Source organism: Ischnura elegans, chromosome X, assembly GCF_921293095.1.
Source record: "Ischnura elegans chromosome X, ioIscEleg1.1, whole genome shotgun sequence".
NCBI classification, from domain to species: domain Eukaryota; kingdom Metazoa; phylum Arthropoda; class Insecta; order Odonata; family Coenagrionidae; genus Ischnura; species Ischnura elegans.
In genome coordinates, this window is record NC_060259.1 from 85,110,340 (window position 1) to 85,254,518 (window position 144,179).

The window sequence follows — 144,179 nt, forward strand, 5'->3', positions numbered from 1 at the left end:
TCGCCGTTATTCATTGTGAAAGATCAATTATACATCTAAGTACGTCGTTTACTATAATTGAGGAATGATTGAGCATTTTACACTTTTTGGTTTCATTTAGGAGTGGTATGTGCAACGAATGGATATAATGAGTGATGTCAATTTTCGATTTTTAACATTAAGTTGAGTGCTCTTGAAGAAATTCTCTAAATTATGGAGATCTTCAGTCAGGATTAAACACTCACCAGTCCAGAGACTGACAGTCATGAAGAAAGACACAGTACCTCATTGTGCGATGCAGCTATGGACAGCTCATAAATATGTAATGAATTGAGTTCGCCTTTCTTCAATATTAAACAATAAAAATAACTTCAGTCCCAGGATAATAATTATTATTGAATTTCTGACAGGTGCTTCGTAAAAAGTTAAACGCATGTATACGGAGCTGCACTATTGCTCGAGTAATGCGCTCGTGGGCGTAGGCACATAGCTAAATCCTAGAATTTTCTTTTATAATTAATTTTTGGACTTTGGCGGCCGTATTAGTAGTTGAAATATTCTCGAAGAGTGAGGGGAAGACTTAAAATAAACAAACACATTCCATTGTCCCAAGTTTGTTGTAAATATTTGTAAAAATCAACTCATTTTGATACTGCAATTATGTTTAAAATGCTCTAATTTAAAACACTGGTGTTATTTCCTCTGAATGAGAGGGGAATTTAAAGAGTTAAAAATGGTTAAACAAGAATGGCATCCTCTCTCCTTTGAACTCGCGCGCAATACCAATAATAATTATTCAAGGCGACAGTAGCGCCAATTCGCCAAAAAATAGCAGGCGAGACGGTAAGTTATAGAGTCATTATTGCGCTGATGGAAACAGAAGCATTGGATAAAATTTATGGCGATCAATGTGGCATAAAGGGAAAAAATTTTGCGTCTTTGTTCATTAACTGTAGCTGCTGTTACTAAGGTCGCCATTGCTGTCAGGAAGCAGAACCTTTGCTTTCTCCTGTCCCCACGTCCATCCCCATGGCCGCCATTATTCTGTGCGTGTGACGTCAAGTAACAGTCGCCATTGCAAGATCAAAGTGAACCCAGCAAGTGGTGTGCGAGAAAGAAGCGATCTGGTAAGGGTGTGATTACCCTAGAGAGGATCACGAAAATGTCCTCGCCAAGTGCTGGAAAGCGTCGTATGGACACAGATGTGATAAAATTGTATCCTTTTCCTGTGATCCAGTGATAGCTGTTAATAAGCGTGATATGGTGCAACTACTGAATCAGCTGCTTAGGTCCCTCACAGGGTTATGGGTTTTTTCCTTTACCTAACCTTGATTCACGTCCTAATATCTGTTAACATTCTTATCTATATTGCTGTACACATCAATTTTAAGTGCAAGTACTTTGCGATGAACGTAATTCGATTTCCAGTTATTTGTGTTTACAAAAACTGTTATTTTTTCGTGTCGTTAAGGTCGTCATATTCTTCCTGTCAACCGTGACATTCGTCTTAAATTGTGTATTGTGCATTTAATTCTGTTATTATTTCATTTATTTTGTATGTTTTTATATTTTATTGTTAATTAGTGCTTGTGGATAATAGAGTGACATGCTCATGCTAATATTTTTGTGGTCAGTACTCATTGGTATGTATCATTGCCCATGGAATTTTGTTATTCGAATATCAATGTGTGTATCTCATAAAATTTATTCAGAAGCTATAATCCTTAGCCTAGACCAGAATTGAAAGCAAGCACGAAGTGACACTTTTAGGAGGCCTGAATGAATTTTGTGTCAAGTTCTTTGGACCACGAAGTAGTAAGTAAATATTGCTTATAATTTTGTACATAATTCCATTTTAGCTTTAGTGGTAAAGTCATTAATAGTGTTATGTGCTTTTTCTTTCCCGTCACCAGTTTTAACTCTTGACGGAAATCATTGTTGCGTATATTTGAGTTATATCTCCATTTGCGTCTTAAAGTAAATACTATTCCGTGTGACCGTAATTTAAATGCCATTCTTTGTGCACAGTTTGTGTGTTATGCCTTGATCATCCTAGGGTATTGTCACTAAATTATTATTCATTTCGATACTAACTTGATTCGTCTTATGAACCTCATAATGCTCAGCATAGTTTGCATTTCTGGTAATGATTTATGAATTACAATCTTGAAATGTACCCCAAGTGTCGGATTGTTTTTCTGGACGATGTATTGAGCAATATGCGGAAGTGGCACACTAGTAAACACAAACGCGTGTTACTGATTGCAGGGAATTCAGTCGTTGCGTTTGTAGTTCTGCTTTCGTCCCATATTGCAACAGTGAGGTTTTACACTTTGAAGTCCATTAATAATCTATTGCTTTAGTTACTTGGAGTTATCGATTTGAGGAGTATGTATTGCGCTGTTGTTTTTGCTCAAGGCCTTCGAGTGATACCTTACTCATTTTATTGTACTGTGGATGCTAGTATGACAATCGACGACGTTATTTATAATAGCTGTGCACATCGCAGTAATTTCCTGCTTCGACTTGGAGATAATCTTTGGCAAGGAGGCTGGTCAAAATTGTAAACATATCACCTGACAGCTGACATTGCGTGCAATGAAATGCGCGCTGTCTTTCACAAATTTCTTTGCCGTTCATCACGGCGCAAGCGCGAAGTGCAGGGGTTTGGCTAGTTTTAAATGGCCTTGGGCGCGTAGAATAATCCAGATACGGAAGTTGTGTCATTTAATTTAAGGGTTGATTTTAGTGGTCAATCGTCGTATCTTTTACTGTTAACGCCAATTCGATTTGTTATTTTTATCAATATGTGTGTTATCTGTAGACTTCGACAAAGCCTTCGCCATACTCATCATTAATTTATCTGAATTGATATGGCTGATATCACCTTTGACATTAATGCTTTCACTGGAAATCAGAGTCTATTTGGTGATGAATTTTATATTAAGAATTGCAAGGTGTCTTTTGACTTCTATTTTTTTTTTAGTTTTTTTATAAGTACATATCTCATTTCATTGCATTTTTATTTCTGCCCTTTGTGCCTTCAAACGTTTATTTATCTGTCCCTCGGCTTAAGTACTTGTGTGGTTAATGTGCCTGAAAATCCTAAGATTCATAGAATTGTCGAAAAATTGTGTTTACCATCGTTAGTTTAATGGTCTGCATTTAATTCTTGTGGAGAAGCTTTCCTAATTAATTTGTATCACAACTCAATTTATCCTAGATCTCTGCATGATAGTTAAGGAAATAATTGGGACAAGCTGTAGATTTATTTCCAGTACCTAAGATTGGTATTTTTTTGGTATTTACGGCAATTTATCATCTTACCTTGAACTGATTTGTTACATACTTTCATTTAAGCAACATGTCAAGTATGGACCGTGTTGGTGAATGTTACTCCTCTGTCCACTTCTGTTCCCACTTTGAAATTGTGTTTATTTTCCTGTTGAAAGTAGAGAAGGAATCCATTGCAAAACTGGAATTGTATTTTAATGAACATGCATGTATGTGAATGCTACAGGGAAAAGAACGTGCAATAATTATTTCTGATTTGCTACATTCTCATTTTAAATATATTTTTGGTATACTGGAACCCTCAGTATTGGCTGTTGGATATTCATGATAGTCCTGCTGCAAGCGAGTTAACCCTTTCATTGTGATCGTTTCCTTGGGCAACTATGTAAAATTCTCTGCAAAGTGTTAGCACAGTATTTAGCCACTCCAAATTTAAAATTTGGCTTAATTTTTCAGTAATTTACAATCTTTCTCAGTCATAGCTGTGGTGGTTGCTGTGAATTTATTTGGTTGGTGGCAATGATTGATGTTTTTGATAAACAGTGTGAATCATAGGCATGGGTATCAATTACAAGGAAGCCAATGTTATGTAGGTCTATTGTGTATAAAGAGGAATGAATGCATGTGAAGCCAATCATAAGTGTAAATGAGCGCAAATATGAGAAGGTGGTATATTTTTGATACTTGGGGAGCATGTTTGTGGGAAAAAAGTGCAGGAGTAAGGATATACTGATACCAGATCATAGCTTAATTGAAGGTGGAATTCATAAATGGGAAAGAGCTGATGTGAGGATTGTAGCGTAAGAATGTAAAGGTAAGGTTTATGAAGACTTTATGGTGTAACAGTAGTCGTTGTGGTAATGTTAATGCTTATTTATTGAAATATTACCAATAAAGTAGCTTCACGAATCGTTTAGGCAGTCTCCCCTCCCCTCATGGACGTCCCTCTTCAATTCAAAATAGGGCCTACTCAAAACCCTATTCTCTTCCTATCTTTCCCTCATTTACCCAACATTCTACCCTCTTTCCCTTTTTCAAAATCTCCTCCCCACTGAGTACTGGCTCCATCCATACCTTCTGTCTCCTCCATTTCTCATCAAGAAGCTGCCTCTCCTCACCCACCATATACAGCATTTCATCGTTCCTCTTCCTTTTTGTCCACTTAATCTTCTCCATTCTTCTCAGCACCTGCATCTAATATGCCTCCAATCTTCTCTCATCGTCCTTCCTAAGTGTCCATGTTTCCGCACTGTTAAGCGCTACACTCATGATCAGACTCTTCTCTAGTCTTTTCTTAAAACTCTTACTTATCGATACTCTCATTAGCTCCTTCCTGTTCGTGAATGCTTCCTTTCCTAACGCAGTTCTCTTCCTAATGTCCTTACTGCTGTATTCCTTTTCCTCTATTGCGCTGCCCAAATTTGTAGTTGAATTACTCTACCTGCTCAAGGTTTTCCCCACCCACTTTTACCTTGAGTCTTAAATTCCTAGATTGTGATGCTTTACAAAACCACATAACCTTTTTCTTCTTGTGATTAAAATGTGAATGCTGGGGAAGGAGATAAAAAGGGAGGCTGAAAGCATATGACAGGGTTCCCACTCAACCTTGAAAACCTTTAAACGGTGAGTAAGCCGTGAATTTTGTATACCGCGAAAAAAAACCTGGAAGAAGCCGTGAATTTTGTCCTAAAGCCTTAAAAATCTCTCAATCTTGATTTTACAATCGTAGGACTATGGTCGACAGATTACAAGAAAAATGGGTATTTCTATCATATTTCAAGGTCATTCATGCACAGACATGGCCACCGATTTATCTGGACATGTCTTTTGAAGCACAATTATTGGTCTGTGTGCCATGATGACACATTGACCTTATACCACGAAAAAACCTGGAAGAAGTGGTGAATTTTGTACTAAAGCCTTAAAAATCTCTCAATATTGACATTGAGTCCCTTTCTGAGATTTCTTACTTTAGAATTGCCGTTACTAAGCATGTACCAATGCCGGAAGACTGGTAACCAAAATTTTCATCAACTCTTGCAAAAATTCAGACACTTCTTAACATCTATGGCACCCTGGTCCCTCCATTTTCCCTCTTACAACCTTTAGCCAATGCTGAATTTTGCAAAGGATATGTGACGTCAGGAGAGATAGCACTTTCATTGCTCTTTGAATTCACGGTGTCTGTCGCGTTTGTTAAATTTGTTGTCAACGTGCCTGCGATGATTGTCACGTGCTCAATATTTCTGCCTGAAATGGTTTATCTACAAACTATGAATTTGAAGACATTTAGACCGTGAAAACCTGGAAAGAACCATACATTTTATAATTCATATTGAGTGAGAACACTGATATGAGGTGCAGAGTAGAATGGGGAAGGTTAATAGAGGGGGAAAGGAACAAGAAGGTGCTAGACATGGTGGGTAAGGAGGGGGGACTTCATGAAGAGGCATTGAATCCATGTAGATAGTGTACAATGCGTAGATGGAAACCTTGTTAGAGGCATCAATGTTAGGTTAGTGGGAAAGTGCAAGGATGAGAATGGGATTTATTAGATAGAATGATTGGAAATGCACCTTATTGTTAATCTAGGCTATGTTAGAGCTTCCATATGACTAAATGGAAGCTCTAACATAGCCTAGATGGTAAATGAGTGCAGCTGCACCCGGAAGCCATTAGCAACGATGCCCCTCGCTGTGAAAACCTACATTCAAAGTAAATGAGCGTAGTCATTTTATACAACAATTAAAAGCATATAAGAGCTATACTTTAACAAAATATTGGTATTTTCTCAAGAAAGAAATTAAAATGTAAACAATGTTGATGTGATCAGCAGATGGAAACAAAAGCCACCATCTTTTCTTAGCATGGTTCTTCCAGCCCCACCTCACCCAAACAGCACCCAAGATTCTTTGTTATCGGCTGGTGCTTAAATTCCAAGTGAAGGCAACATTTATTTAATCTATTCCTAATTGTGAGCACTAGTGCATAACTGTCCTTGATTCATGTTGTTCTTAGGATAAGCTTCCAATTTTGCATCAACTTGCCAAGTTTTTGCCGACATTATAATAAGTTGAATGGTCACCATGCGACATATTTAATAGGAAAGTTGATGCGAAATACTCTGTCTTCCCGAATTAATTATTTGCTTCTTTTGCCTTTTGTTTAGTGTTATAAATTTAATTGCAGCATCTTTTTATTACTGAATTACTTGTGCCTATGATGTGCACCTTGCAATGTGATTGCTTGGAGGACTGCCATTAAGAGTAACTTATTGTCTTTCAATGTTTTTTGAGATACTTAAATGTATTGTTTGTATTCCTCTGTACTTAAAAGTGCAAGTTCTGGTGTATGTTGCGCAAGTTACCTAAATTAAGAATTGGATTTAAAATATTGCATTGATTGTGGGAAAAAGTGCAGCGAGAAAAGAAGAGAGCTATTAGAGATAGGCGAGTTTCTTGTGCGTATGCACAGAGAATAACAGGTGATGCTGGACGTAGCCACAAAAGTATTTTGGCAAAGTATTGGTAGAAAGGTGCATATGAACGTCTCCTCCCTTGTTGCGTTGTATAGAGCAACGAGGATGATGCCAGTGCTCTCAAACCTATGATAATGGCATCAAAATGTCTACTACTCATGGAGAAAATTGGCTTTTTCCTTAAAACTACCCATCCCTTGTAGTCTTGGTGAGATGCAGCTTACAGACCTAGCCGTCCAACATGCAATTCCCCTTTTGATAACTCTTTGTCTTTTCTCATTTCTCACTCTACTTCTTCCTGTGCGGGTGAGGGGTAATATTCAGCTTTATGTGTACTTGGTAGTTCGCTGCCTTTTCATTTTGTCTCTCTCTGTCATATTTTGCGCTTCATGATACCCTTAACCTAATTGTGTACAATGACTTAGCTGAATCAATAATTGTTTTTTCACATAAAATATATCTAACCTTTGATGTCGTATTCTTAGTAAAGTAGCACCTTGCTGTTCCATTTAATACCATCTAGAGACTCTTTTTTCCCAAAAAAAAGGAGTAACATGCTAGAGTGCTACAAATTGCAATTCTAAATGAGAAGTGGTGTTTTTTCTGGCTGACGGAGTCACGCAGAATTTTTAATTGTTATCTTCCGCGGAAGAATTTCACAATTTTAGTTAAGCCCCGCGGAGTTAACATCTGTGAAGGTCCCGGAATGCAACAAAATCTCTCCATCTTATCTGGACTGAACGGAGTACTTCTGTGGCCATTGCCTCCTTAGCAGTTAGTTCACGCCCGTATCTTCTTGAGTACTTGACGCCCTCTCTCTTTGCATTTTGAATCACGTGCCGTCTTGACAAGTGATCTTCTGCTTGATAGCAACAGGGGCCGTTTCGCAAAAAGTATGGATTAGTGTATAAAACGCCGTGTGTGATAAAATTGATGAAATTTATTGAGCAATTTTACACTCTTGTGCATGAATTGGAAGAACGTGTTTCATTTTCGTCCAAAGCGGTATGTAAAACTTATCTAAAGGGAGATCCACTACCTTGGTTTTTGTGAGGTGTTGACTTGGAGTGTTCGTAGGGAATCGCACTGCCTCACTGCGAGTGCCACCCACGCATTTCGTTTGGGGAAGTTCGGCTGGAGGTGATCCCGAAAATGCTTCTGAGTTGCGCATCTAAGGGTTGCTCGGTACTTGAGAGAAGTTGTGATTCACGCATGCGTCTATTGCATGTTGCTGGTAGTCTTGGAATGGAAACTTTTAAATTTTCGCCTTTATAATCTGCCACTTAATTTTGGAGGCCAGGGCGGCACATGAAGTCGAAATATATTATGAGGCTACTCTGACCACGTTTGTATCCCGAAAAAGATTCACTTAGGTTGTGGAAGGGTTTGAATTCAGTCAATTGTAGTTGCCCGTTTTCTTGCGACTGTATTTTACTTGTGGGGTTGCTCTTTCGCGTACAAGATTTTATTACTGATTTCAATAATTAATAATAGTAGGAAGTGGCATAACTTTGGGGGGACGAGGAATGGATCCCCCCAAAGTCTCGGAGAAATGAAAAAGTTATTTAAACTATGGTCATGTTTTGGAATTTAATAGCTGCATCTGCTTAAAGTTAAATTTTTAGTGCCAAAATGATGTAAAAATATCTATGCATGTAATTTTTCAAAAATTTTCCCGGATCCCTCGTTGCCTCGAGGGGGGTAGCCACCCAGGCCATCCCATCCCCCCCGAAGCATATTCCTAGTTACGCCACTGATGGTAGGTGTCAAGACTGTTGCCTGAAAATAATAGGGGGACTTTTCATTTGAAGAGGTGTACGTTTCGTTGGAGTTGGACCGCTTTTTCAAGGCCATAGCGAGCGGGGGAAGAGGAAGGCTTGGCATCTGTTGGTCTTGCGATGATGGTTCGCAGTTGGATGGCAGGACAGCTGTTTTTTTTTTAAGGATGCAAGTGGATTCAATAGAAAGTAATATAATAGAGATAGAGATGACAATGATGGAAGTATGAAAAATTCACTCTATTTTCTGCACTTCCGATGTCGACAAATTATGCCATATACAGGTAATTATGTCTGAACCCCGGGTCGCCAATATCCTTTTACATTGACACTTCCGTTATTTTATCAATCCCGCTGAGGAGTGTTGTCTACTCCTACTCCCATAAATGTGCTATCATAGCTAATATAAACTGCAAATAATGTTGTGTTATATATAAATATATGTCTCAATTGTTTCCTCAGCGTTTATTTTACGCTTGACGCCTTTCGTCGCATTTACTTGAGGAAGTTGTAAAATTGGGTGAAACATTTCTTGCGTTATATTAAATCCGTGGAAAAATTGCAATGTCTGATTTAAACAACATTAAGATTTCCCATTAAGGCGTGAGACAAGGGTTTGCACTGTCCCTCGAAGGTTTTGTTTAAATAGAGAAACCCATCCTAGAAATCCAAGAGAAGGCTGGTGTCGATATTCATGGGGTAAAAATTAGTATGCTGCGATTTGCTGACGAAATAGCGGTTGTAGCAGAGGGGTACGAAAAGGACTAATGCCAGGTAACAAGGCTGCATTCAGGAAATATTTCCTGAGGTTTGCCTGATGAAGTGGAAAATTGGGGGGCGGGTTCGGTTGGATGTGCTAAGCTTATAAATTTGTGTACTTCGGGGTAGAGGGGAGGCTTGTACCCTAGAACTCTGGCTTGTTTCGGAAAACATAGGGTAAGTTCCGTTAGTGAAATGAAAAAAATTCGTTGTATTCCACCGATTTATTTTTAGGAACGACTACGTGCCTAAGGATGACTCCGCTGTTAATCGAAACTAGTCTTACCTTAAAATGAATTGGAGGAGTACAACAAAGTTTTCCATTCCATTAACTATAAAATGAACTTCCACGAAGTTTAGCCTGAGACAATAGAGATAGGGTAAAACCCCATTGCAGGCCCACACCCGCGGCCGTCCTCACGCTCACCTTTTTTTCGGAAGGGGTTGTTTGAGGCAGGGAGCCGACAAGGAAGGCGAAAGGCAACGGACTGGCACCTCCTCACATCCGGGTGACTACGGACACGAACTCTATGAGTTCGTGTTTCCGCCCACCCGGTTTAGTTTTGGTCCCGAACTTTGGTCCTGATTTCGGGTTCTCCGTGATCTTGCGGGTCTCTTCTTGCCCGGTGGTATTCTTCCGGATGAATGTTTTAAGATGGACGATTTTGTTAGATGTTCACTTGATAATCGCCCGCCTGCCTCTCTTCCCAATTTGTACTTCCCTCTTAAATTCCTAGAAAGGCCTATTCCCTTTAATTTTGTGTACGAAACCATTCCCTTCTTTCGTCCGCTTCAGCTTCTCCGTTCTCCTCCACACCCATATCTCGCACGCCTTCCGTATTTTCTCGTACTCGTTTTTCAGCATTCAAGTTTCTGTACCATCAAGGACTGCATAGGGGAGGCCCGATCCCATTCCATAAAAGGCCGATTTCTGTTGCCACTTCGGTCGCATTGTAATCGGGTTTCAAAAATGTCCGCGGCAGTGTGATGAGTACAATGAGATGAACTTTTATATAATATTTTGCTGTATAATGTTTGTCACAGCGAGGAATAGCATTGGAAAGTTACGAATTTCATAGATCACATCATCGTGTATATAAATTTCGGTTGGCACCCCTAATTATGCCTCATTTCCCCGTGAAACTCAGATCACTTTGTCCGTCAGTGACACGAGTGGCGACTCAGTAAACCCATTTAAATGCGCGGTGGACGAAAAGACATTAAGAGGCATAGTTGAGGATCCTCTTTTGTAATATTCGTGCACTGGCACTCAATAGCTCTTTCTTATTCACTAACCCCTCCTTTGCCGACGGTCTTTCTAATACCCGTACTCCTGCGTCCAATTTCTACTGATGTGGTGCCGAAATGGCTTACTTTCTCAACCTGGTCTTGTTTTTACTCATCTGCATTTACGTTAAGCCTCGCATTTCTAGCTTTCGAAGCTTTACAAGACCGCCTTAATTTGGTATTCTTGTGATTAATCTTCTATGTTAATTATATAAATCAATCTACAGCTCCTCATTCTACAACTTTCCTCTTATTCCGAGACGGAATTATAGCTATATAGACAAAATCCTCCTTCCAAGACCCTTTCTCATGGATGCATACTAGTCCGAAACGCATTATGCTCCTAGCCGTCCCTCAATTCTTCAGAAGATCATTTTCCTCGTTCACCGCTATCCATTCCTTCATATCTCTAAGGACTCTCGATTTTCGCCTCTGAAGTTATTGTGAGAGATTATCCGCATCCGACGCGCGTATGATAATATCCTTCCATCCCTTTTCATCCTGGCTTGGCCTATTTTGACTTTGCCTTATCCTGCAGCACACCTGCCCTCAATGCTTGTGAAGCGTTCCTATTTTTTTTCAAATTACCTCCTCGTCAAAGACTCCCTAACCTTTTTGTTTTCCCTTCGTATACTTTTATGCATTTCCCTATCCTTTTATCCTGCGGCTCTGTGTCCTTCCCCTTTTCTTTCTCCTTCAGTACATTTCCTTGTCATCATCGTCCTAACATTCCATGTCTGTTCACTCTTCTGTTTATTCTCCGTCTTCTTGGTCTTTTGTTGTTTCGTGGAGGCTGCTGATAAATCTCTGCAAGGGTTTTGCTTGAGAACGATTCGAGGACCTTGCCAACGCGCTGCTTTTAACGAAGCCCGCAATTAAGCCCCTCGTCCCGTTTGTTGAGCTTTCGACGCTCATTTGATCTCATCCCTGTAATTGCCATTTCAGGGAAGAGATTTTTGGTAAGGTGTTCCTCGTCCATTGTTTGAGTATTTTTTGTGTGGCACCGTATCGTAGACTACAATTGTAGCTTTTGTGTGGCTCCTACCCTTCATCCTATCTGGAATTGGTTGTTCTTGGGGGAGTAATTGAGAATTATCTCCACCGTTGCAGTTGCAGCAGGTAGTTCAAACGCTCAAGCCTACCAACGTGACAAAATTGTTGGCCAAAGGAAAGGAATGGCAAGGTATCAGCTGAAAATCAATAAAAGAAAACGAAGACATTAGGATTCGGCGGCAGAGAGGAGACCAAGAACAACGTTTAACTTGGCAAACAGTAGTTTGGAAGAGTGTCAGGAGGAATTTGCCTATATATAGCTATTTGTTAGCCGAGCAACCATAGACAGATGCAGGATAGGAAGAGAAGAATTGTCTCTAGAAAAGCACTAACGGAGATAGAATTCTTAGTAAAAGTAAATTGTCCTATAATTTAGAATGCAAGCATTGATTTAAATAAAAATTCGTCAGTTTCTACAGCTGGAGCACTTGTCTCTGTGGTAGCGATGAATAGTTAACAGCAGCTGGGAAGTTAATAGTGGAAGCATTATAAATGTGGCATCACCAAAGAATGATGAAGATTAAATGGATTCACCGAGTAGTTAATAAGGGCATCCTAAGAAGAGTGGAAGCAAGAGAACTTTTCCGAAACCCCTTGCAAGATTTAATCGGCCACATCTTGAGGCATGGTGGCCTGATGCAGGCTGTCGTCGTAGGATGAGTCGAAGAGTGGTAGGGAAGAAATGCAAGGAAGACCCTAATTTAATTGCATAGGAGAAGTTGTGAAGGGTATAAAAGTGAATTGGTGCGTAAATGTGTACAAGCAGCAGGAAATATGATCACTTATATGCTAAGGGAATGTCATAGTGCATAGTGTCCAAACGTGGGTCAGACCTTTAAAAAAATGTGAAACTTACTACACTAGTGTATCTAGACTCTGTTTCCTGTTACACAGTTCCACCCTGTGGCGGAACTAGGAATGTCCTTTGGGGAGAATGAGGGAGGTAGATGGGGCTACCACCCCAGGAAACAGGGAGTTCAGGAATTATATTGAAAAATAGCATACCTGAAAATGCATTTTACATCATTTTGGCACCTAAATTTTAACTTAAGCAGATGCAATTATTATATATCAAATCCAGACAAGATTTTTAATTTTTTTTTTTAATTCTTTAAGGCTTTGGGGGGAGAGGACACATCCCCCCATAGTTACGCCACTGGTTCCACCAACTATAGCCATCCACCCTTAATTTGGTGAAAAGGTATGCTGATATGTGAGGGGAGTTTAGAGCTGTATCAAACCTTTCTTGCGTTCATGGCGATCGTACAGCGAAACGTATCCTAAGAAATGCTGCAACCCTTCCTGAGACCACTACCGTCCTTATCTTCAAGTAGACCATCCATCCAATTTCATTTGACATTACATGCACCGCCAACGCGCGAAATCGCTTTCCCAGGGTTCCCACTCAACCGTGAAAGCCTTAAAACCGTGAATAAGTCGTGAATTTCGCCTACCGTGAAAAAAACCTGGAAATTGCCGTGAATTTCGTCATAAAACCATAGAAATCTCTCAAACTTGATTGTAGAAATACGATGGACGGATTTATTTATTTTCCTAACCCCGAAAACAGCACTGAGTGGCCTTTACATCGATGGGATAGAACATAACGACGATAGACGATAACTGACGTCCATGCCCTGGGCAGGGGTAATCTACCCAGGCGGGACTCGAACCCGCGACCTTCAGCTTGGCAGGCGAGGACTGTAACCCGCCGCCACCGAGGCTGGCTTAAAAGGAAAATCGATATTTCGATCATGTTTCAAGGCCGAGTTACGTGCAGATACTGTCCACGCATTTGACTGCTCACGTGTATTCGAAGCGCACCTATTAATTGGTCCGTCTGCCATGACAGCACATTGACCTTAAGCCTGCGATTGGCAGACGTTAACCCTGGCAAAAAATCGGGCACTTCTTTCCTCAATTCTCTGCCACCCTGCTCTCTCAATTTTCCCACTCACACCCTTTAGCCGGACCTGAATTTTGCTGACGATAGGTGACGTCATAAGAGATAGCACTGTCATTGCTCCGTTTGCATTCAAGGCATCTGTTGAGTTTGTTACATTTTTAGTTAACGTGCGGCCGATGATTGTTACGTGGTCATTATTTCTGCCGAAAATGCCTTTTCTACAAACCGTGGATTTGATTAAATTTAGACCGTGAAAACCTGGAAAACCGTAAATTTTGTAATGTAGTTAGAGTGGGAACCCTGTTTGCGATGTGTAGCACCTCAGGAGTCCGGATTGACCGTCCCCAGATAATTGAGTTTTTGCTCGAGGGCATATTTCTCTTTGGAGAACATTTCCTCATGCGGGTAGCATTCTGGTAATTTACTTCGCTGGCGTGAGAGATTAACTTTGGTATAACATTCTGAAGAATAAGTTTTGAATCATAGTAGTAATAGGAAGTTTTCATTTGAATTCTGGTCGATATAACGCGCTTAGAGCGCTTAATCATAGCTCTTACCGTATGGAATGAAGACTATCGTAATTTTTTCCAGTTGATTGCCGAGGTTAGTTGTGTAACTTTGTTGATACGCATCGAAGAAAATAGGGTTGCTCATTAAATCGGAATGGAATCCGCAAACGATGGTGGGAACTAAGTAAAGTTAGTTAGCAGGAAGTTACGAAATAGTTTTTAAAATATAGGTTCTCCTCGTGGTAGATTTCCAGTTATAACGTGAAAACAGGTAATGAAGTTCGTCTCTGTTACTTTTAGCACGGGGCCTTTCCGGAACGGTTGTGTTGGTAAAAAATTTACTACGTACTTGTTGATGCGTCTCTACAGTATCCTTCAAAGCGGGATAGAGATCGCCCCACATAAGCATGCATGAAGGCCATAGCCATGAAATACGCATGTTAGGGTTTTCGTTTTGGAAGGTGGATGCGTTTCGTGATGTTACATTTGAAGGAGGTAGACTTAAGCCTTTTCCTAAAATATTTTCGGGATTGAGACAAGCGAAATGGTTAAGATTGCGTAAAATAAAGTATAATTTTATTATTCCAGAATAGAAAAGAATGTCATTGTATTGTTGCGATGGTGAGACTCGCAAAAATGTAAATTCTCTGCAGTAGAAAAATCGTTAAATTATGGTAAATCTATTAATATTGCTACTACATGTCGTAGTTTCGTGAAACACTTACGGTTAAAATACTGAAGTTGTATGTAATGCGTAAGCTGTAAATATTGATGGAATGAGGGACCAGCGAAATCACTTCGCTATCAGGTAGGATGCCAGAGTGAAAGCCTCAATGATTGCCATTTGTTGCAATACAATCTATTTTTATAATTTTTATTTTTTGTACTCGTGCTTCGTTTTCGAATCACTCACTTCAGGAGAAAACTCTTAAGATGACGCCTCACCCCGCTCGAACGGTGTTCCTTCGCTACTAACTACTATTTAAAATGCACGCTGTCGTCTTCGAATTTTTATGGTATATTGAGTAGATCTAAGTACTTTTTCCAAAATATTTTCTCAAATGCAAAGTTTTTACGTTGGCGATACAGAAAATTGTTGGTGACGTTATCTAAGATTTTACACTTTCCCGGCAAACAGAATATTTAAACTTTTCTCGGAATTCCGCGCGGGTAAGATTTTCTAAGAGCGCCGACGTTTCGGGTTCCGACTCTTCGTTGTCCGAGCCGTGAGAGTGTTGACTGCGTCATTCTCCATATGCCTTGAAAATTTTATGGTGATAAATTTTAAGTGACTAATTCATCGCGAAAAGCAAAATGTAAGACAGGTAGAGACGAATTGATAACTCGTTTTGAGGCAGCCATTTTCCAAGGCCTTGTTTCAAGAAATAGCTCATAACTTCCCACTTCGAAAGGGAAGTCATGCAAGTGCCACCTAAAGGTCTTTCAATATACCTAAATCGAAGGTAGCAATCAGAATGTTTACAGTTCTGTCAAAAACGTACGGGGTTCGCTGCAGACGATTTTGGGACCGGAGGAGTCAATTTCCTTAATGTCTATTGTCGTGAGTGGAAGGTTACCTCTGAAGGGATTGTGCTTACGATTTTGGCTTCCAATATTTAATTGGCCATATACCTCCAATGAGTGAGGATGCCCCCAGCTATTCTCCTTTGCAGATTTAGGGTGGGTTGTTGTACCTTATGTGGCAGAGATGGTGGAGGGAGGGCTGGGTAGGGCCGGCTACCTTTTCGATGCTCTGGGTCATGTGGAATTGCCCAACTATATAGTTACCAGCGGGCTTCCCCCGCTCTTTTCAATGCTGGTCCACAGAGGGATAGGCGCGTTTCTAATTTTAAAATGTAGAAAAAAAGGCAGCGTCGTATGCACAAATTTAATTGGAATGTTCATGTACAAATTGAGGTCAGAGGACCTCTTTAAACACAACACTGAAAGTAATTACACTATCATCTGTTAAACGCACATGATGACTCATACTTACGTATCAACAGGAGACTTGAATGTGGAACCAGCCGCATTTTGATAAAAGTTATTTAAAGAATGCGAGATATTGTTGCAAATGAACAAATGTATCAGTTTGTGCGCCGTTAACGTCAGGAATATTTACCGTTTTTTTTGTTTTTTTTTAATTATTATTTAAAAACCAATTTTAGGAAACAACAGCAATATTTAGGAAGTAAGGTATGCCGTCGCATGTTCTCTGATAAATTCTGTGCATTTTGGTGCCTCATTTATAGAGTTTGGTTGCGTATAAGTTGAGAAATAGGTATTTATACCGTAGAAATAATATAGAAGATCGATTTTCATTGTTAAAAGCTGTGTTCAAGAAAGAACAGTGGATATTTCGATATTTAGGTTCGAATTTCGATTTTTGCTGGGAAGTCGAGCTTTTCGTTTCGATTAAAAATTGATTGCTCTAAAAATCGATTCTGACCGATATTTTTCTATCACCATGTCTAACGGGCTCGGTCACCAATTTTATTATTTTGTCGAATGTGATCTAGTTTGAAAAAAGTCACGCGTATCTTTTTTTTTCGATTCGTAGACTTCTCCTCGAGGTATTTGCGAGGGGTAATCGTCGGCCGTAATCATTTCGCATACAGGTGACATCACGAACTCATCCCGAGCGTGTCGCCGCTACCCTCGACTTTGTCTATGGGCCGCGCGATTTTCCCCGAATGATCGAATGAACCAGAAATGTTGTGACGTCACCAACTCATGAAAAGTGGATGGCAACTTTTTTGTTTTCATTTTATTAATTATATACGAGAGGATGTTTGAATGGGGAAGATTTTCTCTTCGCCGCAACTTATCTTTCCCTTCCATCTGCTAACTTTATTCATGACTTTCGACTCTGTTTAACATAAATTCTTGTTTCGAATTCACATAATTTCAAATTGAACACCTATACTGATACGTTATATTGGCCACTCCACTCCCCCTGTGTTTCCCACACAGTCCCTCTCCTATATTGTGTGCATCCATAGTACTTATGCATTCGTGATAACTCTACAGTTCTTTAATTTACGAAAACTTTCGAGGCATATTGAGTAAAGCTTATCAGTATTAACCTGTATTTCATGATTTTTCACGTGTTGAAGTGTTGTGGTATTTTCTAACTTAAAATACCGAAAATTTTTTGCTAGCTTAAAATCTATTTGCTCTTTATTATGAGATATTCTTTACATATTACGCAAGTTGGAAACGAGAAAATAAAAAATAAAATTTTTCGGGTTGTGCAGCGTAGTACATGTTATCTCCCGTCGTTTCGCTCCTGATAGTTCACCTTTGAAGAAGCGACCTTCGCGAAACGTCGGGAGATAACCTCTACTGTTTTATCAACCATGAACCGCGGAAGCCTGAATGAAGAATAGGGTAGTTTCCTTGTGGAAGGTTATACGGGATTTCCACCGGGTCAGGTTCTCCAACTCCATCTCGGCCGACGTTTCGATGGGCCCATCTCATGGGATTTCAACTCGCCCATCGAAACGTCGGCTGAGATGGAGTTGGAGAACCTGACCCGGTGGAAATCCCGTGTAACCTTCCTCAATTCTATACGCCGGGAAAGCTTACGGTAGTTTCCTTCATCAAAGGAAACTAAATGCATTGATTGCGATTCGTTACCCATCATTAGTGTATTCATAATATACAAATTATTTGGTTTTAGAAATTCCGGTTTAGACGAATGGCAATGGTCAATTTTATCCTCATTTGAAAAAGGCCACATTGGCGCCCATGCGATGCCTCTCCACGTGACGTGACAGGGACCTAGTTTCTACACGATAGGATAGGAGTTTTACATCGTCTGAGATTACCAATGCATGCGTGAGGCACAGAGATCAGGGAAACACGTCTTAATAATCACTTATTAAAACTGGCTGAGGTCGGAAAGTTTTCTTCGTTTGATAAGGTATTAATAATCCTTATTTAAGCCAAGCGCTACCAGCTGACAGTGTACTCTGCTACCTGCTAGCATCCTGCGTCGTATCAGCGCTCAAAGCCTCGCCCCAAGGCCACCTCACTTGCGGCAGCGGAAACCAGAACGACGTCACACGGAGTTTTCCCAGCATTCATACTTAGCCGTCGCGTTTTCGCCCGCTGGAAATTTTTCACTTTTCGTTTAATCGCGAAAAATAGATATCGTCATTTAAAAATCTAACAGCGTGAAATACGTACTCCAGGAGTCATAATCTTTCGATTTAGGCAATAAAAAAATAATAGGAAATCACCCTATTGAGAAATTTTCCGCTAAATAAGATCGATCGAGGAGTGATGCGCTGTTTTAATAATTTTATTCTCGATTTACTATCGTCGCATTCCTATGTATCCTCGATCATATTTTCTTCACATTGCTCGCGTTTTCCCCATTCTATTGTTCTTTATAGAGTCCTTGTATGCCGTGCCTTCTCGCGCATCCTCACCAATGATTTGATTGGCCTCTTCCTCCGCACCCTATTCGTTCCTCCGGGTGATTCTCGTGACTATCACTCCTTCCACGTCGAATCTAACGATATTCATTTTGCTAATGCACGTGATCACAGACCCCCGTGTGAATAAGCAATGAAAACCTGGTTTCGCGGATGTCTTTGGTGACGCGTGTCGTGATCTTCATGGTTAATCCCAGAATGGAGTAAGGGAGAATCCCCTCCCCTTTAACGGGGAGGGTGCAGCCATCGCGCTGCTACGGAATATTAAGGCGTAACTTTTCGCAGCTGGGTGGACGCTGGAGTTGCGTATAAATAAGAGTTAAGTAATAATTTGCAATATTATCACTGAATTCTAATGAAATGTCTTCTTTACTTAATGTTAATAACTTTCAACACATCGTGCCACATATTATGCTAGATAAGAGTAAGGAAGTGAAAGTTGGACTCATGTAAAATCGATAAAGCTCAATTTCAGTGTCATGGTTAACATTAAACAGCATGTTTTTCAGCAATTTTTGTCCACATGACTGTTAATTTATGTTATTTATCGTAGTTTTCAACTTGATTGAATATGCACTCCTGGCATTGGTTCGTTTTTATCGACTGCGAAGGATATCATAACATACGGACGTCTCTGGCTGGGATTTTCATAATTAAGTTCCCGTTCAATCTATTGCATCGAGTATATCAATTTTATGCGTAAATGGCAATTAGAGGCTAGTTATGTTGGATTTGAATTTTCTTCTTTCATAAGTTATTTTTTTCTTTCTAATTATAAGTATGAAATGACTTATCGTTCAAAGTAGTCCAGAAATTGGAGAAAATCGCCATACACTCGAATTTAAATTAGGACGTGAACTGAAGGACCAAAATTTTCAGATTTTATTACTCTCCAAGGCTTGGGAATTCTTGCTTAAGTGTTCTGAGGACACGAACATGCTACCATGCAAATATAACTATTATTTAGTGGTAGAAAACGAAAATTTCGGGTAGTAAATGATTCATTCATGAGTTAAAACATGGCAAGCCTATTTTACGTAGTTCAAGTTAAGCTATTCTTGAACAGAGATCCTATAGAGATAGTGAGATCGCCGGTATTATGGTCCCTTATTGTGCGCGGAAAAAACGAAATCTTTAATTTATCGGTTTTGTAGTTTGTTAACCTAATCATATCCTTGTGATAGTTTCTACCATAATAATTAGGATCTCTTAAAATATCTTGAACATCAGGCAAAAAGCATTCTTCTTGAAATTTCCGCAAAATATTTCATATTTCAAGTTTTCCTCCTCGATCGCCTAGACTTTTCTCAATTCCTATATAATTCAGTTACACTACTTTATTCTGGATGAATCAACAAGTGATAGCTTTTTGTGCTTGGCATCGTATGGATTGATAGGATAACTTTATAATAAGTGTGTCATGGTTGTCGAAGGATCCGATGCAACTAGCTTCTGTTTTTCTCATTGCGTTGGAGTGCTAGGGTTATGAAAAGTGCGTTAAGTTAAGTGAGTATTTTACGTCTGCAGTATGCCCAGAAAATTTCCTGTAAGATAAGAACCAATTAATGTTGACAAGTGATGACTTTTTGTCAACATGATTGCGTCATTTACCTCAATTTTGAATAAAAACAGTATTTATTGTATACCTCCTGCAGACGCGAAGCACTATAGAAAAAGAATCGCAGATACATGCGCACGGTCTCCTTAAAGCCACGTGCACAGGGGCGGATCCAGGATTTTTTCTGGGGGGGGGGGGTACAAAGGTCTGACAGGTGTTCTCATACACACACAAAAAAGAACAATAACTGTATAAAAAATTCTCTTTATTTTCTCTTATTTGAAAGTCGTTTATATTAAATTAAATGATTTTGGCTCCGTAATACACAAAATAAAACGAACGTAATGTTAAACGAATCAAAATTGTCTATTTTTTAAGCGTCTAGGGGTGGGGGGAACGTGCCCCCCTCCCCAGTGCAAAATATAAATCCGCCTATACACGGGTAGGAATTTTTTCAGTGGAAACGTTGTCCCAGCATAACTTATTCACTTGCATTAGCTTTGTGATAAATGAAGTCAACGTCGTTGCGTCGTATTCATATCAAAGCTTTAATTAGTCTTGGTATTGAGTTTAATTGTTTTTAATTAGTTTAATTAGCTTTTTACGTCTCTTTCACAAAAATGAAATGTGGGAATGCTGGTAAATATTCATTAGACGGGCAATTGTTGACTCAGTCAAGCTGTAGATATTTAAGGGTTCATATGTCCAAGGATTTAGGGTTGGGAGCTCATGTAAAACAGGTGACTACCAAAGCATATTCAGTTCCACAATTTGTAATGAGAAATCTGCGAATAAGTACTCGAGAGGCGCGGGAGTTGGCTTATTTACGAATAGTAAGACCTTGAATATGGCGCAAGGGTATGGAATCCCCGCGAAAAAGACCTGACAGAAAAGGCGGAGAATGTAAAAATATAGGCAGCCAAATACGTACACCTATTCTGGACTTTTCGTAGGGGTGAAAGCCCTTCAAAAATGTTGGGGTGGGAGTCATTGCAGAGGCGAAGTTGTATCAATAGGCTGTGCGGTATATATAAGGCCGACACAAAACACTGCGTGTGGGAAGAATGGAGGAGAGAATGTGAAATCGCCCAAACCATGGGCAAAAACGATCACTGTCACAGAATTAGACTATGGCAGCAAAAAATAAATTTGTCACTTATTAATAGGGGTATTTGGGAATGGAACTCGCTGCTAAAGGAACTCTTAAATCCTTTCCCAAAAATAGCAAATATATTTAAGGAAGAGCTCAGAAGAGTTATTGATGTCGCAAATTGAAAGTTAGGACAGCCTCTCATTACAGTGATTGACTTCTTTTGTTGTGAGTCTTGGGTTTTTCTTTTAAATTTCTATTATGATTTTCTTCATATTTTAATTACTATTTTTAGTAGTTTTGCGCTTCTCGCTTGGTGTATTTTTCATATTTTTTTCTTTGTTTGCCTATAATGTAGTCATAGAATAGGCTTTACATTTTAGTTTCCAATTACTTTCCATCTGGCCGTTGTTATATTAGAAATGTGTATTTAAATATATAAATTAGGTGTTAAATGTAGATTTTGACAAATTGTTATTAATATAGTATACACTACAAAGTTCTACGAGTGTCGAGGCTCGCCCATATTTATTTTATGTGTGTAGTAACCGTTATATTACGTGGAAGAAATAGCATCCAAAGCATGACCATTCTCCCAAAGGACCTTAATCCTTCTCCCTGGTTTCTTGGATTGTGCAGGACTGTAAAACCTGTTAAAGATGACGAAGTAGTCTTAATAAATACGCGTAAAAGTTTTTCAATGATTAATTCCCTTCTGCCTACGTGAAGTTATTCCTTTCGCTCAGTCAGTTGGCATGTGATATACCAGTTTGCCTCTTTACATATCGTAATAAGTTTCGGAAGGGGAGGCTATGAAAATTGAAGTACGTACGCAATTTCTGCTCTAGAGTTTGGGACTTAATTGCATCTCTTGGTTGTTCGTGGAATAGTAATAAACGAAAGTAATTATCGTGGGGTCATTGATCCTTTAGACATTGATAAATGAACAACGAAAATAGTAAATTTACATTATCAACAAATAACAAATAAAACTCAAATATCTTGAATAATGTATACATAATATTATGTAGAGTGGATGAGAATACAACAATACAAAAGGTACAACAAACAATCTCTCTTTTTCTTTCAGCATGTTGGAATTTATTAAATTGAAAACTTTTATTTCAAAACTTGCGGTGGATTTCATTGTTTTAACATCATCAGGCGGTGAATTCCATCTCCTGGGAATAGGAACTATGAACGATCATGCTCGGAATGTCTCGTCGGAGGATAGCAAGGTCGATGTTTTGCATCGGCTTCGCAGCTGCGTTCATTTTCGTTTTCAAGATCGCGGAAGTAAGCGTGGGCGCTGGAGACGACGCAGTGATGCTGATTCATTGTTGCCTATTCTATTCACATTCCCATCTCGCGCGGCTGCACGCTACAGGGCATGATGGTAACTGCAGTTTTGGAAGCCCCCCACCGTATTTAATTCTAGGTGGCGTAGTGGCCTGAAACATACGCTGAAATGTCGGAAGTTCGTGGTTAAATTCCAAGTGTCGGTGAACTTTTTTTCCTCTCTACGTCATTGGAAAGCTAATATTATTAATAATTCTGTGTGCACGGTGTATTATTTTATATTTGCGATTCGGATTGAGCTTAAAAATGAAGGAAGTCGTGCTTTCCCGTTTTTATTCGTCACCTACTTTTCGATTCGTCGACGGCGGAACTTTTTACTTGCAAATTTCTGCGAATATTGTGAATTCTGAATTAGCTTAGCGGCTTATGAATGCCAAAACTTCGTGGTTAGATTTACGGTGCGGTTAATTAAATCCTCGCTGTAGTACCTACTTGTGATATCTGTAGTTGACTAACATGGAATGTTCTGTTTGGTCGCCATTGTAACGGCACAGCCGATAGATTGGTAGTTGCACAAATAGCTTGAGGTCTATTCCAGTAAAATTTATGCCCTATGAAAAGAGCGGTGTCACCATAAAAATATATGTGTAATTAAATACCTTTATTAACTATATTTCCAAATTGCCCTCTGTTTAATTTTCTACGTTGATTTTCACTATACTGACACTCGATGAAGGATGACTGGTTCGAAGATTAGTTCTTTTGATAATTATTACAAACTAATAATTATTAGCAATTGCGTGTAAACTATAGAAAATTGATGAATGTCAGCAATAAATCAGAGTTACAGTCCCTATCGCTGATTTAAAAGTCCAGCTAAAATCGATAACAATTACTTCGTGCCAGCGTGTTTGACGCGCATTGCGTGCATGAACTTACTCGCATTGCGTAACATGCACTTACAAAAAATCATGAAATATGAAAAACGAAAATATTTCCCTCTCTGTTTATACTTACTTGATATTGACTGTTGCTGTTATATTTTACTCCTTTTGGTAAATTTTTAAGGTGGCGTCTTTGAAATATCGCCTCTTTTGTTATGCAAAAGTTTCATTTTTTCAGAGTCATATTTGATAAAAAGGCACCAATACTGCATGTATACAAAAATAAATTACCGTGAGAATGTGCACTAGTTAATGAAAATAATTAATAATCACCCCAATATAAAGAAAAAACATTCTAGTCTCAATATTCTCCAAATTATAGATATGGCACCTACTTTTCTCTTTGCTCGCCATAATGGCCATTTTTGGTGTATTTGAATGGATTTAACTTTGTGAAAAATTAACTCAGAAAATTTTAAGTGGCCAATTATCATTCGTATATGCCTACGTGCTTATTTTGTATACCAGAGGGTGAATGCTTTCTTCCTGCGTGAATTTGAGTATTGTGGCCCGCGACGTTTTTCTGTCCCTTTTCAGGCATCGTTCCAATGATAGCTTCCCTATTCGTCATCCTGTCGTTGGGTGACTACTCTCTTTTCCCTTGCTGATGTTTTTAGTTCAAATTCGTGGGCATTGACATCATTGAAGGCGACAGAAAGTGCTGATATGGGCGAAAAATTATTGTTTAAGCAGCTGAGTGGTTACTGTAGCTATCATTCTTGTGACTCACCAGCAGTAATGGTGTGATGTCTGAACATGCCAGGGGCATTCCATTACTATGAATCGCCCTCCGAGTCGTTTCAAATAGGCCAAGGTGAATTTGTTCCTCGAAAAGGTGCATCATTCCCGCTCAAATGGTCGTTTTGTCTCAATATACGGACGTATTAATTATTTAATATTCTAGCTATCATCTTAAAATTTCCATGGTGTTTTGAGTAAGCCTTATATCCTTTTCAGCATATATTTTTGCCACAAATACGAACAATTTGAAGATTCGGTGCTTTCCCGGTAGAAAAGCCGAGTAGAGTTGACCTGTGTAATGCGTCTCAAAAAATCAGTTCTGTCTTAATAATGTTCGTAAAGAGGACTCCATTGTCCTTTTCCTGGCGCATTGATTATATGGCGCACGTATGCTTTCATACGCGTATTATAATATAGAAAAAACTTTCATATGCGAGACGCAGTTAAATGTTGAAATGGTCCCTCCCTCTATGCCGTGTTGATTTCAGGATGTTAACGTAATGCAATGAATGGATTCAGGCGTGACTTGATGGAGCTGCATTATTACGTAAAATTATGCACTTCGTATGTTTCACTCAAAGCAAGTTAATATACTGACCCGGGTTTCGCCTACTTCGTATGCATATTAAAGGTCAGAGGACCTTGTTAATGAAGTGTTGGAAATCAAGTGACCTTGAAAATTCCCACGGAGCAGGTAAAACTTGGATTGGCTTATTAAATTGTATTGTGTCGAACGTACTAAGTGTTTTTATTTTATTTCGCGTGTGATAGCATACGTTAAATTAAGCAATACATCAGGCAATAGGACCGATGAGGCCCCTTAACGACCATTTAGTATATTCTGAGCCTTGGCGGGCGAAGATGTTCCGAGATGGCCTTCTTTCTTTAGGAAAAATCCTCTGGACTGATTTCCTATGCATCTGGAGTGGTGATGGGCTTTGGGGGAGATAGTGTTTGGCAGTCCTGTAGGTTACGAAAAAAGGTGGGTACGTCTGTGTATTTTGGTCGAGCGACTGTTCTCGCTCACACGGAGAAGCTGGGAGCGCAGATCTCTCAATCCTCCGAAATAATCCCTTCCCAGGTCAAAAGCCTTCCATTCGGAAGGGGAGGTCGGGCGTCCCTTCGGGGAAGTGCGTTGCCCCGAACGGATTCGCTGCTCCAGACCCCGTGTTCTGTTCTTGACCAAAGGCTGCGAATGGGCCTCGTTTTGAATGTTGGGATGTACGACTCCTGTGTGATTAGGCACACGTTTTGAGCAGGGTGGTGGAGTTACGACAGAATGCGGCTGCACTCTACTTTAGGCAGTTTTACACGTAGCACGTAATTACACAATCTGACGTGTTTACGAAGACGCAGTCAAAATTGCGTCGTGTAAAGCGGCGAATTACTAGAACGCATGAGAGAATGCATAGATGCAAGATGGCTAATTACCGCGCTCTAATTTCGTTTGTGCATTCGCCGATGTGCACATCCTTGGGTCTTTTCGCCCAATCCCCTCGTTTATATTCACCCTATTGAATTTTATATTTTAATATACGAACTTCATGGAATTTACGAATTATATGATACTTGAAGGAATATAATTGCGTGCCGCGACATGTGCCATCATAAGTACATAATGATTAATTTTTTTCATTATATTCCGCATATTGGGGGCGGCGGCATTAATAAGGTTGGGGGTGCACAGTGGACTGAAATTAAAAAAATACTTTATTTCGTATGGAAGTTGAAACTTTGCTCGATTGCGGCCAAAACATTAGTGTATGTTTTGCCGCTTACCGTTCAACATAAGTTGCTACTTTTAACAAAATACATGTCCTCAGGTTCAAACTAAGTTCGCAGAAATTTCCCGTATTGAATTTTTTTCGAAATTCGGCAGCTTATAAATAATGGTACACCTTCTGTAGTAATGCAGTGCCACCAAAAATTCACAATTTTATTAATCGTTTTTATAGTTAATACCCATCAGCTTTTACGACTTAGTTGTTGTATTTGTGACCGATGCGATAAAAAAATGGCATACCTCGTTTTTCGTCTAATTTTGGTGTTTATTTAGGATTATAAAAAAGGGTCACCGGCTTATTTACACCACATACACAAAGCCTGTGGAGTGTGATCCGGAGAGATGATCTGCAACGCCGATATTAAAATTGATTTTCGACCATACGGCATCGTCCGGATCTGGCTACTGGCCACAGGGAGTGCCGTACTTGACGGTTGTTGAAAAGTGGATCTTTTATAGCAAACGAATCAAAATTAATATATTATTGCAAAATTTCTTTGCCATTTATTATGTCCTGATTTCATCACTGCCTGGAGAATTTGGCGTCGATATACTATGTAGCTACCTACATATGAAGAAAGAGTTACTCTCAGATATTTACGCCACGATTACAGCAAAGCTTTGAGAGTGGTCGTCCTTAGAAATCATCTGCGACGGTTCCCAACACAAAAAATAAAGTCGCTTTTTTTACCGTACGCATAGTGCGCGGTTGCTCCCACTGCTGCGGATACATGGAATGCCGCGGCGCGGGCTTGCATTACATGTTGAGGTGGATCTACAATATTTGTTCCGGATATTTTTAGTCTCATTATTAACTAAATAGGCTACACGCATATTTTAGCTTTTTTCTTCCTATATCCATTTTGATAAAGAATTTTCACTGAATTACTAGAAACTGTCGAACATGTCACGTAGTACCTCACTGTCATAAGTTATGAGGTAGCAGCTGTTGACATAGATGCTAATCGAAGTTGTTAATAATGATCAGGTCTTTCATCATAAGATTATCATTAGGCCTGATTAAGATAATGATATTGAATTTTATGATAGGAAGCATACGTGGACTAAAAGAAATAGTTCCCTAATAATGATACTCGTTGCCCACCTGCCATTTCGAAAAATGCTATTCTTATGAAATGTGTGGAAGTCATTAAAAAAATCGAATGTAGCAGTGTAATGTGAAAATTTCAGATTAAAAATTTTCTCTTTTTACAGTTCGTTTGTTCACGTCTTGAATTTCATTAATTTCCGAGATTTTTGCGTCACAGACGTAGCATATCTTACTCCCACTCTCGGTCAAAAAATTGCATTAAATATGCCTACCTTTCAGTGAAGGATTGATGGATTTCACAATTCTTTTACGAAGCAATTGACGGCTAACATCGAGACTAAGCATTTTAGCAAATGCTCCAATAACCTTTGTTTTTCAAATTAACACTGGGTCTATTTCAGGCGAGCGGGTAAACCAGTAACAAGCAGAGTACAAGGTTATTAAAGAAAGTCAAGCCGAGAGCCCTTCATGTAAGTTGGCAAAACGGAAATTTCCAACCGCTTGAATCCGAGTGCATAAAAAATCACCGTAGTAAAGATAACCTCTTTCACTGTATGTATGTAAATGCAAAAATGCATTTCTGTCAAGAAAGGAATTTCCGAAAATAGCTTCGAAGGACTGCACACAGCGACCGCGGGGTCATAAAAAGACCCTTCTCGCTGCTACTACAGCAGGGGGCTGGAGGAATATGGGGTGGATATTCCTGATCTATGGGCCGGTTGGAAATACGATTTTTTGTTTGCGGCAAGTAGCAGCCGAAAGTAGCAGGAAGCAGTCATACCCATCCAAGGGGTAAAATGTGCAGTCTGAATCGCCAGCGTTTCATTTCAGCCTAATTTGTATTCGAGAATTGCTGGGTAAATGGTGACAATTCCGTAACTTTGGATTGAGAAGGAACTACAGTAAGGTTTATTGGATGAATATCTATTAGTGATACCACTTCTTTTTGAAAAAAACAAAGCCGCAAGGGTTTCGATGAAAATCACATCAGGCGTAAATTATGATGATGATTATACATCGAAATCCGGGTCGCTTTAAAAAAATGGCTAGGCATCATTTACGAAACCTTAAAATAGAATATTACGTAGTTAAGCATGAGTTAGTGAATTTTATTGGGAACTTCATTTCCCAATGGTGACATCAAACCAGCGTGAAATAGTACTTGGTAAATAAGATCAAACGTATCCGCAACAAAGGCTTTGGATCCACATTGCTTTTAAATGTACTCCGCGTCACGGTATTCCAGCTTGTCTACGGTCACAGAGTATATATACTCTGTGCTACGGTGTCGTTGGATATAACGCTGGCATTGCTCTCCCAGCTCCGATAGGGCCGATTTGCCAATGTGTCAATGCGTACCCTGCATTCAGCGGCGTAGGAGGTCGATGGTGGCATTCTCGTTGGTGTACGCAGTTTTTTCTCCCTCGCCTACGCGATCCAGTCCAAGACGGCTTCGCAATATCTCATTTATGAAGAAGTGGGATGTACGTAGCGAATGCGTGAATATTACGCGGAAATAAACTCATACTCTCTAGTTAGCACTACGCGGAAGTTGCGGGTAATTAGAGCCGTCTCTAGAGTAGTATGCAGGGCCGTCGATGCCAGGGCTGCGTCAAAGCCCTCGTTTGTGGGGGCTTCGTACCACTAGACCGGGTTTTCGTCATCCTCTCGGCGTGTCTGACAGCGTGGGGGAATACATTAGCGCGTTTTTTTATCTCTCTATCCCACTAAATGCCAGCTTGCAGATATAGCCGTGAAGTATTTGATTCATTTTCGAAAGATAGTTTATCCATTACCCCCACTCCCGTCTGCTGTTTTTTTTATTTTTCTTTTTCATCAATTGGTATGCCAACTCGCGTAGATAGCCGTGAATTGATTAAAAGCATTATTCATATTTCAAAACAAAATGCTCAGCTGCCTTCATTTAAGTGAACAATCACGGTGTGGTTTGATTAATTTCTTTCATACTTGCCAAAAACTTTTTTCACTTTTCGTTTAAAAAAAGTTCTTCAATGTTTATATAATATTTTCACATTTTTATTCAAATTCTCCGTGACATTCGCTAGAATGTCTGTTGTTTTTTTCCCATCTCCAAGGAAACGTTTTGGCTCTTTCCTTTAAATTGTATTTACTTAATTTGTCAATGCTGTGCCTGGTCCGTTGGCTTTGCCTATGTTTAGGTTTTACCAGGACCAGGCTAGCAGAACATAACAAACTCCCATATGCTGAGTGGTGAAAAACCCACTCTGACAGGACTCTAACCTGCGACTCCAGGATTCACATGCAAGGACGTAACCTTGCAGCTACCAGGGCTGACTTTTCAATTCAGTGGTATTATTTTTATATCATTGTAGTTGATGTGCTACAAAACTGATTTTAAATAATAAAAGTTGTAACATTCTACATAAAATGAAATTAAATGTGGGTAGCTTATGATGGAATATAGTGGAATTTTTGAAGAGTGGTATACTGCATATGGATTTAAAACATTGCAGTACTTGCAGTACTTAGGTGGGTAAAAATAAAAAGAGATGAATTGGTTGGTGTTTGCAATTCTGATGGCACTGAAAATTAACTTTATTCATTTGTGGAAAGTTCATTAAATGTCTGTACTTTGAAAGTTAAAAGAAATTGTCAATAAAATAAAAAGTCAGCCCTGGTGGCTGCAAGGTTACGTCCTTGCGTGCGAATCCTGGGGTCGCAGGTTCGAGTCCTGTCAGAGTGGGTTTTTCACCACTCAGCATATGGGAGTTTTTTTTTTAAATAAAGCATGGAATGGTAGAAGATTTGCAGGGATTAATATGGTCACAAATATTAATAAAAGCATAATAGTTCTCTCAATTTCCTTGTATTAGATAGGTTGCGGACTAAAAGTCAAAATTTTTGTTTGAACTCTGTTTTAACATGTTCTGGTTCTGCATAATGGCCATGTTGGTCAGTATTTTATGAAATATGGTTCGGTTAAGAGTAGTTAGCGGTCTTTGCTTGCCTCATCTGAAAATAGAGTCCTTGTAGTTTTTAGACGTTGTGTCAAACAATTAGCTGTTCAAGTATTTTTGTTGATTATTTCATGTATAGCTTTACAGGTATGATCCGAGATGTTATAAACTGTAAAACCCTAATTTCATGGAATTACTATGGATTTATGCCTCTGTATGAACTGATTTTGATGAAATAAAACGTTCTTTGTGTGATATAATGATGGTTAGCTTTAATGGAATTCATTTTACATCAGCTAAGCCCTGTATCATTATCGTTTTTAGGTAATTATCTACCTTATTCAATTATATGCAAATAATTATGTACGTAATAGAAGTTATCTGTTTGAATGTTCACCAGTTGTGCAGAGTTTGGGTTAATAATGTTTCTTTAAGGGGATGTTGTGAATCCCAATAATATCCCTTTAAAGAGAGTTCATCTATTATATTTCTTTTGCTTATTTGATTAATTTTCTTGCAGCACCATATGAAGGGGGCATATGGAAAGTCAGGGTCCACTTGCCAGAGCATTATCCCTTCAAGTCTCCCTCAATTGGATTTATGAACAAGGTGTATCACCCTAACATCGATGAAGTATCAGGAACTGTATGTCTGGATGTCATCAATCAAGCATGGACAGCATTGTATGGTGAGCCTTTCCAAATTGTGGAGTGATTAAAATATTTGTGTGTGTGTGATTACAAGCTCTTTCAAGTTGCGGTGTTACAGATGACGTGAATAAGTGCCTTTTTCATTGGAAGCTCTGTGTAAGTACTCCTAAAATCATTTGATATTATCATATTTTTTGTGTGTACCTGCGACCTGGAGTTTTCTTTAAACTTTGACGCTCCTATTCAATGCAATGATTTATGTGCTTGTTAATATTAGGAAATGGCTACTTTCACCATTTTTCTCCTGTAGTGTGTCAGGCATCACAAGTTATTTTCAGGGTATTTAAGCTATTATAAACCTTTTACATCTTGGATTTAAGGTGTATCAAGGCAAAAATAGATTACCCTAAATGGTTTTATCTACTTCATGACCATCAAAAGTTTATGAACTCGCATGCTCATGAAAACTTCATTAGGTGATATTTTTCAAGAAGATATGTAATTGGCCCACCTTCTCCAATTATTTTCAATTGGAAATGTGTATGCAAAGCCTCATTGCATGTAATGAAATTTGTAAGCAGTCAGGTGCATTTAAAGCTACATGAATTTTGTGGTGAAGATGAGCATGATAGGATGCCTGATTTGGGAATAACCGAGATTGTGGCTGTTGCCTTTTAAATTGTCAGATGTTTTTGTTCCATGGATATTCAATGAAATTTTTCTTTAGTTTTATTATGGAGTTCATTTTAATGCTAACTGTATGTATGCAAACTTAAGCGTAAGGAAAATCATAGTTGAAAATTATTCTTGATTATGCTATGTATTAATGCTCATTTTCACTATTGATTCATGGGTGATAGTCTTCTTGCATTCTTTTTTCTGGATTCTAAGTATTCTACAAAATTTAATATTTTTAATGTGGAACTTTAAACTTGTAAATGAAAAATGTGACTACAGAGGCAGGTTGTTATGTGAAGCAGAAAATCTGCTCTATAGATTTAATTCCTAGGGTTGGACTCATTATTTTCCAACAAGTATTAGAAATAGTGTGTGGCAAAATCAAATGGAAGAATTTCAGTTATTCTTCTCATTTCTAATAACTACGGTAGAATGTGGGGAATCCTTCATTGGATTATCTGTTTATGAATTCTTTAGTAACTCCCAACAATAATTCCCATACTATATCCTGTATTCTCCCTTTCCTACCCTTCCCTTAAGAGTATTTCATTGGGATGGGTGCAAATTCTGAAATAGCTTGCCATTGATACCATGTTCAATACTGCTAGATTAAATTTTTGTTAAATTTTCGGGGGTTAGCATGTGATCAGGTTGACCTGAAGTTTTGTGACCCCTGCTGGTTGTGAAATGTCAGGCCAACACAACGATGTGCATGACCCAAAATAATTTTTTTATCGAGTATCTATCATAAAAATCTCAACCAAGAACTTGTTAATGGTTTAGTCACTTGCGTACAAGTTGCATTTAATTTCATTAAATTTATGTTTTCGAGGAAGACATTGTTTACTGGACATTATGTAAAATTTAGCACTATTACAGCACATATGCAATGTAATTTACTATGTTGCTTCATTTGAAATGGGTTCCATTTTACGATGTGTATCAAATTTAGAATTCTAGAAATTAGTTATTACTCGGACCTGCAAATTTTTTTCCCTGCCCTCCTGCATAGATTTCGAGTATGACTTTTTCCCCCTGAATCAGGATCTAATGTTACTTCTCTCCTATCACATCACATTTTTTTCTTACTGTCATGGTTCATTTTTGATGCATTTCACAAATAAATACTCTTGTTGTCTTATACTTGCAAACATCTTTATTGCCTTCATGTGGGTCGTAGCTATGCATGGGTAAGATTTTTTCCTAAGTGTATTAATTGTACAGTTTTGTACTGGCATGCCCTTTCTGTAAGGGCAGCGCATATTCTTTCGTGTGTGTGTAAAAATGTTTTTGCCTCTAGCACAGTGGTGAAGTATGCTTTTTTGAGTCTTTTCTTCATTTGTACTTAGGAATGAAAGTGAAAGACAATTCATAGGCACTGTATAAGGCCTTTTTCGACCTTTATTAGATAGGTATGGATGGGATTCCTTAAAGCACTTCTATCAGTATAAACAAGGATTTCCTGGGTTTCCCTGGAAATAGATATTTTTCAAAGGCCATGGCAGGATACATACGGTAAATTGGGCCCCTAAGTGGTATTTCAAAGATTAGTGCCCCCATAGTTGGTCTTGGTGAAGTAATTAGCCATGCCAAATATTTACCCCAGATTCACAGTAATTTTGAAGTTATACAAGAAAGCATTGTTTTCAGAACTTTTTTAAGCATTTCCTGTTTTTGTAAGAAAATTGAAAATTTGCAATGGTAGAACTTCACCTGGTTGCTAGGCATATTGCTCCACAAACCATTGCTAAAATGTCTGCTGTAGAATATGTGAGAATTCTTAATTTGTTTGTTTCATACTTACCAAAATTGTTTTAGCCTAATTTGGTTAGCATTTTCTTGGTGAATTTTGTATAAAAATATTATTTTTTGAAGGATTATACAACATACTAATACATAATATCATAACTTTTCTCATCAATTAGATATGAGATGCAAATTCTCATTAACGGTTATATTTTTGTTTCTTTGTTACCATGATTGTTTCAGCCTAATTTGCAAGAGTAGTGTAACTAGTAAGGGTACTTCTGGAGTAAGTTTATCAGCCATAGCAATGGAGGCATTAATGCTGAGAAAAGATCTGATAAGAGGACCAGTGAGGTAGAGTGTAAAGAAGTGGCTGTTAAAGAGTATGAATTGTAGTGTAGCACTTCACAGTGGGGAGGTATGGATGATAAAGAAAAAGTTTGATGTGAGATTGGAGGTATTAGAGATTTGAATTCGGCGTAAGTGTTGAAGTTGTACGGAATGGATGGAGAGAAAAAAAGGAAAGAGAGGGTGCTCTGTGGTATACGAGAACATATAAAGGCAGAGGGTAGGCACGGAACAAGTACTAAGTGTTTTTTTTATTTAAATTTTATTTTTATACTAAATTTCTCAGAGGGCAGGGAAGGGGGAGGAAGGTAATAGGATTCTTGTGCAAATGACAAAGAATTGAAAGTAAGGCTTTTGCAGCGAGATTCATTGGTATCAAAGGCTTTTGGGCACAGCTGCATATTGTGCTTTGTTATGCAAGCTTTCATGGTGATTGCAGGTTGCATCATTAGGTGATGAATTAATATTGGAAATTGGTTGTCATTAATATACTCGTCAACCCTGCACACTTCTCCGGAGTGGTGGGGAAGAAGGGTGACTCTGCCATCAGAGGAACTCTCTGCTCTGTTCTTGAGCAGTAAGCAAACTCTGTCCCTGTGTGGTGTTACAGCCAGGTAAATCATGGCTGAAAACATACTGGAAACATTGAACCTGTTGTTTCTTTCCACGTGTGGCTGAGTTTAATGCCGTTTGTGTGGTTAACCCTTTCGCGCTGGATGTCGGTCGGAGCTGACGGGTATTTTCAAACGCAGAACACCTGACGTCGGGTATAGCTGTTGCAGACGACCGGACGTCGTCTCTGGCCCGACGCGAGGGAAGGAAAGTGACCGCTGAGGTAGCAATTGTCCGATGCATTCAGACCCGGCCTGAGACCCAGCTTAGTGAGTCCTAAGGGTCACTCCTAAGCAATAAAGCCCGAACCATCCACTCATTTGTGACCATCCTCACCGCAGGAATCCGTTGTATAGTAGTTTATTTTATTTTTATTTTATTCTCAAACCACCAGATACAGCTCTTATTGGCCATTTTACACCGGTGTGTTCAACAAATGTAACAAGTAAACGTACACAAACGACCATGCCCTGGACCGGGGAAACCTACCCAGGCGGGACTCGAACCCGCGACCTCTTGTTTGGCAGGCGAGAACGTTACCCCGCCGCCACCGAGGCCGGCAAAAAATCTGTCTCCAGAGAGATTATGTTTGATATGAGATATTAGATAGTTATGTTTTCAATAGTTTTTTCAGTGATATGTTTTATTGCATACTACTATGTTTTTATACTTTGAAATGAATTCTTCGTTTTGTTCTGTGGCCAAGCAATTTTTAAACGGAATTTTAGCGTTAAAAATAATGGACTTCCGGACTTATATTCATATTACCTTATATTTACTAACTTTGTTGTTATTAATGCTAGAAACCGGTTTAAAATTCCACAGTGCTTAAAAAACGTTAGTAATTCTTTTAGAAGATTAAATAATTTAAAATCAACTACAATGTTTGGTTGAAAAAAACACTGGTAATGCAATAAGTTGACCGTGGATTCGTGCTATGATAGGGTTAGAGGGTTAAGTCCAGTGGCCGGGATAAGGGACGGGCCCCAAATCTGAGGGACGAAAATACCCAGGCAACTCACCCCAAAAAAAGAGCTCCGTACAGAGAGGTTTAAAATATTCTTATGCTATTCGTAGCACGAAAACGTTTTTCTATTGTAGGCGCCGGTAGGAAAGGGTTAAAATTCTGGGAACATTTCTCAATTTCAATTGCCTCACGAATTAGTCGTTCAAATTTTTATTCATCACCTGATGATGCGACCTGCAATGACCCTGAAAGCTCATGTGACTAAGCACAATACCCAGCTGCTCCCAAAAGCTTTTGACACCAATGACAAAGAATTGGTCACACCTTGAAATAAAGTAAGAAATTAACCATAGTAGAGGGGACAGGCATGGGTGTTGGCACAATTTAAGTGTATCCTCACAAGGAGAATATCCCAAAAATATTAAAAATATTTCATCATGCTAACTATGGCAGTAATTAATACGAGAAAATTACTGGAATTGTCATTGCAAAGTAAATTTGAAAGAGTTTACCATAACATGTAGCAAGTAGTTAAAAAATAGGTATATTTCTTCTTGATATGAAATGTTTACCTCAGCTCTTAAATACATATGAGGGGTGCGTGGTAGTACAGTGGGTAGTGGTCTCTCCCAGCAAAAGCCTTTGGACACTTGGAACAGAAATCCTTGAAGAGTGAGGTGACTAAGGGAGGGGAGCCCGTCCACTTACCCTGGATGTGTGGTCCTATGTAGTCACATTCCTCTGTCTTAGTCTAGGGTGAGCTTTACCCTTACCTTTCCATAGCATCCTTCAGGTTTAGTTACTGAATGAGTGATCAAGTGGGGGTATTAGGGGATATTTATAATGCATTAAATCAGATTTATGTTGATATTCCAGCAGTTTTGGTGAGGTGAAATCAGATTTATGTTGATATTACAGCAGTTTTGAAAGAGTAAGAAAAATAATGGTCATGCTTGAAATGAAATTGCTCGAGAAAAAATGCGTAAGATGCAAATGAAAATTGAACAAATGTAGCATATCCTGTAGGCCATAAGGTTTGCAACAGTACCAAGAAGTAACTGTTTTTTGGAGTGTAAATGATTTAAAAAAGAAACAGAAGAGAAATTCCTGCAAAGATCAATGCTTTTCTAATGGGAATAAAGCTATGCATTAATGTTTTATGAAAGACAACCACAATTGTTTGCATCAAAGTTTTTAGGTGCACGATAAAGTTTTCTGACACATTATGCTTTCATTTTTCACAAAAAAGGCAGTATTTTAAAAAGTTTGAATATCAAGTTTTTGTACACAACTTCTAAGTTATTGTGAATCTTGGATAAATATTTGGCATGGCTAGGTACCTCACCAATACCTACTATTGGACGTAGAATCTTTGAAATATCTCTCAGGGGCCGATTCACCTTCATTGAATCGTTCATGTAACATTGGTATAGGGCAGTCAGCAACATCTTCTCCAAGTTGTGTTTGACAATATTTTTTGCCACTTCCAAGAATAGTTTTGTGCATTGTGCACAGTATTGACCTATTTGATAAATTATTCCTTTTATTTATAATACTCCTCAACATATTAAGGTTTATTACACCATTTTCTCCTCCTTGTTGAAGTTCTTATGGTACCCTTGGTATATTTGAGTATACTGTTAGAGCCCTTCTCCTCAAAACTATCCAATCAATTTTGTTCTATTGCTCTGTATAATTTCACTGTGATTTAATGTGCTGTGATAGCCTTGGAAGAGTTTTCCTTTTGGTCTGTCTGCTGTGTACATTTGCCACAGTAGGACTCCCTAAGTAAGGTTACTATCTTATGAAGTTAGTTATTGAAGTCGTTCATTAGAATTGAGTGTCCTGGACTGAGACTATTCAAAAGCCTTTGGTCAACTTTGTCTACTTGTCGAGCACCATCAAAATAGGGGTTCTTTCCTTCTGGATATAAAATAAATGATTGGCAAGCATATCTGATTATACCTATGCATTAAACTTCAAGCCAAACTTACGGCATTTCATTTTTATGTTTGGGTGGAACAATAGTTTTCCCTCTCAAGCTACAAATCCATAAACAGGTTCTGCTTATGTTAATTAAAGTTATCCAAAGTGATTTGTATGAAAATCACGATCCTAAGATTTTCTGTCTTCTGGATTTATTGCAAAATGCATGGCTAATCTAATCATCATGAAAAGATCCTTTGACATGAGATTAGGAAAGTATAGAAGCCTGAATTTTGTACTAGTACGTAATCCAGTAGTAGGTAAACTGGTGACGTGAAGTGATCCTCCCATGTAATGTTTTCCAATCAGTTTTGCAATATTTTTTGCAAACTTCTCCGGAAATTTTTTTGTCAGGAAATGCATTTTCTTCTGGAAAAATAATCTTGCAGCCTGTCCACTTGCCTCAGTACACTTTTACTCACTCACTCAGTGATACAATCCGAAGGTTGGTTTGGATAGCTGAGGGTTGAGCTCACCCTGTTGTTGGCCACAGGCATGAGAATCTCTGACATTTAGGGTATGTAGGCCAATTTCTTTCCCGAGGCTAACATGCACTTGAAAGGTTTAGATATTTTAGATAGGGGTCTGAAGGGAGATCACCCAGGATGTGAGCCTGGGAACCCTCAATCAGTAGCTAAGGGCCCCTTCCACAAGGCTACTATGCTCCAAACCAACCTTCCACTTGAATGATTGAGTAAGGGTTACCTGATGACCACCACCTTTCAAAAATGTTTTATTGGTAGGGTCCATCCCACATTACACCCGGAGGCCGCTGAGGCAATGGAGATTGAGAAAGTGGGTTCATTGAGGGAGAAGCAAAGTGACTTAGATGGGAAAGTGATTTCAACCTGTTTAGTGTGCCAAGCTGATATATTTGCGTGCAAAAAAAACTTTCACAATGTAATGGTACCAGGGTAATAGGATCTTCATTATTATCAATTGCAATAGAGTTTGAGTAATAATGGGACTTGTATTTTTCTGTTTTTCAATCCGTCACCCACTATTGAGCTATTAGCTGCAATATATTGATGGGTTATGACGTCACTCAGTGTTGCCAAGTGGCTCACCTCTTCTCCACTGCTTCTCAGACTTACGTATTTGTCACATGTGGTTCGTTGTCATAAACACACTCAATGGCGATTCAAAGGTTGGGCCTCTCAGAAAAACTTATTGAACCGGTACTTAATGATGTTGCTAACTTATGAAAAATGGTTTTTAATTTTTGCATCTTTTCATTTTCAAGTAATGAAGGATAGTTGCACTTTTCCACAACAGTGTGATATGTATGATGCATTTCGGCTCACAGAGCCATCATCTGGTACAGGGCATTTTTTGTCATCAGCTCTCCCATCTGGTGTCTTCTTTGATGCAAATATTCTTTAATTCCTGATTTAAAAAAAATATATCTTCTTATTTTACCCATCCATCTGAGGTCATCCCACGTTATGTGCATTTCTTTCCTCATCCAGGAATTACTCAACTGTCCACCCTACCTTTTTGTTCTACCAAGTATCCTCTCATATTTACAGAATTGAATTGTATACCCAGTTCTTCAAAATGGTTCTACAGTCATTGAAACTGTCATATTAAGAATAGTAATAATTTCGTGGAATTGTGCTTTATGTTTTAAGTCATGTGTAGCATAAATTCATTCCACTGAGCTTTGCCTAAATTTTTCTTAGTCCTAACTTTTCTCAAACTCCTTGATAGCACTGCATGGAAGGAGTGAGCATTTAGAGGAGAGGTGTTTGCTCAGTGAATTTTCTTTGCAAGATTGAAAGTACTTCGCTTCCAAATCACAATTTTACAGATAAAATTAGTAACAAATATATTTTACTTAGCTGGTAGATTCATGGAGAGACTCTTCTTAGGTATGAAATGGAAAGTTAAATCCACAGTGCAAAGAAAAAGGTTTTGTGAATACATGGATAATGTCTAGAAAATGTATGTCAAGTGGTTAACTTGGCTGGATGGTTATTTTTTCTGATGTTGGATATGCTTACAGTATATTTCCAGTGTTTTAGTCGAAGGTAAAAATATATTTCTCTGCAACCCATACTTTGCACAAGCCCCATTCTTAGAAGATCTATAGTACCCCAATGAGAAAACATTGTGTAGCAAGTTATCATGAATACCTCTGTCTATTAAGTCATCAGCTTGGTCCCAGCCTCTTTGCATCCGTAATGTATGGAGGAAAACCTAATGCAATGAACGTCTATAATTGCAGAACCCTCCTAGAATTAAGTTTGGGTGTGGGCTCCAGTCCAGAAAATAACCTCGGTATTACATATTATCTACAAAGAAATTTTTATTATTTATTTATTTATCACATCCCCCGTAAACAGCACATAACGGCCTTCTACAACGAGGGTTTCCAATATTAACAAAGTGCAACACAAACATCCATGCCCTGGATAGGGATCACCTACCCAGGCGAGATTCGAACCCACGACCTACGGTTTGGCAGGCGAGGACTTAACCCCTCCGCCACCGAGGCCGGCTATATCTTTATATACAGTTCCCTTGCAAATTACTCATTATGTCCTGAATTTCTCTTTATTCTGATCTAGAGCCCAATTTCCATGCATCAGATTTGGTGTTGTAACAAGTAGTGCATCTCATAAAAAATGGCTTTGTAGCTTTCAATGGCTGCTGAATTTGCTATCTGTCATCTTATCATGGTTGTTATATCTGGCAGCAGGCCAGCTCTGTGTTCTGTGGCATTTATTCTCTCATTATTGCAAGAAACTCATGATATATGCATTGAGGGTGCAGAAAGATGTTTCAAAGCCCTTCCAAAGTGATGGTGTGCAATTGGAATAACTGATGCTCATTTTGTGTCACTATGGAACAATTTATTGTTTCTGTGAGTTTTAAAAATCAAACTCCTCGAGAAGACCTTGTACACATTCTCTGGAATGTCTTGTTGCCAAGAAAAACTTATGCCAGGGCGATGTAATGATGCTGCTGCTACATCTGCATCTCCAATCTACATAAACCATTTGCTCGTAATGCAACAACCCTAGAAACAATCATGTGTAAGAAGTCCCTTTTCCACAAAGCAACCATTTTTCCAATCCCACCAAATTTATTATGTGGAGGATCAACTCAAAGGACTGAAACGAAGGATTTAATTGACATACCAACTTGTTTGATGAAGATGTAAAGTGGTTGCAACATTTAAGTAATTCCTCTTGGACTGATTACCTGATATATTTTGCCTTCTTTCAGTCATTCCATTATAATGTCTCTGAGGCAGCCGTGAAAACTGTCTTTATTAATACACTGTGTAGTTGGAGAAGGGAATCAGAGCATTTGTCCTAGACATACTAAGCCCTTTTGAATACAAGTTCATTATTCATCCACCCCTTTTCTCGTGCTCTGTCCGTTATTTCTTTAGGGAACTTCACTTTTTTTTATCATCTTATATTAAAATTTAACATTTGGTGGAAGCTGCTTCCCATCTATAAATGCTGTTAGCATAAAAATACATTGCGATTTCTCTAATCCACCAGTGGGTATTTGAACTGTTTTTCCTCAGCATAACTCAATGTTGTGTTATATGGTTCTTCAAATTTAATTCTGCGGTCTGGTCCACATTTCCAATTTTCCCTTGCAAGTGCAAATACCTCTTTCTTAGACTGAGCACATGCCTCTGTAATTTCAAAAGCCTCTTGTCATGTGCTTTAGGCAAGAACTGCGATTTAGAGGTCTTTACTGATTCTAAGGTCAATCCATAGGAAAACCTCAGCATCCAACCTCGACTTGCTTGAAACTCAATAAGAGGTACACACCTCACTATATGTAGGGCTTTCATCTGTTACATTACTGTGGACAGTGCAAATGCAAATCGCCATCTATCCATTATGTATTCCATAAATGGCTGCTATACTTCAGAATATTTTGCTGGCTTCCCTGTAAATATTCTTTTCTCACTCTAACTGGAAAGGAGTTCATCTTTTTTCTTCCTTCAGTCTTGTGCATAGGATTCTGGCGCATAGTTTTTAAATCCAGCATCACACTTACTTGCTGATTTCTTCTGCTACTCTTGTCCACTTCCTTAGTTTTTCCACATACAAGGAAAGCTGTCTTTTACCACTATTCATTTTATTGATTTTTACTATCAAATTTCTCAAAAATATAAGAACTTGGTATTAAAAATGTTGGCCACCAACCTTGGATACACTGGAGATAAGTGGACCCATCTCAGTGCACTGAAACGAGCCGAGAAAGATTAAAGCATCGCAGTAATTGCTCAGCCGAAGTTTTATGATTTGATCACCCATTTTTTCTTTTCTTTCAATACTATTAAAAAGTATAATACTCAGGTGACCCATGCTAGTGCATCCTGTTTTTCATGCCCCTGGAAAGGAAAAATGTGTGTGTTGGTTGTGATTAATATGGTACGTTGTTTAAACCCTTCCATTGCATCAATAGATTTATCAAAAAATGACATGGCTGAATATGATGAGGGGGATATATTATCTTAGTGGGTAGAGTATTGGTTGCAGATTGAAGGGTCCTGGGTTTAAATCCAGGGTAAAGCTACTAAAAAAAATCCTTGAAGTGGGAATTGGTCTTTGATAAGGCACTGGACCTCGTGCCCTGAATGCATGATAATCACACGCCTGAGGCTTAGACTGTGGTGACCTCTTTCCTAAACTTCAGGTTGATTAGAATGAACCTTGTTGCATACATTGTTGTAGTTCTTCAAAATTTCTTAGTAGGTAGTTGGATGTACAGTACACTCCTGATTATCCGGGCCAATGATGGGGAGAGACAGCACGAATAATCGGAAAACACGGATAATCCAAACTTTCTGTTAAATGTCCTGTAATATTCTTAATTTACATAAGACAAACAATACATTATTATTTGTGCAGATATTCAGTGAATTTAGAGTGCCTCCCGAACTCACTGAGAGCTTTCTTTGCCAGTTCACAATCTTTTTAGCGACAATAACATGGTTGTACTCGTATTATTAATGCTCCATGTAAGGCCTTGTTTTGAAAACCACTCGTCCGTGGCTGTGTGATCACGGATATAGAAAAGTGGATTGCAAGAATGCTTTAAAACCACTGCTCGACGTCATAAACTACACTGTCAGGCACAACGCCATGTAGTTGCGTCTCGCATAAGTTGCCTGGGTTGCAACTGCTGCGCGACGTGTATCCGTGATCACAGAGAATGGCCACGCACTGCGAGGCTTGTAAAACGGGAACACTGTGCTCCCGTGAATGCAGCTAGCTCGTGATAGCTTCCATTATACAAAGGGATTCTAACGGAAATAATAAGCCCGGTGTATCCTAGCATTAATGCCGTAATTCTGATGATTTTGCATCCGATTTTTTTTACAAAGATCGCGGAAAAAATTGAGCGAGAGTGAAAATCATGCACGGATAATCCGCAACCTGGATAAACCGCAGCCGGATAATCGGGAGTCTGCTGTATACCCTAAAGGAGGGTATTTTTAAGATGTAGGTAATTAATTTCATTTTAGGTTGAGGAATATATCTTTATGTTGCACTGTATGACCATAGTATTGACCCATGGTAGACCCTGCATTTCACTATTAGTGGATTAATTACCTTGTACCTACTGATAAAAGCAGTGAAAACTTTTTTATTTGGGAATAAAATTTAGTTAAATAAGAAAATGGTTAAAAAATGATTTTTTAAAAGGGTCTCACTTTTAATTTCTGCCGGCAAATCATGCAGATGTGAAATACTTCTTAACTCAACTATAAAATCACTTTGGGGCACACTTCATTCAATATCACCATGAATTCTCTGTTCCATATCTGATAGATCTTCCTATTGAGAAGTTTATTGAGAGACTGTTCTGAAAGAAAATGAGAGCCTGAATGGAGACCAAGGCTGCCGGCTTGGCAGTTCTTGGAAACCAACCCTAAAGCTGATGAGGAAAGAGCAAGAAGGGTGGACCAATCACACCCAACCTGAGGGATGAGAACATGCATAGATAAGGCAGTAACTCTGGCAAATTATTTACCCTGAAGATGATGAAAGACTGCATCATCAAAATGTTGGTTTCAACTGCATCCGCAGTGGTATCCCCGAGAACAGTTTATCATGATCATTTGCCAGGAGAACTTTATATCATTTGTTCAACATGTACATATTTATATAGTAAGCAAAGACTAATAATGAAGTGAACATTGTCTGTTTAATTTGAACATTATTAACTGCCTTAAAAGATTTGGGAAACAATGGCCTGCTGTGATTCTTATACATTTACCTCTAGAAAAGCCCCATGTGACCATCGCCAACGCCCTTCTTAGACTTAATTTCTCCGTATTGTTGAAGCCATCTGTGGGCGAGGGAATCTGTGTGAGACAGTTATCTGAGTGCTTGCGTGTGTACAACTATCAACTACTAGGCATCCTTGGGAGGGTCTCTCCAGGCCTGCAAAGAATCCTGGGTTGTCAACCAGAAAGTCTTAGAATGGGTCCCTTCAGCCCTCACAATGGCTCTTGTTTTGGTTGCATGTGAGTGTGTGTGTTTGAGAGTGAGTTTGGCTATTCTAGTAACAAGGCTGGCGTTTGGTCCCTGCACCGAAACTCTCCACTTCCCATTCCCACCCATCGGCACAGTGATTCATTTTTGCTAGGTGGACAAGCATTTGGAGATATTATGCGGCCATTTGAGTTTTTTCATCCCACATTGTGATTTTAATGGGAAATAGTGCAAACTAATTTTTCCATCGTGGATATTCTTTCCTTATGCGTTTAACTTTTTGATGGTTTTCAAGTATAAATGTAAAATATAATGGAGAATGTAGCATATTTTTTGCCTCTCTACGTGTGAATCCCCTTTTTATCAAATCTACTTGATTTTAATGTTGGATAATTTTGTGGCCATTGTAGTGCTCCCTAATTTCTCTCAGAATCCCAGGCATTAAATTCTTATCTATGTTTCTGAAAGCCTACTATAAGTTCACAAATACAATGTGCTTTGTTTTTTTCTTTCCCATTTTCTTCTCTATGGGTATCATAATGGCTACTACGGTTGCATCCCTTGTGTCTCGGCTTTTCCTTTTTCCAAGTTGGTGCTAGAGCCCCTCTGCTTTTCTTTCTGCTTTCCTGACATTGATCCTTGTCAATGCCTGTCTTCAGAATTGGAATAATGATTATCTTCTTTTATCTAATTGGAATCTCTTGGTGAAATTTGCATGAATAGCCTGGAGAAAAAATTCCATTGAATAAGGAATCAAACCACGGACCTTTGGCTTTCCTGTAATGGCTCATGGAAGTCCTTTCTCCCTTAAGTCGTCATCTTGGATGGACTGTGATGTCCTTAGATGTTGTACCATGAGCCTTGGTATAGTTGCCATAGGAAACAGGACAGCATAGTAGTTTTCGCTGTGGCCCATTAAGCCTAAGGTCGTTCATTTCATTCCTGGTCCAGGGTAATTTTTCTCTCTTGGTAGTTCACATAAATTTCACTGCCATTCACATGGCAGGTTCAAAATATTTCGGACTCTCTTGGTGAGTCCATGTTACTGATGGTTTTATGGACATAGGTTCATGTCTTCTCTACATTGTTTTATAACATTGTTGCTACTAAAATGTCTTCCCTACTATAGACTGCAATGTGACCTCCCCGTGGGTAATGCCTTGGTTTAACCTCTTGTGTCTAACAAGAGTTGGCGCTGTTGGTGGCTGCCAACAGGGGTGAGGAGAGGGGAGGTGGAGGAGTGAAAGATAGTGTCCCTTTGGGCCCAGTGCTGCAGGGGGATATCCCCTAATGATGAAAGGGAATTTGTGAGAAATATATACCATCCTGGGAGTGAAGTGGTAAATTTAGCCTAGAGTAGGGCAGAGGCTACGTATGACCCATCCATGGGTCACGTAACTGTGAACTTCTGAATAAGTTTTGAAGGAGTGTCACCAATTCCAGGTGCTTTATTCACCCATAGGCCCCTTTATCAAATATCAGTTTTTCATTGAGGTTCCTATGACATCCTTTTCTACTTTCCTTTTTTTAAATTACTGGTTAACTTTAATTAATTTTTCCATAGTAAAAATATCCCTGATTGTCTTTACTCTTAGTTATTCTTCATTACAAATCAGATTTTCATTCCTTGTTCCGTATGGCATTGCATTGACACTTTTTTCCTTGAAACAGTTCCTCGCTGTCCACTCAGCAGCTTTCCTTTTCCTTCCTTTTCCACATCTGCAGTGTTGTTTTGCACCTTTTTTTGTCGTTTGTTTTTCTTCATTTATCTAGCTTAATCACTTCGGTGGATTACTGCATTCCTCATTCTTTCATAGGAGAGTTATTCTAATTTTTTTGTTTCTTCTTGGTTTTTCCTTTCTTAATTTTCTTTTCCCTAGAACATCCTATAAAGTAGTGGAGTATTTGTCACTCTTGTGGATAATTATACTGTGGTGGTTTCCCATTGGCCTCCATGTCACAGCACTGCCTTTGTCAAAGTAAAATGTCATCGCACACATTGGAATGCGCAGTGGCGTAACTATGGGGGGGGATGAGGGAAGGAATCCCTCATCCCCCCCCATAGTTAGCCTCAGTGTAATGAAAAAATTATTTAAAACTATTGTCTAGCTTTGACGTACAATAGCTGCATCGGCTAAAAGTTAAATTTTAAGTGCCAAAATTATGTAAAATATATTTCCAGGCATTTCTTTTTTTCAAAACATTTTGTTGCATGGGGGAAGTCTCCCCTCCAGGCCCCTCCATCTACCCCAAAGCATATTCCTAGTTACACCAGTGGGAATGCATGTTTCTCTGCCATTATGGTCTCCACCTTCATTCATTAAAGAAGAGCTCTCTCCTACAAGGGATGGGGTGCATAATTTGATTTTATTGTTTTGGGAATTCGCAGTCATGGACGTGTTGAAATGCTTAAATTATGTGCCTCAATGTTAAAGTCAGAAGTATGCTTTTTTCTGCTTTGCTGTGTAGGCAAGGATAATATTAAAATGTTTCAATCCTGCTGGAACTAAATTATTTTTATCGTATTGGGAGAGCAAAGAAATGATGGATTCAAACATGTAGGCAAGTTTTTATGGAAAAGCATCTAATGATGGGTTATATAATTTCTGTATTGTCCCCAAATTTTACTTTTAATTTATTTTTCATTGTCAGGGCATAATTTTCAGGAGAAACTGATTAGTTCACTCACAGCAGGCCATTAGTAAGTAAGATAGGAAAGGAGAGGGGGTTTGGAAGTGGAGGTTAGTAAAGGTTATCGATTCAACAGCGCCTTTATCGGTTGAAGCAGGTGTAAGGAAGGTGGGTGGGAGGATTGAACGGTTGGTGATTATTGTGTTTAGAAATGAAATTGGGGCCAAATGAATGAATGAAGCAGTGGCGCAGCGAGGGGGGGTTTTTGAAGGATAAACCCCCCCCCCCCAGAGCTCAGAGCTCAAGTTTTTAAGTTTAATCCATTTTACTTAATGGATTAGTATTACTTATGGAATAGTGTTAGGATTAATCAAATATCTCTCATAAAGTGGTAAATCTAGTCATTTTGAACCATTAATCTTAAAATTTTCCGGAGGAGGGACCCCGCAACTCCCACTTACCCTGGCGGGTATGCAATACCCCATACTCCAAAGTATTAGTTGTGCCTAAAACCCCCCCTAGCCTAAAGCTGCGCCCCTGGAATGAAGAGCATATGTCACACCACTAATTTTCTGACGACATTGAGTAAGAAGCAGTTCATTGCAATGAAATGAGAATGGGTTGTAAATTTCAATGATAAGATATTCTTCTCACAAAAATGTGGTCAGAAGGTGACATATCTTATCACTGTAACTTTTTTTCATTATTAAATTAGAAATTTAGCGAAATAGGAATTTCGTTATGCCTGTGGAAACTCAGGCAAGCTCTGCTGAGATTATATCTGTTAATTAGGTGATTGAATAAAGTAAATGTATTGCTGAAACTTCATGTTAACCCTTCCCCCAGACTGAATGCGAATGCTTAATTTAGTTTTATTGCTGGAATGCTTGACCTGGAATTCCAATCTCCTCGTAATGGGTGGCTGTAGAAATGAAGTATTATTTATTTAATATCTTTGATTTGATTTTTTCTTTGGAGCTAAATATTTTCATATCAATTATTACCGTATTACACGATAAAATTGATCCTTGCCATTCGTCTAAACCGGTATTTCTAAAACCAAATAATTTGTATATTATGAATACACTAATGGTGGGTAACGAATCGCAATCAATGCCTTTCATTTTCTTTGATGAAGGAAACTACCCTATTAGTTCCATATTTCCCCTAGTGACAGCACGACTGTGCCCAAAGTTGTGTTTGTGGGGAGGGGTGTGAGGGGTAAAAGCATCCGTTGAGGCAACACTCGAGAGCCGGAATATGTCGGGAGATAAGCAACCAGTATATAAGGACCATGTTGAACCCTATGCAATCAGCAGATGCATGTAGAGGTATCAGGATGAATTATTATTGGCTCATTGCCACACCAAAAAAATTTCTTTAAATTAGTGTGCTGATTATCTTTGGTAGTGATTGAGAAAGATAGAGCTCAAATAAATAAGGCCATTCATGATCATGTTCCTTGTATTTTTTACCTTGGTGTGTCTCTTTTTTTAAGAAGGTATGCATACATATATTTTTATTTTATTTTTTTACTTTAATTCTTAAACCACCGGGTACAGCTCTTATTGGCCATTTTATACCGGGGTATTCAACAAATGTAACAATTAAATGTACACGAACAACCATGCCCTGGACCGGGGAAACCTACCCAGGCGGGACTCGAACCCGCGACCTCTTGTTTGGCAGGCGAGGACGTTACCCCGCCGCCACGAAGGCTGGCATGGCAGATATTGATTGGTCTCTGTTGTGTTATGTCTTGAAATCTGGTGAGCATTATTTTTTTTGATAATGCAACAGAGAACCTTACTGCTGGGAATGTTTATAACCTCAGTGGCAGTCCAATTGTGCTTTAAGTGACTAATTATTCGAGAATGAAGGAAGTGGAAGGGAAATGGTTTCTCTTGCAAATCATTATCATAAAAAGTAGCTGTCAGCCTTGCTGTCATGTCTTATTCTTTGGATAGGATGTACCAGTGAGTTTCTCACTACTGGAAACTATTTTAGGGATCGAGTTTTCTACTTAATGTATTTGAATATGTATGATGAGAGTTTGATAAATCTGGCTTGAAGAAAGTAATAGGTCTATCTTTCTGCATAAAACTGGTCTCTTATCACATAGTTTGGAATTAATGCATTAAAATTGGCTGGTTTTGTTTTTCAAAAGTGTTGCGTATCCTATTGTTGTGAAGTGGAGCAACATATATACGTATGTGTCATTTATATTTTGATTTTATCCATTCCAGACTTATCAAACATATTTGAGTCATTCCTGCCTCAGCTACTTGCATACCCCAATCCAATCGATCCCCTGAATGGGGATGCTGCAGCAATGTTCCTTCATAAACCTGAAGAGTACAAGAAAAAAGTGCAAGGTAAGTGAAGTAGATGGTAGCATTTGCCTCTTGGTAATTTTATTTATTTATTTTTTGAAGTACTAAGTGCTACCCATCCCACGCAGGGGTAGAGGTCAGGATGGTGATGTCTGTCATTACTTAAAAGCGTCTGTAAGTCTGCATCCTAATGGGCATATATTAAAATGCCAAAGTGCCAATTCATAGTCGTCAGAGTATAATATAAAATCATGCTGTGATGGCCAGTGGCTAGTATCAGGATTTAAACAGGTTTTATATATGTTCAACAAGTCAAGAAAAGGAAGGTCTTCATATTATGACAATATGTATTCCAGGGCTTCAGCAATTAAAATACAAAGTCCCTCCTTACATAGCTGTGTACCATTTTCAAAGCAGATTATATTTATGATCCTATGAAATACCCTTGACATTTATGGAGGATACCCATAGACATCATTAAATTATATTAGAAACATATTTCACCATCCTGGCAGAGGTGGATTTAGCATCAAATTTTGGGGGGTCATGAACTCAAACTTCTCTCATGTTTGGAACTTGTAGTCATGCATTTGCACGTGCAATTCCTTTACAATGACACAAAAAATATTAAACTAATTAAGTTTTAACAAATCTTGATAAAATTTTGGAGGAGTCATGACCCCTGTGACACCCCCCTAAACAAATCCACCTCTGCACACTGGAATGAACTAGAAGTACTGCCTTCTCTGATATAGTAAATTGGCATGTGAGACAAGGAATTTGGCTGCTTAATTAGAATTCTCTTTCGCTGATAAGTGTCTGTAATGTATTGTAAAAAGATGGATTCCATTTTGGTTTACGAGTTAAATCCCTTGCAAAATTTCAAATGTGCTACATGTCCCATTATTGTTTAATTTAGGTAAGTCAGAATGATTTTGCTTGCTCATTAGCTACTAAATGGAGCCAATATGTTATAACTAGGCAATGTGGAGTGCAATGTCACTTCAGGAATAGTGCTAGTTTCTTTGAGCCTTTGAGTCAAAAATAAATTCACAGGCCTCTTGCTATGAGGAATCTGTTGTTCTATGGATTTTGTGAATGGGAATGAGAAGGGTATTGCTATGCCAAAGATACATCAGTTGTGTATGGGTTTTCTATTTTTAAGGGCTTGGAAACCATTCAAGGTATTCACCTTATTTTGGAAGGCTCAGGAAGACAGTAATGAACTAATGTTAAGTTCAGTTTTAACAGTCAATTCGCCTTGAATGCATAAGATGGCGTTATGTCCATACTCTGTGTTGTGCCACGTGGGACTCCCCGAGGCCACAGTTTGCTAGCAACACAGGCAGCATTTGTGTTCCCTCATGACTCCTAGATTCAATGCCATTGAGGGAAAACCACTGCTGTTATTTCATTACCCCTGCACCTCTCCACAGAGTGAGCAGGGAGCAAAGTGTCAAAGTAACTCCTCATCCAATGAGTGGGATTGCTCCCTGAGTAACTTATACTGAGAGCTAATGAGTGCTGTCCACGCAGGGACACTTACTCTATCTGTGTATTTCCTTATTACAGTACGCCAGGCTAGAGCTCCTTTGAATTGGCTCATTTTAAGGAGAATGACTATTTTTCATTTATGGCTAAATTATAAATAGGTCCCAGTTCCATTTTCTATTATCAATTCATTGTCCTCCTCGTCTTCCGAAGAGTAATTAGGTTTAATATAGTAATCGTAATTTAATAATTGGGTGTATTGTGTTTGGGTTTCAGAATACGTCAGAAAGTATGCCACAGAAGAAGCTCTGCGGGAGCAACAGCAAGCTGTTTCTTCAGACAGTGAATCATCAATGTCAGATTTCAGTGAAGATGAAGCGCAAGATATGGAGTTATAACGCAGGCATACATCACGGGTTGTAATATAGACTATCCAAAGCGTAGGTACTCAGATAGCTTGTGTTTTTAGATGAGACATCTCTTAATGCATTAAACACATGGTTAAAGCTTTATATAAGGATATTCCAGCCTTAAACTCTGGATTTCTGTTTAACATCTTGTTTTTAAGAGGTGCTGACCAAAATCAGTTTACAGATCTTTCAGTTAGTTGCCAACCAAGGAAGTTGTAAGGAATGGAAGAATTGGATTGGAGCTACGAAGTGAGTGGAAGTGGGCTAGTGGGAGCAGGAACCATGGATCATTTGGTAGACACACACATGTGCCACCATTTTGTTTGCCTTCCTGGTGTTGTAGCAGTTTTTTGTGATGTTGTTTGCAGAAGCCAGGTTGCAGTTATCATAGTTAATTTAAATTAGCAAAACAAAGTGATGTTAGTCATCCTTTCTTGCAGCATGGTATATCATTAAAGAAAGCATATTTTCCAAATCATTCCTTACCTTACTGTTTTTGTAATTGAATCGATGCCCTCTTAGATGGAGTGTTTGAAAATTTATCGGCAGGATGAAGAACTTGTTTGTGCATATAACCGAGCCCTTAAACAACTGCCTTCTCAAAAACCGAAAGAACCCTCTTTGTGATAAGAAGTCCGTACTGTTTATAATTGACTTGCTATGGATCTCTAAATTCTCTTAATTTTCAATTTTTGTGAAATAGGCAAATTGTTCATCATTGTAAGTGTCATTATATTGTAAAATGTTCTATCTAAAAGGATTTCCATTATGTTACTTTTATTATAATTTCTCTAAAATTCCACTTCAGGTAATGGCATCCATTTTTCACCTGCTCAGCACGTGAATTAGCGTAATGTGAAGTATATCACTCTAAAAAAATCTCATCTATAAAAGCAGTAATATTATTATAATTGTAATGCATTGTCAGGTGCTGGTGTATTTACTGTGTGAAACACTAGGAGCCTCATAAATGAAGTACCATGTTTTTAAAATTATTGCTTAAATATTTACTTCGTAAGTGACAGTGAATGGGGAAAATGATACCGGGGTTTTATCGTTTAGTTTAAGGAAGTTATATTGTTTTGCATGTTTTATAAAATCCAGGATAAGTAGATTTTATGAGTTAGAGTGAGAAAGTTAATCCTCGGCTTTGTCCCTTAGTGCACTTAAGTTACGTACTCATTCAGTGTATTGTAGCTTGCAGATTGCTGTCCTTTTAGGAGACATTTATTTAACTTGTGCATAAATAAATGGGAGTGCAGTTTTTGTGATGTTATGGTTAGCCCACGATGATGGCTGACTTCAGGAAAAAAAATTGTTTCATTTAATGTCATCTAATTGAAATAAAACTGGTTTGCTGCAATAATTTTTTTTTCACTTCAAAAGTTACTATTACCATTTATGTGCACATCAGTGTCATCTCAACCATTCCGTCATTTTTAATGTATGAGCACATATTTGGTTGCTTGCCTGTATGTCACTTATTCAATGTGTTTGATTCATTGAGGTATTTCAATATTTTCTGTCATTCCCATTTATACATGCAGCTTGCCCATAAGTGCAGGCATAGGTAAAATGACCCCATTATATATTGAGGAACTATTCTTGATTTATTGATTTTGATTTTAAATTTTGTAAAGAGTATGGTTTATTTTCATCATTAGCATTGTTTTTTGTAATCATCATTTTACATTTGTGTGTGCAAATTTTTGCTTAGCACAATGAGGTACTATCATAGAAATGAATCAAAAGAGTAAAAGATATTGTAAATATGAGTTTATTCGTCATAAAGTATCGGGGATGTACAGATCACTTATTCTCAGGCCAAATTATATTCTTATCCTAAGTCCTAACTGCATAAAAAGTTAATATTCTTGTCTTAGTGTCAATTTTGTTCTGACGCACTGCAGGTAGCAATTTTGAGAGATCATAGGCCATCTATGCAGATCAAGCCAGTGCCTTTTACGTGAAAAGCTTTCACAACTTCTTTTATCAGCCTTAAAAATATTCCTTGTAGTTCCCGTTAATATTATACCACCTAAAACATCTGTGTAACTATCCTACTAATTGGAACAGAGGCGTGACCCTTAAATGTATAAATTTCATCAATTTGTAGAACTCTCATGGTAACAGTTATTTTCTTGGCTGATTGATGTGAGCATCAAATATACCTAAAGAAAGGAAGTTGAATCAGGTCCATTGATTTCTTATTTAAACTGTGCTGAATGTCCCTAACATTTTTCATAGATCTATTAACTTGTAGATTTTTAGAACTTTCAATATCCTACACAGTGAGCTATTTTTTAACATGAAACATTTTTGTGATATGTAAGATTGAACAGCAGGGGAGATGGAAGGATATGAGGAATGATGGCGCCAGCAGTGTGGGATGACAGGATCACAACATTTTTTCTATCCTGTGGGCCCAATTTCAATTCCTAGCAGTAATGTCGATTTTAATCGAATGAATTCTGATTGCTAGTTGCGTACTGCATGAAGAGTACTCCAAGTACATAGAGCCCTCTGCCATTTGGATGTGGACACTAGACTGTGGTCCCTTTGTCGCCTTATGTTCACTATGGACAAGTGTTGATGGCAGATTTCTCTAATGTTTTTTCATCCAAAGTAGGGCTTCCCCTGTCAAACTACCCATCTTCGGTGATGAGAACTTTAGCTGTAGGCGGCTTCTCAAGTAATTATCAAACGAGTCGTATATTTTCCCTACTCCCTATGTCTTTTCGAAAGCATTAAAATGCTATTATTTTCTGCCTCAATTTTTTGCCGAAGCAAATTTTTTTTTATAATTGCATAAAATATCAAAGTTGACTCCTGGAATGCTTTTTTTTTAGAAGTCTCCGCGTATAGAAAATAACTGTCAGGCATCTTAGCCAACCGAGAGGATGTGAGAGGGACACTAAATACTAGCTGCCAAGGTTTTATTTTTTCTCAAAGTGGGCAAGATTCTCTTTTACAATTCATCTTGTTCTCAAGTAATGCTTAATTTATCCAGTAGGAATGTTCATGCTTTTTTTTGTGCAATTAATTCTTCCTGGCTCTTCCTTCTAATGTTTGTTGAGGTTCTTCATTATTCTCAACCTATCATGGATAATTTAATATATTGTGGCTGTTGTCAACTTTGCCTTCTAATTAAATCAAGTGCCCTCTCTTAAGAAAATAATGTACAAAAGGTATTTACATTGCTTCTTCTTTTTTGGGACCATAGTGTGGCTGAAATTTTAAATATTACCTCTGATTTGTATTGAACATTTTGCATAGTGCGGTTTTTATGTGATGTTTCACCTATTCAGAGGCAATGGGTATTCATGGCATGAGGATAAAAATGAACACCAAGTATGCTATTGAAATAATTCTAAACATTGTTATAATGCCTACAGATGTGAACACCAAATCACTTGCTTTAAAAATATTCGTAATTTACTCCATAACAGAATTGTGTATGTGTGTGTTGAAGGTCACTTAATGATGCTGATAAATAATTTGAGCAAAAATTGCTGCAGGAAAAAGTAGCCTTAATCATTATTTCATCATTTACTTGGATGGGGTAATTTTTCAAAGATAGCAATAAAATTTTCTTAAAATTTGGTGTTTGTGGAGGTCATAGCCAGAATATCAGTTGTGTTGCTCGTCGTGACCAACTCTCGTCAGTGTCTATCCATGGTAATCCTTTCTACTAATGGTCTGTTGTCATCTTATAATTTTGTGTGTTGGAATAAACAACTGGGTTTGGCATTCGACTTATTGGGACATATTCAATAGCTAATGCATCATTTTTTTACATATTTATTTTTATACCTTCTGTATTTATATCCCCTCCAACGACTTTGTAGAGAACATTTCATCAACCTAATAGAATGAATATTTTATTTTGTCTTGTGACACTAAAGGAAATGTACTTGAGAGAAAAAAGTTGTTCTTCACCATAACTTATCTATTTTAGGTGTCCCATTTAATTAAGTGTGGTTGTTATTGTCATGGTGAATCCTATACAATTCTTGAGCGGGTGAAAGCTATTGATCTTAATTCTTATTTAGGGTAATACATATATTATTTGTTTATTGTTTTTGATATATGATCATGAATTTCATACTAATGTGTCTATAATAGCTTTAAATCTTGTGAAAGTATTGTGTAGCTTATGTGCAGTTGATTTTTAACTTGCGGAAATTGTGAGCTCTGCAATTTTGTAAGGGATGTATTTTAATTTCTTAGAGCTAGGGAAAAAAATGTTCAATATTGTGATTATAAGGTGTCAATATGAAACTTTCAGATATGGTGAATGTTAATCAAGACTTAAAGAAGTTAATTCAATGATGAACTAAGAGTGAAATTTTTGTTTTTTCAAAGGAGATAAAAAATGCTCAATGACTTAGAACAGTTAAGTCTGTACTATATTTTGCCATTTCCAGGAATAGGATCATTCATGTAATTTGTTTATGCACTTGCTGGGTCATTTTTTGATAGTTTCTTGAGGAATTTGCTGTCAGGCATGAATCAATTGTCCAGGATATGTCATAAAAAATTTAGTTGAAAAGAGATAATGACTTAATTTGAGATGCCATAAAGGCACAATTATTTGGTAAAATAACTTGAGTCAGTCAGTTGAAAATGTAGTATACTTAAAGTTGGATTACAGAATGGCTGACAAATAACATTTTTTGATGGCCAATGTTTAATTGTTCTGTGGTGGGAGCACTGTGTTCAATTCAAAATCCATCACCATTAATGTTTGCTCTTAAATAAGCATGGCATGACATACGTTGGGCAGAGTAGAAAGTCTTATTTGTGCTGTCATTTAATTGCCTGTATTTTACTTTGTTCTCCTAATGTCAAGAATTGAAGTTAGAGCTAGTGACATTTGAAGGAATTGTTAATTTCTCTTTCCCTTGGTCAATGATTTCAGCTTGAAATCAAAGGTAACTTGTAATCACAGTCTTGACACTGGTATTTTAATTGTTGTGATAGAAATGTTAGGTTTCAATTTTAACAGGTCAAGTGATAATTGATATATTGCAAGTAAGAGTCTTACCGTATTTTCTCGAATTATTCCCCATGCTGTCTCATTTTTTGGAAAATTAAGGAGAAAACCACTGATGACTTATTTTGAAGGAAAATAGCGAAGCCAGCCAAGCACAACTAATTACAATGAATCCATGGTGTAAGTTTCCTTTTATCCAATGAAAACAGAGGCTATTCATGGTAACATTAAAAATGAGCCAAGGAATGTTTCTTAATTGTTGTGATATTAGCCAATGAAGTAATAATAATGCTGCATCCATTGAATTAGGTTCTTCCAAATGGCTTCCCAAATCCTAAATTTAAAAACTGGCAATGTAAGTAGTAATGCAAGTTAGAAAGGTCATTACTGTATTTGCCAAAATCTGAAATGAATTTAATTCTGAGATTCTCTCTTTTGAGACCCCGTAATGGAGCACTGTAAGCGTTTATTATGATTAATAATAGAGATAAATAATGAAATCCTTAGGAATTCAATTAATTTAAATTCGTCCGTGTGTTAAGAAATATTTTCAAACATTGATTGCAAAAAGGTTTACTAGTTTTCAGGTCACCTTAATATTCCCATGTGCATGGTGTAAGAGTCCAAGACTTTTCTTCTGATTGTAAGAAAAACCCACTTGTCCAGAAAGGAAAAATTGTCGTCAGAATGCATGCCAATGAGTTAGTTAGGCTCTGTGTATGAGTTTGCTTTAAAGATACAATAAGTCTTCAAACATATGAGGCTCTTGTACCATATTATCTTGAAATTATTGGGTCATGGCATTTGAAAGTAATACTTTTGATCTTTAATTCATATGTGAAATTAAGAGCTGAGGTTTATCATGGGTTGATGTGAGTAAATACAGTAGGTATGCAATCATGAATCAATTATATGTATTTTCGTAGGTAAAAAATTTATCTCTATTTTACAATCAGAATGTACAAGGTATTTGTTTTCTGGATCAAGCTATCTTTGTCCTGCTAGTGTTAAAATTAAGGGTGGTGAACACCTGCTGCAACTTATGCTAACTAAGTTAGCATGGTGAATTTCTTTGACAAAATATCTTGTTTATGTTTAATCATGCAGTTAAATAATGGCAATATTTGAGGTATCAAAGATTGATTTTTGTATGTGTACTCTTGAAAATGTGATATTGTGCTAAATTTGTATGTGATAACAGCTAACCATCTACAATACAAAGCATATATTCCTATAAAATATTTCACTCACAAGCCTATTATTTTATCCCTAATAAATTGATTATATATTGTACATATACCTGAAGATAAATAGAGTGGGATGATGCTTGATACGCACCCATTTTATATCATTAATGTTGGAAAATTCAATGAAACTGGTAAAACGACTCTTTGGATTTTTATTACTTCGTTTCATGTATATTGCTTGATATAATGGCCCATTGTTAAGTGGCATGCCACAGTATTTTAACTTCTATTTTTGTTTTAAAACATACCATACTGTATACTTGGAATTTTGATGCAAATTTTTTGAGTGCAATGGAGGTTTACTAGGTCATGTTTGTGTACCTTGGAGAACTTTTGTTTGTGTAGAACTATCCTTCCTAAATCATTGAATGTAGATATAATAGTCTAGGAATCACATTTGTACTAAGTGAATGAACATTAAAATTTTCTTCATGTTTTGTGTTATAAGTGTTAGTTTCTTATTTCCAGCCTGAATTCATTTCAATCCCCATGCCTAGTTGGTTAGAGAATAGCTTATCATTGAATATTTGGTCTTGAATACCTGCTATTGGTGATATTGTTGCTTAGGACTACTTGGAAGCTATAAAACTTTTTTGAAATGTTTTACAGTTTGTTGTGGATACATTCAGAATTATATCACATCTCACCTGCTTAGTCTGCAGTTGAACTCTCTTCAATGGCTCCATTCCGTGTAGTTTTTATCTTAGAACTAGAATCAGAACCAAAATAATTCGGTGCTGAAGTAATTTTTCAATTCCAAATTTTTAAAATTTCATTAGTTGAAAATGAAGGCACACAAATAATTTTTTTTTCACATCCTGTCTAATGAATGAATGTGTGAGAGCCAAGAGTTAAAGGAATCATGACTGGTAGTACATTTAAATTTAGCTGTAGGTATTATCTAAATCCCTCAGAGCCATGGCAGGTGAATGGTACATCATATTCTGCAAATTCACTAATCTCTTAAATTACCTAAACCAGCTTTACGTACCATTAGACAATCAGGGCCCAAGTCAATATTTTACCTTATCCCCCTTAGTCATATATTCTTGATAAAGCATAAAAAATTAATACCAAGATCAATAGCCATGTCTATTACATGCTTCAATGGGGATATGATATGTACCTATGTCTCTCTCTAGCTAGTTTTGTGAAACTGAATGAGAAGTTTTCAGAAAAAGAGCATAATTTAAACATTATGTATAGTTTCACGAATTTGGTGTTGAAGATCCAACTTGGATGTGTTGGTTTTGGTATTCCTTTATATTTACATAACAAATATCATGAATATCTTTTGAAAATTATGCAACGGAAATGGAACACTGGAGGATGAACAAAGGAAACCACTAGCATCAGGGGAACTAACTGGGTATCTGAACCTCACAAGAAAAATGGAGCTGAATTATCCTTGGTTTTAAAAGATGGGATAGAAACTAGAACGTTACCTTAATGGTCCATGAGGATTGCAGCCATTAAAGTGCATAACAAAATACGTTTTCAGGCTAATAATGATGTGTAGATTCCAAAAACATTTCTATAAATATCTATAATAGTTTCCGAGGTATAGTCTGGACAAATATGTCCCTAGGGATGGTAAGGGTAAAATTCATTCTGAATAAGAAAATCCTATATGCTGATTATGGAATGTTATATTTATATATATTGGGATAATGAATATTGATTTTCTACAGGCATTTTTAATCTTATTTAAAATTGTACATATGCTTAACATATGGCGTGTCCATAAGTTAATAAAGATAATAATGAAACAAAACAAAAATTTTCAATTTTTTCAGAGCATCCATCAACGTCAATCATAATAAAATATTACTGAATATTGTTTCATTTACTGTTATTAAGAAACATAATTTATCCATTAAAAATTAATTATAAATAACCATGTTTAAATATGCCAGATGCAAAATGTGACTCTTTTCGTGTGACCGAAGTCCTACAAACGGTGATAACAATGCGTACTGTTGTGGAACACAAACCTGGTATATACCACACATTCTTGTTGCTAAGCTTTCAATTTCATTTTTTGCACATTCAGCACACCTCTTTCATCTTGGCATTTTCAGTAACTTCTGCTCAGGCCATGGTACTAACGAGCTGTTCCTACTACTATGGACAGGAGCAGCTAAAACACCTCTCTTCCCATTGGAATAGTTTCCGATGAGGAACCTTGCTAAGATTTACTTATATTGGAGAGGCCAAGTGGCCTTATGCTCAGGGTTCATGCATTCATATAGCTTTGTGCATAAATAGCATTATTTACAGCAACACCCAACATATCAAAAAATATTCGCAAGTAGAAATTAATCTTTGCTATCTGTCAATTTTATATGTGATTATTTTTGGTCCACAAGATCGACCCTACCCATGTACTTGTTATAAGCTATTATTATCTCTCGACAAAGAATCTGGATCTTTCCTGCATTTATTTATCAGAGGTCGAACTTGGAAAGCTTGATAATAATCGAATAGACTTCTGGGAAGCATTTTTTTATTATCTTCAAGCCGCAAAGCGTTCCTGACGATTTCAAAATGCCTTCCAGTATTTACATTGTCAATTATTGGCAATATACGACACTTGCATGTCAGAATCAGAAGACCAATAGTCCCTAAAACTGGAAACCAAATGATTTGATAACTCATCACATAGTTCTTCCCCAAATACATTTTGCATTCTTTTTAGTTGGCTGGCCATTGAAATGAAGCAGTTGAGAAGCATTTTAGCACCAACACTCATTCTAAAATGCATGAACTACATTTGAAATAAAGGGAATTCACTCATCTTGCTGCTCTCATTGTCAGTACCAAACCTCAGTTAAAAGAAGACAATCTCTCAACTAGCAGAGGCGATTGCGTTGCATGGAGGTCTGCACAGTGGTGAATCAAAATACAACAAGGGGATGAATAAGAGCCGAGGACCCTGAACACACCACACATGTGGAAGGAGAGTTGTTAACATGGAAAGAAGGGGTGGTCGGCGCCTAAGCAATATGTTTTGCCTTTTCTTCAGTGGAACCCCAAGCCCCTTTTTACTTCGTACCTATCTTGCCCCCCTTTTTCTCGCTCCTCATACCAAACTTATTACGTTATTTGGTCATATGTATCTTTGTCAAACTGTGTCCCAGTCTCAAAGCAAAGGTGAGGAAGAAGCATGTCAATCAGGTTCGAAGATTTTCACGGTGTTGATTAGATGATCTCTGCATTCTCTTTGGGTTTTCACCGCCTCCGTTGGGTTATGGTGTCGCCAAAAGAGAGAATGTAGAGATCAAGCATGTCATTCATTGCCTGCCTTCTAGATGGAGACCACAGCCACAATCTCGAGGGTATCTACCCCCCCCAATTCCGAAACTTTATTTAGGGAGGTGTTTAGAAAAGCTAGCGGTCTTGATGAACTGGTCATTCTTATCATTCAACAAAGTGAACTTAATATGAAACAAATGTGGGGCTTCCTTCCAAACTACTGCCAAAGAGATTAACGTGTTTTTGGGGATCCATTTAGTGATCGAGTTATCATGTGGTTCCGAGTTTTAGGGACTATTGGCCCTCTGATCCTGACAGAATTGCCGTATATTGCCAATAATTGACAGTATAAAGTCTCAAAGGAGTTTTGAAATCACCAGGAAAGCTTCATCTTGAAACTAATAAAGAAATGCTTCTGGAGCTGGAGTGTTGCAGAATGGTTGCACCTCATAGGATAGCTGGGGTCAGCGGTGTCCAGTCAGTTCAGCATATGTAAGTTTTCCTAGGGGCAGTAACTATAATTAATCTATCTACACCACGAGATAACACACGGCTTACAAAATGTCAGGCATTTTCCCTTCTGCCAGGGAACATGATGCCGAGAGCAGGTTATAATACTGCATGCAAGTGTCATTCAGAATACTGGAAGCAATACCTCTAAGTTAGGACACAGCAAGCAACATATATTACTCCTAACCTTCCATTTCCAGAAGACTCACAAAGCAAAAGTTAAAACCCATCTCCATGTGGGGGAGGTATTGCATTCAACCTCAGTTACCGTTCATGAGGTGCTAATATCGGTAGCCATTCAATTATTACGGATCAATTTACATGAAATAATACCAATAGGGTGGTTTCCTATTATTTTTTTATTGCCTTAATCGAAAGATTATTACTCCTGGAGTACGTATTTCACGCTTTTAGATTTTTAAATGATAATATCTATTTTTCGCGATTAAATGAAAAGTGAAAATTTTCAAGCGCGCGAAAACGCGACGCGTTAGTAGGAATGATGGGAAATCTCTCCGTACGTCGTATTTCTGGTTCCCCCTCCGCCCGGTGAGGTGACCTTGAGGCGAGGCTTAGCGCTGATACGTCGCAGGCTGCCAGCGGGTAGCCTAGTGCCCTGCCGCCTGGTAGCGCTTGGCTTAAATAAGGATTATTAATACCTTATCAAACGAAGAAAACTTTCCGACCTTAACCAGTTTTAATAAGTGATTATTAAGACATGTTTCCCTGAGCTCTGCGCCTCATGCATGCATTGGTAACCTCAGACGACGTATAACTCCTATCTTCTCCTGTAGAAACTAGGTCCCTGTGACGTCACGTGGAGTGGCATCGCATGGGCGCCAATCTGGCCCTTTTCAAATGAGGATAAAAATGGACCATTGCCATTCGTCTACACCGGCATTTATAAAACGAAATAATTTGTATATTATGAATACACTAATGGTGGGTAACGAATCGCAATTATTGCCTTTTGTTTTCTTTGATGAAGGAAACTACCCTATTCTTGCTCCCTTATGGTCCATAGGGATATATGTGTCCCATGGCATAGAAACACTGATTTTGTCAAAACTAAAGCACAATTGCAAAGTTTTTTGCACTAATTCCATAGGCTAGATACACATACAGGATAAACCGAAAGTTCTGATATAATTGACCCCATTAATTTGTTATAAAATATCAAATTCCCACTTCGTAAACAGTATTTCAAGTGAAAGTTCGTAACAATGTGGAAATAAGGATATTGCAAAAAGAATTTAAAACTAGAAGTCAATAGCATATTCTTCAATGGAATTAATTCATGCAATCATAGATCTTCTCATTTATTTTTGAGAGAATTTCAAAAATTTGGGACATATATTGTCCCTTGGACGTTAAAGGGTTAAGCTCAATTCTTTTCCCTGTGAGAGAAAAATGCTCCTAAAAAATTTGTCATTCGTCAAACAAGTTAAACTAAAATATGTATTTTTATTTTGTAATATAGATGTAATGAAGGATCTAAGGTTTTCCCGGCGAATAGACTGGAGGAAGAGTTCTCGAGTTTCCAGTTGGGTCCAAGGGTTTTTCTGCACTGACGTTTCGAAGGCCAAGTCTGCCATCGTCACCCTGAAGACGATGGCAGACTTAGCCTTCGAAACGTCGGTGCAGAAAAACCCTTGGACCCGGCTGGAAACCCAAGAACTCTTCATCCCAGGGGTGCAGCTAGGAATTAAGGCTAGGGGGGGTTTTAGGCGCAACTAATACTTATGGGTGTGGGGGTATTGCATACCCACCAGGGTAAGCAGGAGTTGTGGGGGACCTCCTCAAGAAAATTTTTAAGAATAATGGTTCAAAATGGCTAGTGTTTTGGCTTTCTGAAGGATATTTGATTAATCCTAACACTATTCTATCAGTAATACTGATCCAAATAAGTAAAATGGATTAAACTTAAAAATTTCTCTGAGCTCTGGGGGGGGGATTTTAACCCCCAAAACCTCCCTCGCTGCGCCACTGCTTCCTCCAATATAGATGCATATCCCAAAAAAATTATAAATGTTAACCATCATCCATTTGTGCAGATATATTTTGTATGATGATAGGAAATGCAAGAAATTTGTTACAGCATAACATGAATTGAAGCAAGATATGCCTTAGGCAGCAGTATATGTGTAGGTATAACATCTTAATAATATATGCTGCTTATTGCATGAAATAAAATTACATGAAGAATTTTTGAATGATTTAAAATGTGTAAGACAATCATTTGGATTTATGTGTTAGGATCTCCTTTTCTAATGCTTTATTTCCTGTCATTTTCTCCTGGGGTCAAATTAGTAACTTAAGCTGCAATATTTCATGGACGTTGGAATGGGAGTGACTGCAGGTATATTTTACCTTTGATCATAAAGAAAAATTAAAACAAACCCTTTCATATCTGCATCTTAGCAGAGGGCATGAGAGCAGAGCAAAGGAGTGCTCCCTCTATGCCCTACATCAATGTGGGGCAGCCAGGAATGTTGTTTTGGGGGGGAGGTCCAAAACCAGGGGGAAAAGTTTTGAAAAACAGGATGCTAAGTAGAGGGTTTTAAAGTACATAGTTTTAACACTTAACGTAATCACAAAAACTTCATTTTTCTGAGAAATGTTTTGTAAATTCATATTTTTTTAGTACTTCGTTTTCTTTAGTGAAGCGAAGTAATTGTGTTTTTATATTTTGGGGGGTGGAGGGAGGCCCGGATGTTCCCCCTCACTACCCCATGCTGACAATTTTTGGCGCAAACTACGTTGGCAATTTACAAATGTTTTGAAGTTTCATGATATGGTACAATAGAGTATGATGCAGTGGTACCACAGGTACTATGTAGAAATGATATCATGAGGGGGAGAAAATTCCAACTTGACTGTATTGTAAGCCAGTAATAAACTTCACTTGCTAATGTCCTGGCAGATCTACTAGAGTCTTTATTTCAAGTAACATAATTAATCTAGCATTTATAGTGCCTCGAGTGCAACTGGTACAGATAGATGCAAAAATTCTTCATGTAATTTGATTCCATGCAATAAGCTGCACATATTATGCAGATATTATAATAGAATATATGTCTGCTCAAGGAATATTTCGCTTCAATTCATATTATGTTGTAACACATTTTTTGCACTTGGCAAGCCATCTTAGTCAATAGTTCCTGCAATTTGTTTGCCATTCATAGTGCTTGCCATAAATTGTGGGAATGAAAGGAAGAGGTAAAAGTTGTCAAATAAATTAAAATAAAATGCATTTTGTATATTTAATGCAGGTAGATTCATATCCAAAAGAAAATGATGAATGGTTGCAATGCCAATGGTAAAGTAGGTACCATGCCTTCCCAGTATGATGGCTAAAATGATTGGAACTTTAATTTAATGACATCATTTTGAGGAACTTTCCTTGCATAGTACAGTGATGTTGTGACGACCCATCTGATTATCCATGAGTTATCCAAAGCTTTTGGAGTCTATCTTCAGGTCATTAACCCTTTTGCTACTAACGCCGGAAATATATGGCAAGGGGATCGGTTTGATGTGGTTGCTAGAGTGTTGGCTTCCCACCCGGTGGGCCCGGGTTCAAATCCCGGCAGTGGCAGAGAATTTTCAGAGACTGCCCGATCCCTGCTTGAGTGTTGTGTGGAGAACATTTCAAGCACAACACTCCGTCTGTCGGATGGGACGTTAAGCCGTGGTCCCCCTGGCGCCTTTCGTTAAGAGCAGGCTAATGCTGATGCCAGGTTTCCCTCCACCCTTCCTTACCTACCCTTCCCTCATGGCGCAAATGACCTCAGCTGTCGGTCGCCTCCTCCAAATACCATACCAATATATGGCAATACGTTTCTTGACAATGGAGACATTCGGAAATATCCCTTGGAGATTTTCCTACACAAGCGAATGAATGCCTTATATATCCAGCACCTTACTCTCCCCCTTTCATCGGGGTCTCAGCGACACGGTCTTAGTTTCGGGACCCAATGCAGCGGGGGTCAGGCCTTACCCTCGCAATCCTGGAGCAGGTACCGGGACCCCTCGTCTCATATTTCCCCTCTTAGTGGTGAGAAACCACAGTTATATGATTATATATTCAGGTATATTGCATACCGAATATTTTTTCCTTTCCCAATAAATATTAACTAAGAATTGAATTCTTTGTTTTTTGACCAGCATTTAGAGTTTTGAAATGGAATTCCTTCATATGTATTAACTGATATCTTGATTTCAGTATAAACATCAACATGGAAATTATTGATGAAATGAATCCCTTAATATTGATGGTAAAGCTTCATTTAAAAATTGGCCCAGAAAAATATGAGGAAATCAATTTAACCCTTTCGAGACAGTGGAGTTTTCGTCTTAGCATGACTGCTGTACTGAGCCCCAAGAGACTCTTCTTTCTTGTGGTACGGAGCATTTTTGGAGGACATTCGTTAAGAAGGGTCTCGCAGAACTTTTTTCGACCCCTCCCCGCTGGGACTCCGCATTATCTCGGACTCCGAGATTAGTCGTGCTCCCTCTTTTCAGGGTTTATGACCATACCTGCGGCATTGGTTTGCGGTCAACTTATGTATTGCTTATATGTATGTATTTAGCAAATGGATAATTGTTGCTTGCACGTAAATTCCAGACTTTGAATTGAATTCCTCAATTTTTTCTGAGTATTGTCAAATTTTAAAGGAAGTTCAAAGGTCAATAATAATGCATTTAATGCAGCAACAATTACCTTGTTGATGTTTATGCATAACTCGAGATATATAAGTTAATATTTATCATAGAATTTCGTTTAAAAACAGTGAACGCTGCTCAAAAGACAAATTATTCAACTCTTAGTTTATTTTTTATGAGAAATGAAGAAGTATTTATTTCAAAAACTGACGAGATAAACAATTGTACGACCACTGTCCCTTACCGCTAAGAGGGTTTATAAAAGACGAGGGGTCCGGGTACCTGCTCCCGGATTCCGAGGGTAAATCCTAAACCCCACAGGGTTGGGTTCCGAGACAAAGACGACGTAAACCCGTGATTGTCCTAAAAGGGGGAGAGCTAGAAAACGTATATTTACGGCTTTCGTTCTCCTGGCCAGGAAAATCTCACACGTAAATATACGGCCGTCGTCTCCCGGGTCAGGAATCGTCCACATAATGTGTATAGTAGGGAAAAGGTTAAATTCTGCAATATAAGAGAAAGGAACAATTATCCATGTAGGTAATATGCATAAAAAATCATAAGTTGACCACAAACCAATGCAGCTGATAGGGTTTTAAACCCAGAAAGAAGGGAGCCTAACTACCCTCGGAGTAAGAGATAATGCAGAGTCCCTGCTCGAAAAAAGTAGTGTCGAAAAAGGTAGGACCTGAGTATGTGTGATTGCCTGTAGGACCCTTATTAATGAATTTCCTGCAAAAATGAGGAGGACGAGTCTCTTAGGGTTCAGTCCAGCAGTCAAGCTAAGGAGAGAACTCCACTGTCTCAAAAAGGTTAAATTTAACTTTTTTGAGGTACCTCAAGGTAAGTACAACATTCATCTTGATGCCCCTTCAACAGAAGGAAAGGTAAATTTAAAATTCCATAGTGATCAATATAAGAGGTGGGGTATTCAACTGAGAATTTATTTATTTGCTATAATGGTTATAATAATACTTATAAGTATACTCATTTGGGCTATTATGAGAAGATGATTGGGATCATATTAAATTGTAATTATATCACCAGGGTGGCCATTGTATTTATGACATTTGTATTGTACAATGAACATGGCATGAACAATGATGATTTGTGCCCTAGAAATAAAGCGATGGAAGTAAATGATTAGCTTATATGCCTCTCAGGCATAGCCGAGGTCAGAAACATGGGTGGTTATCAATAATAGCATATTATGCATAAGTCTAAGAAATTTTACGTGCATAGCTTCCCCTGTGCTGGTGTAATCAAATGTCATTCCAACCCCACTTTTTTAACCTGCACTGCCAAAGGGTCTTAAGGAAGGGACGTGAGTTCTCACTGTGATTAGTATGGTAGTTTGGATTGGTTCTTAGGGAAGAGGGAAAGAATCAAAGGCCATCATCTGAAGTCAGAGTGTACTATCTAGAGAAACTTGTATTTCAATGTTACTTGAGGAAATGCAATACGAGTATCGTGCATAAGTGGGCATTTTTGGTGCCCTGGAGGTTATGCCATGTCATGCACCATAAGCCCGGTAAGCAACTCTTCAGAATATCATATACACACATCGAAAGCGGGCAGTAATTAGCGCAAGCGAGCGTGTCTGAAAGAATTAGGATGGGGTATTTTTACGACTCATTGTCGTGCACTTCTGCATTTGTTTTAAAAAAATCGGTGACTACAAGATTTGATTTGGTCTACGAATTAGTCCAAAAATTGGGTATTAAAGTATATAAAAACACCTAATTGATAATTGAATCGTTTTAAGTTTAATTGTACTAGATTTGCCATTTATGCATGCGCATTATTCTGTCTACTAATTAGGCCTTGTCGATTATAGCGCCCCTAAATTTGAGTCGTGCTACCAGGCTGAACTAAGATGTAGGAACAATTGGAATAGGAATTGTATCCATTGTTGTATCCGTTGTATCTCTCCGCCTGGCCGTATTCTTCAAAGATACGCAAGTGACTATTGTATTGCGAGTGCCGATACATGTTTCCAGGTTTTTCATGGAATATTATCTTTTTAGGTGCGGTCATTGTGCGGGAATGATATTTTGCTTGTGTAAGCCATTTCAAGAGCACTCGATGTTGCAATTTCCAACCTTATGTGGTGATTTTGATTAGTGTTCTGGCTTTAAATGTTTCACTCGTGGTCAATTTTGAGTGAGGTTCATTTGTGTAACTGTCGGCAAGTAAGTCGATGGTAAGATCTCGGCTACAGTATTTTGTAAATCACCTTCAACAAATTTATTAGGCCAGCATTTTTCTACTTGGTCTAAATAACGTAGTGGGAAGCATTTTAACTTATGAAATAAATTCTCCTGTGCACGAAGATGCCGTGGTTATGGATATTGCAAGAGGTGTGTCAAGTCATGAATGATGTAAGGAACAGTTTCATAGCCTATGTTGACTTCTTATCCTGCTTAGTAACTATATTTTTATCGATAATTAGTATCATTTGCTATGACTTTTTGTAGTGTTTGTTTAGATGTAATTTTGAAGTAGATTTTCGTTTTTACTATCCTTTACCATTATATGTTACTATTTTAGGGTCCCATTTACCATGTAATCCTTGAAGTTTGTCTTGTTATGCTAGTCCTCTGGCTACTTTTTCGGAAGAGCTACAACCCACTAGATGCCCAGGAGCTGACTGATGCAGTAAGATTTTCCTTATATTTGATTAACTTTACCTATTAATGTGGTATATATGTGCCAGAAACTTAGTTGATGAGCATTGGTGGGTAGGCAGAATTAGAAAAATGAGGAAGGATACTTGCGAGTGTATATCAACCCGGTTTTTCATGAAAGTTAGCTATACGTTTGGGTGTCCATTTACTCCGACGGAAAATCTAAATTGTACAATAATTGGTGTTGACATATGTTAGAGGACATTACTTTTTCAAAGTCAAGGAGGAGAATCATTTCATTCATCCCTAATCATAGAAAGTGATCGATAGTTGCCCTCAATCATGCAGTATGAGAGGGTCTTAGGACTTGATTAAAGACTTTGCTATATTGTGATTTTCGTAATGTTTCATTGCAAGGCTGACTATATGGCGATTTCTTTGTATTAGAAAACCAGTGCTCATGGTTGATGCCCTACTTCCTTTTTGAATATATTGCAAAATCTTTGATCAAACAATCATAAGACCCTCTTAAATTCTATGTTTCTACCAGATGAGGGTCTACCTTTGCTGTGTGTGTTTCCTAAATGTGGTTTGTTGTTTAGAACCTGCTATTTGCCAAGTATTGTGGTTTAATATTCATATTTTTTGTGGGGGGACTTGACAAATATATTTACTCATTCAAGTTAGTTATGAAGACTTTTTTAAATTAGAGAACCTACCACTTTCCAGCAGTAGTCAAGTCAGTGTGTCAACCAGGCACACTTGTTAAAAGTATAATAGGATAGAGTGCAGTAACGTGATGATCATCTGGGCCATCCAGAGGAGGGGATGAGGAAGACTGCCCCGGGCCACAGAGTTAAGGGGTTGATAATTTAGATTAGTTAAAGTTCATATGCTATTTCACTTTGGGGAAGGAGGGCCTCAAACCCTAACTCTACCCCGGGCCACAAGCAGCCTGTGGGCAGCGTTGATGGCCATTTACAAATGAAAGAAATCCAATGTACTGCGTATTGAATCATTCTCCTACTAACTAATACGTGCAGTTAATGATATTTTTGGTCAGAAGTTTTGGATTTATTAGCACATGAAATGTGTTGTAATGTCTAGATTTATTAATGATGTTTATATTAGGAAATGGGATGACAGGAATAATTGTGGGGTTTCCCACTGTGTATTGTTTTGGGTACAATGTCTCAATGTTACAACAACTAAGTCTACCATCATCTTCAGGAGTAGAATATGTAGCCAAGTTCTAGATGGTGTTTATACCCTCAAGCACTGTTCAATTGGGGCCTTATCAGTTGGTTCTTGATTGTTGTCTTATGATGTGGTTAATTATGCTTTTTCATTTATTGCTTAACTGGAAGCCTCTAGTCTTATTCTAGACATCTAGCAGTTATTTAAAATATCGAAGACATTGAATACATTTTCTTGACATCTAGTAGATATTTAAGATATCCAAGATATTGTGGACATGCCCTAGATATCTAGAAGATATTTTGTGCTACGTGGGAAGGGAGTAAAGGACTACAAACCAAGTACAGCTCACTCATATAGCTAAGTAGTAATGCATAAGTGGTGATACACTTGGTACATGTTCATGATGTCATCAACGTATTCGAAAAAGGGCTGAGGCCATTATTTTTCATGATGAATAACTGTAGAAGTAAACAACAGATTGAGAAACAAATAAATGTGGGTTTATTGTTTTCAAACTCTCACTAGTGGCAATTAAATGAACAAGTAGCAAACTATGTTATGTAGTAGATGTTGATTGAAAATTTTCATGGTGATTTTGTCATCATGCGCATGTAATTCAATCCACCATGCAGTGATGCCTTTTAAAAGTATTGGTGTGTTCTCTAAGCTGTTGTAGGATCTCATAGTTACCAGCATTTGCTTAGGTGTTCCCTGTGTTATGGTTTTTGGGATACCATATTCCCCTAATACATTCTCGAGTTACATGCTCTGCCTCTTTCATAATTTCTCTTGCAGTTTCATCTCTTTACCTGCCTTGTCTAGAACTTAGTCATTTCTTTTTCTCTCCATCTATTTCACCTTCTCCATCCTCATCTGCTTTCACATTTCAAATGCCTCTTGCCCATTCCCATTCTCTTTGCTTAGCATCCACTTTCCTACCACATAAAGCAGAGTGATCCTTATTTGGCTCTTTGCCAGCCCTTTATTTGCCTTCATACACAATGGTCTACTCAGCCACTTGATTCTATTCATCAGAAATTCATTTTCTATGGCTTTTATATTTCAATATCCTCATTGCTTTGTTCATGTCACTCTAATATGCTCCCTGAATCATGAATATTACAATAAAGGATTCTCCAGTTGATCACTAGATGCGTTGTTTACCCCACTCATTTCCATGAATGAAGATAAGTCAACACTGGCATTGCTGATTGCTAAGTGATCCAAATTTCTTGTGGAAATAATCTATAACGTAGGCTCTGCACCAAAATTTATATTTTTGGCCATAAAATCCATCAAATTCATTACTTTGCAATGCCCTAAATTGTGAGTGCAAATACTGTTTTGCAAATACATACGAGGAATGAATGACTTGCTCTGCACCTATCGCTGAACTGTGGACATTTTTGAAACCTTATCATTATGTGCAAAAAGCAACTGTTTTTCCTGCTCAAGTTTGTGACCATCTACTTTGATGCTAAGCCACAAGTTCTTTGCTCTCAAAGCTTTACAAGACAACGTGACTTTGATATTTTTATGATTGATCTTTATTTTGTACATTCACACAGTGAGTGTACATTTAACCTCTCTAGAAACATTTTTATTTTGTCTCACTGCCTTCTCGAGAAACCTGTCTTGTTGAATGTAATCCAGATCCTCATCATGTAATCTATTGATTATTTTCCCACTCATCTTTCTATCTTAGTCTGCCTACGTTCTTTCTCATCCTTCTCTCCTTTATTTCCTTAATTTTTCCTCCACGGTTCATGATTTCTTCATCGTTCTTTACTCCATGTACCAATTTTATTTGTCTGTCCATTTTACTATGTATTACCATTTTGGTCCAAATCCCAATCGCTAGTGGGAAGTTAGTTGCGCTAGTTATTCAAGCTATTCCTAAACCTATGATTTGCAATCATGAACTCTGTTGATATCATGCTCATCCCTACTGGTCTGTTTCTACTGCATCTGTTGTAATGTTGAAATCAAATATTTGTTGTAAAGCCCTCCAACACTTTGCATAACCCTTTCGGAGGAATGGGATCAACTGACACACGAGCTCTTGGACCATCTGATGGAGAGCATACCACGTCGCTGCGAAGCATGTGTCGTCATTAGAAGTGACCATGCACCCTATTAACAGCATTTTTTGTTGTGGAAGACATTGTCAACTTTGGTTAGTCGTTGTCAAAGGTGTACCTCAGCTGTCAGAATCTTTCTGACCCTGTTTTTTTTATTTGACAAATTATGTGACATATGGTGTGTGATTTGGTTTCTGTTTGTTCAGCAATCAGTCTATCATTCCTATCAGGTTCTATGGTCTCGTTTAGTAACCATGCTTAATTTTTGGACACAAGTGTATTTATCATATGTAAATACATAGATATTCTATTAACCCTTTCGAGACCGCGGAGTTTTCGTCTTAGCTTGACTGCTGTACCGCTCCCTAAGAGACTCTTCTTTCTCGTGGTACGGAGCATTTTTGGAGGGCATTCGTTAAGAAGGGTCTCGCTGAACCTTTTTCGACCCCTCCACGGTGGGACTCCGTATTATCTCGGACTCCAAGAGTAGTTGTGTTCCCTCCTTTCCGGGTTTACGACCATACCTGCGGCATTGGTTCGCGGTCAACTTATGTATTGCTTATATGTATTTAGCAAATGGATAATTGTTGCTTGCACGTAAATTACAGACATTGAATATAATTCCTCATTTTTATCTGAGCATTGTCAAATTTTAAACGAAGTTCTAAGGCCATTATCAAAGCATTTAACGCAGCAACAATTTCCATGTTGATGTTTATACATAACTCGAGATATAAGTTAATATTTGTCGTAGAATTTCGTTTAAAAATTGTAAACGCTGCTCAAAAGACAAACAATTCAATTCTTAGTTTATATTTCTTGAGAAATGAACAAATATTTATTTCGAAAATTGACTCTATAAACAATTGTATGACCGCTGTCCCTTACCGCTGAGAGAGGTTGTAAAAGACGAAGGGTCCGGGTACCTGCTCCCGGATTCGGAGGGTTAATCCTAAACCCCGAAGCGTTGGGTCCCGAGACAAAGGCGACCTAAACCCACGACCGTCCTGAAAGGGGGAGAGCTCGAAAACGTATATATACGGGTTTTGTTTTCTTGACCGGGAAAATCTCACACGTATATATACGCCCGTGGTCTCCCGGGTCAGGAAACGTCCACACGTATATATACGTGTACGGTAGGGAAAAGGTTAAATTCTTGTGTGAACCATCTGGACAGTTAGGGAATTTCAGTTTGATATTTGAGTGGCTAAGCTGTATCAATCTCCATGTGTGTGTTTAAATTATTGAAATGCTATATGAGAGACAATATGCCTACTTTGATTATCTATATTTGTCAATGGTGACACCCATACTCAATATCTATTTTGAAGGTTAATCTATTATGAAGGTTTTGAACTCAAATTGGTAATATTGAGAAACTTTAATGTTGTTAAATTTTAATTTATTCCAGGAGAAAGAAGAAATAATTAGAGAGTGGAAGCCTGAGCCACTGGTGGACAGTATTCCAGAAAATCATCGTGCCTTGAATCCAAGACTTATCAATGGAAAGGTAATATATAAAATCAGTTTTACATTTTTGTGAAGACTACAGATTTTTAAATTTTTATGTGCAATGAATTAAAGCAATGAATTATTTTCCTGCAAAGTTATTTTTGTTTGTTTGATGAATGATTGCCATGTTGAGAACTTAGTTACTATTATGAAGGATTTAATGTTAATCTCATGTTCAGGTGGGAAAGTACGTTATGATTGATGGCCAGGAATGCCTGAACATGGCTACTCACAACTTCTTGGGGTTCGTTGAGAACAAGGAAATGGAAGAAACTGCTATCAAATGTTTAGAAAAGTATGGAGTTGGCTCTTGCGGTCCACGTGGATTTTATGGTACTGTAGGTAAGTAAAGTGATCGGAATTCATAGGTGCATTCATGCATGCAAAACGTACATTCTTGTTCAAAAAAAGTTCACAACATCCTGGTGCCAAAAATTCAAAGTCCAGAGTTGATGCCAATGTGGCGAAGTAGAGGAGGCCTTCCTCCTTGAAGGGCCGTAAATGCTCAAGTGCTCGCTGCTGAAATAAGGCCTGTCATGTGAGCCCCCTTGCAAGTAAGCGGTACCAAAGTGGCTTTGGGACTCTAAGGGATTTTATCTGAGGGAAAGGGATGGGCTGCATTTCTCAAGTTTGGGAGTAAATATGAGATTGCTTATTTTGTTAGGCCATGAAGGCACTCAACATTCCCAGATTTATGTATTGGGAGAGTGAATCGTGTATTGTGGGGGAGTGGGGCATTTTGGTCACCAATTCTTTTCATTTAATGAGTAATATTCCTTTCCTAGTATATTTTTTGTGCTTTTATTAATATATTGACGTACCATATCTCTCCAAATATAGTCCCCCCCCTAATTTTGAGGCTTCAGTTTCTGGAAAACTTTTAAAAAAATGCGTTTGAATATTATCCCCCCCTTTACTTTTACCTTGGGCATTTTTGGAAAAAAAGGGGGAATATATTCAGATGTATACGGTATTTTCGTAATTATATCTCATTGGCAGGATATGTCTGGATGCATGCACGTGCTCAAATCTCTGTTATTGCTGTGAAGTACTGTAGCATATAATATTTGTTATTGATTAAATTTTATTGTGGTAAGAACACTCAAAATTCTGCTTGCCGCTCTAATAATCGTAAGCATATGCTTGGAATCTTGGATTTTGCATTGCAAGTGAAATGATGAAAGAGGATCACCATGCCTAGTTAAGTATGTACTTCACATGATGTGGCTGTATTTCTATCATTACCAGTTGACTAAGAGCAGGCTATATATGCTAAAACGTGGTAACTAAGTAGCAAAATACTTAAAAAATGCTGTCGTATACAACTAAAATTCAAATTGTTCTGCAAAAATATGTGTAGGTTTGGGTAATGAACTCCGCCTCAGGTGGTTCAAAAATTTCCTTTGAAACCATAGTCATTGTAAAAATGCTACCAACACTGAATATACAGCATTATTTTTATGATTGAAATGCTTTGGACACCTGTAGAAACTTGAACTTAAATCACAGATACGATACATTTACGTAAAGACATCAATGAGTTATTTAAACCGCAGCCATTGTAAATTGCATTGAATACTTATACAGTGGAACCTCGATCTATCATTTTTCAGGGGGATGGATGAAAAAACGATGAATGCAGGAAAACGATCAATGCCGAAATGTTTGACAAGGTTGTCTATGTCTCAGGAAACTAGCGAATTATGATATTTATTAATGCATTTAAACAAGATTTTAGCTGATTACAGGATTATTATTACTTTATCGAACCACTTAGGTCATATTATTGATTTGACTTATATCTCTTTCAAATATCCTAAAGGAACACACCACCTTGCTAAAAAATGTTTGCACTCTACTTGGCATTTTCACTGCTATTATGGATTTCTGTCTGATTTAAAAATTCTTAACCATCAAACGCCATTTCGAGTACACATATTTACGAGAGCAATGTGCATGTTATGCCTAAAACAGCTGCCTTTGCCGATGCAGTGATTGGTTGTGAGATGGATCAAAAAGGCCAAAAATAGTTTATTATTTGAAATGTTCCTTTCTAGCAATTAAATTTTTAATATGATTGAGGCAATGTGTAAAGCGTTAACAATGTTGCATTATTCGTCAACGGCACACCCTTCATCCCACTTTTATTTTCACCAGGTATCTTGCTCTACCCCCACCCCTGCCATCATATACTAGCGGACAACCCGAGGCGCTCTGCAATATTCACGCGCTTCTAGCCCGAATTCTTTTCTATGTCTTCAATTATTTTCAGTCCATATTTTAAAGTTCTCACTTGTTTCTTCGGAAGGGCCATGGTCCGATGACGAATAAAAATAAAACTAATAAAAATGAAACCGGACTTTATTGAATGGAAAACACTCGCTGGTTTTAAGTCAACTCACCCTGGAAAGTACGGAACCACTCGTACGAGGTGAAGTTCGGCACTAATGCTATCGCGTACGGCATAAGCAGAGCTTACTGCAGAAGGTGAAGCATGACCATATGACTGCGCCATGAAATTTTTTGTTCTAAAGAAAAGGCAACTTACCCATTCTTTTCTAATGAGCGTAGCGCCAGATGAGCAGATGAATTCGGATTGCTAGTGGGAAGAAACAAAATATCCTGAGAAGACATCGCTTCGTTAGCAACTCTGACTAGTGAGACTTGTGGCATAACTCGTAAATTGTAACCTGATGTCCTGTTTTTGAAAAAAAATGCCGAGAAGCTCACAATCAGTTGCGAGGATATCGATATTCACCAGAAATCACAATTGTATTATTCCAACTATTTCCTTCCTTAAAATGCTTAAATAACATTAGAAATACGTCATGTTTGGTATCATTCTTTTTTGAATTATGTGCAAAATACTAATATTTCAATCTAATGAAAGTATAATATTAATTGCCGAAATTCATTGTTCGACACCTTTTGGGCCAGTAGGTGATTCATAGGCTGAAAAACTTCAGTGGGCGAGAATGGGAGAGGCGTGAAACACGATTCTATTGTTCTTGTGTAACTTGATATTTTTTTCGAAGCTAATTGTAAGGTCTTCGTAATACGATCCCTGCACAAGCTGAGACCTTTTTTTTCTTTTGGAGAAGAGGAAATCTTCAGAGGGGGGGGAGGCGAGTGCTGAATGGAGGGGGATAGTGGATCTTGGGAAATGCGCTAATGTAACTATCCCACTGCTCTCAGCTTCTCCATAAAGTATTTCAATATCCTGGGGAAGATTTAAACTGTGTCTGTCATTATTGGCCACAAATAACACGTTGTAAACACTTCGTCTTATTTTCGTCAAATGATGGATGCGGGAAAATTATACGACGGGACCGCGATCTTCAAACGATCAACGCGGGAAAATGATACTTCGGGGAACGATGGATGCGGGAAAAATTATATTGTCTTTATGGAACTTAATTTGGGACAAGGAGCGGCAAATGATGAATGCGGGAAAATGATCAATGCAGGAACGATAGATCGGGGTTCCACTGTACTAATTACATGAAGTATGAAATGAATGAGATCCAGAAACGGTCTCCCGTGGTTCACATTTGATTTCCCCAGCATCTATAAGGAGGAATCTTGAGAGTGTTTTCAGCTGGAAATAGGGTAGTTTCCTTCATCAAAGAAAACGAAAAGCATTGATTGCGATTCGTTACCCACCACTAGTGTATTCATAATATACAAATTATTTCGTTTTAGAAATACCGGTTTAGACGAAAGGCAATGGTCCATTTTTATCCTCATTTGAAAAGGGCCAGATTGGTGCCCATGCGATGCCACTCCACGTGACGTCACAGGGACTTAGTTTCTATACGAGAAGATAGGAGTTATACATCGTCTGAGGTTACCATTGCATGCACGAGGCGCAGAGCTCAGGGAAACATGTCTTAATAATCACTTATTAAAACTGGCTAAGGTTGGAAAGTTTTCTTCATTTGATAAGGTATTAATAATCCTTATTTAAGCCAAGCGCTACCAGCCAGCAGGGTACTCAGCTACCCGCTAGCAGCCTGCGTCTCAGCGCTCAACTCACCTCAAGGTCACCTCACAGGGCGGCAGCGGGAACCAGAAATACGTCACACGGAGAGATTTCCAGGCATTCATACTTACGCTTCGCGTTTCCGCGTGCTAGAAAATTTTCACTTTTCATTTAATCGCGAAAAATAGATATCGTCAATTAAAAATCTAAAAGCGTGAAATATGTACTGCAGGAGTAATAATCTTTCGATTTAGGCAATAAAAAAATAATAGGAAACCACCCTATTTGATCTTGCCTCTGCTTCCAAATTCGAAAACAGAAGTCTCCAAAATAATGCTTTTACGGCTCAAAACCCTTCTACCCCTCTTAGATACTTAACCCACATTGCCTTGAATGACTTTTGTTCTGCATTGTTTATGACCTTGTATGAGGGCGGTGCTCATCTGTGTTGTTACATCTTTGTCAACTCTGGATGTAGAAAATGGTCTGTTCCGGAGTATTAGCTTTATTCATTGGGAGTGTACATACTTTATCTTATTATTTCATTCCTTCCTCCAGCAATAGCAGTGTAAATTTTATAACTATGTATTGACACAATTGATATAGATTTGATTAATGACTCGTTATCAGGTAGAAGTTGTTGGTATTAGTGTTTACTGTCCCTCCTGCTTAGCATGCTCTCAAGTATCATTAGCTCTCAGGGAGTGCTAATTCCTGATTTTAGTCATATTTTGCTCATTGTTCTCAATTCTCTGTATGGTAAGGCACAATTCGGAGTTTCGTTTAAAATCCATAAATTGATATTGAATTTAAAAAATCTCGAAGTAACTAAATAAAATGAATTGGGATAAAGTGTAACAGTGATTTCAAAAATTAGAAGAGAGAAAAAATATTGCCGACATTGGGTCTCGAACTCGGGAAGCCAACTACAGGTGAGGGTACTAATGCCCTAGACCGCACCACAACGGCCGTAATTGAGATGGAGCGCTTACTCAAGGGATGTCATGCTGCGCGAAATCTTTACTTGCGAATATCTCTCGAAACCGAGCCCATGTGGAAGAAAGCCGTGACAATTTTTCTACCGTACCTATATAGTTTTAGAAAATAACAACCGCACTCAGATCTCGAACATCACTTTGGCGATGTCTCCTTATAAGTCATATATATCATTGCATTGCAGGTTGTATCAGCAAGGGATAAATCGCCTGATGATGCGACATGCAATGGCCGTGAAAGCTAGCGTGACAAAGTGCAATATGCGGCTGCTCTCGAAAGCCATTGACACCAATTTAACTGATAGCATGTGTCTTAAGTTTTAGCTTTAAAAAGAGACCAAAATCATGGGTCTACTTACTTGGGTGGATGATTAAAGGAGCTTTATTATTGAAGGCTTGATTTATTTTTTGGGTCATGTACTGCCAATGAAATTAATAAAATGCGTATAAATTGCTATATTGTTTTTCTCATAACTGTCTTTGGGCAATTAGTTTGAAGTAAATATGCTCTCATTCAAAAAATTTGGTCAAAATCGGAGACATTAAAGGTCAAAGGTTTGTTGATTGGAAGTGGAATGATTGTGAAAAAGTCTAGTGCTAGGATAGTTAATGAGTATAAAATAGCCATTGTTTAGTGATATACGTGGTGCCTTAGCACTTGAGTTCATAGTGTTAAATGGGTTATGACTATTCCAAGCATTTCTCAAATTTCACTTTTCATTCTTGACTTTGATTTTGAACTATTTTATTTTGTAGATGTACACCTGGAGTTGGAGGAAAAATTAGCCAAATTTGTAAATATGGAAGAAGCTGTTGTGTATTCTTATGGATTTTCTACCATAGCTAGTGCCATACCTGCTTATTCTAAGAGGGCGGATCTAATTTTTGTGTAAGTGAATTTGTTTCTTATAAAAAATACATTTTAAATGTGGAAAGAGAGCTAGAGGTTCTAGTGAATGCTTATAATTTTGTGAGTGGTCATAGCGGTGCTTTACATTTGACCACTTCATAAGCAAGTGACATAGTATAAAGTCACTTGCACTGGTGCATTGGTATTAACACCATTGTCAGGAATTAACTGCTATTACATCATTTGATTTGGCCAAAATTCTAAGGTGAATTTCCATATTTCCTGCCATGTCTGCTGCCACATTCACCATTGAGGCATCAGTTTGCCCAGCAAATCGCTTAGGAGTATAAGGAACTGGCCTTCAGCATCATCATTCCACCATGTGACACAGGAAACTTGTTTTTGATTACCAGGGATGTGATCCGATACGAAAAAGGCACTTTAAAGTACGAAATTCAATAGTTACGAAAGTCACTTTAAAGTACGAAATTCACTTAATGGTACGAAACCGAAAACTTACTAATTGGGATGGTACAAAGCCACCTCAAATCCTAAATGGCTCTTTAAGGAGGAAACTGCCTATCCAAAAACGTATGAAAGTTTCGTACCATTAAGTGAATATTGTTTGTAGAACTTTGTACCTGTCCTAAGGCTGGGACCCAACTTAGCGGGATGTCGATCCTTTTCCTCAGTCGCTAACTGAGACCCTAGAAGGATTAATTGACTCCTTCACAGCGCTAGTCCACAGTCATCGGACTGAAATAGTGGTGTTTTACACAAACAAATAGATGTTGTTCCCATCAATTATTTTATGTATAAAACGAATTTTCTGTGTTTTTCTGAGTGTGAAGAAATTTTAACCGAAGTTCTAACGTTCATATTGACGAATTTTATTTATGTATTTCTATTCCATATCAACTGATTTGGAACTGAACTTCACTCCATTGATATCAACACTAGAACTCCGTTTAAAATTTCCATGCGATAAGTGAAAAATGAGGAATTCATGTACAGTACACTCCCGATTATCGGGGCTAATGATGGGGAGAGAGAGCACAAATAATCGAAAAACACAGATAATCGAAACTTTCACTTAAATGTCTTGTAATGTTCATAATTTACGTAAAACAAACAATCTATTATTATTTATACAGTTATTCTGTTACATATTTAAGAGTGCTTCGGGGACTCATTGAGTGCTTTCTTTGCCAGTTCGCGATCTTTTTAGCGGCGATAACATGGTTGTACTCGTATTATTAATGCTCCATGTAAGGCCTGGTTTCGAAAACCACACATCCATGGCTATGTGATCATGGATACATAAAAGTGGTACCAAAAACATAAGAAACTACACTGTCAGGCACCATGCCACGCAGTCGCTTCTCGCACAAGTTGCCCGGGCTACAACTGCTGCACCACGAGTATCCATGATCAAGGAGTGCAGTCGCGCACTGCAAGGCTTGGAAAACAGGAACACGCAGCTCCCGTGAATGCAGCTAGCACGTGACCGCTTCCGTTTTACGAAGGGGATTCTAACGGAAATAATAAGGCCGGTGTATCCTAGCATTAATGCAGTAATTCCGATAATTTTGCATCTGTTTTTTTAATAAAGATTGCGGAAAAAATTGAGCGAGAGTGAAAAATCATGCACGGATAATCCGCAACCCGGATAAACCGCAGCCGGATAATCAGGAGTGTACTGCATTACTTTAGATGTGTAAGATAAGCTATGAATATTTTTTTGGGAAAAAACACTGCAAACAGCAGTGAGTGGATGGGGATGGATCAATCTGAGCAGCCAAGGAAGGGCTAGGAGTTCGCACTAAGCTGGGTCTCGATGGGCAACTGAGTAGCTGGTTCTATTGCCGCCGCCGCAGGCACTGAACCCCGAGGCACGTGGGTTTTCCCCAACTGTTCCCCCTTGCCCTACTGTAGCCTACGATGCACGGTCAGTCACTTAATCTAATAGATAATTTCATACCACCCGGTACGAAACTTTATGAAGTGGAAAGTAAAGTGAATATGATCTCTAACTTCAAAAGTTTCTTACCGGCCTGATTATAAATGAACTGGATCATTTTCTACCTTTTTGAATTGGTTATGAAACGTAAATTTCATATAGGATCACAACCCTGTTGATTACTGAGCCATAGTCTGAGGAATAACCCTACTTTATCACTCACAAGGGGAGTGTTTGGAAAGCGGAACTCAGAATTCAATCAAACTTTGAAGTATTACAATCCATTGGACCTGTCCTCAAACCACCTCTCATATGGGGTAATAAAACCGAATGTTTAACCCTTGGGCTGCAGGAGTTCAGGATTTTAGCTGCCAGCCTGTACAGAAGAGACCCCCTGTCACGATGGCTGGTCTGGTAGAGTTATGCCCCTTGGGGATCCTTATGGTGAGGGAAAGTGCAACTAGTGCAAGATATCCAGGTAGCAATAAAAATTATGGGAAAATGCCACAGTCAGCATACAAAACGTATAAAAATGTTCCCACACTCTAAGGGTTAAACAAAAATTCAGTGAAACATTTACAGGTCAAATTTATTCCCATACAAGAACCATATTTTATGATGGCTGATTGGTGTTCCACTGTCATGTTGATGTCCTAGGATTTAATCTCATTTGCAGCACTACTTTTTCATGTTTTCTTCCTGCTATTAATTTTACAGGAGCCTGGTATTCTCCACTATTTCCATGATTTTTCATGAAAATTTTATTTTTATGCATGTAAATTATTTTCTGCGACATTGATGTTTTCCAATTTTTTTCGCATGGAAGTCTAGTTTCAATTATGTTATTTCTGTGTCTCAACACACAGCATTTGTATGATACACTAGTACTTGGATAGTCTAAATTTTAATGATTTGAATGTAACCGAAATATACTTACTTGAGGAAGCATAAATATATTCCACTACTTGCGGATACACAAGTCCTATTAGCGAAAACCTACCCACACTGGAAGCTCAAAACCTCAATTTTATCCAAACCTCACTGTCATCATTTTTAGCTTTTTTAAATGCTTGCTCATGCTTCAAGTGCCAGAGCAAGTGGTATGTAGTCGAATGTAGTAATGGCATGAATGACTTTTTGGTGATCTGCCTCTCCGCTCACTGCACACTTCGGAGAGCCGCATGCCTCTTAGCAAAAGGGAAATACTCAAGTAAATTACTTTTCACTTTCAAATCTTCATCAATAAAGTGCACAGTCTTGGAAAAGGCATTTTGATTTGATACGGAAGTCCAGCCATCTGTAGTTTTACTAAAGTACCTTCCACTTTTTAACTGCTTTTTAACGCTTTCTTTTGTCATATTGTTAGAGGATGAGATCATTATAAATTTTCTTTCTGCTTGGTAAGCTGTAGGATCTGTTTAATTTGGGATTTAATTTAATCCTTGGGAAACCATTGTTGGGCGTAGAATATTGAGCAAAGCATTGCAATACTGAACTGAAAACAGACAACTGATTTCTTCCAAGTGGCTCAAAAAAGTGCTTTCATTCTGCTGTGAGGACTCTATAGGAGTTTCCTTTTTAAGGGGAGAAGAAGCGTAGGCCATGACACATTGCACATGCAGCTAATGGCTTGGGGCCTTGAATCGGGGATGTTGTCAATGTCAATGTTGTCCTTGAATCGTTGGATGATGTGGAAATGGTAGTTAAAATTCACTACACAGTCAACTGCCCAAATGGTTATGCAATATAGTGGTTGAATTTTATGAAATAAATGAACGCATAAGAATCCTATAGCCATGCAACATCCTATGGACCTTGTGATTGGCATTGCAAAGTTTTAAGATCAGAAAAATGTGTAAAGTGTGTGTGTGCAGCATCAAGTCATCCGTCACTGGGACTTGATCCGTGGAGTCTGATTCATAGCATGATACTTTACCCACTACACCACCAGAACGATTGGGTTCTAAGGCAGTCTCAATGCCCAATATGTCGGCTGTGTCCACTGATGTCCCGACGTGAGTAGATTCCATTCTAGGTGAGTCGAGGGAGAAGCATACTTCGGAAAATATGGCAAAGAATTCGTAGCTGGATCTTTTGCACCTTGTCATAATGTGACGGGCATGATTATTTCCCTGGTATAAGGGATATATTGCTTTTAAAACTCCCAGTTGTATGAGAGCATTATGAGGGCAAAACTTTGGAAGACAAGTAGTTCCTGAACTGGTCGCTCTCAGACACCAACGAGCTTTGCGTTAATATTTTCCGCCACTGTACTTACTTTCTGGATAAACCTCATATAAAGTTGAATCCCAGTTTTTTGTTTTAGTAAATATTTTTTTCCTGCATTTATAGTTCTATTTTTAGTCCTAAAAAATAATTTTGTGGCTATGTTCATTCAGACATCCGTGGGTAGTGATGATTTACTGCTTTGAAAATTTGCAAATTCAATTCTGCTTGCAGATCTCGGATTATGAGATGGTAGTTTACCAATATATTTATTAGTTATTACGTGTCTGTTAACAAAATGTTGTGGTTATGATATAATAAATTTACAAAATTTCCATTAACCAAATGTCAGTTGTGGGACGTTTTTTACAAAGTGTGCAGTTACCACTTGATGTGGAACTGGGCAACTTACAATTAGTTTATTGTCAATCTGTTGAATAATTTGCAAAAACTCTGATTTAATGCATAATGAAAATTTTGCGTCATATTTCAAGGGCATATAAATTAATTGTGTATAAAAAATGCCCGCTGGATGCTAATTATTTTTTTTCTGAAAACAGCAGCAAACTGCCATGTACACTGTATTAACCCTCATGTGGATTCACTGCTCCTTAGCGGTGCTTGTGGTTTTAAAAGTGGTGTAAAAATTTTTCATTCCGATGGATCAATTGGAAATTTTCAGTAGTCTATTCTTAGTATTCTAGTAGTATCTTCTTTCTTCGTCTACATGTATAATTTTGTTTGCATAGTGTAGATAGTTTACATTTTATTGGCCTCTTATGAAAAAAGTTACGTCGTTGGATTCATGGCGCAGCTGCGGCACCTAGAATTACCTCATCGCTACGTCGGGGACTGCACTCTCAATGTTAATGTCAAAGCAATTATTTTTCATGTGAAATACTATAATCTATTTATAATCATATTATTTAATTTTTTAAACTTCATAAACAAAATGAAATTGTTTAACAAAAGGAAAATATTACTATACCAATTTTGCTTTCTCTTTTAGCTAAGAATCATTATGATTGCCTCGTTATTATGTTCATTGACAAAAGTTCATCTTTTTGCAAGAATTATTCATAGAAGTCAAGGTTGTTTTTTCCATGGCCTACGACTTAGTTTTGCTTGGGCACCTCTGTTCCGCATCCATGTACCTGCCATGGTGATAGTCACCTTTGGGCAAATCCCAGGGTTACTATGTTTAGAATTACACCAAGCAGCAATTCTAAGAAAATTTTAACACTATGTGTTATCCAAATTCGTAGAATAATGCTTCCTTACTGTCGTGTGGATATTTCTCGTTGAATGAGTAACTGTAACTCGCCAGGAGATTAAGAGGTTTCACCGTCCAGTGTGAAGAACATATCATATGGTTACTGTTATATGTCTTGTATCTCTCATTTGAAAATATTCCTTTGCGGCTGCGACAGTCTACACAAAATTGCTGGCATTTATATCATTACCGATAACCATGCAGTTTCCCATTGGGATGAAATCAAGATAACTACCTAACTATTTGTGTGATGGAAAATAATTCATTTTTTCTGACAATTAGTTTAGTATTTCATGATGAATAGGTGAATAGATGATTTACCAAGAAGTGAAAGTTTGTAAATATATTTCTCGTTTCTTTGTGTACTAAAATGTGCAGAGGTTTTATTCATTAGGTTTTTATTAACGTGAAGGGGTGAGTGAGGAGGATAAAGGAGAAGAAATGCCAGGTAGGTTGTTTTGAGGTGAAGGGGTAGAGATACGTAGTAGCGTGTCGACTGCAAACGATCAGGGAATACCCGGAATTTTAGGCCAGGTAAGCGTAGAAAACCCTTCTTGGCCCATGGGCACTCGCATGTCCTTTTGTTTGTCGTTCAACACTTGGGACCAGTTTTGCTAGGATTCTTCTGCCCGTTCTGCTCCCATGTGAATTCAATTAATGCCATTGATAAAGCTAAATGAAACTGCAGTTGCATCCTACTGAGGAAGTTAAGTCTTCTTACCTGTTAACTAATATCTAAGTTAAACACGAGCGCATAAGTGTGATGTCTTCAAATAATTTCAGAAGGTGTTTCCGAGTCAGATTGTTCTAGGTCATTCTCAGTGTAGATGAGCGAAAAGAAAAGTTGAGCTACGCTGACCAATAACAATGACTAGCTATTAGTAAGGGCTACCTTGCCTATGAGAATATTTGTAGCTGTTTGAGACTGTTGGGCACAGTGTCTGTAATATGGTTTCTGCTGTTGCACAGTTTTTGGACACATCTTACCAGTCCCAGATCAGTGATCATGTCACTAAATATCATACCACATACAGCCATGGATGTATATATTTGGAAAATGAGCTCTGATAATTGATTTGCCATATTTAATTTGCTAAATTATACATAAATACTAGGGATGGGCAGATCCTGGATTTTTTTCGGATCCAGATATGGATCGGATATTTGATATCAGGTGTTGGATCTTCAGGTATTTTCGGATCCAAATGTATTTTTAATCACCTGAAATAAAACAAAGTAATTATTCAAGTTTCTTCTGGGTACACACAATCAAAGGAATACTATTTTGATTGTGATACACATTTTAATAATTTTGCTGATTGAAAAGCAACATTAATAAGATAAGTTTTTTTTTTTATCACTAATATCTTTTTCATGCTCAGGATCTAAACTTTTATGCTTGCGTTTGGAAATGAAAATAGGTTTCATTCTTCAGATTAAATATTGACTGAATTCAAATTTTCCTCACACATGTTTCCCCCAACTTTTGTTACTTTCTCATCGCATACTGACTTGTGTTTCACTCGCACATGCTTCAGTAGTTGTGAGGTAGATTTTGCACTTCTTCGTGATAGTTTCAAGCCACAGTGCACGCTCATGAAATCAGTGGCCTAGCCAGAGGAGGATGGGATACATTCCCCCAAACCAATCAGTTTTATCAGAAAAATATTAACCTGTGGAACAAATTTTTTCCACTCCACCAGCATGTTTTAATTTCCCAAGAGGGGGGTTCAACCCACCTGACCTGCCGCGCAGTGGTCTGGATTGCAAAAAGTTGGATAAAAATCAATTTTTTTCGGATTTCCTTGAAATTTGCACTCTTTATTTTTATTGGCATACTATTTTCATTTCTGCATTTTTTTATGAAAACACTATTACTTTAGAAAATATCGTGGAACCAAAATTTATTATGTATCTGGTTAATTATGACTCTGACCGTATATACAAACCTTAGTCATGATTTAATATGAATATGAAATGGAATTGTTTACAAAGTATGAATTAATCATCTTTAAAATTACTAGATAAACAAAAATGGTTAAAAGTAAGGTTGCTGGGCGCGCTGACTTATGTTGAAGAGATGTGATCTCCAGGCTTCTTGAGGTAATGCTTCATGGACTAAAATGTAATAATTAAATAAGTGTTAAAATAGTATTTGAGTGAAATTTTACTCCTATCTTTTAATATAAGCATATTTACTCATGCATTACTTATTTATTTGTGTCTTATACTCGTCAAAATTAATTTATTCAATCTCAGATTCTTCTGAATGCCTCTCCTCTCTCTCCTCTTTGCATTCACTCTCTGAGTCTGGGGATTATTTAACCCTTTCGCTGCTGTTCAATCTCCGAAAATCTTCTCCTCACATGCGGCGAAAAGGTAAAATGCATTTCGTGGGCCCATGGAGCAGGTACTTTAATAATGGGCGTCGTGTACCCTCCAAAGGGTTGCTAATCCGGGACCCTATCATCGACGAGCTCACCTTCGCAGGGAGAGCTGGTGAGACGGTCCTCCTTCCCGAAAAGTGACCGCTCTGACGGCAATTTGAAAATCAATCAATGAACTGATGATCAAAAATGATTGTTTGCATCGCACTCCTGCCAATCAAGCAATCAAGTACGTCTTTGAATCGTGTTTCTGCGATGAAAAATAACGATTTGTTAGCTTTGCTAAAAACGTGGCTGCGGACCACCGGAAAATGGCCATTTTTGCGAAGTTAACAAAATTGTTACTTTTCATCGCAGAAACACGGTTCAAAGATGTATTTAAAATCTTGTTTGGCAGGAGTATGATGAAAACAATCATTTTTTGATGATCGGATTAATAGATTGATTTTCAAATTGCAGTCAGAGTGGTCACTTTTTGGGAGGGAGGCCCCCAGCTGGTAGGGTCGATGAGACGGTCCTGCATGGGTGAGCTGGTCGAGGGTTCCGGGTCCCGGATTAGCAACCTTTCGGAGTGCTTCCGCAAAGTTGCATGCCAGGGAGGAAGAAAAAGTATGTTCACAGCAGTCTGTGCGAACATACTAGGCACGTTCACAGCAGTGAAAGGGTTAATACAGTCACTAATGACCCGATGCTAGGATCTATTTCTGGAAAACATTCTCATTTGATTAAAGCCGAAGTTTTTTATGGTGTGATGCTCGCAGGAATTTCTAATGACTTAAATCCGCAATTACTAGGCCTCCTCTGGCAGTCCTCCCATTGGAAAAAGAGCCAACGTGATCGTATCTGCACCATGTAGTAATACTTTAGGTATTTTGGTTGTCATTGTAGCTTCTTTAATAAGGGATGCATCTGTGCCATGTCCTGCCTCTCTTAGCTTCATGGCTCTGGAAAAAGACAACTCTTTAGGGGAATCTCTTATAAATTAGTTTCTTTCCCTCAGCAGTTAATTTTTCTTATTTTTGAGCAGATAGTGACGTCGGTGAATTCTTTACTTAGCCTACCTGTACTTTTATCGGAGGCAGCCATTCAATTGGTTATTACTAAAAGAAAAGCCATGGGACCTTATATCACAGTTAGTGTACTAGGAAAATAAGCGTTAGAAAGGTTGCAAAAGACAACATCAAGGAAGTCAACAATTTGACCAAACCAAATTTCATTCTTCCTTGAAAAAAAAAGTTTGATCTCAAGCAAGCTCGCCATCTTCTCTCGTTGTAATTAATAAATTTCATTTTCACAAAATTGACGAGTCCAAGTTTTGCCTCCTCGTCTCCATTGGAAATCCAATCCTCCAATGGAAAACAACTCACTCGAAATTCGTTCAAATTCATTCTTTGAGAGTCCAGGTATTTCCCATTTATCTTTATATCCATCAAATTTTTAAAAACGGAAACTAGAAATTGAAATAAATGAAGCCCATTGTACCAGCTCAATAGTCCTTTTTTCTGTGGTTGTCAGGAATTAAAGAATTACTGAGTCACAAGATTAAAAGTTATCAAAACACTAGAACTTCCTTGCAAGATCACTACAAATCATGAAAACTGTAGCCAACAGAAGAATTGTCAATTAGTGGTGGGCATGTGTTCACATTGATAGAAAAGGAGTAACTGGAGAGTACGAAAATATTTTGACCGGAACTTGAAAGGGTTAAAAAAGAGGAGTAATCGCTACCCATGGGAAACCTGGTCTCCCCATGATAACTTGGAGGGTTGGTATGGTTGAACTCTGGAAAGAGAAATTTGATTGGTAAAATTTTGTGTGCAAATGCATTCTAGTGGCGGACCTGCAATCAGACGTATCCAAGTGGAAGCGGATGGAGGTTAAAAACTACATCTGTTAACACGTGCAGCAAGAGAGAACAAACCACCTCAAGCATAGCGATAAAGAAAAGTTGGATGGTGCACCAATGTAAGATTGCAAAATGTCCCAATTTAGGACCCCTCCCAACTTCCCTTGGGTCCAGCACGTGTTCGGGTAATGGGTCTCCTGCCAGTTTGAATTGGAAGAAGGGAATCCAGTAGTGGGTTTTCCCAATAGTAGTCCTTGTAGCCTGTCGTCTTTACATCAAAGGATTGCCAAAATGCAATTAGAGTCGTTCTGAGAAGCAAATATTTTATATCGAAAAAAGAGGAAAATATTTTCCTTCCCCTCTCCCAGCATCGCAACTGCGCTTAACATCGAACCCCAAAATTATTTTATTGTTCTATATAGGGAGTTTGGATTGTAATAGAGTTGAAAATACTGTATAAAATTTTAAACTTTTTGTAATTCTTGTCATTTAGACATAGGAAGACACATTTTACCACGTGTCTACACTGTGCAAATGCCCATGTATTGACGCTCACGTGTACGGCGGATAGACTCAAAAATCGTTGATATTCCTTAACTTGCAAAAACTTGCAGCTGATTTTTTTTAGTAATACCTTTATAATACTGTACTTTCTTTTCACCAATTTACATTTCCACCAAAATCGACATAACTTTTTTTATAACTGAACATTTATGAGAATTTTTGCGAAAAAAATGACTCCTCTTTACTTACCCCCTACAGCAATCGTCAATATCGCTAAAAGGTTGATATCTAGATATTATTATAGTATAATGTCTGTTTTATGATAGTACGAAGTTATTGGGGATCGGGTTGATGTGGTGGCTAGAGTGTTGGCTTCCCACTCCGTGGGCTTGGGTTCAAATCCTGGCGGTGGCAGAGAATTTTCGGAGGCTACCTGATCCCTGCTTGAAATGTTGTGTGGAGGAAATTCCTAGCGCAACACTTCGTTCGTCTGAAGGGACGTTAAGGTCCCCTTGGCGCCTTTCACCACTAATTCGGACGCCAGGTTTCTGTCCACCCTTCATCTCCTTCCCCCCCCTCTTGGCACAAATGACTTTAGCTGTCGGTCGCCTCCTCCTCCAAATACCATACCATACTACGAAGTTAATTTTATAATATTATTGTTGATGTAAATCCGAAAATAAATTTAAAATACGTAATTTTCGAAAGAAATGGAAGAGGCACATTTCCTTAAGAAATAGCGCCACATTAATGCAATATATAAGCTAACAATTTTTTTTATTTAAGTAAGCATGAATTGTGATTCCCCAGACGTTTTACTGCATAACTTACACAGTGAAAGCGAATTTCAAGAAAGTTGAAAAAAACGATTTTTGTCCGCATTTTTCCAGATCCGGACCACTATGCGCCGGGTCGTGGTCCCCCCCCCCCACCTTTCCCCCTCCCAAACATATCATCCTGGCCACGCCCCTGCATGGAATACATTGAGTTCTCCTTATTTCATTTAAAATTGTCCACTCAATGAAAGATAGATAATTTTATAAGTATATTATTGTATCAAATTGCATCTGCGGAACCTGCGACACAATTAGCAATGTTTGTATCAGCGTTGATGTCACGCGCGGGGAGGTGCAGAAACAGCCGACCGCGCAGCGAGGGGAAGGAGGGGGCAGCAGAATTGCCTAGAAGAGGGGATGAGACGGAGGAGCGCGCACCCGGCGTCTATGAGGCGGGGCAATTGGCGAGGGGTCGAGGGAGTCTAAGACGAATACGTCAGGTCTTCGGTATTTTGTGGCGTTGTTGTCTCCAAAGCGTAGCCGGGAGAGCCATGTGCTGCACGCAGTCGGCATTTCCAGACCGTCTCTTCTTGCTTGAGAGTGCTCACGGTAAGCTTGATTCTTTGAAAATTGTGCTGTTTGGACAATGTTGAATATTGATATAGCCTTTTTGTTAGTGGAAAGCTTTGTGTCAATCAATTAGAGATGGAAAAATCTTAAATACCGTCAGAAGTGCGTCGCGTCTGATGTCATCCTTTATTTCAATCTCGTGCATGTCATCCAATTTCCGAAAGCTATTGAGGTATCATCAGCCAAGCAAGTCACTTGCTTAGCATTTGCACTACAGAAAATGATAATTGAAGCAGGTAGGAAGAAAAAGGTCAGTTTATGAAATAGGGTGGGGATGACGTGTCCATTGTTCTCGTGTGTATTGAAATTTTCTTTCAAAGTTAATGATTCATGGTCTGTTTGGTCTCCGTAAGAAAAAAAATACAGGAAAATCATGGGCTGATGAAGGGCCGAGGGGGGTTTTATGAAATCTGCGGCGTAGTTACTTATGACGTGGTTATTATTCTACGGCAGGGGTCTTCAACAGTTTTAATTCAAGGGCCACAATGCTCCACGTCACGCATCACCGCATCAATGAAATAAGAAAACAATTTAGAGCTGTAACTAGAAAGCTTTGTGTCAATCAATTTGAGCTTGAAATTTCTTAAATATCGTCAGAAGTGCGTCGCGTTTGATGTCATCCTTTTTTGAATCTCGTGCATGTCATCCAATTTCCGAAAGCTATTGAGGCATCATCAGCCAAGCAAGTCACTTGTTTCGTATTTGCAGTGCAGAAAGTGATAATTGGAGCAGGTAGGAAGAAAATGGTCAGTTTATGAAATAAAGTGGGGATGAGGCACGTGTCCATTGTTATCATGTGTCTTGATATTTTCTTTCAAAGCTACTGATTCATGGTCTGTGTGGTCGCCGTACGGAAAAAAATACAGAAGAAGCATGGGCTGATGAAGGGCCGAGGATGGTTTTGTGAAATCTGCGGCATAGTTACTTTTGACGTGGTTATTATTCTACGGCACGGGTCTTCACCATTTTTAATTCAAGGGCCACAGTGCGCCACGTCACTTATCACCACACCAATTAAATAAGATGACTATTTCAAAGTGCAATAATCTTTATTGGTTAAAAAGTTTAGTCAATCAATGCAAATTTTGACGAGTGTGTCGATGTATATTTTATATTATGTAGGGCGATACAGTATTGTCTTTAGCCTCTCGGGACCGCAAGAAATTAACCGGCGGGCAGCGCGTTGAAGACCCTTTTTCTACGGCGTTGACTAATAGATTCTCCAGTTGGTTGTTCAATCTCCGTGGAAGAGTCACACCATGTGCCTGTCCTATTTTGCCTCAAAATTTTCCACCGTTGGAATTGTTTCATAGCCTCTACGAGAGCTCATAACAAAATGGTTAATGAGTGGGACAAGCATCGCAGTGCAACGGCCCATGCGGGGAGAAGATCTATACATTTTCACATCCCTCTAATGGGATGCTGCATTCACTGAAGAATTAATTTAAAATTCTGATCCAGATTCGATTACTTCAGCGACTTTATATCTGAAGTATCCGGTGAAGGGTGTCTCCGGATATTTGGATCCTAGGTATCCTCTCCAATCATCCCTAATTAATACGCAATTAATGCCAGCACAATGTTATTCATCTGTGAAATAACACCGTTATGAAAGAAAGTAAGTAAAGGCGTGAATGTGAGAATTGATGGGCGTCATCCTTCACCTTCGGGTAAAACGAGTGCTCGACGTAGAAATTGATTGAACAGGGATTATGGAGGACTCTTTCAACCGATCTTCCACAGTACATGGAGATTTTGGCTAGTGCAAAATTGTAATCATATAAATGAGTTGTGTCTGTTTTCTCTAATTGCTGTGACCATTTAGTGACTTAACTCTCATCCAAATGTGCTACTATATAAACAAACACTAATGAATGTGTGGATATCGTTTCATATTTACTGCTATCTAGCTTTAATTTTTCAATGATTACTTTGCGTTAGTAACAATTTAGCCATTTTTTAAATGATCGATTGCATTTTCTATTTTTTTTCCAGTGATGAATATGTCAACTTTGCTATTCAAAAAGGTTTGGATGCATCCCGGAGTACTATTAGATTTTTCAAGCATAATGATATGGAAGACTTGGAAAGACTGCTGGAGGATCAGGCTAGACAAGATATTTTGGTAGTTATATCATGCTATTGCTAAAGTGTTTGGTATGATTTTTCACACGTATTTGTGATTGGCATCTTATAATGATAATTATTTTTACCAACAGAAACCAAAGAAGGCCAAGGTCACCCGCAGATTTTTAGTGGTGGAAGGGATATACATGAATACAGGGAATATTGCACCTTTGCCTAAGTTAATTGAACTGCGAAAGAAGTACAAACTACGCATATTTATCGATGAGAGTCTATCATTGGGAACATTGGGAAGGACTGGAAGAGGAATTACAGAATACTTCAATATTCCAGTAAGTTAAATTTTTTAATTTTTCATTTTATGTACTGTATGAAGGGAATGAGTACTATCCATATCCCATGGTAAATTTTTTAATCTGATTTTTGTGAAAATTTTCTGGGCTTTCTCAATGGACGTGTTTTATGGATGAGGCCAAATTTTATGAATTGATGGGTAATGGAAGACACGTGATTTCATAGGTCGCATTAGTCTCTGCCTAGTCTCACCTATTATGCTATCAAATTTTGAATACTTCATAACAGTATCGCATTCAATCTGCTGCAAAATTTGACATTTAGTGTGGCTATTTTTCAAGGAAGTTGGGCTGTGGTCTTCGAGACTGCGGTCATTGTATACATTTTTTACTGTGAACCCAGTAATGCAGTTTCACACACCTCATTGGAACAGCCGAACAGATGGGTTGCTATTGCACAAATGCAGTGAAACCTCTCTTAAATGAAACTCAAGGGACTGAAATTTTGCCATTTTGTTAATTGGGAGTGGGTTCCCCGGAGGCGATTGGCACGTTGCATCATCCCAGGGGCATGAAAATTTAACCTGGATCTGGGATTTTCAAGCTTTAGTTTACATTTAAAGTAAATTATTGAAAATTTAGCATAATTTTCAGTGTTCCATTGCCCGCGATTCATAAATTTTTCGATGTGAAGTGTGATGTTGTAGAATATAAATTTTCTGGATTTTTAAAATGTCATTTCTCAAATGTGGGTTATATTTAAATATATAATGTTTGTACAGGCGGTCCTCGACTTTCGTACACTCGACTTTCGTACACTCGACTTTCGTACAATTCGCACTTTCGTACGTTCAAAATTGACACCTTTTACTTGACTTTCGTACGCTAAATTCGGACTTTCGGACGTTGGTCTGTAATATTTTTAAAATTTCCGCGATGTTTAATGCGCATCCCGACATTCAATTGTTTCAAATGGCAGTACATGCGAACAATACGAACGTATATAATGAAGGGAAGGTAGTTGACTCTAATTTAGGTGATTTATTTGGGAGAGAGACTACCTGCTATAGGCTCCTTTATCAAGAGAAAAAGAAAGCCTTCATTGAAGATATTTTTCAAAAGAAGTTGACTATACATCATCAAATAGCTTTCAATAAAACTAGTAAGATCTTCTTTCTAATTGTATTCTTTCGTTTGAGTGCTGTTTAATTCATGTAAACCTTCAGCAACGATATAACACGAAATATCACCCGAATTCCGTTTGTCTTTTGTCTTTTTTGAATAACATGCGAAATATACGCGATCACGAATGTCACCTGCCAAATGTCGAATTTTGGTGTAAAAATTAAAAGGTATCCAGAGTGCGGGTTCAACAACTACATTTTGTTATGCTTCATGATATGTCCTTTTATTTAAAGTGGACGTAATAAGTAGAATGTCAACTTAAACGCCAAGAGGAAGTTTCACTCGATAGCCAACGGAGTTCTTGTTTTTTAAGCTTTTATTTGCATTTTCTGCGTATTTTCGAAAGAAATTAGATGATTTGAGGAGTTTTATTAACATATTATTAAAATTAAGTCAATTGTAAAGAATTCCTTGAAAAAAAAAAGGTTTTAGTACGTATATTCCGCTCTTTTGGAACGTAACCCCTAATTAGTATGGAAGTCAATGGTTCGACTTTCGTACATTCGACTTTCGTACAAGTTTTCGGGAACGCATTGTGTACGAAAGTCGGGGACCGCCTGTATTAAAAACTCTTCAAATACACATCAAGAAAAATGATGTTAAATTTATGTGAAGTTTTTGTCAGGAGTGTTATGAAATTACAGAGCCACACACAATTGACACAATAAGTGGATTTGTTGAAGGTACATTTTATTTTTACAATGATATTTTTACATGGCAAAAATTTACAACAGTTGAAAATGTAGTTCCCTAATTTTAGTAAATACATAGAATAAATACATATTTGAAAAATATTCTCACAACATATAAGAGTGTATCATAGTATAAAATTTAATGAAATGTGAATCAATTTGTTTCTAATTAACTAAAGTTTGATTTAAATTTGAATGCCGGCATATACATACCATTTTGAGTGGTAAGCAGAAAAGCAATATTTGTCCATATTACATGTATCACATGCAGAGCGGTTGACGGAAGCACAATATTCTCCAACACAGCGATGACATATTTTATTTAGTATAACAGGGACTAAATGATCATTAGCATCGTTACATATTTCATTGTCTGCCTCTGTTGAAAATGAAGTAGTATGGCGGCTATACTTGTGTTCGCGTCGATATATGGCCAGTTATGTTTGCGCTATTACACGCCTGAACTCTAATTGTTACATGCAAGGACCAGATTTCCGATTGTGAACAGATTGTGAACAGCTACATCCAAAAGCCAAGAAAAAATATTCCATCACCACCAACAAAAGGGATTGACTTCTGCCAAATGAATTGCATGCAAGGATGAATACCGAAATGCGCATTCATTCTTTCTTGTCGGGCATCGTATTGTCTGCTCAATGAAGGCATTTACTTATCACAAGGAACTTATTCCTTTGCTTGGCTACGGCAACTATTGAGTTGTGGATATCCCCAGAATCATCCCAGGAGCATTTCTTGCATGGAACCCTGTTAAAACCCCACCACTGTAGTATAATTATCTGATTCTTCCATGAGAAAAAAAGTTTCATGCAAAAATACCATTTCAAAAATTTCTAGACACGATTTTTTCCTCAATTCAGGAAGATCTGTTTTGGGGAATAACCTATATCTTACAAAGTGACCTTCTCGTCGCCAATTGGCTGCTAATTTTTTTTTTAAACTTTTTTCTGTTGGATAAGTGATGTAAGCTTCATTGACTTGATGTGGTGTAAGTTTCACGCATAAGCAACAGCATTTAGGTCGATGTTCACTACACTAAGCGTTAATAATTGTGCCACGTTTAAGTTCTTCTCGTGTACTGTGCTCAAGAACACCAATTATGGCTCAATATTCAATTTACTCGCAACATCATATAAAAAGCTTCATTCTTCTGGAGTCATGGTGACCAACTCATAAATGCTCATAAATTGGACGTACAGTTAGTCATCTTCCTTGGCACATTCGATTCATAAATTTTCAGAGGCACGGGCATTCAAAAATTTCAAATTTCTAATTTGGCACCTTCCCATTTGGCCGTTGCTACGCGGTGTGACGTTGGGGAATTCTCACTGTGGGCAAAATATGAACAAAGTGTCATAGATTCCGGAGTGAATATAGGAACTGTTCAGCATTTTGCCCATTCTTCGTCACCGCAGGGAGCTATATTTTTGGCTCCATATGCACCACAACCCCAGGTAGATCAGTTCGTCACGATAGTGAGTCAGTGCGTAAGTGTGTTGCAGTGTTGCATTTCTCAGGATAACCGTACTCCTCGATGCCTTACATACAGTCCGGCCGGCGAGAGTTGTCCGATGACGGCACAATACGAGGGGTGGATAACCCTTCGCCAGCATGATATATAGCCAATCGCTATCCTCTGAACGCAGCTTACACTCTCGCCTAGTCATACAACGTTGTCAAATGCATAAGAAGCGCCGAAATAAGCCTGATCCACCAAAACAAGTGATTCTTCCCCTGGGTGCTTCACGCTCGTCGTCCCTTCCCTTTCTTCACGGAGCCCTTTGTAGGCGTTTCCCTTTCTTACCTGGCAGCCGTGCCCCCTAACCTGAACTAGACCATTCCGCCTGTCATCGGGCAACTCTCGGTGGCCGGACTGTGGGTTTATTAACTTTGGAAAAAGGTCTTGGAACACATCTAGTTTGTATACCAGAATTACTGCATTCGGGAAGATATCAACCCTTGATTGCATCATGCCGCATTCTTCTGTTGAGAAACTGAAACGAATTTTCCTGTTTACATATATTTCCACGTGGTTTAATCGCGTGTATAATACACTTTTTTCAATGATTCCTGAAACAAACGTTCGTACGAACTTTGTTATTACGAACCTCAGATTTTTTGGTCTCGTGATCTTCGTAATAACGAGAGTCTACTGCATTTCATCATGTCGCATGCTTTATAATTGGTTTTCAAAAATTTGCATGCAGCGTAGCTATGAGTGCAAAGTGATCCATTTATTCTCAATAGTTGAATTAGAGTACATACACTCATGAGGTTTACTCAGAAAAGTTATGAAATCAATGGATGTTGTCATAATGAATATAAATTTATGTTAACAGCCCCAATTATAGTTTTATTGCCATGAAATTCAGATTGCTCCACCATGCAACGCAAGTGGTGGCTTTCGTCGACCGATTAAAATGGGCAGCGGGTGGCAGCATTTCTAGAAGTGAAATCAAGAAAATTCTATTGCAATAGTTGTTAGTGTTGCTGTGAGACAAGACTTGCGCCAGTCTCGTCTCAGTCTCGTTTTCTGCACTCTGGTATCATTTCTAGTCTCGTCTCGTGAACCCCAGTCTCGTCTCGGACAAGACTCGTCTCATCTCCTTAACTCCAAAATAAATTTAGCACCATGAAAAGCCATTTCTATTGTGTACTTAATCGCGAAATCGGTACCACGGTAACGGAACCATGAAATAGGAAAGCCATTAATATAAATTTTAAATATATCCTGATCCAGACACCAATTATGTCAATTCTTGTAAAATTATTGATTTTATTGATACTCAATGAATAAACTCGTGGCATAAAACGAAAAATTTCTACAAAGGGAATATAGACACAAATTTACTACAGAAAAATCAACAGAAGGCTTAACAATATAAATGTGAAAATAGTGTTAACCCCTCAAGTGCTTCGGGCATTTAATTGAATCCTATCCTAGTGGCCGGATGCAATTTTGATGACCTCACCTTTTTTAGTATGCTATCATTCAATAGTTAATAACTTTCATGACATATGATCATTATCGTCGAAAATTTTTGTAAACATGTGTTATATAATGTGCTACTCTATGATAATTTTTCAAGCAATTTTAATACAGATTTATTGTTTTATGTATCTTGTTCTCTAAACTAAGGAATACATTTTTGGTTTTCAAAGATTTAAGATTAGTTTAGATTAAGCTGTGAGATCTCTAACATTCAATGCATTTGTTTATAATTACATGATATATTTCAGTGATATGGGGTTGAAAATTTCATGACCAATTGGATATTTTTGATAGGATTACCCGTTTTACCTACTTGAAAAATTATAACTTCACCCATTTCTTTGAATTTGTTCTATTATTACTGAATCATTTCATATAAGTACTTACGTTCTGTTGTTACTAACGTCAAGATGGAAATATTCAAATGACTTTACCTTAGTAATTCTGCTTTGTGTGACATGATAGGAAGCAATTCAAGCATAAGCCCACTGCACATTGTTCACACCATAACGCGCTTTCTCTTCTTTTCCCGTGATTGGCACCAAATGCGCACCTCCATTGGGGGTTTTCTCTCCAGCAGCACGAATTCCCCTTAGGTAATGTCTTTCGGTGAGTCCTGGTACTAAGTTGTCTACGGAGTGACAGCCATGACCAAACCACAGAATAAGGAGCTATGGCATTTTCGTAGGTCCCTATTCTGTCCAAACTGTCTGTATGGAGTTGCATGTTTAAAAAATATTACTTCAACCAAATCCATGCGAAGTGATAATAGGGCCAATTTTTTTATCGTGTTTTACCTGTGAATAACATATGAATTTAGTACTGCAACATTAAACAGTCACCAAAATAACTTCATACACCTCTTATTATGGAATTTTCTTTCCATTAAGTATGAGAGAATGCTGAGTAGTTAATGGCAATATTACACCAGTGGAAATTTCTGGATTATAGTCTATGTCAAAAAACAATGGGAAACTTCTCATGCGCGAAAAAAACTCTGTTCTGACATTCTATACTCTAATGGTGAAGTAATACAAAACACAAACCCAATTACTTACCTCAATGAAGCGAATTATTGTTGTCAGCCACTCGGAGAGAACTTGTGAATAAAGATTAAGATAATGCAAAAAAGGCGTAAAATATTTTAAACTAAATTTATTCATTGCAATTTTTCCAGTTTAAAATAGGTAGCAAAGATGACTGACGTGTCTTTCCACTCAAGTCCTTCACCGCTGCATCTTCAACTTTTCTAAATGTGCTCATAACATTTTCTGACAGGCCCGTGCATAATGTAAACTTCTCAATAGAGTCCAATGCTGCACAGATTGAAGCAGAGTTTGGACACTCAGTCTCAGGTCCATCATCATTATTGGCACCTCAGGCATGTTGATTGGGTGATTCATCGTCACGGGTTATTAAATTTGAATCTGCCCCAAAAAATAATTAATCAACACTTAAATGTTATTATTTTTTGAGAGTTCCCACCAGAACTCACGAATTTCACTATCACTCTCTGTCAAGGGGTTGCAGGTTTGGCCGTTGACAGTAAACCAGGCTTTTGAAAAACACTTGGTTATGGTGACTGATCTCACAAACTTCCATGCTTCGTAAAGCCACTGCATTGCCTGCAAAATAGTCCACTTCAGATTTCGCCGATCACTCTTATCCATGTAGCACACCAAAAACTCCACCAACATGCGATGGTAATGCCGCTTCACTGCAGAAATTATCCCTTGGTCTAAGGGTTCTTCAATGTTGTGGGCTGTGCAGCGATCGAGGAAGAGCACTATTTTTCTATTTTTTCCTCCCATGCCTGCATCAGCACCCACCAACCACCGCCGACATAATGCTGCCGTCATCCAAGAATTGGATCTAGGAAGAGCACTATTTTTCTATTTTTTCCTCCCATGTGTGCATCAACACCCGCCAACCATCACCGAAAAAATGTTGCCGTCATCCAAGAATTTTTAGGATTTCCATAGGGGCAGGGATCACTTTAACCCTTTTAAAATATTGGAGTTTAGTGAATTTCCCCACCACAAACAGAGGCAACTTCTCCGAGCCGCCGCTGTTGGTGCAGAGGATTACCGTGAACTGTTCCTTACTCATTTTTCCCCTGTGGCATGCCTCTCCCTTTACTGCCAGAGTGCGGTCAGGAATCAAATAGGGTAGTTTCCTTCATCAAGGAAAACGAAAGGCATTGATTGTGATTCGTTACCCACCATTAGTGCATTCATAATAAACATATTATTTGGTTTTAAAAATACTGGTTTAGATGAATGGCAATGGTCAATTTTATCCTCATTTGAAAAAGGCCAGATTGGCACCCATGCGATGCCACTCCACGTGATGTCACAGGGACCTAGTTTTTACACGAGAGGATAGGAGTTTTACATCATCTGAGATCACCAATGCATGCATGAGGCACAGAGCTCAGGGAAACATGTCTTAATAATCACATATTAAAGCTGGCTAAGGTCGGAAAGTTTCCTTCGTTTGATAAGGTATTAATAATCCTTATTTAAGTCAAGCACTACCAGCTAGCAGGGTACTCTGCTACCTGCTGGCATCCTGCGTCGTACCAGCGCTCGAAGCCTTGCCCCAAGGTCGCCTCACTTGCAGCAGCGGGAACCAGAGCGACGTTACATGGTGTTTTCCCAGCATTCATACCTAGCCGTCGTGTTTTCGTGCGCTTGAAAATGTTCGCTTTTCATTTAATCGCGAAAATAGATATCGTCATTTAAAAATCTAAAAGCGTGAAATACGTACTCCAGGAGTAGTAATCTTTTGATTTAGGCAATAAATAAATAATAGGAAACCACCCTATTATAAAAAAACCTGCTTCATCTGTGTTAAATATGTATTTTCAACTCTCCACGACTTCAGGATTTACAGAGGCTTCCTCCCCACAAATCTTCAATGATGTCAGGTTCCATCGTCTTTAAAATTTTTTGAGGCACCCATTGGATGCTGTGAAGCTATCCATTCCCAACTTCAGGGCCTCCATTCGAGCTTGTTCCTGCAAGATGGGTCCTCAAATGGGAATCATTCTCACCCATGCCCAAGAAAGCCAATTGAAAACAGCTTGGTCGAGGTCCTCATGAACGTTAGTTGTTAGACATTTTTGATTAGCTCAAATATCTATCCCTAACGAAAGGTTTTCTAGAATTTTGCCAACTTTATGTTTTTCGTTGCCCCAGTTAAATATAACGGTGAAATAAGCCGCTAAAAATCCTCCTGTACGAAAATTTTGGCTTCCAAGGTGATCCAAAAAAGATAGTCGTACTTCTAGTATGGACGTAAGTCGATGGTGATTCAGCTTGATGGTAATAGCAGCATGCGTTGTCTTATTCCTCGGGCTAACCCCACAGCTGTGGGACGAATTGGGGCGAGGGAAAATTTACTTGCGTGGTGCGCGCTTATCAGAACTGACTCAACTTGTATCTCATTGTCAATTGGTTGAAATGAAACATGGTTGGAACTTGAAGAGCTATTACCTTAACTATGCTAGGAGGCAAGTGTTTATTTTTAATGGAATGGGAGTTAATGCCCTCGGAGAATAACTCGCGTCGTCAATCGTCATGTAATCATGGAAGTCTAATTCAAGACTTGAATGATAAGGCAGTCCCTTTAAAATCAGGAATGGCTTAGTGCCATTAAATCGAAATACAAAAAGTGTCTGGTGTTGTTATCAGATATGGGGAAGCAAAATATTACGTGAAGATGAGTCACACTGCTTGTGAGTCGAAGGTCCCGGTGCTGAATTCGCAGAAGAATGCCGACAGAGAAGCTATACCCGGTAGATTCAATCTACTAATGCTAAAATTTCATGGGAAAATGCTATTTTAATGTGCAAAAATTATAAAGAGGGAAAATTGTTCTGGACTATTAATCATTTTTTATTCGTCACTGGTGGCATGACGGCAGTTGTGCGGTTATTTCAATAGCTCAATTAAAAAGTGATCTAAACAACAGAAAAATGTGAAATTACGAATACCCCGGGTCCTATGTGCTCCCTATTATCTATGGTATACTATTTGGAAGGTGGTAACCAACATCTGGGGTCATTAGCTCCATGAAGTAAGGGGTGGTGGGATAGGAACCCTATGTTGGCATTAGCTAGGCTGTAATGATAGGCCTGGTCCCTTTGGAACCTTAACGTCGCATCTGCTGGACAGAGTGGTGCACTGGAAGTGCCCTCCACATTACACTCAAGTAGGGATAGGGCCATCTCTGATAAGTTTCTGCTACTGCCAGGACTTGAACCCAGGCCCACAGGGTGTAAAGCCTTTGTGATGTACATATTAGCAAAATTTTGCTCCCTGTAATGGGGTTAATTTGGATGACAATCCTCAGATGTCTCATTTCTTCGATCTCCAATCTTTGTTTGTCTGCAGGTAGTGAAACGGATTTCCTGAAAACTGCTTTTAATGGGAATATTATTGAAAATTAACTTCTCTGCGAGCAATTTGTATCACCATTCTGAAATTTCTCCTGGGTAACAGAAGTAATCTTAGTGCCAGAAATGCTAGCGATTCAACCATGGGAAACATTGTTCAGGAATGCAACGTTGTTTTTCTTAAGGTAACACGTCATCTGTGGTGTTGCTTGTGAGAAAATAAGATTATTAGGCTTCATTTTCTAGCCTCCAAATGAGTTATTGAATCTGGGAAACATATATCTGACGCAATTGAAAAGGATTTCATACTCCTTTACTGTAAAACCTTGTATGTGAGACTGTTTCTGGTTCTGGTTTAAATCAGAACTATACTAAAGTGTATGACTAAGCGTTCTAAAAATAATGAGCAAGTGATATCCTGAAAACTATACTCCTCCTCAATACCAACTCTTGATTTTACACAGTGCCTATATTTCGGTCCCTCCAACTGCGTAAAATCAAAGTTTTACTGTATATGAGATATAAAACTGTCAAAGTTACTTCTCAGACTTCTTACATTTTGATGCACAATAAGCACCTCTTTTTTAGATTTAATTGAGTTAAGGCAATGAAGTCATTGAAAAAAATAAAGAAGGATATTTGCAGCTCGCTTAAGTCCTCCATGGTAGTCAATACAATGACTCGTTCCTTTTCCGCCTTCCTCATAAATATTTTCCCACCGCAAATCTAGAGGTAGGTATATCTTTTAGTTTTCTCAGCTTCTCTTGCAGCACTGAGGAGTCTACGGTGGCCAGGTCACAGGGATTTGTTAATGTAAATTGGTACGTCTGATGGTGGAATGTTGTCCAGGGTTAAATGACGCGTGGATAAATTTCTCTTAAGCCTGCGTTTAAGCTAATAAAGCCTCCTTGACGTGCGGACTGTTGAACCTCACATGTATGCTCCCAGGCTTGCCATTTTGCTAGGGCTTCAAGCGAAAGCAATAGTCAATATTACTCTTGCTTAACTCAAGGCCAAGCTCTGCTCCAATTTTACCTACAACACCAGTAAGGTTTTCACCATTAGTGAAGGGGACACTGTGAATTTCAACATTTTTTGATAGCATACCTTATCAACAATAGAATTTCCAGATCATTGTAGTGCACTTGAACCTCAGATAATTTTGTCCTAAGAAGAACATTTTCACTTGCCAAAGTTTCGATTTTCTCATAGCACTGGTCTATTTTCTTTGCCTGCGCTTCAATAATTTTAGCACATATCCGGGCTAATGATGGGGAGAGAATAATCGGAAAACACAAATAAAGCAAACTTTCACTATATTGTGTTGTTATGTTCATAATTTACGTACGGCAACCAATACATTATTATTATTATTTATGTTGTTACTCAGTTATTTTAGAGTGCTTACCAGATTCGTTGAGAGCTTTCTTTGCCAGTCCGCAGTCATGTTATTGGCGATAACATGGTTGCACTCGTATTATTACTGCTCCTTTTAAGACCTCGTTTCGAAAACCACGTGATCACGAATACTGAATAGTGGTTCGTTCAAATGCTTCAAAACACTGCGTGATGTCGGAGACTACACTTTCAGGCACCACGCCACGTTGTCGCATCTCACACAATATGCCTGGATTGCAACTGCTGCGGGATGTGTATCTGTGGTCACGGAGCGTGGTCGCACACTGCGAGTCTTGGAAAACAGGAACATGGGGCTCCCGTAACTGCAGCTAGCATGCGATTGCTTGTGTTTTACGAAGGGGATTATAATTGAAATAATAAATCCGGTGTATTCTAGCATTAAAATGGAGTAATTGCAGTGATTTTGCGTTCAGTTTTATTTTTTATGAAGATCACGTAAATATTGAGTGAGAGTGAAAATAATGCACCGTTTATCCGCAGCATGGACATACTGCAGCCGGATAATTGGGATGCTGTATTAATAAGGGGAGGGGAATTCAGATACAGTGAGTCCTCGTTCTACGTCACCCCGTTTAACGTCATTTCGCGATAACGTCACGAAAATTTTGAGACCATCATTCGTTTATCGCACCTTCGCTTCGCGATAACGTCAGGGCTTTTAAATTTCGTGCGAGAAAAAAACGCGAAGCGGCGGGCGTTGAAGGTTGTTCGTTTTGTGGGCGGTAATACGGGTAATACAGTCAGTCTAAACGAAGTGTAAAACGGTGTGTTTATTGTTAACTGTGATTACGGTTTTAGCAAATTTTCTGCAAAATGAATTCTTAGGTAGGTGCGCAAGATTATACTTGACATAATGGTTTTCGGGAACCTAAAAATTGATTTCAAGGAATTTTTCCGTGTAGAACTCGGGAGTTTTTGTCGTCACTTTTTTCGGCGTGTTCACTATAATTTTGGTTCCTGTAACTGCAACGATGTTTCAGCGATGATGATGCCCAGGCGACGCTCGCCCGGGCGACCACCATAGCGAAGCCGAAAAGCAAATGCGGGAAGATACAAAAATGGAGAAGGATTTACGTCACTGCTGATATTGTCGTCGATGAAGACAGGAACTCGTATTTATGCCATAGTTTGGCATTCCCATCGTAAAAAATGCCCCAGATATGATACGCTAAATTTTTTTCATGTAGGAATTGTGAGGTCCAGGACCCGATATTCACTTTTTACATTGTTTCTTATGGGATATTATGCTTCGATTTACGTCATTTCGTTTATACTCACATTTTTCAGGAACGGTAAGTGACGTTAAACGAGGACTCACTGTACTAGATTTTTTCATATAAAACTTAAAAAAATTACTGGAAAAATTGGTCATTGAGAGGTGAATATCACTTGATCATGCCAAAATTTCATTTTGTTGTTTAGGAGTTTTCGTAAAAGAGGAGTTAGTTCCTCGGGGTTTCTCACTACTGCTTTTACGTGGGCATTAGGTGGGACCAATAGCATTCGTTCGTTCAATATAGTTTTTCGTTTAGCAGGGGTTGTTAAGGCAGAGGTTTAACTATATTTTGTTATATGAAATGGAGAAGAAACTCGTTTACACACCTTTTAAAAAGCTAATTCATTTTTTTTTTCAAATTTGGAATGTGGTGCTACTGAATAATGATGAAGATAAAGTGGATCGACTGAGTGAATTATGAGGAATCGTATCACTTATCAAAAAGTCATCTTCACAGCAATCAGAGTAAAAAATTTGTGTTCTCTGCACCATTTTTATGCAGGATTAACAGCAAACTGCGGCACAAAATGTATTGAAATTGAGTTGAGTTGTTTTTTGCCTCAGAGTTGTGTTTTCTAGAGTATACTTCTTAATTCCATCTTATATACAAGTTATTGTTCTTCCAAGATGCCATATTTGATTCACAGTTAAAGCTTACAAATAATAAAAAGGCAGATGAAAAGCACATGAAAAAAAATGACTAAGCAACTGCATTTGAAAGTGTGTTACTAATTTTCCCGTTAATGCAAGATTGACCGAATCCCATGCTAATTTTTTCTCTTATTTCACTAGGTTCTGCAATTATTTTTTGTGAGCATCTGGGCACTGGAATTACATTCATTGTCATATGGGTGCTGAAATCTCATGCTAAGAGCTTCCTTTACAAAATTATTGAAGTCAATGGCGCATGCTTGGGACAGGGATCTAACTTAGGACAAAATTGGACTTAATGCTTTTTCAGGTTGGCTACCACGATGTAAACACAGGGAGTGCTCTGAGTGGTATCTATTGTTGCATAATCGCATTGTCTTCAAAGAGTAGTGTGCTGATTTATTTGATTTTTTTTCTTGAATTCATGTGCTTTTTGCAAGTAAATGTTGTTACTGTTAAATGTTAATAAAAATCCTAGTACAGTGGCCCAGGCTGGAGTATTTTAGCTGTAATATGGTATGGGGATTAGAAAACAAAGGTGTCCCAAGTAAGGGGCAGGCATTTTTAACTTGGGACAACAGAAAAAAAACCAAAAAGAATGGTGGGTTAACATTGCCTTATTTTTAAAGTGAAGCTCTTCAGATGTTTGGTTAACATTTCCGGTTTATTGTTAATTCCTACACTATTTTTATTTATGTTAGAACATGAAATCTTTCCCACGTATGGGCTACTGACTGCACTAATTTTTTCTGTTATCTTGCCTTAATGTCCATATTTACAAACACAAGTATTGTATTTTTGTATTTTTAATGGGTCATTTGATTGTTACTTGGGTTATGGCTGGTAGAATGTTTTCCTGGAATTGCCTAAGGATTTTTAACTCAAGTATTTGTTTTTATACTTCAATATTTTAGGTGGAAGAAGTGGACCTTCTCTCGAGTAGTTTGGAATGGTCGGTGGCATCAATCGGAGGATTTTGTGCTGGCTCTTCCTTCATTGTCGAGCATCAAAGACTTTCTGGCCTTGGTAAGTGAATTATCATTTCAATATGGATTATGTACCCAGTGAATCAACAATAACAAATTGATTATTTCAAAGGAAGATGAGTTGATTAGTGGTGGATGCACGCCCACTGACATGTGATTGCCACTAACTAGGTAGCAGCAGGATACAGAAATGAATTAGAAAATACAGGAAATAACATATGTTTGCTTTAACACATTCAGTGCAGAGCACTTCAATAGACGTAGTCCTGTCCAAGCCGAGATACGGAGCACGTCAATTGACATGCTCTGCTGGTCGGACGGGGGGGGGGGGGGGCTTTCTCCGCCTCCGTACGTGACTAATATTCACTTCTGAGTCTTCTGATTGTGTCCATGGCCTTCAGCAAGCTTCCTTCTTTCAACCCATGTGCACTGTTTGTAAATAGCAGTATTCGAACGGAAGTTATGGCGCGAAAACCTCTCTGTATTTTTCTTTCTTATTTTATCGGCCGACTCTGACGACATTAGTGAAAATTGGGCCTGCATTGAATGTGTTAATACTGTTTCCTTTTAGACAGTCTTGAACTTCCAGCATTAACTGAATTGGATTTGTGAGACCCATCAACTGCAACTAATAGGCCATTCAAACCTTAGGAAGTTTTTGGCGTTGCAAACAATGCCCCGCCATCTTTCTTGGTCTCACATCCAGCCAGCATCTATTTCCATTTGTCTCATGTTTTTCTAAATTTGGTGTTTCCAGTGTAGACATGGCCGTCCTGTAGGTCGCTTTCCTCTTGGTAGACCATCTGATACCACATTGTGTCCTCTTCTCTTCTTGTCACATGGCCTGCTCACCGTAGTCTTCTATTTTTAATGTGTGCTATTATATCTGGGTCTTTATAAAGTTCTTGTAGCACTTTGTTGGTTTGGATCCTCCACATTCCCTTATTCTTTATGGGGCCATAAATACATCTTAAAATTTTAAGTGATAGATCAGTCAGATAGTATCACTTATTATTTACATGAAAATAAGTGTTAATCGCACTCTCTAGAATTTTTGTGACTAAGGAGGTATATTTCGTATCAAATAACATCTTAAAATATTCTCGTTTTGCTTTGAAGTGACCTAAGGGAAAACAATTTTTGATTGCCTAGCTTTTGCCCTCTGAATTCATTTCAGTATCTAGTTGTCTTCCCATTTTAATGACCATCCGGCATCAACAACATCCATTTGAGGAACACTAACCTCTTGGCTGTTGCATGATGAAATCGAGGGTTGAAATCTTCCCAAAAACAGTAAGTCAACGTACGAACAAGATGCATTCCGAAATCTTGTTTGTAAGTTGATAAACCTATGCAATGCATCAAAAAGTGTGGTTATCCTGTGGAATTCAACACTGCATTGCAATTTTGCATTAACTCATGATTGCGACAAACTGATCTAGCTTGTGTAGCACTGCTTGAGCCAAAGAAAATTGTTTGTGTGCAGATACAGAGTTATGGCATTTACTGATATATCATATAAATAAAAAGTAAATTTCTAGGAATCCTTATGAGAATGAGTTAATACCTAAATTTTATTCACAATAATGAAAATGGTGATTAAAGAGTAATCATGAATAACTTTTTATGAGACGGAAGTCTCATTTTGCATACTAAATAGCTACCTTGTTTTAGCTTGTACTTCAATGATAAACAATTCTTCATGAACCACGAACCTCTTGACAAAGAGGAGCATGAATTGATTCATTTGTTTCATGTGTGTGAGTAATTCATATTGAATGATACATTAATGAACTTGATTTGGTTGTAATGTTGTACTGAATGGTCAAATAAGCAGAGAGTAGTTGTGGTGGAGTATTAATTGGCTCCCTGATGACCCCTTGATGGACCCTGCTCTTGTAGGGACTTTCAGTATTCTACTTATGGTATGAATGTAAAAATCCCAATATATGTAGCTATGCTTAATTTGGTATTTCTATCAACTTGTCATTTTTCTTATCACATTGTAAGTTGACTGCCTTATGAGGAGGAATTAACATTGAAACCATTGTAGATGGAGTGTATTTTCTAGAGTGGAATTAATGTTTTAGGGTTTTTAACCCGGCGGTAGTCGCGCCCATTTACCGAACATAAATGGTCGCGTGGGGTGTCTCTGACACCCCAAAAGATTTTCTTCAATTTCTGTCGAACAGTATATATTATTTAAAAATTTCACATCGCTACGCATCCTTTGTTTATTTAGAAATGGATACACTATATATTTCAAACCATAAATTCAACTTTTATTTTTTTAAGAAAATGTTTTTGAATACCCTATTTTCCAGTAGGCAGTCCCAGTTCCTCCGGAAAAAAATTGCCATTTTTTTGTTTCAGCCAAAGAGCACAGTTGAAATGTTGAGTTATAAATACGTGGCATATACTTTTGTAAACATCTATCACTGTATCTCATCATATTTTCAGCGTCGACCTCTATTTGCCTTACGTAAATACTAATAAATGTACTAAATTAATCTACTTATCGATATTGAATCGATTTCCCAAAATGTATTCTTGAGGAAAAATTTACGATGATATTACGGTCACTTATAACTATTGAAATACTCCTTTTACAAATTATATACAGCATTGGAAAGGTAAACTAACAAATATGTAGTCCTCAACAGAAGTTCACTTTCGTGCTATTGAAAAGTTTTATTGAATCTAAAGAATATAGAAAATAAATCATGTAAACTATTTATTTGCTTCTAATCACTTTTCAAAATTTTCAGGAAATGTGTACCACGCATTAGTTTCTAACACAGTTCACAGTATATTTTTGTTTTTATATCTGTTGGAAAAAAACACATCTTCCAACTTTTTTCTTTATTTCTCCTCATCCTTTTCTCAGGCTCATTTTACGCATATTCCCCTATTTTTTCGAGTCTCTGGAGATCGTGTTCAATATCGATCTAATTTTACTGTATGGAAAAGTTAACGATCGAGTTATCACACGAAGAAAACTTTTTTTGCAATTCCTTTTATGAATTGGAATACCTAGGTATAACAAATGCACTGATGTCAGCAGTGTTTGGCAAATGAAAGAAAATGGCCATGGACCATCTCCCGATGTTCTTGTTTGTATGATAGGTGCTGCCTATTTTGTCTAATGTGGCTGGACCTCCTTCAGTGCAGTTATAAAAGGTCAATATTTCCGGTATTCTTTTACTATCTGTTCGTCTTGGATTCATTGATAGAAATAGCTGAGAATTGTTGGCGAAAGAATTACATTCTTTGACCATTTTACGACGCAGGAAACTAGTGCTTTTTTCTTCCTAAACCAAAATAAGCTGCTATTTTCTTCTTTCTCTTACATATAAGACATTCAGTGCTAAATCTCTTTTATTTTTTGCGCACTCTTCCCGCAACCGTCAAATTATTGCTTGGAATTTCATCTGCTTGCGGAATATTATTGAACCAGTAGTTCAAATTATATTCCTCCCGTTTCTGTTTACAAAAGAAAACATTCGCTTTAACTCCTCTTTTGGACTGTTATCTACAAAAACTGGACACACTGGTTGCCATCCTGAGTAGGTACATCTTCAAATACAATCAAATTTGCCAATGCAAAAATGTTGATGCTACTTTTTGCGGAGTTGGAAGGTAAATATTGCCTATATGAACATCTTCTTTGAGAAGGAATCAATTGCTCATCAGCTTTTTCTCATGGCCCATTTCTAAAATGTTGCCGTGTTTTGCGAGCAAACATCTCAAATACATCTCTACTTGGTGCTAATTTACCACTTTTCATTTTCTCTACTCTAGCAGTCACGTTTCCGAAACGAAAAGATAAAGGGGAAAAGAGAAATATGTTATGGCTCATGGAGGAATAACATATTTCCACTCCTAATCCATTGTGGTTCCAAAACAATAAATCATTCAGTTACTGAGTTTTATTTGCCCTGATTAGCAGTAAAATACTATTCAGGAATTATTAGTCTTTCCTGTCTGTTTCACTATCTCTTTTACGAGAATAATTTTCAGTGACTTTCTCTACCTGAATATTAGTGCAATGTACAATTTTCTCTGCCATTCTTTCAATGAACATCATACGAAAACAAACCATTCGTGTTTTGAATAAATTTTTTTTTGCTAATATGTCCACTCCTCTCAGTAACACTGCTACAATTTTATGTTCTTACGTTTGGTCTTGATCCCTGCGTATTGCACGTTGCAACTCCATACTTTACAACGTACATAAGCTCCCTTCCCTTTTACAAAAGTTCATCATCTCTGCACTGTTGTTCAGTGTAAGTGTCATGCGCAGCTATACGACACCCATCTTATTTTTCATCAGAATCAATCTTCTTCCCTCAAATATTCATTCAAAAGACAAAGTCTCTTTCTTTTACTCTATAGGTAGCTGACATGTAGTATGAATTGAAAACGATGAATGTAAGTGTTATAAGGCCAACCTTCAATGGTAAATTCACAGAAACATGTAAATAATGATTTTTTTGAATAACTACTGCACCAACGTAATTGAACGAAGTCTTAAAAAAATCACTTCTAAAAAATCGCATTTTCTACAACAGTTGACGTCAGAAACAAATAATTCCTCCTCCTAATTTTCAATCAAAAGTCAAAATATATTAGCTTTTTCCTTTTTTCAGAAAGACTGCAGGAATCCATAGTGTACTGAATGAACGTGCTGTAAGTATCACATGATCGATTTTTCATGGCTCACTTCGAGAAAAATCACTGTAACATTATTAGAAATTACTTTCTATTTCTTTACATAAATTAAGGTAAAAATATACCAATACATAAATATTTATTTATGTAAACGTAAAAAGACAACATTCATGGCCAGTTTCAGAAAAAGTAGCTATAATATCTGATGAGAATGGATGAAAAACATTCGAGGCGACTATAAATACTAAGCGGCAAACCGTAACGAGAACGGTCGCGTGGGGTGTCTGGCGCACCCCACTCTGCAGAGCTTTGACAAAAGTAACTTTTCTTAAAAACTTGCATTGATTTTATAATAATCTTTTACATTTATCCTCAAAACGCTTAAAAAATCAGCTAGACGAGGTTACAGATCATTGCAGTCACAATTGCAAGAAAAAATGGCGCTTATATAAGGCTGGGGTGTCTGGGACACCCCACGCGACCACTGCCGGGTTAATGGCTATGCCTTTCAAGCAGTGTTAAAACAAAAAAAAAATAATAATGCTGTAAATATAGGTGCTTACAGATTGTGATGTTTAGTTCTCCTTCAACTTGATTGTGTATAGAAGCCATGTCATGCATTTTCAGAGGTACATGGACCAAAGCGGTGAAAAGATTTTTATTGATTCTTTAAATCTTAAACTTTAAAAACTTTGTTTAGCTGCTGAATTTTCCTTGGTCTTGAAAAAGTGGTATATCTTATTTTAAAGTATTGCTTTTATATTATGTCCTGTTATTTTATTATAGGATACTGCTTTTCTGCATCATTGCCTCCACTTTTGGCCTCCGCTGCTATAAAAGCATTGGATATCATGCGAGAGAATCCATCCCTGTTTTTGGATTTGAAGGGGAAATGTCACATGGTGCATAAAAGCTTAGGATCAATACAGGGATTGACCCTTGAAGGACATGAAGACTCCCCTGTGAAGCATCTATACCTTTCAGTGCCTTGTAAAACAAGAGAAGAGGAAACAGATAAGCTGTCATCTATTGTTGAATATGTAAGTTCGCGATTCAACTCCTGCTGGCCCAACGTATTTGAATTTTCCACACGTTTATTCAACCAAACCAATTTTCACACTTACTGCATCATTATCAAGGTTACAGTGCCAACAAGGGAGCTGTACCCTTGGTGATGGCACAGAAAGTGTCAAAACCATTTGGGTGGAATAAATGTTATGTGGAAAATTACTGAGTTGTTGTTACTCCCATTATCGTGTACATACATGTTGGTTTTCTCATATTGTTAATTTGGTTTCTTGGTGTATCATAGTGACCACTGATGTTTTGATGGATTGTTTTTTTTTGTTGGACAGGGAAAGATTTGCAAGTTTTCAGGATTGGGCTGTTTAACTTTTAAAATTATAAAGAATTGTGGCTACACATTTCAGTTACTTTGTATTGTAGCGAAATATTCTCTACTATTCTATGCAGTTACAGTTGGATTCTGATATAAGAATGGATATATAATGCTCTTGTGGCTGAGACTGGTTTTATTTATTGATGTTGTAATGAATTGAATTCAACAATAATGGGAATAAATATAAATTCAGCTATTTAATCTGTTCAAAGTAATGTAACAACGCCTCTCTTCATTACCTCTGGCAGTTTTGGGGAAAGGGCTGTTAAAGTAAGAGAACACATGTAACACTAACCAGAAAATGTCATTGGTGGTAGAGTAGACTGTATTACAAAGTTAACTGGACCAAACATTTGGAGGTTCGCATTAAAAAAACTTCTTATGAACATTTCTACTCAGAAACATCAAAAAAGGGAAATGGCAAAATTGATTTTGAACTCATGCTGACATTGAGAGCCATCCAGGGGCCATATTCTGTATTTCGTCGGTACCGCACCGGTCGGTTTCCCTTCCCAGCCCACCGACAGCACATCATTCCGTACCGACGACGGTTTCCATACCGACGACGGCAAATTCAGCAATTCAGTATGGTCGTCGGTATCAAACCAGTCGGTACGGTTCCCCCTCCTTCTCAAACAGGGAAAATCCGAATATATCCGAAGTTAGAAGTCATCTAACATGTCTCCACCAATGAAAGAAGGGTAAAAACAAGTGAAGACTCATTGGCACAGTTTGTTGTCGTCATTCTCAATCTTTTTATTTTCGGAAATTACGACTTATTGCTACATTAAGATAATCGATATTGGATAAGTTGTTAACAATGCTTATATAATGTGTGGTAGTAATGCTGAACCTACAGAATCGAAGGAAACAATATTATAATATCACAATATAGTTTGTAAGTGATGGAGATTGTTGTTGCTGGAATGAATTATTGAAACTATCCTTGAGATCGTAGTTTCTTTTAAATATTGGTTCTGTACATTGCTATTTATTCATGATTTGGTAGTATGGTTGTCATTAAGTAAGTTCCATCTGAATGTTATTAACGGAAGGTTATGCCATTGGCACCGTAGCAGACGAAAATAACATAGGTACCATGGAACGTGAACGTAGGATTCAAAAGCAAATGTAAATGTCATATTAGAGGAACAAGTTAGGAAATTGTTATAAAAATATGGAGCTGGGTGTAATTAAAAGAAGTGTAATGACGAGGAAGTAAAGAAATTGTGATTGGGTGAAATACATATGTTTAAGTTGCGCATTCCAAGTGAGAGAAAATGATAATATTGCGGCAAACCTTATACTTATTAACAAATATCTTCTTTTAGTTGGATTTTGCTCAGAAAGAATGCAGCTTATTCTTTTCGGTAGCTCAGCCTTTTATTTTTCTTTACTTTAGAAAGGCACGTAAACGAGAACAACAATGGTGATAACAAACTGTTTACAAACATCAACTGTTACTATATCTCCAACACTTTTATCGTCAAGGGAATCAATGGCTGACGATAAAATGAAATATAGTTGCCTGTTACCAATGAAAGAAAGTGATGCCGTTGTGGCAAACTTCATACTTAGATAAAAAGATCGTATTTCTATGCCGAGAGAAACACCAAATGATGATTGAGTGAAATAATAGTTGCTTTAGAGTGAGATAAAGTGATAACATTGTGGCAAAACTCATATTTAATCAAAAATATGTTTTTTATGTCAAAGGAGCAAATAAATGATGATAGAGAGAAATAAAGCCTATTACAAGCGAGTGAAAGTGGTAACATGAATGAGAGGAAGTCATTATATGTTAGCAAATCTCATGTTTATTAACCAATATCTTATATTTCTGTCAAGGTTATCAATATAGATGATGACACAGTGAATTATAGAGGCGTATTCGAAGGGGCAGAAAAAGATAACATTACAGCAAACCTCATTATTTACTTGGTGATGAGGTAAAAACAAAATAAAACGTACAATGCGCACCGGGGAGTTCATGAAACCCACTAGTCGGTGGCCGTACCGACACCTTTTTGCTGTCGGCACGGCTACCGACGATCTCCCGTCCTCACCTCGGTGCCGCACCGATCGGGTTCGTACAGAATCGCACCACTTCTTGCCGGGAGTTGGTGTGACGTCGCACCCGACAAATTGGTGCCACACCGATCGGTTTGGAGTCACAGAATACGGCCCCAGAAGGGAAGGCCTGAAGTAGAAAAGGATGCACAAGCTGAGTGGCTGATTTACAAAACGTTGTGTTGCATAATTTTCAGTACAACAATAAAATATGCACACTATGCTCATATTCAAATGAATTACCCTGATGGGATGAGGTGAAAAGATGACAGCATAGATAAATGAAAATAAATGGCCCATTAATAATTCATAAAATATCTGATCCCAATTGTAATTCATGAAAATAGTCAGTGATATCAGTTTAAAAAAGCTAATACTACAAACTGCAACAAAGTAAAAATTCAAAGCATAAGGCTTATGATCCTGAAAATTAATTGGTGTAAGTGGACTCTTTTTAAGTAATGAGATTTATTAGCATTTATCAAATGAGATTTCTTGAATTATTCACAGTCAGCTCTCATGTAACAGCCCCTATGAGGTACTGTAAAATCCCACTTCCTCGGTAATGAAGTGAACCTGTTTGAAGGGTAAAAGAATCGTTTGAATCTCTGAAAGAAAAGTCACATTTTTGTTTTTATTGTTGTTGCTTGTTTTATCCTTCGATTTGAAGGTGTTATGTTTTCCACCAGCAGCAATTCCAATCAAAGAGTTTTAAGGAATAGGAAATGAAACTTACATCAGTTGTGAGCATTAGGTTTCAGGAGTGCCTTTCTTTAAAACTTCGCTGAAATTGTAAATGATTCCCACCTCTTTTTTCTCTCAAAAATGAAGTTTGGTCCAGCTGTATTTGTGTTCTGTAGCTCTTGTTTAATGGCTATGTATAACATAATTTTTCTAAAATGTGTGTTTATATCAAATTTAGTAGTTTTACTTATTTATGTGTGCTTTTTTTTGTTTTAGGGGCTTAGATGTGGTGTTGCTCTTACTCTTCCATCATACCTGGAAGACAAGGAAGTCAAGCTACCCAGACCTAGCTTGCGTATTGCTGTAAATGTGTTGTTAACTGAGGAAGAGATCTTGAAAGTTAAGAATGTTATCATAAAAGCATGTGAAGACGTGTTATAGCTTCAGCTTTTATAATGGAGTATTTATGGCATTTAACTGAAGCTATTGTTCACATATGCATTTACTTGTTTAATTAAATCGCACATGTAAGTTAATATTTTCAACTAATAAGTTGATTGCCTATCAATGCTGTGATGTTGATGTTCACATCGTAATCATTATATTGAGGTTCACAGTAGTATGTCAACTTCTTTACACTCATTGTTTATTATGGTGTCATAATTGTAATTATTTATATGCCTTCATGCTGATATGTTTTGGTAGATATCATTCTACAAATCATTATTTCAAGAAAGTTAGTTACTTTTTGTGAGACTTGATGTTTCTGATGGGCACTGAATTAATTGATCTGTGTTTTGTTTCAAATTTACAAAGTTTAGTATTAGCCTTGCTCTCCTTTTCAATTTGCTTTTGAGTTTTTTAAAATTTGTCTAAAAAAGTGGGGTGTTTTAATTTTTAACTTAATTTTATATTTCCATGTTAATGGTAGTATATTTTTTATGCACAATGATGAGCATTGATGCAGTTCTCTTCTAATTCTTTTTATAATCTTGTTTACAATATTCAATGGTAATTGTTCCATGTGCTTTGCATTTGAACCTGATAAGTTACCTTGTTAGATAAATATCTGGAGTAAAGTGCCTTGGACCATTTCTGAGGAGAGGAATCCTTTTCATATATGCCACCCTGTGTTGTTGGAAAAGCTGTGCTGTATTAAATTTGGAAGGTTGCCCTCTCATGGATTTCTGTAAATGAGGTGTGGATATTCAACAATATCGTGGGGGTTGGCAAGGTAGTAATTTATGTAGAGTAATCAAAAGTAAAAGATAATAAGGTATTCTTTTCCCCCTTAAACCCTATCAGAATATTTTATATTATGTATTTGCAGTTATTTCATCTTCCTTTACTTCCTCCCATTTCCTGAAATTTAGTCTCAAATCTGCTGCTGTTTCCACCACTGTTTTTAAAGAATTAGTTGTAGAAATAAAACATGATAGTTTTTCTAAAGAGTAATATTTCGATGCTGTGATTTTGGTCAATTTGTTGGACAGCTTGAATCACTAGTTTGTGATGATATCATAATATATGGCATCATTCAGTTTCCATTACCATTTTGTGGTAATCATCCATCCATACTGTGAAAAATGTGTCTGGTGATGCATTCCTTGGAACTTATTTTTTGTTTTGAAACTGTAAAAGCCATTTTGTCTTTTTATTGCTAAAATTGAAATAAAAAAATTCTTGTTTTAAGTTTTCATTCAATGAGGTGAGTAAACTGAATTGGAACATTGTGATTCACGAAGTAATTCAAATGAGAGGAACAGGAAGCTCTAATGGAATTTATGGTGAATGGAAACTAAGTTTGTGTTAGATTAAGTGACTGTTTATCACACTTATAATTAAAATTTTCTTCAAGATTTTTGAAACAATGAATTACTCAAGGGAATTTTAATATGCCTACATAATTAGAGACATGTTTGAACTCATCAGGGCTCAGAGCATGAATTTATTCTGAATTGGAATGAATCCACAATTTTCCAATTTAAATTATTGATGGCTTCTTCTGCATCAGCAGCCTTTTCGTGAAGTATGTAAGTGGGTGATAACTATGAAATTTGAAATAGGGAAGAGATGGGAGTATTTCTTTAAACGTCAATGTGTAGAAAGAATATATAGGTGGGTATAATGCTTCATTGGAAGACATGATATAGGAATAAATTTGGGTAGATGTGCTTGCTAAGCATTATGACCTAATGGTCTGTGCCCCTGCGGCTAGGGGGCTGAGGAATACTGCCGCAGTATCTCTGCTTGTCGTAAAAGGCGACTAAAAGGGTGGAAAGACAATTTTCCAACATTTGAACACGATAAGAAACAACATGGCTGAAATCAAAGTAAATTTTTTGGAGTATAAACAGAAGATAATAAGAGTGTAAAGCTGCTGTCTGCTATTAGGGGGCAAGAGTTGGTGGAAATACCTGTCCATTAAACTCTCAACTTGGTATAATTGGTAGTGTAAACCTTGAGTGGTTTGCCTGATGTTCAAATGTTGGATCAAATTCTGTCTTTGGTTACTCACTACTTCTGCATGCATGGATGGATCAACTTCCTCCAGATTTTGCTGTAGGGAAATGGTCTTGTCTGCACGTGTTCAATTACACTGGATGGAAAGAGTGCACATCTGTGGGGTCCATGAAGGGAAGATTTTCATCTGTAAGAGAAAATAATGGGCAATGCAGTACTTATTAGTAAATTATTTAATAACATACAAATCACATTTTATCCTCGTTAGTGACGTGTTTGTTCACCTAACGTTGAAGGATTAATAACACACGTGATACTCTACATTGATTTATTAAACAATACGACGATACAACCTCAGCCATATGGCTGTACCGCACATACCGGATATCCGGGAACCACACCAATGCCACCTTGGTCCCCAACACTTAAAACCAAAAACAAGTGATACACAAAAACCATACATCACATTCCTCCCCTGCTAGGCTTAAAAACCCTCCCTTCAGCCTCAAAGATAAAGGGGTACAGGTGCCTTGCTTTGTCGAGAGGAGTGACGAGGCTCACTGAAGGTGGTATCCTGAGGTTGGTCTTGGGAGGATGAATTCAGGATTGGTAGCTGGGGACAGGACAGGAATCAGTGGGTACAGGCATGCTGGCAGGGTAGAGTGATGGGTCTTCAATGAAGAATGTGGAGGTTGAGATGGTGAGTCCACCCAGTGTGTAGCTGGTGCTCCTGGAGATGGAAAATCCAAGGTGTTATTATACTTAGAAGTGACGTGGGGTGATGACTATGATTTAAATCGTTTCATGTGGACTAGCCGAGTTTCACCTCCTATGTCCACTTAGTACATCGCTTAGCTTACTTTTCTCTGAATAATCCCCTGAACCGGCTCACTTTTTGGTTTTGTTCTCACTAGTACCACTTTTCCCACCTTATACTCTGGATACTCATGATTGTGAATACGGGTAAGGGGGATCGAGGTTTGATTATTTAGAGGAGGGTGCCGGGTTTGAACTCCAACACTAAGGGCGCGTTCCGAAATTCACTGGCAGTACTGCCAGTGCTGCCAAACCGTTCCGAAATCAACTGGCAGTGCGGTGCAGTAACGGATGACGTCAGTCGTTTGATGACGTTCCCTACGGTGAACTCTACTGCGGCTACTGCAAGCCGAGAGCAGCAGTAGCGGCAGTAAGCAGACGATTGGCGGTAAAATTTTAACTTGGCGGTGTGTTTTCGTATAGTCATTGCGCGCGCGAGAAGATGCAAATTATAATAAATGCCTGAGTTATCTCTTCACAGCCACTAAAGAATAAGTGGAAAGGGTTATAAAATGTGTTATGTATAATGTCTACTTCTAGTGACTGAAAAGCTCGAATATCTGCTTATTAAAAGTAGGGTTCGTGAAGTGTTCAGCAACCGAAAAAGATGATTTTTTGGGGGCTTATGGTAAATCAGGCTGCTTTGCCGTCTTCTCTTTGAATTATTGGTCCAGTCAAAGTTAATTGTATTCCATCGTTTCTGGATACATTCTATTTACAGTGGAAAATAGAAATATAACGATGTTGTCTTACTTTTGACGAAGATAATTCAGGTCTTAAATTACCGAAGTAATCTTTAAAGCCTAATGGAATATGATTTTTGTGAAAAAGTGTCAAAACGACGGTATATCATGACTCTATTTGGCATTGTTCTTGCTGACAATTCCTAAAAAATTGACCGAGAATGAAGGTGCTTTACTCTCAAGGAAAGCCTCTTGCCGTGGGCAGGAGCAGCGGCAGTAAGCAGACGGAAGCCGATGTTCACCTGTTTTTGGAACACTGCAATGACTGCAATCGCCTTGTAAAACACATACAATACAAATAGTACGCTAAACGTGGTATAGTACGCAAGTAAATGAAATATAATGGACATAATTCAGAATATATTCAAGTAAACTGAGAGAAATAACTTCCACTCATAAATATATATTGGATGTGAAAATGGCCAGTGTTGTGCGCGAATGAATTTCTGTATGCCTTTATGAAATATTTGGTTTGCTAATTTCGTGTGATTAACCGATGGTGTCTGGAATAATGTCTCGTTAACTCCAGTTGTAGATAAGAAGTAATCCCCGAAAACTTCAACGCAAGAAACTATAATTAAAATTACGTTTTCCACGCATGTATGTGTATCATGTGTTACAGAAATGTATGCATAAACTTTCTTAATTTCTATCATCAATGAGATGCAACTTCCTTATTCTATGCCATACCGTTTAATGTGTATTCTAGGTAGTGGCACACTCTATTAATTTTAACTGTACGTTGGAAATTCGTCTCCCTTGGCATTCTTCTACCTTACAACGGTACCCATGTTTTCGTCTGCTTAAGTTTCAGCATACTCGCTTATTTTGCGTTAGTCCATGAAGTACGAAATATAATGTGTAGTAAAGCGTATATTGCCTTTAACTTTTCTTCAATCATGAATATTGAGGGACAGCTAATTAAATCCTGCATCGGTGCCTTGTAAATTGTTCTTGATAATGTTTACGCACTGAAAACCTAACAATGGAAGGCATTTTTCAACCTGAGATTGAAGTACTTTTAATTTTAAAGGTCTTACGTGACTCTCCTCGATTGCAATGGATATTTTAAAATATTTCTTTAGGCTGCAATACATCAATGTCGAAGTTTCATGCTTACAACTTATATATTGAATTTACTTTGAAAGTGGCATTTGCACGATTCATTATTTCCCGCGAAATTATCACGGCAGCTACTGTTGACCGTTCCGAAATCACTGCCTTGCTTACAGTGGCAGTACTGTTTTCCGTTCCGTTTTGCAGCAGCAGTAGCAGTACTGCCAGTGAATTACGGAACGCGCCCTAAGTCGGATGGGCTTAACACTCTAGAGGAGAGGGGGTGGTAAGGTAGGAAAACAAAATTCTATTAAGAACCCCTTGAATGTTATTGTTGTCTGCCGTACTAGAGCTCAGTTCCTTTTGTAGGGTTTTCTTAATGGTCTGAACTGCCCTTCCTGCAAGGCCATTTGATTAAGGGTGGTAGGCAGGTGACCTTAGAACCTCAATGCCTTAAGACTTACAAAATTCAGTAAAATGTTTGGAATCAATGGGTGGGCTATTATTAGACATTAATTTCAAAGGGTACCAAAGATACAAAAGAAATTATTTAAATGCTCACACACTTTTTGCGAATTTGTCCCATATGGCATAAAAGGCTCCAATCCACGTAGTACAGCTATCAATCACAGTAAGGGAACATTTCTGCTCTATTACAAAAAATCTAACATCTCCTTCGGAATGATTGTATGGATTCTCGTCCATTCTATTTTCCCATTCATGTCTACCGTCTTCAGCCAACATAAGGATAGTTGTCGGCGTCAACTCGTTCTGATGGGATATAAATTTGATTTGAAAAATCCCCTTCATCAGCCTCGGAGTCAACCTAGCTGAGGTACTAGGAGACACTCCCGAAAACCTTTCCCGACTGATAGCATTCCTACACTCAACCCGACTTTTCAATAAAATATAAATGATACCTCTTGTAAATTATTGACACGTTAATTTCAGAACGGCCGTAATCCCGTTTATCAATACCAATCAGTGAGTGGTGCAAAATGGCCTTAGCCGCCGACGCACCCTATAAAAGAAACACCACTACTACTCCCCTTCATCAGGGCAGTAAGCATGATAGCATCCAATTAGTTTGTTACGGCACACTATTTTCTCCTCTTGCGAATGCTGAGATGGTATGTTGCTTGGGTTCATAGCGTCACCTTCGGTATCAAGGTGAGGGCTATCGCAGTCCATTGTACTATCCAATTCCTGTGTCTCGTCTTCATCCAGCGTATTATGTTGTAGTCATCAACACGTTCTATTGGGCTATACATGGGCTTTGGTAAATCACGTTCAACACGACCGAAAGTGTCATTGTATCCCATTTGTGTGTTATGGCACAAAATTTTCTTCTTAGGCCGCATATCAGAATTCTCCAGATCATAAACTTGCTCTGGTGTGAAGTGGCGTGCATTAATGTTTCCGATCTCATTAAAGGGGGGGGACTCGCGCCACCAATTGCATTTTTCCTTTTAATTTCTTTACTCTCCGATAATGGAACACTATAGTTGCCGGAATAAATGCGTTCATTTGCGACGTCGATAGGATGTATGACATTTCCTTCGCCATTTATACCTCCATCCCATTATGACATTCTCTCCAGCTATTCTCTTCCCTTCTGACCTTTTAAAGCCATCAACTTGTTTTGATTCAATGTGGCGAGCATTTATTGCGAAACGTTTGGCGTTGAGGTTCAATTCAATTTATTAAGTCACCATAAGCATATGAATTATGCATGGCTTTGTCAATATATTACATGTTTTACATTCCATATAAATAAAAAATATAATGCACAATATCAAAATAATATGAAAAATACAATACATACAATTAACAATTTTTTTGATTACCACATTTCAATTATACATTTAAATAAGTTTCAATTAGAAAATCATCTACACTATAGAATAATTTACATGAAAGTAGTTTTTTTCACAGCACACTTGAATTTAGATGAACTTGTGACATTTTGTCGTCGAATTACATTCTCGGACGCGTAGGCATTGGTTCCCCTCGCTTTGGGGGATTCGTGTTCTTGTGTATACCCGTGAGAGTTCCGGATGCCATGGCATTGAGGAGAAGGAACAGGTGGATGTTTCGCCTCTCCTTGTCTCCCAGGCTTTTGGTAGTCACTCCGATCAGGTAAATCAATCATTTTTCTGCCTGATTGAGAAGCTCGTTCCCATGAAATGGAGGACTCTCGCCACCAATTGCATTTCTCCTTTTAATTCCTTTACTCTCGGATGGTAGAACTGTATAGTTGCGGGAATAAATGCGTTCATTTGCGACGTCGACGTCGATAGGATGTATGACATTTCCTTCGCCATGGAAGTGTTTATACCTGCATCCCATTATGACATTGTCTCCAGCTATTCTCTTCCCATCTGACCTTTTAAAGGCATCAGCTTATATGATTCAATATGGCGTGCATTTATTGCGAAACGTTTGGCATTGAGGTCCCCATTTTTGTAACCATTTTCGTCATCCAGGGTTTCTGCCTTCCGTTTAGCTGGCACGCTAGAACGATATGAAGCGCCAGGATTTTTTGGTGGGGAAAGCTGAAAATATACCACCAAAAATTCAACACTGACACGAGTATTAGTGTAATCTGTTTCCTCTCGTCTGCCTTTTGTCTTTATCAAATTACGTTTTGCTTTGAGGTTCGCACTTTTGCGACCAATTCCCTCGTTTCTTCCTCCTGTATTCTCTTCATTTGGTACGACAGAATGATTAAATGTGCCACGGTTCACAGGTTTGGAAAGGATTGAATTTATTACCTCACCTTCGTTATCTGGACGAACTTCGGCCCCGTACGGGGGGAAGAGAGTGACCTCTTCCTTTGGGGAGCCGCGCCCCCACGGACCCGAGCCCACCGAGGAGAAAAGCTCGTTAAAAAACCCCGTCGCTCGCTCGGATAGTGTCCAGACAGCATGTGACTCTGCTGTTCTGAGTAGCCGTAACATCTGGCGTCCAGAATCACCCGCGTGTTTGCCGTGCGTGGAGACCCGTACGTGGGGGAGAAGGGGATCCTGGTGGGTGAGTTCTCCGGCACCCAGCTGGGCGTCGGATACCCAGTATGGGCCGGAGTTCAATACCCCACTTCGGCCCTGGAGTCCCCGCAAAACGGGAGGCCGAGAAGGGCCCAACTCGGTCAATCGGCTCCTGGCGGCTGGGGAGCTTGGCGGCTCCTTCCGAGCGTACGCCAGGACGGGTTAGTGCTGGCGATATGGGGGTCTCCGTAGGGCGGCCGAAGGTGCGTGGGTTCGGAGGGCCCCCGCGCTGGAGGTTCTAACCCGAAAGAGATCCCCTGTCAAAGGTTCCTATATCCCTTGGGTAGCCCTGGCGACCACACCGGATCTCGGTGTGGCGTCCCCAATGTGTGGCTCCGTGGTGGGTGGGGAGCCCAGGGGATGAAAAATATTTTGTTCGTATGGAGTTGGAAACTCTTCCTCCACCCAAGAGATCCCGTCCAGATGTGGACGGGGGAGAATTTGAATTAAAAGAGAGAAATAAATTCCTGATTATGAAGTGCACTAAAGAAGGCGAAAATCTCTCCAAAGTATCTCCATTTCTAATACGTAGAGTGCTGTCTGCCGCCATTCCTGGAGACTTGGTATCGGTGAAGAAGCTACGCGAGGGTACACTACTGATAGAAACGGGAAACGAAACGCAGAGTCGCAAACTGTTGCAATTAGAAAAACTACATGACATTCCGATAACAGTCGAACCACACAAGACACTAAACACGTGTCGTGGACTGGTCACTTGCTTTGATCTCCTGTACGTCGACGTGGAGGAAATAAAGACCGAAATGGCCCCCCAAGGTATCATAGAATGTCGCCGGTTTACAAGAAAACAGAACGGTCAAGCAATAAATACAACATCTGTAATTCTCACATTCGCCAGTGATTCCCTACCCGATAAGGTATTTGTGGGCTATACTTCCTATCCGGTGCGTCCCTATATACCGCACTTCGGACACATCTCCATTCTCCAGTAGATGCCGAGGCACTGCTGCCCGTGCACGCTGCGGTGAGGGAAAGCACGAAAATGAAAACTGCTCTTCCAAAGCGCATTGCGTGAACTGCGACGGTGATCATCCTGTCTATTCCCGTGACTGTCCGAAGCTGAAGGATGAAAAGAAAATCGTGGAAATTAAAACTCTTGAAAAGATCTCGTACTTTGAAGCTAGGAAGAAATTCAACGCCCAAAAGGCTCAAATTTTCTCACGCTCTTTTGCTTCTGTGGCTTCAGTTTCTGTCCGCTGCGCTTCAACACAGGCTGATTTTCAAAAAATCCAAGATACTCTTGTTGAGAAACGCGACCAGCAAACTTCTGGTCAGCAGAGTACAAATAATGGAAATAAACAAACTGACGTATCCAAAAAATCACAGAGCGACCGTAAGGATGAGGATCCTTCCCTCCCAAAGACCCAAACACCTGAAAGTCCTCCGAAGAGAGGACATATAAAATCAAAGAGTGTTTCGCCTAAAAGAGGTGACAATTCTACTCTCCCCGGGCCTCAAGTCAAGATCAATGCCTAATGTCAGATGGAGGAGATGGAATACGACGGCTATCCCTCTGAGGCGGAAGTTTCAATGGCCAGGAAGAAGGGGAAAAGCAATCGCCTGCGGCGATAATATATTTATTTATTTATGACTTTATATTTATATTTTTTTCCTTCTTTTAATTTATTTATGGCTTTTATTCTGCAGTGGAACTGCAATGGATTTTATAGGCATAAGGAGGAGATGGAAGTGTTTATACCTGCATCCCATTATGACATTGTCTCCAGCTATTCTCTTCCCATCTGACCTTTTAAAGGCATCAGCTTGTTTTGATTCAATATGGCGTGCATTTATTGCGAAACGTAGAAACTTAGAAAAAACAATGCCGGGGTCACACAAACCAAGCGCGGGAACTCCCAGTCCCCCGGCCCCTCTGATAAGGCTCTAAAGAGCCAAACCGATTTAATGGAGGTAGAATACCTATCGAACACGGATATTTTAATAAATGAGAGCAGTGGGAAGAAGAGTCACGTCAAGCGCCCTTGTCGTGCGTCAAGTCCATTGGACATTTCTGCTCTATTACAAAAAATGTACATGTAACCTACACCAAATACCAGCCATAGGCCAGGCTAAATTTGCCGAACACCGGTCTAAAAATTTGAAACCTGGCACTGTTCACAGTATACAAATACAAATAATATAAAATAAATATAAATGTAATCTAATATTTAATATCCCTATTCACGTTTGGCCACCAACAAACTGAGCGAGATAAAGCTTTCATTCTTACCATACCAGGATGGGAATCATGTAATAATCTCAAAATTGACTCCAGCAGGGATTTAGGAATGATTACCCTGGTGCCCATAAGAAGACAGCTAGTTTACAAAGAAATTTCGAACCTTCGTCGGATAAAGGGAGCAATAGCATGATCCTCAACAAAATATGGCCAACCTTGCTTAGTTAATTCCATAACCTTACTAGTTCTACTTCTGTGACAGTTTTTTCAACAACTTCACTGTAGGTCAATGGAAACATAATGGGGAGCACACTGAGTACATTTTCAACACAGTCTTCTAAGGAGATGGGGAGCCTAGAAAGTGTATCCGCAGGGCAGATTAGGGCAGACTTACGATACTCTGTATTATATTGATAGGCAGCTAGAACAATTGACCACCTTTGAAGTCTTCCAGCTGCTACAGTCGGAATTCCCTTATCAGGAGCAAGAAGATGGTGAAGGGGTTGATTATCACTAATGAATGTGAACTTCTGGCCTTACAGATACTTGTGGAATCTTTTAAGTATGATTTCGACAAAGTGTTTTCACGAGAGGGATCGGTGAATAAAAATACTAATGCATTTTTCTTATCAATGGAAATAGCGATCGTCACAGGTATGGCTCAAACCCAGGAAGCCCTCAACTCTTTTGCTTATAAAACGGAACGAGAAAAAATAGCAACAAATGCAACCACAAGTGACATTTAATGATGGATGGAATTTCGGACGTGAGACATCAGCAAACAATGAAAATGTGTCAATTAATCTAATAATGCTCATTCAATTTTCAACGGATGTCACAGTGCAAAATTAAGTACGAAGAATATCATTGGCTAAGAAAGCGCTACCCTATCAAACAGTAGTCCTCAACAGTATTGAAATTTGAGGATTTATTTTCTCTGTAACACAAAACTCACCTGTGCATGGATTTGCAAATACTTGGGTGGCACTCCACATTAACTGAAACACACAATAGAAGCATGCGATTTGCAGCTGTTACGGGAAACGTGGACTGGATGTCAGGTATTTTTAATAATTATGTCTCAATTATTGTTCACAATCAGACCAAATCAAAATGTATTTCCAATTTTGTAACTTTCATAGAAATGTCGTCAGTTATCTCTTTAGTCCATCAATATCAAATTATAGCTATTCACAGAGTCACATACCACGTAAAAAACTTTCAAGTTATAAGATAATAAACATAGCAAATAAATAATAAAACAACACTGAGAACAGTTGATACATAAAGTCAAACTTAGTATCACTGAAATCACTTGCACTACACTAGCCTAATTGCACTATGATAACACTGATTGCTCGAGAATAGCATTGATAGCACTTCACTGCCACTAATTTAACTACACTCCCACCAATTGTACTACACTAGCTGCCTTTTCTGGCCCAGCAGCCTTGCTATCGGAACAGCAATACCACGGCAATACTCCATATAAAAGGTAGAATACAGATTTCAGAAAATTCATTGAAGAGATGAAACACACTCAATACAATGTACTATAAAAGATAGTTTATCATTTATTACAATATTTAGAGTATTTGTAGTTATCGATTCTACAGCATCCCTCTTTTTAAAATGGAAAGATATCAAATTTGTTCGACGATGCTGTATTTACAAAACGTAGTTACCGGCGCGGGCACAAATTCGTGAACATTAAGATGATGTTCTCATTCCGCGATTGCGTTAGCGCATCAATCCGCGAGATACATGCAACGTCTAAACAGAAACGTCCCAGCCGCCTCAGTTAAGTGGGACTCCTGGGTGACTACGTACTTTTGAAAACGATAGTACATTTGCAACGGTAGAGAGGCCACTCTTAGGGGGTGTCAATAAGTGGTGAGATACTTTACATGCTCCATGGCAGTTACTAAAGGCTGCTCCTACTCGTTCATTGTGGGAAGATATCTCTTCATCATCCCGGATTTCAATGCTCCCAGTCCGTCGGTGGAGCATGTTCCTGTCAGTGTAGCTTTTTAATTAATGTCTTCGTTAATGCCATTATCTGATTTTTTAAATATTTCTAAGAGCATGTTTTACGTTTCCTAGTTTCATAAGCAGGTTTCCTTCTTGAGTAGGACATATAACATGAATTGGCATGAGAGAAAATCTCCCTGGACCGGGAATCAAACCACGGAGCTTTGGCTTTCCGGGTCACTGCGCAGACCACTACGCTATCCAGGTTTCTTCGTTTCCTTGGCAATTTTACTGAGGCTTAAGGTACTGGGTGTTAAGCCCTCGCGGTCCATCAGGGATGATAACGCGAGGGAGAAAGGACTTCAATGAAGCTACAACCAGTTGATAGCCTTACACCTACTCTAATGCTGCGCATAACGGTATGTGTAATATAAAGTATATGTTTCATTTTAATGCATAGCAAGAAGGTAATTTTCGGGGTTTTAACATTGGTGACACCATGCCATAGGGCTCAGAAATATATTTCACCGGAACTAATCCCACCCATCTGCCGCTTCCACGGTCTTCATTATCCTCAGGAGGTTTAAGGGTCACTTATGTCTGGCCAACTTTTCTCAGCCATCCCGCAGGATTAGTGCACACAGCGCGCCGTTCGTAGCTCCTCTTTGGGAGAAATTCGGCCAGGGCATTCTAAGAGGAAGAATTTTTTTGTCATTCCACTTGTGTTAATATCCAGTTCCTTTCTTTCTCCTTCAGCTGCGACGTGTCAGTCACCGAATTACATCGACAAACTCACATTTTTCCATCATACACACCTCAATCAGCATCTAGAGCGCTTGAATTGGAACCAATCCCCGAACTTCCGACATTACACGCTGTTTTCAGCTTTTTCTCTCATTCAGAGGATTCACTTAAGATATACCGTTTCATTCATACATGCTTATACGTGTTTTGAGAATTATTTGCCTGGGGACGGACTATTTCGAGACTGCCTTAGGGGAGTAACCCCAGGATAAAATATTGTTTTGAACTATTATAGTGCATAGTAAATTGACATGGCTGTTTCCATATTCTAAGCTGAGTCACCCGTCTAATTAAGTAGCAGCCGGTAGCCACCGAGGATGAAATACAATTAATATGGGAATCCCAGTTTAGGTTTTCATTTATGGAAATGCCTAGAAATTTGTTATTACTAACCCGCTTAAGAGTAAAATCTGAAAATTTAATGTAAGGGCTGTAATCATTTTTTTCATTCATTGTCAATCATTGTGATGGATTCAATGATCCTTTGCGCCGTATGGTATGTAACTCTTGTAGGCCCACCTCAGACTTTTCCTCGCTGATATGTATTCCATTTGGATAAGTTGATTTTTTGCGGAAAACACCTGATGGTAGCTGGGAAACAACTTATGCCCGTGGTTTTTTGACACATGCCGGATGAGGTTGTATTGTAATTTTGTCATATTCACTGAAATAAAAAGGGAAAGTGCCGTTGCTGGTGTCATTTCCTTCTGAGAATGGTCCTTTTTCCTCCATTTGGAAAGAATTCTATTAGCTCTTTTGGGAGTCGTCATTGTCGCTTCTTTAATTACTTAGGCAGTTGAATACTATCCTCGCTCGCGTTTTTCATGGACGCGGCGAATGATAACTCCTTCGCCGATGTACCAGCTCTTAGCTGCTCCGTTTTCCTTCGTTTTGATCTTTCAAGAGAAAGAAAGTGTATAGCAGGTCTACCAAACTCGGGGTCCTACGGCGAATCTAAAAAATACGGACTAATGACAAAGGAAATCGAATCTATGTAAAATAAACTATTTATTAAAATGTTTAATGAACGTACCGTAGGTAGCTGGAAGATATTTGTGTACTACTTAATGGAATTTGATTTCTTCCTCTAGCCATTTGCTATTATTAGCTCTAAAGTAGCTTTCCCTTCGCTACGCCTTATTCCATTTATCAAAATATCTTGTGAAAAAGTATATTTGTAGGCACTTCGTCAAAATACATTTTGCATTGGCATCTCCATTCAATCGATATTTTTCAATCAAAAAATCTATCGCATTTTTTTCTTACGTGCCGTGGCACTTTTTTCTCCACAATTTTGTCATGAAGTAAAGAAGAATGTAACCGTGTCCCTTCTCTACTTTCCATGGTTTCTCACAAATTCAACATCAAACACTACTAAATGAAATTTAAAAAAATATCAGGTAATCAGTTCCATCGACAGCCGAGCTATGATCATTCTTACATGGGCAGCAAAAACAAATTGCGGACTGCAACTAGGAATCCTTAAAAAAAAATAATATTTTGCTTACCATTAGCACTTCAAACTGCTTCTCGCCACAATGGAAAGTAAAATCTTTTTGGATGGATGCGGATTACACTTATTGAAGTCACAACGAAACGGAGTCGGGTGCAAGGAGGCTTTGGTTCCCAAGTAAAAGTAGGTAACAACTTTATCATCATTTGAGGCGCTTCTAACGTTGAACAGATCAATCCAGTGTCATAACACAGCACAGTCACTTACAGTGGATGTTGTCTCGACACACTCTTTAGGACAACTGATGCATGTGGTACGCAAAAACAAACGGAAAAACCCCATCTTAAAGAGTGCATGCTTAAATACGAAAATATCAACTGTTTTTCGTTGATTTGCACTAACTTCATTTTTCGACTTTTAGCCAGCTTTTTTGGATTTCGGCCCACTGTGCGCCGTGGGACCGTCTTTTCGGGAGATCTTCTTACACCGTCGAACACTCGACGAGAGCCTTCCCAAGACAAACATGCCCACGTCTAGCCTTATCTTGGTCCCCATTTGCCCCAGGAACCATATGCCCTAGTTAACGGGTTAATAAACATGCTATCACTATGTTAAGTTGCTAAGTTTCTATATCATTTTTATGGTTCGTTGCTAGAGGAAAATACTCGATGATCAATTTCAATTTGCAGACATCTTTCGGGAAATAAATTCTATTGCCAATATGGCGATGGTCCTGCCAGTGCATATAACTCTCGAAAGGAATAATATGAAAATACCATTACACAACACCGTTACTCCTTGACATATAATGCAACATCTACCAAAATATCAAAAAATTATTATCACATTCAATAAGTACAATCACAATAAACTGTTCATGATATTCTCATTAGCTGCAAGGATAGTGTTAACCTCCTGTTTCCGCAAGCTTCTATTTAGGATACTCAGCTCATTGAAGTAATTGCTGGATATTATGAAGGGGTAAGGTTTCTCTCCTGTGTGTGTACGTATGTGTTTGGAGAGGCTACTCCGGGAAAATAAATTTAGCGCACTAACTGTATGAGTGGCATGCTTCTGGATAGCGTTTACCTTCTGTGTTACTGTTTCTGAAAATGGAGGATTTGGCCTCGAGAGAACTGATACTTTCTCGCTTTGATCCAAGGATTTTGAGGGAATCCTCATATCCCAATGCTGGTTATGCATCGACATCTAAATTACCACTTATGAAAATACCATTATGCAACACCTTTTCACATAATTAAACATCTACCAAAATATCTAAAATTATAATGACATTCAATAAGTGCAGTCACATTAAAGTGTTAGTGATTTTCTCATTCGCTGGATGGATAGTGTTAACCTCCTTTTTCTGTACGCATCTGTTTAGGATACTCAGCTTAGTGAAGTAATAGCTGATATTATGAAGGGGTAAGGTTGCTCTCCAGTTCGTCTCTCATATTGAATGAACTGGACCAATGGATCCATGGGAGCGGCTTTCAGAAAACCAAATGCGTACACTTCCACCGTGTAAGAGGCGTCCATGTAACACCTACGCTTCGTCTTAGCGGAAGAAATCTCCCATTTGTAGAATCGATCCGTTTTCTGGGGCTAAAATAAGATCAAAAACTCAACTGGCGAGACCAAATTAATAATCTGAAGATAAGTTGCTCTTAAGTCCGTAAATGTTTTAAAGTTTTTAAGCCACGTATCGTGGGGAGCAGACCGCACCACCTTGCTCCTACTGTACTCCACATTGGTGCAGTCTAAACTAGACTACGGCTCCTTTGTTCATGCGTCCGCTCGCTTATCGCATCCACGAGCATTGAATTCTTTGCATAACACGGCGCTACGGCTCTGCACTGGGACCTTCCGGACAAGCCCTGTTTCAAGCATCTATTCTGATGCAGGGGAACCTCCCGTGTGCTATTGCAGGACTTGGCTTCTTTGCAGTTATGCATCCAAAATTTTATCCATGGCGAGTCACGCATGTTACGACATGCTTTTTATACCCCGTTTTATAAATGTTTTTAATCGGACTAGGTCAACGAGACCCGTAAGTATTTAAGTGAACAGTTCGTTTTGGCGGTTTGGTTCTATTTGACCCATCTCTGGTATTAGGCAATGTTATCCGCGGTGAATAAATTCAAGCCATATGTGGATGGATACCGTTAACCCATTTACGGCCAAGGTTATTATTCGGTAGTATTTTGAAATTTGTCATCACATTTAGACTGAATAGGTACTAGAAAGAAATTTTTAAAAATTTTGGGGCCCTAAAAAAATTATTTATACCAAAAAATATTGGTGCGTTTTCGCACCTTTGGCGGAATGTGGGTACTTCGGTTAACATTCCTTGAAGAAACAAAATATTTTTCTTTTCCACTGTTTTATTTATAACCACATAAAAACACTTTAAGTTAGTATTTATCATCATTATGAAAATTCTTGAAACATTTTAGATGTAAGGGCACATTAAATTTTACACAAACATATACTGTATGGTATTTACATAGCCTGCACCTTCTCCTTGACACATTTTTCTCGATATAATGGCCTACATTATCTTTTTTGATGTCTTCTGGTAAGGAATTACGAGATGGTCTGCCTATTTTCGGATTTGATGGTCCCTCTGTATGTATATCTTCGCGATTGTCAATTGTAACTCGGTCACCTTTGATCGAAGTTAGCGCAACATGTGATCTAAAATCAATTTGAGAAATCTTGTGCCCTGTAGCCTTCCTGTAGATTTTCCATGAATTGGTACGCACACTATCTATTAAATTTGTAAATAATGGCCACCACCACTTTTTCCCTCTGATTTTGTTTCTTTAATTTGCGTTCGAATTATCGTGAAGATCTACTCCGCCCATATGCTTATTGTAATCCCCAATGACTAGAGGTTCGGGAATTGTCGTCTCTTTTCTTTCCTTACGGCTAAATCTTTTCGCGCTTCCTAAAGGGAAAACTGGCAATGTGTTACTAGCCACAATTACAACAGAGTTATCATTCCATTTGACTACGGACAATTCAGATTCCTTGTCAAAAGCAAAATCAAATGAGCCTCGATGTTTTTTCCCCAGAGTCTTAGAGCCTTCAAGCGGGCATTTTCCAGTCCTATTTTCCCGAATGGTTCCAGTTGCAAAGGATCCCCTTTCTTTCAGTGTATGGAACAAGGACCAGGGAGAAAAGAAGTTGTAAAAAATTGCCGATGCTATGCAATATCAGGAATTATTTTCAATAAATCCAAAACAACGCTAGCTCCTAATCCTACCGTCACTCAAAGAGGGTTTGATTTAGCCCCTCCATATGGAAAAAATTGGAAGAGGTAGCCATCTGAAGAGCAAAGGCACCTAATTTGATTCCAAGTCGAACTGGTTTAATTTTTTATAAACAATTTCGCTGTTTTGCGTTTAAAATACGGACCCATTTGCTCATGAATGGAAAGGTTGTGAAAAAAATTCCAAGTTGCAAAAACTTAGCATTCAATAGAGTAAATATTGGTCTCAGCTTAGTAAATTTGTCAGTTTTGTCGAGAGAAGAGTTGTCAGAAAGGTGGATATTATCCTTTATGCTTTTGAATCTCTTTCTACTCAAAGTTTTACGAACTAATTCAACGCATTTATCCTCATCTTTAGACCAGTACATGTCATGCTGAGGGAGCACATGATACCCAGAGAGAATCAAAATACCAAGAAATTTTATTAAGTCTACAATACTGATTCAGGGTGGAGGTTTTCGGGGTTAGCACCGCGTAGATTGGTCTCTGCAGACAACAGTTTCGCCGGCATTGCAGCAGGCTTCTTCAGGTCAATGAAGTGGAGATCCGAGGTATCGCCCGTCTCTTATACACCCCGTCGGAGGCCGGTGTCTTCTCATTGGTTGGTTCATGGGGCTCAGTTGGCTTCTCATTGGTCCGCCCCTCTTGGTGTTGTCTTTTCTCTCTGGGTTTCTTTCTGAGGACTCTTTTCCATGTGTTTGAAAGCTGGTATCCGTCCTCCCTGTTGAGATTTATCGGTGTCTTCATTATCTCAATAGCTTCCCTGATGATCCGCGGAAGTATCTTTTTTCCATAGCAATGACTTTTGCATTGTCGTAGTCGGGATAGTGATTCGGCCCACTCCATGTGTGCTCAGCTATGGCCGAGAGGCGTAGTTGCTGGTTCCTAGTAGCTCTTTGATGTTCTTGGAGCCGCACCTTGAGGGGTCTGCAAGTTTGTCCGATGTATGCACTGCCACAGCTACAATCGACACGGTACACTCCGCAATGGTTTCTTGCGGGGACTTTATCTTTGGCCTTGCTCAGGAAATTGCAGGTTTTTGTGGGACAGGAGAATCTTGTCACTATTCCATGCTTCGATAGCACACGTGCTATCTTTTCACTCGTCCCTCCCACATACGGTAGGAAAGCGAAAGCCGTAGGTTTCTCCACATCTCCTGTTGTAGGTTCAGCGGCCCTTTTAAGGGCCTTGTCAATCTTCTTTTCTTCTTTGAGGATGGCATTTTTGTTGTATCCGTTTCCCTGTAGCGTCTTGCGTATGTTTCTTCTCATTCTCCAGGGAGGAGGCGTCCGATAACGTCATGGCGCTTCTTAGCAGGGTTCGTATTACTGACATCTTCTGTTGGTTGTGATGATGCGACGATGCATTTAGGTAGCGATCCGTGTGTGTCTTCTTTCGGAACACAGCGTGACCCAGTGTACCGTTGTTCTTCCTTTCGACCAGGACGTCTTAGAAGGGAAGCCGTCTATTTTCTTCTATTTCCATCGTGAATTTGATGGAGTTGTTTTGACTGTTGAGGTGCTTCAGGCAGTGATCCAATTCATCCCTCCCATGTTGCCAGATCACGAAAGTATCATCCACGTACCTCAGGAAAAGCTTCGGCTTCTTGTGGTAGGATTGCAGGGCCGCTTCTTCAAACTTCTCCATGAATAGTTCCGCGATGACCGGTGTGAGTGGAGATCCCATCGCAGCACCCTGCGTCTGCTCGTAGAACCTCTTATTCCAGAGGAAGTAGGAGTTTCTCAGGCAGAACTCTACCATATTCGGGATATCATGAGGAAGGCCTTCATCAGTGAGAGACCTCACGATATCTACTGCTTCACCCACAGGGATGTTGGTAAACAGTTGGTTGGACACAAGGACTTCATTCTCCTCTACGGGAAGGATACCTCCAGGAAATCGAGGAAACTTGAGAAACTGCGGAAGAAGAAAGGAAAACTCCTCTCCTCTCTCGCTTTCCTCGAACGTTGCAGAGATACCGACACAATGCCAACCTGTGTCGCCGTCAAACATCACATCAAGTCGGAGAAGGCCAAGAGAATTGCCTGCTTCTTGCGCACTCAGCCGGTGCTCCACTATGCCATCGCCTCGATGCACTTCAAATGTTCCCGCGATGTCGTTGTTAATCGGCTCCGCAGTCAAATTGATGTCATCGATGTCCTCTTCATCCGTCAAGTTGTCAACGTCGGGTGGTATGTAGACAACATCCGTGGCTTCATCCACAGAATCAATGGTTTCCTCCAAAGTGGCCTTCTTTTATTATCCATCTAAAGTAGTCGTAAATAAGTTTTAGTATCGGCAAATTTGTAAAAATGATAAAAAAATGTAATATTTTTCACACTTACGGTGCCAGAAATGTCGATGATCTTGAAGCTGAAGTCCTAGTTACACACGTCACACCTTACGACTGCGTATATACCTGTGGGAGTGTACCTGCGTATATACCTTCTTGAACCTTCTTCTTGAGTTGGAAGGTAAACTCTATGGATGTCTTCGTAGTGGCGTTCTGTTTCTGAATGTCCATTGCTGTTTGAGAAACTATACATTACTCACAGTCAAGAACCGACTGGTCTCGTGCAGGGGTGCTCATCAGTTCACAGTGTATCTAACGACAGAATGGAATCACATTGTTGCAATCGACAGCTGCGACACCAATAAGATAAGAAAAACTATATAATGGTGCTTGAAACCCCAAAGTGCTTAGATCCATTCCTCGAATAACTTCATGGTGGTGTACAATGTAAGCGGCCAAGGTCCCCCCGCACGCTGCCTTTGCCCTAGTCTGCCATACCCCCAAACGCCAAAGGTGCGAAAACGCACCATTAAAAACAAGTGTCAAAATTGTGTCTCTAAATACATTAGATGATTTTAAAAAATTGTAGTAATTTAGCATTAGTGGTACATTAATAATACCAGTGTTTGGATTCATAAATATGTTTATGGCACTTGTAAAAAAATATTAAGTTGATAGCCCTCGATGAGCAAGAAATTTACAAAACTTGAAAAATTATAACTAAATATCCACATTTAAATTTCAAAAGAAAATGGGTTTAAAAATAAGTTTATTATCTAATGAATAATTAACCATGGAGGAACTATTTGAAAAAGGGGTGGATAATTTATCATCATCACTGGTCAACAATCCTAAGATTGGTTTGACGCAGCTCTCCACTCTATTCTCCTATCAGCTAATCTTTTCACACCTACGTGTTTCTTCTCTTTCACATCTCTCTTTACTTGTTCCATATATTTTGTTCGAGGGATAATTTATAACGGACTAATTAAGAAATGGTGCGTTTTCGCACCTTTGGCCGTAAATGGGTTAAAGAGTACATGCTTGTATACGAAAATATCAACTGTTTTTGGTTGATTTGCGCTTACTTCATTTTTCGACTTTTGGCCAGCTTTTTTGGATTTTGGCCCACTGTGCGCCGTGGGTCCGTCTTTTCGGGAGATCTTCTTACACTGTCACACACTCGACGAGAGCCTTCCCAAAACAAAAATGCCCACGTCTAGCCTCATCTTTGTCCCCATTTGCCCCAGGACCATATGCCCTTGTTAACGGGTGTCTTTCCAGTTACGGCGGCGGAGGATTACACTACCCACCAAGCTGCTCCAATGATACCGTGTGAGTGAGAGACGGCTCAGTTGCTCTACCAACAGTGTTAAATATTTGGTGAAACCTTCGGCCTCTTGTATCAGCTGTAATTTACCTTCATCACGGGAATCGGTTATTTCACTGTTCTTGTCTCGAAGTCTCTACTCCTGCATTCTGTCACCGCTATTTTCCCCCTCGTTCTACTCACCATGTTTCCTGTTATCCACTCTCGTCTTACTCTTCTTCTTTATCTGAGTCCTTCATTTATGGTGATTTGTTTATTCTCCTTCCAACATCTTCCGATCGAAGAGTTTGGCTGAAGCCTCCTTCTGATCACCGTCAGACTTTTTTTTTTGTAGAAGCAACTCTGTAATAGTTACAGGAATTTGTTAAAAAGGAATGAATAAACAATTTCAATGAACAGCATCGGAGTGAAATATCAAATGCTCATTTTCAACAATCTTGCTAAAGTTCTTTCACCTTTACATGTTAATAAACATGCTATCACTATGTTAAGTTTGCTAAGTTTCTATATCATTTTTATGGTTGGTGCTACAGGAAAATACTCGATCAATTTCAATTTGCAGGCATCTTTCTGGAAATAAATTCTATTGCCAGTATGGCGAGGGTCGTGCCAGTATGGCGAGGGTCGTGCCAGTATGGCGAGGGTCGTGCCAGTATGGCGAGGGTCGTGCCAGTATGGCGAGGGTCCTGCCAGTGCATATACCTGTAGAAAGGAATAATATGAAAATTACATTAACCAACACCGTTACTCCTTGACGCATAATTCAGCATCTACCAATAAATCTAAAATTATAATCACACTCAATAAGTACAGTCACAGTAAACTGTTCATGATATACTCATTAACTGCAAGGATAGTGTTAACCTCCTGTTTCCGCAAGCTTCTATTTAGGATACTCAGCTCAGTGAAGTAATTGCTGGATATTATGAAGGGGTAAGGTTTCTCTCCTGTTCGTCCTTCATATTGAATGAACGATATTTGCAAGACGTACTTTTTTGTTAATAGGTTTTGAGTTGTCTGGCGAGCAAGAAGCATTAGCTCCATGGACTTCTTCCTCTACATTCTTTACTGGCCTAACATCCGACAAATCAGGCAAAAATGATAATTGCTGGAAGTATACGTACTCCTTTCGGCTAGAAGCTGCTGAGCCACTTGCGATGCTTTTTTTCTTGGCTACCTCTCTATTATAACTATCCCGGAGACTCTTCCACTTGCGTTGCAATTGAGCAGCTGAAATGGCAAATCAAATTGCATTGGTTGGCAATAAAAGAAAATTAGATACTTTGGTATTATTCGGAGGGCACTATTATACAGCGCTATGCGGTGGCTTTTGTTAGGTTATGTTATCATATCATAATATAATCTAACCTGTCGCCAAATATCCCCCTCCCCCAATTAAATCCCCTCTAGTAGTAGTGGCCTCCGTAAAATACCAAAGTACAGTACGGAAAAAATATTTAAAGAGTTTATGACTTGCTGCAGGTTATATATGACAAGTGCAGGTTTAATTATTTTGGTACCTTAATGCTGAGTATTACTTATTTTACAATTTAACCTAAATGAAATAAGACACCCAAACGTTTGGTTAAAAAATGTCATATAGTTATTATAATGGTTTGTACTTGTTTGTTTTAGGTATTTGTCAACTGGATGCTCGTTTGGTGACTTTGAGTTTTGCTATCGTTGTGGTGCATCTACAGCTAGAAACATTGTAAAAGAAACTTGCGCAGTAATCTGGGACCAACTGAAATATTTGTATGCCAGAATTGACTGAAGAAAGATGGCTTAAAATAGCCGATGGATTTAATGATGTCGCTAATTTTCCGAATTGCTTGGGGGCAATTGACGGAAAACACATCAGAATAATTAAGCCGTTAGAAAGTGGATCATTATAATACAATTACAAACACTTCTTCTCTTTAGTGTTGCTTGCTGTTTGTGACGTTAATTACATGTTTACATTCGTAAATGTTGGAAGTTATGGAAAAGCATCAGATTCCACTATGTATAAAAATTGTGAACTGTTTCGGAAAATGCAGGATGGAACACTAAACATTCCATCACCAACGCCATTTTCAGTGAATTCTCCTCTTATAAATTATTCATTTGTTGGTGACGAAGCTTTTGGACTTTCTGAACATATGTTAAGGCCATTTTCTGGAAAACATCTGACACATGAAAAAAGAATTTTCAACTATAGATTATGTCGAGCAAGGCGCTGTATTGAATGCTCTTTTGGAATTCTCACAAGCAAATGGAAGATACTGAACCGGCCATTAAATGTATCAATAGAGTTCGCAGAAAAAATTGTTATGGCATGCTGTCTTTTACATAATTTTGTTCGCGAAAGAGATGGATATAATTTTCAACACAGTTTGAATATTGACCTTGAAGCTATTGAACGCACCGATATGCCACACCGTCTAGGAGTCATCAACAGAGATGTTCTGAGAGATTATTTTGTAAGTGAGGATGGAGCTCTACCATGGCAAAACGATAAATATAAATTAACGTCTTTGCTTCATTTAACTTAACTACATATTTACTTGTTAGTTGGATTAATATGATTTCATTATAATAAATTTGTCTCCTTACCTGCTTCGTTTTTTTCTGCGGTACCAATTTCCTCAAATTTATTTACAAATCGTAAACACAACTCCTCCCAGGCTTTTGTTTTGTTCAATCTGTCACTGTAGGCATCACATCGCAAGTCCCATATTGCTGGAAGGGCTTCCACTTCGGATATAAAAACATCGATATTGAACTCCATCCTGAACAACTGCTCGCACGTACTGTCTGACAACAATTGTGCCTCGTGAGCGTAGTGAGCGATGGAAGTCTGGCCGCCGGTGGTGACCACTAGCAGCGAGACAGGGCAATTGCCTCAGCTTGTGGCGCAGCGAGCGCTGTGTATGCGACGAGCCCGTATGATTACATGCAAAAGGCAATCCTCAGCGTTTGTCTGCCACCGGTGGCGACCACCGGTGGCTAAGTGTGCGGCCGGCCTTAACGAAAGCCTCTAGGGGACCACGTCTTAACGTCCCATCCGACGGACGGCGTGTTGCGCTTGAAATGTCCTCCACACAACACTCAAGCAGGGATCGGGCAGTCTCTGAAAATTCTCTGCCACTGTCGGGATTTGAACCCGAGCCCGCCGAGTGGGAAGCCAACACACTAGCCACCGTACCAACCCGATCCGCCTGGTCTTTAGTAATTAACTTTCTTGTTATCACCTTTTTTTTAAATTGGTACCGCTATCGCAGTAATGAACTGTTGACGAAATATTCCATGCATACATACTTAAATTAACAATGTGTGCAAGGACCTGCGTAATATAATATTTGCTTTAACTGCTTTAATAACGTGTGCGGAAATATTATCAACACTGTAAGATATTTTGGACTAATTCCTTAATGATGCTGCTTATCTTTTTCGAATTAGTTGGAACATAAAACAATGAGTCATTTAAATTTAAGGTTGGAAATATTTCTTTATATTCTAAATAAGTGTTCTGGGCCAATGATTTAATAACTTTACCGAAATGAGAACCAGATTCGTTAACAATGTCTTGACACTCATTGACAACGTTACCATTACTTGATCTAATTTATACATAATTTTCATTTCCTTACATTCTTCCGATAAGTGACTATAAAATGCGCCATTGAGCAGCTGTGTTCTAAACATTGCAATCAAAAGGGCCATTATAATATGTTTCTTTGTGTTTCATAATATCATATTGTAATCGTCGGTTGTACGATTCATAATACCTATTCAGCTTCTCGTTATCAGGACGTTTCCTTATTTTTTAATACAAAATATTTCGCCCAGAAATTCTTCCGCACTAAGCGTAAGTCATCCATGAATTTTTTATCCCTCCCGTTATGCTGCTAACTGAAACATATTCAGCTTGTTCAATGCAGCACATGAATTTATTTATAAATATTTCATAGGCTACAGCAGCATTTTTTGTGAATGAACACCATTCCATTCGCATCTTTGCAAAATGCCATTTAAATAATTAAAGTTTATTTGGCGATGGCGTCAATAAACTCGTCCGCGTATGTTAATGGTTATACTTATATTCAAGTTACATGTTACAGCAAGATGGTTAGTTAAATTTTCGCCCAGTCGTCCGGTCCTCCCTCTTGAATAGCGTTTCTCTCCTGTAGGCGTACGCATGTGACTCACAAGGTTGTACCGCCTTGAGAAAGAATTATTGCAGATACTGCATGAATAAGGTTTGTCTCCTTTATGGGATCGCCTGTGATCCCTGAGGTTAACTAGCTTAGTGAATGCTTGAAAGCATTCGCTGCATGCATACGCTTACGGTTTTTCTCCTGTGTGGGTATGCATGTGACTGTTCAGAATACACAGCTTGCTGCATATTTTGCAACACTATGGTTTCTCTCCCGTATGGAAACGGATGTACTTGTTAGCGGTGCTATTCAGTGTCGCACACACTGCATGAGTAAGCTGTTTCACTTGTGCTTGGTAGGATGTTATTACCGATTCTACTATCCGAAGTGGAGGCCTCACAAGATCTGTTAATTTCTTTAGATGCAAGAATTTGGATATAATAATCTTCTCCCAATATTAATTGTACTCCAAAAAAAACTCTCCAAATAAAAATTTTACTTTTGGAATCCGGTTTTGTCATGGCGTACGGCAATAGTATCCAAAATTGTGGAAACTGAAATAATGTAGCCAAACATGTTTTTACTTATTCAATTAAATGTTTACACAATAATTACAATGGAGGGTACAAGGTCTTAAAGCGGGATGGTAAAACCTTCAAAGTACGTTTGCCAAACCTCGATGCCAACATTGCCTTGAGAAAGACCAAAAATCAGGTCCGGCTAAAGATTGTGACTGAAGCGAAATGGAGAGAAATGGAAATGGAGAGTATGGCGGGGAATTGAAGTGTCATATATTTTACCTGGGTTAATGAACACATTACCAGTTACCGGTCTTCCCATCAAAGTATTTCTTTTAAGGTTTCCAAGGTTGCGTGAGTGCCCTGTCCCACTCATGGAAAATATTGAAAATGTATTACGTCCTGTACCATTGATAACTTCCTTCAGCTTCAAGTGGGAAAAAGGCCACCTCTTCTTAAAGCCTTGCCAGCTGAATTCACCAGCCAGGGAGTCGCTCATGAGGGTCTTCATTACCCGAACCATGTAATCTTTTGCCGAACTTCCGCCAATCAGGGGTAATTGTTCAATCTAGAATTAAGAGAAATAGTGCGCGTCCATTTTTATTTTCCGCACTCAATTCTCGCTGGTATTCCTCCACAGCCTTCACTCTTTCTTCTATATCCTTGACAGTTCTTTTCAGGAATGATATCCTCCTCAGAACTTCTTCCTCGAACACTGAAAAATACAAGGCCACAAAAAATAACATAATTGATACACTGATATTTAAAGACATAAGCGCAATTACACTTTTACTTGAAAACGGCGATCATAGTACATACTTCACAAATTTCTCCTGCCCCATGGAGTCTCAGATGTGCACTGTTCATCCGTGCCACCACTAACGCTGCGTGCACGCTCCTCCCTGCAGCCTGAGTCTACCTCATCTAAGCGGGAAGGATCACGAAGCATCCTCTGCTGGTTAAAGGGAGTGTTCTCCTCGTCCTCACTCTCAAAGGAAATGGGGATAAGAACCCTTTTCCGTTTACCTCGCTCCATTTCTATATCTGAGTTGAGGACAGATGTAGCCTCTGGCAGCGCACATTTCTCCCTCTTGCCTTAAGTGAGTCTGCAATAAAGTTAGATTTGACCATCTAAACAATTGGTTACATTAAATGACCTCAGCGTCCTAGAAACTTGTACGACTAGCTTCATGTAAGGAACATTTTAAATTGTCCCTACGAAGAGAACAATATTCCCATTGAGTCTTCTACTCAGATTCACAGTCTCCTAATTGTGGGTCCATTTTCCAACACTTGTAATAGCCACACCACCAACTTTAATCTACAACAAAATTATAATTAGTGATGGTTATTTAGGTAGTAATGACAATTTTAAAGTATTTTTTTAAGGTGTATACCTCTTCTTTATCGTTATATTTCATGAAAATGTTTCGTGGGCACTTCAGGAGATTTGGATGGTCATAGATAGTAAAAATGTATTCACCTCCAAATCTGAAATAAAGATAAGATTTCATTACCCAAGCTTTTGGGGGTATACAAATGACTTGATTTTCAAAGGGATTACTCATCACATCAGCTTCCCTAATATAAGGGTACTCCCGTGGAAAAATATTTTATAGTAAATTACTGTCTCTCGCGCGGAAGAAAATAATGACCTAGTAGTACCAAGTCCCCACCCTTTGCACTTGGATTAACCCAGGTATAACACCTTTTACAGAACATGTACAGTATGACGCTGATGAAAAAACTCCGAAGATACTCCAAGAACATAAGAGTAATATACGCCAAGTATGGTATTTCACATCAAAACAGATTTTTTCATCAATTTTGAAAGTGAACTAGAAGGACAGGCACATGCACCAGAACCGCCGTACTCACCTACTGGCTTTCGGTGCATTAATTGGCAACCTATACCACAAAATTCTCTCGCTTTGTATTTACATATATTCATTCCGAGGAAATGAATAAAATTTGATAGGGCCATCAGTAGTTTTGCGCGCGCAGTATCCTCAAGCATGACAACGTTGAGACGAAGCCATGTTTATATTCAAACGATTCCAAACGGTTTGCTGTCGTCTGCCAGTAACTTCCGATTGGCTGTTATGCAGTACTCCATCGTGCCATACTTTGTCGAATACTGTGCTAACATCCAGGAATGTATGTGGCTATTGTGACTATTTTCTTTTAAAGGATTCATCAATATGTTGAAGGACGCTCTGAACTTGATTGGTTGTGGGTCTTCCCCTTCTGAATCCAAACTGATCTTTTGGAAGAAGGTGCATGTCGTCAATTGCCGAGGTTATGTCTACACATCTTTCGAATAATTTTCCCAGATTCGAAATTAAAGAGATACGACGAAAGTCGCTAGCTTTGATTTTTTTCCTCCTTTCTTTGGAATGCACTTTATTATTGATTTTTTCCAGGTTTTCGGAAAATAACCAATTTTTAATGACTGATTAACTATTTCTATGAATAGTTGTTTGGCTTTGACTGGCATTCGTTTTATGACCTCGTTAGGGAGGCCATCTTCTCCCGTTGCCTTCCTAGTTGGACGGTTTTTCAGGATCTCAGTTAGAGTATCCATCATAACGACCGGTATTTTTTCTTTGGCCAATTGTTGCCGCCATGTGTCTATCCGTCTTTCGTGTTAAGGTTTTCGAGTTGCGTTTTCCATTTTTCAACTCGTAATTCCTTACTTTCTCTTTGAACGTCTATATTTAGGTGATTGAGCTTTAATTTTAGCATAGAGTAAGTATATTCTAGAGGGCTCACGGCATAGGAGGAAATCGTATCGACTGTTTTAATTCTCAAACAGCCGATAGATGGCCCCTGGAGTGGCGAGCTAAGTGCGAGAGAGTCAGGTTTCAAGGTTCCCAGCTTCTCCCCTTTCCTTCCCGCCCTCTCCTCTTCATCTCTCCCGAACTCTGCCTCAGTCTCCCTAGCATCGAAGAAAGGGAAGACTATGCTTACATCGCGCTGAGAGAAATGGGCAATATGCTGGGTCCTATGGGGGATTTTTTTCTCGCCTGGTGAGCTGCGTCTTCCACGAATCTTCCCTCTGCTTGGCTTTCCTCATTCCAACTGAAAACAGATTTACAACATGCAGCTGTAAATAAGTGTTTAAACTGTCCCATGCAATTCAAAGATTGCTGTCCGAAAGTCAAGCAGGAGAGAGAGGGAATTTTCGGTGGGTCCCGGTCCCTATAAATATATAAATCCAATCTTCTGTCCCTGGTAAACAAGGGGATCCCTTCCTCAGTTTAGGATTTTTATATCAGACTCACCTCGAATGCTTATTCTATCCGCACCTTAACTTTTGCGAACAAATATTATTTAAATAAATACTTGTTCGAAACGTAACACGCATTAGAACAATACATGTTAAATAAAAATATTAGTAATCGCTCTGAAACTGAAGACACACGGTAACTAATTAAATTAACACAATCAACAACAAATATCACATCAAGACTATGTATCGCTGAATTCAACACTTCGGGGATTTAGCACAGGTT

At 38.5% G+C, this 144,179-nt stretch overlaps 2 protein-coding genes across 2 annotated transcripts; both read left to right on the top strand.

Moving 5' to 3' along the window:
* The first annotated feature begins 848 nt into the window (after positions 1 to 848).
* LOC124171587 (ubiquitin-conjugating enzyme E2 H) lies at positions 849 to 56,905 on the top strand. Its single transcript, XM_046550765.1, has 5 exons — positions 849 to 1,194; positions 1,718 to 1,794; positions 30,411 to 30,578; positions 48,228 to 48,356; positions 50,082 to 56,905. Exons 1-5 carry the CDS (start codon positions 1,142 to 1,144, stop codon positions 50,201 to 50,203), a joined length of 549 nt encoding a protein of 182 aa, XP_046406721.1. The 5' UTR covers positions 849 to 1,141; the 3' UTR covers positions 50,204 to 56,905.
* A 9,901-nt stretch (positions 56,906 to 66,806) lies between these two features.
* LOC124170820 (serine palmitoyltransferase 1) lies at positions 66,807 to 116,012 on the top strand. Its single transcript, XM_046549795.1, has 10 exons — positions 66,807 to 67,269; positions 67,439 to 67,546; positions 72,208 to 72,306; positions 72,488 to 72,650; positions 78,042 to 78,174; positions 91,733 to 91,862; positions 91,957 to 92,154; positions 105,662 to 105,773; positions 111,191 to 111,444; positions 114,834 to 116,012. The coding sequence occupies exons 1-10, from the start codon at positions 67,222 to 67,224 to the stop codon at positions 114,996 to 114,998; spliced, it is 1,410 nt and encodes a 469-aa protein (XP_046405751.1). The 5' UTR covers positions 66,807 to 67,221; the 3' UTR covers positions 114,999 to 116,012.
* Positions 116,013 to 144,179: the final 28,167 nt, after the last annotated feature.

What these genes read in the sequence shown, in the direction of transcription:
- LOC124170820 (XM_046549795.1), top strand. Translation starts at nt 67,222, where the DNA reads ATGCCGTGGTTATGGATATTGCAAGAGGTGTGTCAAGTCATGAATGAT. An exon ending in TGTGTCAAGTCATGAATGAT is followed by an intron (nt 67,270 to 67,438) that starts GTAAGGAACAGT and finishes TTACTATTTTAG; the next exon opens with GGTCCCATTTACCATGTAAT. An exon ending in TCAAAGACTTTCTGGCCTTG is followed by an intron (nt 105,774 to 111,190) that starts GTAAGTGAATTA and finishes ATTTTATTATAG; the next exon opens with GATACTGCTTTTCTGCATCA.
- LOC124171587 (XM_046550765.1), top strand. Translation starts at nt 1,142, where the DNA reads ATGTCCTCGCCAAGTGCTGGAAAGCGTCGTATGGACACAGATGTGATA. An exon ending in GTTCTTTGGACCACGAAGTA is followed by an intron (nt 1,795 to 30,410) that starts GTAAGTAAATAT and finishes ATTTTCTTGCAG; the next exon opens with CACCATATGAAGGGGGCATA. An exon ending in GTACAAGAAAAAAGTGCAAG is followed by an intron (nt 48,357 to 50,081) that starts GTAAGTGAAGTA and finishes TTTGGGTTTCAG; the next exon opens with AATACGTCAGAAAGTATGCC.